At 52.9% G+C, this 129,739-nt stretch overlaps 2 protein-coding genes across 2 annotated transcripts in view; one reads left to right on the top strand and one right to left on the bottom strand.

The window, feature by feature from the left end:
* The window catches only part of LOC126426586 (apical junction molecule-like), a 15,744-nt gene extending 5,256 nt beyond the window's left edge, over positions 1-10,488 (bottom strand). Inside the window, exons 1-3 of the mRNA XM_050088481.1 lie at positions 10,339-10,488; positions 9,549-9,842; positions 8,183-8,500 (exon numbers count right to left, since the gene is read on the bottom strand). Coding sequence (XP_049944438.1) covers positions 8,183-8,500; positions 9,549-9,842; positions 10,339-10,488 — 762 coding nt within the window. The remainder of the gene's footprint in view (positions 1-8,182; positions 8,501-9,548; positions 9,843-10,338) is intronic.
* A 42,609-nt stretch (positions 10,489-53,097) lies between these two features.
* Positions 53,098-114,996, top strand: LOC126426585 (uncharacterized). The gene is made up of 19 exons (XM_050088480.1): positions 53,098-53,134; positions 70,053-70,382; positions 76,126-76,509; positions 76,952-77,281; positions 78,011-78,297; positions 79,987-80,286; positions 83,487-83,792; positions 93,210-93,567; positions 94,526-94,945; positions 95,388-95,717; positions 101,078-101,389; positions 101,832-102,161; positions 106,879-107,219; positions 107,315-107,686; positions 107,728-108,070; positions 108,297-108,637; positions 112,820-113,159; positions 113,776-114,187; positions 114,567-114,996. The coding sequence occupies exons 1-19, from the start codon at positions 53,098-53,100 to the stop codon at positions 114,994-114,996; spliced, it is 6,303 nt and encodes a 2,100-aa protein (XP_049944437.1).
* Positions 114,997-129,739: the final 14,743 nt, after the last annotated feature.

The raw sequence follows: 129,739 nt of genomic DNA, 5'->3' as shown, positions 1-129,739 counted from the left end.
AGCTGTCCTCTGAAGTTGAGCTGTCCCCTCAAGTTAAGCTGTCCTCTCAAGTTGAGATGTCCTCTCAAGTTGACCTCTCCTTCAAGTTGAGCTGTCCTCTGATGTTGAGCTTTCCTCTCTAGATGAGCTGTCCTCTCTAGATGAGCTGTCCTCTCTAGATGAGCTGTCTTCTCTAGATGAGCTGTCCTCTCTAGATGAGCTGTCCTCTCAAGTTGAGCTGTCCTCTCAAGTTGAGCTGTCCTCTCAAGTTGAGCTGTCCTCGCAATCTGTGCTGTCCCCGCAAGGTGTGCTGTCCCCGCAAGCTGTGCTGTCCCCGCAAGCTGTGCTGTCCCCGCAAGCTGTGCTGTCCCCGCAAGCTGTGCTGTCCCCGCAAGCTGTGCTGTCCTCGCAATCTGTGCTGTCCCCGCAAGCTGTGCTGTCGCCGCAAGCTGTGCTGTCCCCGCAAGCTCTGCTGTCCCCACAAGCTCTGCTGTCCCCGCAAGCTGTGCTGTCCCCGCAAGCTGTGCTGTCCCCGCAAGCTGTGCTGTCCCCGCAAGCTGTGCTGCTCTCGCATGCTGTGTTGTCCTCGCAAGTCGTGCTGTCCTCGCAAGCCGTGCTGTCGTCGCAATCCGTGCTGTCCTCGCAAGCCGTGCTGTCCTCGCAAGCTTTGCTGTCGGTGCAAGCTTTGCTGTCGGCGCAAGCTGTGCTGTCCGCCCAAGTTGTGCTGTCCTCGCAAGTTGTGCTGTCCTCTCAAGATGTACTGTCCTCTCAAGTTGAGCTGTCCTCTCAAGTTGAGCTGTCGTCTCAGGTTGAGCTGTCCTCTCAAGTTGAGCTGTCCTCTAAAGTTGAGCTGTCCTCTCAAGTTGAGCTGTCCTCTCAAGTTGAGCTGTCTTCTCTAGTTGATCTGTCCTCCCTAGTTGAGCTGTATTCCCTAGTTGAGCTGTCCTCTCTAGTTGAGCTGTCCTCTCCAGTTGAGCTGTCCTCTCTAGTTGAGCTGTCCTCTCTAGTTGAGCTGTTCTCTCACGTTGAGCTGTCCTCACAAGTTGAGCTGTCCTCTCAAGATGTGCTGTCCTCACAAGCTGTGCTGTCCTCGCAAGCTGTGCTGTCCTAGAAAGCCGTGCTGTCCTGGCAAGCTGTGCTGTCCTCACAAGCGTTGCTGTCCTCGCAAGTTGTGCTTTCCTCTCAAGTAGTGCTGTCCTCTCATGTTGAGCTGTCCTCTCATGTTGAGCTGTCCTCTCAAGTTGAGCTGTCCTCTCAAGTTGAGCTGTCCTCTCAGGTTGAGCTGCCCTCTCAAGTTGAGCTGTCCTCTGAAGTTGAGCTGTCCTCTCAAGTTGAGCTATTCCTCGCAAGCTGTGCCGTCCACGCAAGCTGTGCCGTCCACGCAAGCTGTGCCGTCCACGCAAGCTGTGCCGTACTCGCAAGGTGTGCTGTCCTTGCAAGCTGTGCTGTCCTCGCAAGCTGTGCTGTCCTCGCAAGCTGTGCTGTCCTCGCAAGCTGTGCTGTCCTCGCAAGCTGTGCTGTCCTCGCAAGCTGTGCTGTCCTCGCAAGCTGTGCTGTCCTCGCAAGCTGTGCTGTCCTCGCAAGCTGTGCTGTCCTCGCAAGCTGTGCTGTCCTCGCAAGCTGTGCTGTCCTCGCAAGCTGTGCTGTCTTCGAAAGCTGTGCTGTCCTCGCAAGCTGTGCTGTCCTCGCAAGCTGTGCTGTCCTCGCAAGCTGTGCTGTCCTCGCAAGCTGTGCTGTCCTCGCAAGCTGTGCTGTCCTCGCAAGCTGTGCTGTCCTCGCAAGCTGTGCTGTCCTCGCAAGCTGTGCTGTCCTCGCAAGCTGTGCTGTCCTCGCAAGCTGTGCTGTCCTCGCAAGCTGTGCTGTCCTCGCAAGCTGTGCTGTCCTCGCAGGCTGTGCTGTCCTCTCAAGTTGAGCTGTCCTCTCAAGTTGAGCTGTCCTCTCAAGTTGAGCTGTATTCGCAAGCCGTGCTGTCCTCGCAAGTTGTGCTGTCATCGCAAGCTGTGCTGTCTTCGCAAGCTGTGCTGTCTTCGAAAGCTGTGCTGTCCTCGCAAGCTGTGCTGTCCTCACAAGCTGTGCTGTCCTCGCAAGCTGTGCTGTCCTCGCAAGCCGTGCTGTCCTTGCAAGCTGTGCTGACCTCGCAAGCTGTGCTGTCCTCGCAAGCCGTGCTGTCCTCACAAGCCGTGCTGTCCTCACAAGCCGTGCTGTCCTTGGAAGCCGTGCTGTCCACGCAAGCCTTGCTGTCCTCGCAAGCCTTGCTGTCCTCGCAAGCCGTGCTGTCCTCACAAGCTTTGCTGTCCTCGCAAGCTTTGCTGTCCTCGCAAGTTGTGCTGTCCTCGCAAGTTGTGCTGTCCTCTCAAGTTGAGCTGTCCTCTCAAGTTTAGCTGCTCTCGCAAGCTGTGCTGTCCTTTAAGCCGTGCTGTCCTCGGAAGCCGTGCTGTCGTCGCAATCTGTGCTGTCGTCGCAATCTGTGCTGTCCTCGCAAGCCGTGCTGTCCTTGCAAGCTTTGCTGTCGGTGCAAGCTTTGCTGTCGGCGCAAGCTGTGCTGTCCCCACAAGTTGTGCTGTCCTCACAAGTTGTGCTGTCCTCTCAAGTTGTGCTGTCCTCTTAAGTTGAGCTGTCCTCTCAACTTGAGCTGTCGTCTCAGGTTGAGCTGTCCTCTCAAGTTGAGCTGTCCTCTGAAGTTGAGCTGTCCCCTCAAGTTAAGCTGTCCTCTCAAGTTGAGATGTCCTCTCAAGTTGACCTCTCCTTCAAGTTGAGCTGTCCTCTGATGTTGAGCTTTCCTCTCTAGATGAGCTGTCCTCTCTAGATGAGCTGTCCTCTCTAGATGAGCTGTCTTCTCTAGATGAGCTGTCCTCTCTAGATGAGCTGTCCTCTCAAGTTGAGCTGTCCTCTCAAGTTGAGCTGTCCTCTCAAGTGAGCTGTCCTCGCAATCTGTGCTGTCCCCGCAAGGTGTGCTGTCCCCGCAAGCTGTGCTGTCCCCGCAAGCTGTGCTGTCCCCGCAAGCTGTGCTGTCCCCGCAAGCTGTGCTGTCCCCGCAAGCTGTGCTGTCCCCGCAAGCTGTGCTGTCCTCGCAATCTGTGCTGTCCCCGCAAGCTGTGCTGTCCCCGCAAGCTGTGCTGTCCCCGCAAGCTCTGCTGTCCCCACAAGCTCTGCTGTCCCCGCAAGCTGTGCTGTCCCCGCAAGCTGTGCTGTCCCCGCAAGCTGTGCTGTCCCCGCAAGCTGTGCTGCTCTCGCATGCTGTGTTGTCCTCGCAAGTCGTGCTGTCCTCGCAAGCCGTGCTGTCGTCGCAATCCGTGCTGTCCTCGCAAGCCGTGCTGTCCTCGCAAGCTTTGCTGTCGGTGCAAGCTTTGCTGTCGGCGCAAGCTGTGCTGTCCGCCCAAGTTGTGCTGTCCTCGCAAGTTGTGCTGTCCTCTCAAGATGTGCTGTCCTCTCAAGTTGAGCTGTCCTCTCAAGTTGAGCTGTCGTCTCAGGTTGAGCTGTCCTCTCAAGTTGAGCTGTCCTCTAAAGTTGAGCTGTCCTCTCAAGTTGAGCTGTCCTCTCAAGTTGAGCTGTCTTCTCTAGTTGATCTGTCCTCCCTAGTTGAGCTGTATTCCCTAGTTGAGCTGTCCTCTCTAGTTGAGCTGTCCTCTCCAGTTGAGCTGTCCTCTCTAGTTGAGCTGTCCTCTCTAGTTGAGCTGTTCTCTCACGTTGAGCTGTCCTCACAAGTTGAGCTGTCCTCTCAAGATGTGCTGTCCTCACAAGCTGTGCTGTCCTCGCAAGCTGTGCTGTCCTAGAAAGCCGTGCTGTCCTGGCAAGCTGTGCTGTCCTCACAAGCGTTGCTGTCCTCGCAAGTTGTGCTTTCCTCTCAAGTAGTGCTGTCCTCTCATGTTGAGCTGTCCTCTCATGTTGAGCTGTCCTCTCAAGTTGAGCTGTCCTCTCAGGTTGAGCTGCCCTCTCAAGTTGAGCTGTCCTCTGAAGTTGAGCTGTCCTCTCAAGTTGAGCTGTCCTCGCAAGCTGTGCCGTCCACGCAAGCTGTGCCGTCCACGCAAGCTGTGCCGTCCACGCAAGCTGTGCCGTACTCGCAAGGTGTGCTGTCCTTGCAAGCTGTGCTGTCCTCGCAAGCTGTGCTGTCCTCGCAAGCTGTGCTGTCCTCGCAAGCTGTGCTGTCCTCGCAAGCTGTGCTGTCCTCGCAAGCTGTGCTGTCCTCGCAAGCTGTGCTGTCCTCGCAAGCTGTGCTGTCCTCGCAAGCTGTGCTGTCCTCGCAAGCTGTGCTGTCCTCGCAAGCTGTGCTGTCCTCGCAAGCTGTGCTGTCCTCGTAAGCTGTGCTGTCCTCGCAAGCTGTGCTGTCCTCGCAAGCTGTGCTGTCCTCGCAAGCTGTGCTGACCTCGCAAGCTGTGCTGTCCTCGCAAGCTGTGCTGTCCTCACAAGCTGTGCTGTCCTCGCAAGCTGTGCTGTCCTAGAAAGCCGTGCTGTCCTTGTAAGTTGTGCTTTCCTCTCAAGTAGTGCTGTCCTCTCAAGTTGAGCTGACCTCCTAAGTTGAGCTGTCCCCTCAAGTTAAGCTGTCCTCTCAGGTTGAGCTGTCCTCTCTAGATGAGCTGTCCTCTCTACATGAGCGGTCCTCTGAAGTTGAGCTGCCCTCTCAAGTTGAGCTGTCCTCTCAATTTAAGCTGTCCTCTCAAGTTAAGCTGTCCTCTCAGTTTGAGCTGTCTTCTCAAGTTGAGCTGTCCTCTCAAGTTGAACTGTCCTCTCAAGTTGAGCTGTCCTCTCAAGTTGAGCTGTCCTCGCAAGCTGCGCTGTCCTCGCAAGTTGTGCTGTCATCGCAAGCTGTGCTGTCCTCGCAAGCTGTGCTGTCCTCGCAAGCTGTGCTGTCCTCGCAAGCTGTGCTGTCCTCGCAAGCTGTGCTGTCCTCGCAAGCTGTGCTGTCCTCGCAAGCTGTGCTGTCCTCGCAAGCTGTGCTGTCCTCGCAAGCTGTGCTGTCCTCGCAAGCTGTGCTGTCCTCGCACGCCGTGCTGTCCTCGCAAGCCGTGCTGTCCTCGCTAGCTGTGCTGTCCTCGCAAGCCGTGCTGTCCTCCCAAGCCGTGCTGTGCTCGGAAGCCGTGCTGTCCACGCAAGCCGTGCTGTCCTCGCAAGCCGTGCTGTCTTCACAAGCTTTGCTGTCTTTGCAAGCTGTGCTGTCCTCGCAAGCTGTGCTGTCCTCGCAAGCTGTGCTGTTCTCGCAAGCCGTGCTGTCTTCGCAAGCCATGCTGTCTTCGCAAGCCGTGCTGTCTTCGCAAGCCGTGCGTCTTCGCAAGCCGTGTTGTCGTCGCAATCCGTGCTGTCCTCGAGAGCCGTGCTGTCCTTGCAAGCTTTGCTGTCGGTGCAATCTTTGCTGTTGGCGCAAGCTGTGCTGTCCGCCCAAGTTGTGCTGTCCTTGCAAGTTGTGCTGTCCTTTCAAGTTGTGCTGTCCCCTCAAGTTGAGCTGTCCTCTCAAGTCGAGCTGTCGTCTCAGGTTGAGCTGTCCTCTCAGGTTGAGCTGTCCTCTCAAGTTGAGCTGTCCTCTCAAGTTGAGCTGTCCTCTCAAGTTGAGCTGTCCTCTCAAGTTGAGCTGTCCTCTCAAGTTGAGCTGTCCTCTAAACTTTAGCTGTCCTCTCAAGTTGAGCTGTCCTCTCTAGTTGAGCTGTCCTCTCTAGTTGAGCTGTATTCCCTAGTTGAGCTGTCCTCTCTAGTTGAGCTGTCCTCTCTAGTTGAGCTGTCCTCTCTAGTTGAGCTGTCGTCTCTAGTTGAGCTGTCCTCTCTAGTTGAGCTGTCCTCTCTAGTTGAGCTGTCCTCTCTAGTTGAGCTGTCCTCTCTAGTTGAGCTGTCCTCTCTAGTTGAGCTGTCCTCTCTAGTTGAGCTGTCCTCTCTAGTTGAGCTGTTCTCTCACGTTGAGCTGTCCTCACAATTAGAGCTGTCCTCTCAAGTTGAGCTGTCCTCACAAGCAGTGCTGTCCTCGCAAGCTGTGCTGTCCTCGCAAACTGTGCTGTCCTCGCAAGCGTTGGTGTCCTCGCAAGTTATGCTTTCCTCTCAAGTAGTGCTGTCCTCTCAAGTTGGGCTGTCCTCTCAAGTTAAGCTGTCCTCTCAAGTTAAGCTGTCCTCTCAAGTTGAGCTGTCCTCTCAGGTTGAGCTGTCCTCTCAAGTTGATTTGTCCTCTCAAGTTGATTTGTCCTCTCAAGTACAGCTGTCCTCTCAAGTTGAGCTGTTCTCTCAAGTTGAGCTGTTCTCTCAAGTTGAGCTGTCCTCGCAAGCTGTGCTGACCTCGCAAGCTGTGCTGACCTCGCAAGCCGTGCTGTCCTCGCAAGCCGTGCTGTCCTCGCAAGCCGTGCTGTCCTCGCAAGCCGTGCTGACCTCGCAAGCCGTGATGTCCTCGCAAGCTGTGCTGTCCACGCAAGAATTGCTGTCCACGAAAGCCGTGCTGTCCTCACAAGCTTTGCTGTCCTCACAAGCTTTGCTGTCCTCGCAAGCTGTGCTGTCCTCGCAAGCTGTGCTGTTCTCGCAAGCCGTGCTGTCCTCGCAAGCCGTGCTGTCCTCGCAAGCCGTGCTGTCGTCGCAATCCGTGCTGTCCTCGCAAGCCGTGCTGTCCTTGCAAGCTTTGCTGTCGGTGCAAGCTTTGCTGTTGGCGCAAGCTGTGCTGTCCGCCCAACTTGTGCTGTCCTTGCAAGTTGTGCTGTCCTCTCAAGTTGTGCCGTCCCCTCAAGTTGAGCTGTCCTCTCAAGTTGAGCTGTCGTCTCAGGTTGAACTGTCCTCTCAAGTTGAGCTGTCCTCTCAAGTTGAGCTGTCCTCTCAAGTTGATATGTCCTCTAAAGTTTAGCTGTCCTCTCAAGTTTAGCTGTCCTCTCAAGTATAGCTGTCCTCTCAAGTTGAGCTGTCCTCTCAAGTTGAGCTGTCTTCTCTAGTTGATCTGTCCTCTCTAGTTGATCTGTCCTCTCTAGTTGAGCTGTCTTCCCTAGTTGAGCTGTCCTCTCTAGTTGAGCTGTCCTCTCTAGTTGAGCTGTCCTCTCTAGTTGAGCTGTCCTCTCTAGTTGAGCTGTTCTCTCACGTTGAGCTGTCCTCACAATTAGAGCTGTCCTCTCAAGTTGAGCTGTCCTCACAAGCAGTGCTGCCCTCGCAAGCTGTGCTGTCCTCGCAAACTGTGCTGTCCTCGCAAGCGTTGGTGGCCTCGCAAGTTATGCTTTCCTCTCAAGTAGTGCTGTCCTCTCAAGTTAAGCTGTCCTCTCAAGTTGAGCTGTCCTCTCAGGTTGAGCTGTCCTCTCAAGTTGAGCTGTCCTCTCAAGTTGATTTGTCCTCTCAAGTTGATTTGTCCTCTCAAGTTAATTTGTCCTCTCAAGTTCAGCTGTCCTCTCAAGTTGAGCTGTTCTCTCAAGTTGAACTGTCCTCGCAAGCTGTGCTGTCCTCGCAAACTGTGCTGTCCTCGCAAGCGTTGGTGGCCTCGCAAGTTATGCTTTCCTCTCAAGTAGTGCTGTCCTCTCAAGTTGGGCTGTCCTCTCAAGTTAAGCTGTCCTCTCAGGTTGAGCTGTCCTCTCAAGGTTAGCTGTCCTCTCAAGTTGAGCAGTCCTCTCAAGTTGAGCTGTCCTCTCAAGTTGAGCTGTCCGCGCAAGCTGTGCCGTCCACGCAAGCTGTGCCGTCCTCGCAAGGTGTGCTGTCCTCGCAAGCTGTGCTGTCCTCGCAAGGTGTGCTGTCCTCGCAAGCTGTGCTGTCCTTGCAAGCTGTGCTGTCCTTGCAAGCTGTGCTGTCCTCGCAAGCTGTGCTGTCCCCGCAAACTGTGCTGTCCTCGCAAGCTGTGCTGTCCTCGCAAGCTGTGCTGTCCTCGCAAGCTGTGCTGTCCTCGCAAGCTGTGCTGTCCTCACAAGCTGTGCTGTCCTCGCAAGCTGTGCTGTCCTAGAAAACCATGCTGTCCCGGCAAGCTGTGCTGTCCTCGCAAGCTTTGCTGTCCTCGCAAGTTGTGCTTTCCTCTCAAGTAGTGCTGTCCTCTCAAGTTGAGCTGTCCTCTCAAGTTGAGCTGTCCTCTCAAGTTGAGCTGTCCTCTCACGTTGAGCTGTCCTCTCAGGTTGAGCTGTCCTCTCAAGCTGAGCTGTCCTCTCAAGTTGAGCTGACCTCTCAAGTTGTGCTGTCCTCTCTAGTTGAGCTGTCCTCTCAACTTGAGCTGTCCTCTGAAGTTGAGCTGTCCTCTGAAGTTGAGCTGTCCTCTCAAGTTATGCTGTCCTCTCACGTTGAGCTGTCCTCTCAAGTTGAGATGTCCTCTTATGTTGACCTCTCCTTCAAGTTGAGCAGTCCTCTGATGTTGAGCTGTCCTCTCTAGATGAGCTGTCCTCTCAAGTTGAGCTGTCCTCTCAAGTTGAGCTGTCCTCTCAAGTTGAGCTGTCCTCTCAAGTTGAGCTGTCCTCTCAACTTGAGCTGTCCTCTCAAGTTGAGCTGTCCTCTCAACTTGAGCTGTCCTCTCAACTTGAGCTGACCTCTCTAGTTGTGCTGTCCTCTCTAGTTGAGCTGTCCTCTCAACTTGAGCTGTCCTCTGAAGTTGAGCTGCCCTCTGAAGTTGAGCTGTCCTCTCAAGTTAAGCTGTCCTCTCACGTTGAGCTGTCCTCTCAAGTTGAGATGTCCTCTTATGTTGACCTCTCCTTCAAGTTGAGCAGTCCTCTGATGTTGAGCAGTCCTTTGATAATGAGCTGTCCTCTCTAGATGAGCTGTCCTCTCTAGATGAGCTGTCCTCTCAAGTTGAGCTGTCCTCTCAAGTTGAGCTGTCCTCCCAAGTTAAGCTGTCCTCTCAAGTTGAGCTGTCCTCACAAGTTGAGCTGTCCTCACAAGTTGAGCTGTCCTCTCAAGTTGAGCTGTCCTCTCAAGTTGAGCTGTCCTCTCAAGTTGAGCTGTCCTCTCAAGTTGACCTCTCCTTCAAGTTGAGCTGTCCTCTGATGTTGAGCTGTCCTCTCTAGATGAGCTGTCCTCTCAAGTTGAGCTGTCCTCTCAAGTTGAGCTGTCCTCTCAAGCTGTCCTCTCTAGATGAGCTGTCCTCTCTACATGAGCTGTCCTCTCAAGTTGAGCTGCCCTCTCAAGTTGAGCTGCCCTCTCAAGTTGAGCTGTCCTCTCAAGTTAAGCTGTCCTCTCAAGTTAAGCTGTCCTCTCAAGTTGAGCTGTCCTCTCAAGTTGAGCTGTCTTCTCAAGTTGAGCTGTCCTCTCAAGTTGAGCTGTCCTCTCAAGTTGAGCTGTCCTCTCAAGTTGAGTTGTCCTCTCAAGTTGAGCTGTCCTCGCAAGCCGTGCAGTCCTCGCAAGTTGTTCTGTCCTCGCAAGCTGTGCTGTCCTCGCAAGCCGTGCTGTGCTTGCAAGCGGTGCTGTCCTTGCAAGCCGTGCTGTCCTCGCAAGTTGTGCTGTCCTCGCAAGTTGTGCTGTCCTCTCAAGTTGTGCTGTCCTCTCAAGTTGAGCTGTCCTCTCAACTTGAGCTGACCTCTCAAGTTGTGCTGTCCTCTCTAGTTGAGCTGTCCTCTCAACTTGAGCTGTCCTCTGAAGTTGAGCTGTCCTCTGAAGTTGAGCTGTCCTCTCAAGTTAAGCTGTCCTCTCAAGTTGAGATGTCCTCTCAAGTTGACCTCTCCTTCAAGTTGAGCTGTCCTCTGATGTTGAGCTGTCCTCTGATGTCGAGCTGTCCTCTCTAGATGAGCTGTCCTCTCTAGATGAGCTGTCCTCTCTAGATGAGCTGTCCTCTCTAGATGAGCTGTCCTCTCTAGATGAGCTGTCCTCTCTAGATGAGCTGTCCTCTCTAGATGAGCTGTCCTCTCTAGATGATCTGTCCTCTCAAGTTGAGCTGACCTCTCAAGTTGTGCTGTCCTCTCTAGTTGAGCTGTCCTCTCAACTTGAGCTGTCCTCTGAAGTTGAGCTGTCCTCTGAAGTTGAGATGTCCTCTCAAGTTAAGCTGTCCTCTCAAGTTGAGTTGTCCTCTCAAGTTGAGATGTCCTCTCAAGTTGACCTCTTCTTCAAGTTGAGCTGTCCTCTGATGTTGAGCTGTCCTCTCTAGATGAGCTGTCCTCTCTACATGAGCTGTCCTCTCAAGTTGAGCTGTCCTCTCTAGTTGAGCTGTCCTCTCAAGTTGAGCTGTCCTCTCAAGTTGAGCTGTCCTCTCAAGTTGAGCTGTCCTCTCAAGTTAAGCTGTCCTCTCAAGTTGAGCTGTCCTCTCAAGTTGAGCTGTCCTCTCAAGTTGAGCTGTCCTCTCAAGTTGAGCTGTCCTCTCAACTTGAGCTGACCTCTCAAGTTGTGCTGTCCTCTCTAGTTGAGCTGTCCTCTCAACTTGAGCTGTCCTCTGAAGTTGAGCTGTCCTCTGAAGTTGAGCTGTCCTCTCAAGTTAAGCTGTCCTCTCAAGTCGAGATGTCCTCTCAAGTAGACCTCTCCTTCAAATTGAGCTGTCCTCTGATGTTGAGCTGTCCTCTCTAGATGAGCTGTCCTCTCTAGATGAGCTGTCCTCTCTAGATGAGCTGTCCTCTCTAGATGAGCTGTCCTCTCAAGTTGAGCTGCCCTCTCAAGTTGAGCTCTCATCTCAAGTTAAGCTGTCCTCTCAAGTTGAGCTGTCCTCTCAAGTTGAGCTGTCCTCTCAACTTGAGCTGACCTCTCAAGTTGTGCTGTCCTCTCTAGTTGAGCTCTCCTCTCAACTTGAGCTGTCCTCTGAAGTTGAGCTGTCCTCTGAAGTTGAGCTGTCCTCTCAAGTTAAGCTGTCCTCTCAAGTTGAGATGTCCTCTCAAGTTGACCTCTCCTTCAAGTTGAGCTGTCCTCTGATGTTGAGCTTTCCTCTCTAGATGAGCTGTCCTCTCTAGATGAGCTGTCCTCTCAAGTTGAGCTGTCCTCTCAAGTTGAGCTGTCCTCTCAAGTTGAGCTGTCCTCTCAAGTTGAGCTGTCCTCTCAAGTTAAGCTGTCCTCTCAAGTTGAGATGTCCTCTCAAGTTGACCTCTCCTTCAAGTTGAGCTGTCCTCTGATGTTGAGCTTTCCTCTCTAGATGAGCTGTCCTCTCTAGATGAGCTGTCCTCTCAAGTTGAGCTGTCCTCTCAAGTTAAGCTGTCCTCTCAAGTTGAGCTGTCCTCTCAAGTTGAGCTGTCCTCTCAAGTTGAGCTGTCCTCTCAAGTTGAGCTCTCCTCTCAAGTTAAGCTGTCCTCTCAAGTTAAGCTGTCCTCTCAAGTTGAGCTGTCCTCTCAAGTTGAGCTGTCCTCTCAACTTGAGCTGTCCTCTCAACTTGAGCTGTCCTCTCAACTTGAGCTGACCTCTCAAGTTGTGCTGTCCTCTCTAGTTGAGCTGTCCTCTCAACTTGAGCTGTCCTCTGAAGTTGAGCTGTCCTCTGAAGTTGAGCTGTCCTCTCAAGTTAAGCTGTCCTCTGAAGTTGAGCTGTCCTCTCAAGTTGAGATGTCCTCTCAAGTTGACCTCTCCTTCAAGTTGAGCTGTCCTCTGATGTTGAGCTTTCCTCTCTAGATGAGCTGTCCTCTCTAGATGAGCTGTCCTCTCAAGTTGAGCTGTCCTCGCATGCTGTGCCGTCCACGCAAGCTGTGCCGTCCACGCAAGCTGTGCCGTCCTCGCAAGGTGTGCTGTCCTCGCAAGGTGTGCTGTCCCTGCAAGCTCTGCTGTCCCCGCAAGCTCTGCTGTCCCCGCAAGCTCTGCTGTCCCCGCAAGCTCTGCTGTCCCCGCAAGCTCTGCTGTCCCCGCAAGCTGTGCTGTCCCCGCAAGCTGTGCTGTCCCCGCAAGCTGTGCTGTCCCCGCAAGCTGTGCTGTCCCCGCAAGCTGTGCTGTCCCTGCAAGCTGTGCTGCTCTCGCAAGCTGTGCTGTCCCCGCAAGCTGTGCTGTCCCCGCAAGCTGTGATGTCCCCGCAAGCTGTGCTGTCCCTGCAAGCTGTGCTGCTCTCGCAAGCTGTGTTGTCCTCGCAAGCTGTGCTGTCCCCGCAAGCTGTGCTGTCCCCGCAAGCTGTGCTGTCCCCGCAAGCTGTGCTGTCCCTGCAAGCTGTGCTGCTCTCGCAAGCTGTGTTGTCCTCGCAAGTCGTGCTGTCCTCGCAAGCTGTGCTGTCCTCGCAAGCTGTGCTTTCCTCGCATGCTGTGCTGTCCTCACAAGCTGTGCTGTCCTCGCAAGCTGTGCTGTCCTAGAAAGCCGTGCTGTCCTGGCAAGCTTTGCTGTCCTCGCAAGCGTTGCTGTCTTTGTAAGTTGTGCTTTCCTCTCAAGTAGTGCTGTCCTCTCAAGTTGAGCTGTCCTTCTAAGTTGAGCTGTCCTCTCAAGTTAAGCTGTCCTCTCAGGTTGAGCTGTCCTCTCTAGATGAGCTGTCCTCTCTACATGAGCGGTCCTCTGAAGTTGAGCTGCCCTCTCAAGTTGAGCTGTCCTCTCAATTTAAGCTGTCCTCTCAAGTTAAGCTGTCCTCTCAAGTTGAGCTGTCTTCTCAAATTGAGTTGTCCTCTCAAGTTGAGCTGTCCTCTCAAGTTGAGCTGTCCTCGCAAGCCGTGCTGTCCTCGCAAGTTGTGCTGTCATCGCAAGCTGTGCTGTCCTCGCAAGCTGTGTTGTCCTCGCAAGCTGTGCTGTCCTCGCAAGCTGTGCTGTCCTCGCAAGCTGTGCTGTCCTCGCAAGCTGTGCTGTCCTCGCAAGCTGTGCTGTCCTCGCAAGCCATGCTGTCCTCGCAAGCCGTGCTGTCCTCGCTAGCTGTGCTGTCCTCGCAAGCCGTGCTGTCCTCGCAAGCCGTGCTGTCCTCGCAAGCCGTGCTGTCCTCGGAAGCCGTGCTGTCCACACAAGCCGTGCTGTCCTCGCAAGCCGTGCTGTCCTCGCAAGCCGTGCTGTCCTCGCAAGCCGTGCTGTCCTCGCAAGCCGTGCTGTCCTCGCAAGCCGTGCTGTCCTCACAAGCTTTGCTGTCCTCGCAAGCTTTGCTGTCCTCGCAAGCTGTGCTGTCCTCGCAAGCTGTGCTGTCCTCGCAAGCTGTGCTGTCCTCGCAAGCTGTGCTGTCCTCGCAAGCTGTGCTGTCCTCGCAAGCTGTGCTGTTCTCGCAAGCCGTGCTGTCTTCGCAAGCCGTGCTGTCGTCGCAATCCGTGCTGTCCTCGAGAGCCGTGCTGTCCTTGCAAGCTTTGCTGTCGGTGCAAGCTTTGCTGTTGGCGCAAGCTGTGCTGTCCGCCCAAGTTGTGCTGTCCTTGCAAGCTGTGCTGTCCTCTCAAGTTGTGCTGTCCCTTCAAGTTGTGCTGTCCCTTCAAGTTGAGCTGTCCTCTCAAGTTGTGCTGTCGTCTCAGGTTGAGCTGTCCTCTCAGGTTGAGCTGTCCTCTCAAGTTGAGCTGTCCTCTCAAGTTGAGCTGTCCTCTCAAGTTGAACTGTCCTCTAAAATTTAGCTGTCCTCTCAAGTTGACCTGTCTTCTCTAGTTAATCTGTCCTCTCTAGTTGAGCTGTCCTCTCTAGTTGAGCTGTCTTCCCTAGTTGAGCTGTCCTCTCTAGTTGAGCTGTCCTCTCTAGTTGAGCTGTCCTCTCTAGTTGAGCTGTCCTCTCTAGATGAGCTGTCCTCTCTACATGAGCGGTCCTCTCAAGTTGAGCTGCCCTCTCAAGTTGAGCTGCCCTCTCAAGTTGAGCTGTCCTCTCAATTTAAGCTGTCCTCTCAATTTAAGCTGTCCTCTCAGTTTGAGCTGTCTTCTCAAGTTGAGCTGTCCTCTCAAGTTGAGCTGGCCTCTCAAGTTGAGCTGTCCTCTCAAGTTGAGCTGTCCTCGCAAGCCGTGCTGTCCTCGCAAGTTGTGCTGTCATCGCAAGCTGTGCTGTCATCGCAAGCTGTGCTGTCCTCGCAAGCTGTGTTGTCCTCGCAAGCTGTGCTGTCCTCGCAAGCTGTGCTGTCCTCGCAAGCTGTGCTGTCCTCGCAAGCCGTGCTGTCCTCGCAAGCCGTGCTGTCCTCGCTAGCTGTGCTGTCCTCGCAAGCCGTGCTGTCCTCGCAAGCCGTGCTGTGCTCGGAAGCCATGCTGTCCTCGCAAGCCGTGCTGTCCTCGCAAGCCGTGCTGTCCTCACAAGCTTTGCTGTCCTCAAAAGCTTTGCTGTCCTCGCAAGCTGTGCTGTCCTCGCAAGCCGTGCTGTTCTCGCAAGCCGTGCTGTTCTCGCAAGCCGTGCTGTCCTCGCAAGCCGTGCGTTCGTCGCAATCCGTGCTGTCCTCGCAAGCCGTGCTGTCCTTGCAAGCTTTGCTGTCGGTGCAAGCTTTGCTGTTGGCGCAAGCTGTGCTGTCCGCCCAAGTTGTGCTGTCCTTGCAAGTTGTGCTGTCCTCTCAAGTTGTGCCGTCCCCTCAAGTTGAGCTGTCGTCTCAGGTTGAACTGTCCTCACAAGTTGAGCTGTCCTCTCAAGTTGAGCTGTCCTCTCAAGTAGATATGTCCTTTAAAGTTTAGCTGTCCTCTCAAGTTGAGCTGTCCTCTCAAGTTGAGCTGTCTTCTCTAGTTGATCTGTCCTCTCTAGTTGAGCTGTCCTCTCTAGTTGAGTTGTCTTCCCTAGTTGAGCTGTCCTCTCTAGTTGAGCTGTCCTCTCTAGTTGAGCTGTCCTCTCTAGTTGAGCTGTCCTCTCTAGTTGAGCTGTTCTCTCACGTTGAGCTGTCCTCTCAAGTTGAGCTGTCCTCGCAAGAAGTGCTGTCCTCGCAAGCTGTGCTGTTCTCACAAACTGTGCTGTCCTCGCAAGCGTTGGTGTCCTCGCAAGTTATGCTTTCCTCTCAAGTAGTGCTGTCCTCTCAAGTTGAGCTGTCCTCTCAGGTTGAGCTGTCCTCTCAAGTTTAGCTGTCCTCTCAAGTTGAGCTGTCCTCTCAAGTTGAGCTGTCCTCTCAAGTTGAGCTGTCCGCGCAAGCTGTGCCGTCCACGGAAGCTGTGCCGTCCTCGCAAGCTGTGCCGTCCTCGCAAGCTGTGCCGTTCTCGCAAGGTGTGCTGTCCTCGCAAGCTGTACTGTCCTCACAAGCTGTGCTGTCCTTGCAAGCTGTGTTGTCCTCGCAAGCTGTGCTGTCCCCGCAAACTGTGCTGTCCTCGCAAGCTGTGCTGTCCTTGAAAGCTGTGCTGTCCTCGCAAGCTGTGCTGTCCTCGCAAGCTGTGCTGTCCTCACAAGCTGTGCTGTCCTCGCAAGCTGTGCTGTCCTAGAAAACCATGCTGTCCCGGCAAGCTGTGCTGTCCTCGCAAGCTTTGCTGTCCTCTCAATTTGAGCTGTCCTCTCAAGTTGAGCTGTCCTCTCAAGTTGAGCTGTCCTCTCAAGTTGAGCTGTCCTCTCAAGTTGAGCTGTCCTCTCAAGTTAAGCTGTCCTCTCAGGTTGAGCTGTCCTCTCAAGCTGAGCTGTCCTCTCAAGTTGAGCTGTCCTCTCAAGTTGAGCTGTCCTCTCAACTTGAGCTGTCCTCTCAACTTGAGCTGACCTCTCAAGTTGTGCTGTCCTCTCTAGTTGAGCTGTCCTCTCAACTTGAGCTGTCCTCTGAAGTTGAGCTGTCCTCTGAAGTTGAGCTGTCCTCTCAAGTTAAGCTGTCCTCTCACGTTGTGCTGTCCTCTCAAGTTGAGATGTCCTCTTATGTTGACCTCTCCTTCAAGTTGAGCAGTCCTCTGATGTTGAGCTGTCCTCTCTAGATGAGCTGTCCTATCTAGATGAGCTGTCCTCTCAAGTTGAGCTGTCCTCTCAAGTTGAGCTGTCCTCTCAAGTTGAGCTGTCCTCTCAACTTGAGCTGTCCTCTCAACTTGAGCTGACCTCTCAAGTTGTGCTGTCCTCTCTAGTTGAGCTGTCCTCTCAACTTGAGCTGTCCTCTGAAGTTGAGCTGTCCTCTGAAGTTGAGCTGTCCTCTCAAGTTAAGCTGTCCTCTCACGTTGAGCTGTCCTCTCACGTTGAGCTGTCCTCTCAAGTTGAGATGTCCTCTTATGTTGACCTCTCCTTCAAGTTGAGCAGTCCTCTGATGTTGAGCTGTCCTCTCTAGATGAGCTGTCCTCTCTAGATGAGCTGTCCTCTCAAGTTGAGCTGTCCTCTCAAGTTGAGCTGTCCTCTCAAGCTGTCCTCTCTAGATGAGCTGTCCTCTCTACATGAGCTGTCCTCTCAAGTTGAGCTGCCCTCTCAAGTTGAGCTGCCCTCTCAAGTTGAGCTGTCCTCTCAAGTTAAGCTGTCCTCTCAAGTTAAGCTGTCCTCTCAAGTTGAGCTGTCCTCTCAAGTTGAGCTGTCTTCTCAAGTTGAGCTGTCCTCTCAAGTTGAGCTGTCCTCTCAAGTTGAGTTGTCCTCTCAAGTTGAGCTGTCCTCGCAAGCCGTGCAGTCCTCGCAAGTTGTGCTGTCCTCGCAAGCTGTGCTGTCCTCGCAAGCCGTGCTGTCCTTGCAAGCGGTGCTGTCCTTGCAAGCTGTGCTGTCCTCGCAAGTTGTGCTGTCCTCGCAAGCTGTGCTGTCCCCGCAAGCTGTGCTGTCCCCGCAAGCTGTGCTGTCCCCGCAAGCTGTGCTGTCCCCGCAAGCTGTGCTGTCCCCGCAAGCTGTGCTGTCCCCGCAAGCTGTGCTGTCCCCGCAAGCTGTGCTGTCCCCGCAAGCTGTGCTGTCCCTGCAAGCTGTGCTGTCCCCGCAAGCTGTGCTGTCCCCGCAAGCTGTGCTGTCCCCGCAAGCTGTGCTGTCCCTGCAAGCTGTGCTGTCCCCGCAAGCTGTGCTGTCCCCGCAAGCTGTGCTGTCCCCGCAAGCTGTGCTGTCCCCGCAAGCTGTGCTGTCCCCGCAAGCTGTGCTGTCCCCGCAAGCTGTGCTGTCCCCGCAAGCTGTGCTGTCCCCGCAAGCTGTGCTGTCCCCGCAAGCTGTGCTGTCCCCGCAAGCTGTGCTGTCCCCGCAAGGTGTGCTGTCCCCGCAAGCTGTGCTGTCCCTGCAAGCTCTGCTGTCCCCGCAAGCTCTGCTGTCCCCGCAAGCTCTGCTGTCCCGGCAAGCTGTGCTGTCCACGCAAGCTGTGCTGTCCCCGCAAGCTGTGCTGTCCCTGCAAGCTGTGCTGCTCTCGCAAGCTGTGTTGTCCTCGCAAGTCGTGCTGTCCTCGCAAGCTGTGCTGTCCTCGCAAGCTGTGCTGTCCTCGCAAGCTGTGCTGTCCTCGCAAGCTGTGCTGTCCCCGCAAACTGTGCTGTCCTCGCAAGCTGTGCTGTCCTTGAAAGCTGTGCTGTCCTCGCAAGCTGTGCTGTCCTCGCAAGCTGTGCTGTCCTCACAAGCTGTGCTGTCCTCGCAAGCTGTGCTGTCCTAGAAAACCATGCTGTCCCGGCAAGCTGTGCTGTCCTCGCAAGCTTTGCTGTCCTTGCAAGTTGTGCTTTCCTCTCAAGTAGTGCTGTCCTCTCAAGTTGAGCTGTCCTCTCAAGTTAAGCTGTCCTCTCAGGTTGAGCTGTCCTCTCAAGCTGAGCTGTCCTCTCAAGTTGAGCTGTCCTCTCAAGTTGAGCTGTCCTCTCAAGTTGAGCTGTCCTCTCAAGTTGAGCTGTCCTGTCAAGTTGAGCTGTCCTCTCAAGTTGAGCTGTCCTCTCAACTTGAGCTGTCCTCTCAACTTGAGCTGACCTCTCAAGTTGTGCTGTCCTCTCTAGTTGTGCTGTCCTCTCTAGTTGAGCTGTCCTCTCAACTTGAGCTGTCCTCTGAAGTTGAGCTGTCCTCTGAAGTTGAGCTGTCCTCTGAAGTTGAGCTGTCCTCTCAAGTTAAGCTGTCCTCTCACGTTGAGCTGTCCTCTCAAGTTGAGATGTCCTCTTATGTTGACCTCTCCTACAAGTTGAGCAGTCCTCTGATGTTGAGCTGTCCTCTCTAGATGAGCTGTCCTCTCTAGATGAGCTGTCCTCTCAAGTTGAGCTGTCCTCTCAAGTTGAGCTGTCCTCCCAAGTTAAGCTGTCCTCTCAAGTTGAGCTGTCCTCTCAAGTTGAGCTGTCCTCTCAAGTTGACCTCTCCTTCAAGTTGAGCTGTCCTCTGATGTTGAGCTGTCCTCTCTAGATGAGCTGTCCTCTCAAGTTGAGCTGTCCTCTCAAGTTGAGCTGTCCTCTCAAGCTGTCCTCTCTAGATGAGCTGTCCTCTCTAGATGAGCTGTCCTCTCTACATGAGCTGTCCTCTCAAGTTGAGCTGCCCTCTCAAGTTGAGCTGTCCTCTCAAGTTAAGCTGTCCTCTCAACTTGAGCTGACCTCTCAAGTTGTGCTGTCCTCTCTAGTTGAGCTGTCCTCTCTACTTGAGCTGTCCTCTGAAGTTGAGCTGCCCTCTGAAGTTGAGCTGTCCTCTCAAGTTAAGCTGTCCTCTCACGTTGAGCTGTCCTCTCAAGTTGAGATGTCCTCTTATGTTGACCTCTCCTTCAAGTTGAGCAGTCCTCTGATGTTTAGCTGTCCTCTCTAGATGAGCTGTCCTCTCTAGATGAGCTGTCCTCTCAAGTTGAGCTTTCCTCTCAAGTTGAGCTGTCCTCTCAAGTTGAGCTGTCCTCTCAACTTGAGCTGTCCTCTCAACTTGAGCTGTCCTCTCAACTTGAGCTGACCTCTCAAGTTGTGCTGTCCTCTCAAGTTGTGCTGTCCTCTCTAGTTGAGCTGTCCTCTCAACTTGAGCTGTCCTCTGAAGTTGAGCTGTCCTCTCAAGTTGAGATGTCCTCTCAAGTTGAGCTGTCCTCTCAAGTTGAGCTGTCCTCTCAAGTTGAGATGTCCTCTCAAGTTGACCTCTTCTTCAAGTTGAGCTGTCCTCTGATGTTGAGCTGTCCTCTCTAGATGAGCTGTCCTCTCTACATGAGCTGTCCTCTCAAGTTGAGCTGTCCTCTCAAGTTGAGCTGTCCTCTCAAGTTGAGCTGTCCTCTCAAGTTGAGCTGTCCTCTCAAGTTGAGCTGTCCTCTCAAGTTGAGCTGTCCTCTCAAGTTAAGCTGTCCTCTCAAGTTAAGCTGTCCTCTCAAGTTAAGCTGTCCTCTCAAGTTGAGCTGTCCTCTCAAGTTGAGCTGTCCTCTCAAGTTGAGCTGTCCTCTCAAGTTGAGCTGTCCTCTCAAGTTGAGCTGTCCTCTCAAGTTGAGCTGTCCTCTCAAGTTGAGCTGTCCTCTCAAGTTGAGCTGTCCTCCCAAGATGAGCTGTCCTCTCAAGTTGAGCAGTCCTCTCAAGTTGAGCTGTCCTTTCAACTTGAGCTGACCTCTCAAGTTGTGCTGTCCTCTCTAGTTGAGCTGTCCTCTCAACTTGAGCTGTCCTCTCAACTTGAGCTGTCCTCTCAACTTGAGCTGTCCTCTCAACTTGAGCTGTCCTCTGAAGTTGAGCTGTCCTCTGAAGTTAAGCTGTCCTCTCAAGTCGAGATGTCCTCTCAAGTAGACATCTCCTTCAAACTGAGCTGTCCTCTGATGTTGAGCTGTCCTCTCTAGATGAGCTGTCCTCTCTAGATGAGCTGCCCTCTCTAGATGAGCTGTCCTCTCTAGATGAGCTGTCCTCTCAAGTTGAGCTGTCCTCTCAAGTTGAGCTGTCCTCTCAAGTTGTGCTGTCCTCTCAAGTTGAGCTGTCCTCTCAAGTTGAGCTGTCCTCTCAAGTTGAGCTGTCCTCTCAAGTTGAGCTGTCCTCTCGAGTTGAGCTGTCCTCTCGAGTTGAGCTGTCCTCTCGAGTTGAGCTGTCCTCTCGAGTTGAGCTGTCCTCTCGAGTTGAGCTGTCCTCTCGAGTTGAGCTGTCCTCTCCAGTTGAGCTGTCCTCTCGAGTTGAGCTGTCCTCTCAAGTTGAGCTGTCCTCTCAAGTTGAGCTGTCCTCTCAAGTTGAGCTGTCCTCTCAAGTTGAGCTGCCCTCTCAAGTTGAGCTGTCCTCTCAAGTTGAGCTGTCCTCTCAAGTTGAGCTGTCCTCTCAAGTTGAGCTCTCCTCTCAAGTTAAGCTGTCCTCTCAAGTTAAGCTGTCCTCTCAAGTTGAGCTGTCCTCTCAAGTTGAGCTGTCCTCTCAACTTGAGCTGTCCTCTCAACTTGAGCTGTCCTCTCAACTTGAGCTGACCTCTCAAGTTGTGCTGTCCTCTCTAGTTGAGCTGTCCTCTCAACTTGAGCTGTCCTCTGAAGTTGAGCTGTCCTCTGAAGTTGAGCTGTCCTCTCAAGTTAAGCTGTCCTCTGAAGTTGAGCTGTCCTCTCAAGTTGAGATGTCCTCTCAAGTTGACCTCTCCTTCAAGTTGAGCTGTCCTCTGATGTTGAGCTTTCCTCTCTAGATGAGCTGTCCTCTCTAGATGAGCTGTCCTCTCAAGTTGAGCTGTCCTCGCATGCTGTGCCGTCCACGCAAGCTGTGCCGTCCACGCAAGCTGTGCCGTCCTCGCAAGGTGTGCTGTCCTCGCAAGGTGTGCTGTCCCTGCAAGCTCTGCTGTCCCCGCAAGCTCTGCTGTCCCCGCAAGCTCTGCTGTCCCCGCAAGCTCTGCTGTCCCCGCAAGCTCTGCTGTCCCCGCAAGCTGTGCTGTCCACGCAAGCTGTGCTGTCCCCGCAAGCTGTGCTGTCCCTGCAAGCTGTGCTGCTCTCGCAAGCTGTGTTGTCCTCGCAAGTCGTGCTGTCCTCGCAAGCTGTGCTGTCCTCGCAAGCTGTGCTGTCCTCGCAAGCTGTGCTGTCCTCGCAAGCTGTGCTGTCCCCGCAAACTGTGCTGTCCTCGCAAGCTGTGCTGTCCTTGAAAGCTGTGCTGTCCTCGCAAGCTGTGCTGTCCTCGCAAGCTGTGCTGTCCTCACAAGCTGTGCTGTCCTCGCAAGCTGTGCTGTCCTAGAAAACCATGCTGTCCCGGCAAGCTGTGCTGTCCTCGCAAGCTTTGCTGTCCTTGCAAGTTGTGCTTTCCTCTCAAGTAGTGCTGTCCTCTCAAGTTGAGCTGTCCTCTCAAGTTAAGCTGTCCTCTCAGGTTGAGCTATCCTCTCAAGCTGAGCTGTCCTCTCAAGTTGAGCTGTCCTCTCAAGTTGAGCTGTCCTCTCAAGTTGAGCTGTCCTCTCAAGTTGAGCTGTCCTGTCAAGTTGAGCTGTCCTCTCAAGTTGAGCTGTCCTCTCAACTTGAGCTGTCCTCTCAACTTGAGCTGACCTCTCAAGTTGTGCTGTCCTCTCTAGTTGTGCTGTCCTCTCTAGTTGAGCTGTCCTCTCAACTTGAGCTGTCCTCTGAAGTTGAGCTGTCCTCTGAAGTTGAGCTGTCCTCTGAAGTTGAGCTGTCCTCTCAAGTTAAGCTGTCCTCTCACGTTGAGCTGTCCTCTCAAGTTGAGATGTCCTCTTATGTTGACCTCTCCTACAAGTTGAGCAGTCCTCTGATGTTGAGCTGTCCTCTCTAGATGAGCTGTCCTCTCTAGATGAGCTGTCCTCTCAAGTTGAGCTGTCCTCTCAAGTTGAGCTGTCCTCCCAAGTTAAGCTGTCCTCTCAAGTTGAGCTGTCCTCTCAAGTTGAGCTGTCCTCTCAAGTTGACCTCTCCTTCAAGTTGAGCTGTCCTCTGATGTTGAGCTGTCCTCTCTAGATGAGTTGTCCTCTCAAGTTGAGCTGTCCTCTCAAGTTGAGCTGTCCTCTCAAGCTGTCCTCTGTAGATGAGCTGTCCTCTCTAGATGAGCTGTCCTCTCTACATGAGCTGTCCTCTCAAGTTGAGCTGCCCTCTCAAGTTGAGCTGTCCTCTCAAGTTAAGCTGTCCTCTCAACTTGAGCTGTCCTCTCAAGTTGTGCTGTCCTCTCTAGTTGAGCTGTCCTCTCAACTTGAGCTGTCCTCCGAAGTTGAGCTGTCCTCTCAAGTTGAGATGTCCTCTCAAGTTGAGCTGTCCTCTCAAGTTGAGCTGTCCTCTCAAGTTGAGATGTCCTCTCAAGTTGACCTCTTCTTCAAGTTGAGCTGTCCTCTGATGTTGAGCTGTCCTCTCTAGATGAGCTGTCCTCTCTACATGAGCTGTCCTCTCAAGTTGAGCTGTCCTCTCAAGTTGAGCTGTCCTCTCAAGTTGAGCTGTCCTCTCAAGTTGAGCTGTCCTCTCAAGTTGAGCTGTCCTCTCAAGTTGAGCTGTCCTCTCAAGTTAAGCTGTCCTCTCAAGTTAAGCTGTCCTCTCAAGTTAAGCTGTCCTCTCAAGTTGAGCTGTCCTCTCAAGTTGAGCTGTCCTCTCAAGTTGAGCTGTCCTCTCAAGTTGAGCTGTCCTCTCAAGTTGAGCTGTCCTCTCAAGTTGAGCTGTCCTCTCAAGTTGAGCTGTCCTCTCAAGTTGAGCTGTCCTCCCAAGATGAGCTGTCCTCTCAAGTTGAGCAGTCCTCTCAAGTTGAGCTGTCCTTTCAACTTGAGCTGACCTCTCAAGTTGTGCTGTCCTCTCTAGTTGAGCTGTCCTCTCAACTTGAGCTGTCCTCTCAACTTGAGCTGTCCTCTCAACTTGAGCTGTCCTCTCAACTTGAGCTGTCCTCTGAAGTTGAGCTGTCCTCTGAAGTTAAGCTGTCCTCTCAAGTCGAGATGTCCTCTCAAGTAGACATCTCCTTCAAATTGGGCTGTCCTCTGATGTTGAGCTGTCCTCTCTAGATGAGCTGTCCTCTCTAGATGAGCTGCCCTCTCTAGATGAGCTGTCCTCTCTAGATGAGCTGTCCTCTCAAGTTGAGCTGTCCTCTCAAGTTGAGCTGTCCTCTCAAGTTGAGCTGTCCTCTCAAGTTGAGCTGTCCTCTCAAGTTGAGCTGTCCTCTCAAGTTGAGCTGTCCTCTCAAGTTGAGCTGTCCTCTCGAGTTGAGCTGTCCTCTCGAGTTGAGCTGTCCTCTCGAGTTGAGCTGTCCTCTCGAGTTGAGCTGTCCTCTCGAGTTGAGCTGTCCTCTCGAGTTGAGCTGTCCTCTCCAGTTGAGCTGTCCTCTCGAGTTGAGCTGTCCTCTCAAGTTGAGCTGTCCTCTCAAGTTGAGCTGTCCTCTCAAGTTGAGCTGTCCTCTCAAGTTGAGCTGTCCTCTCAAGTTGAGCTGTCCTCTCAAGTTGAGCTGTCCTCTCAAGTTGAGCTGTCCTCTCAAGTTGAGCTGTATTCGCAAGCCGTGCTGTCCTCGCAAGTTGTGCTGTCATCGCAAGCTGTGCTGTCTTCGCAAGCTGTGCTGTCTTCGAAAGCTGTGCTGTCCTCGCAAGCTGTGTTGTCCTCACAAGCTGTGCTGTCCTCGCAAGCTGTGCTGTCCTCGCAAGCCGTGCTGTCCTTGCAAGCTGTGCTGACCTCGCAAGCTGTGCTGTCCTCGCAAGCCGTGCTGTCCTCACAAGCCGTGCTGTCCTCACAAGCCGTGCTGTCCTTGGAAGCCGTGCTGTCCACGCAAGCCTTGCTGTCCTCGCAAGCCTTGCTGTCCTCGCAAGCCGTGCTGTCCTCACAAGCTTTGCTGTCCTAGCAAGCTTTGCTGTCCTCGCAAGTTGTGCTGTCCTCGCAAGTTGTGCTGTCCTCTCAAGTTGAGCTGTCCTCTCAAGTTGAGCTGCTCTCGCAAGCTGTGCTGTCCTTTAAGCCGTGCTGTCCTCGCAAGCCGTGCTGTCGTCGCAATCTGTGCTGTCGTCGCAATCTGTGCTGTCCTCGCAAGCCGTGCTGTCCTTGCAAGCTTTGCTGTCGGTGCAAGCTTTGCTCTCGGCGCAAGCTGTGCTGTCCCCCCAAGTTGTGCTGTCCTCGCAAGTTGTGCTGTCCTCTCAAGTTGTGCTGTCCTCTTAAGTTGAGCTGTCCTCTCAACTTGAGCTGCCGTCTCAGGTTGAGCTGTCCTCTCAAGTTGAGCTGTCCTCTGAAGTTGAGCTGTCCTCTCAAGTTAAGCTGTCCTCTCAAGTTGAGATGTCCTCTCAAGTTGACCTCTCCTTCAAGTTGAGCTGTCCTCTGATGTTGAGCTTTCCTCTCTAGATGAGCTGTCCTCTCTAGATGAGCTGTCCTCTCTAGATGAGCTGTCCTCTCTAGATGAGCTGTCCTCTCTAGATGAGCTGTCCTCTCAAGTTGAGCTGTCCTCTCAAGTTGAGCTGTCCTCTCAAGTTGAGCTGTCCTCGCAATCTGTGCTGTCCCCGCAAGGTGTGCTGTCCCCGCAAGCTGTGCTGTCCCCGCAAGCTGTGCTGTCCCCGCAAGCTGTGCTGTCCCTGCAAGCTGTGCTGTCCCCGCAAGCTGTGCTGTCCTCGCAATCTGTGCTGTCCCCGCAAGCTGTGCTGTCCCCGCAAGCTGTGCTGTCCCCGCAAGCTCTGCTGTCCCCACAAGCTCTGCTGTCCCCGCAAGCTGTGCTGTCCCCGCAAGCTGTGCTGTCCCCGCAAGCTGTGCTGTCCCCGCAAGCTGTGCTGCTCTCGCATGCTGTGTTGTCCTTGCAAGTCGTGCTGTCCTCGCAAGCCGTGCTGTCGTCGCAATCCGTGCTGTCCTCGCAAGCCGTGCTGTCCTCGCAAGCTTTGCTGTCGGTGCAAGCTTTGCAGTCGGCGCAAGCTGTGCTGTCCGCCCAAGTTGTGCTGTCCTCGCAAGTTGTGCTGTCCTCTCAAGATGTGCTGTCCTCTCAAGTTGAGCTGTCCTCTCAAGTTGAGCTGTCGTCTCAGGTTGAGCTGTCCTCTCAAGTTGAGCTGTCCTCTAAAGTTGAGCTGTCCTCTCAAGTTGAGCTGTCCTCTCAAGTTGAGCTGTCTTCTCTAGTTGATCTGTCCTCCCTAGTTGAGCTGTATTCCCTAGTTGAGCTGTCCTCTCTAGTTGAGCTGTCCTCTCCAGTTGAGCTGTCCTCTCTAGTTGAGCTGTCCTCTCTAGTTGAGCTGTTCTCTCACGTTGAGCTGTCCTCACAAGTTGAGCTGTCCTCTCAAGATGTGCTGTCCTCACAAGCTGTGTTGTCCTCGCAAGCTGTGCTGTCCTAGAAAGCCGTGCTGTCCTGGCAAGCTGTGCTGTCCTCACAAGCGTTGCTGTCCTCGCAAGTTGTGCTTTCCTCTCAAGTAGTGCTGTCCTCTCATGTTGAGCTGTCCTCTCATGTTGAGCTGTCCTCTCAAGTTGAGCTGTCCTCTCAAGTTGAGCTGTCCTCTCAGGTTGAGCTGCCCTCTCAAGTTGAGCTGTCCTCTCAAGTTGAGCTGTCCTCTCAAGTTGAGCTGTCCTCGCAAGCTGTGCCGTCCACGCAAGCTGTGCCGTCCACGCAAGCTGTGCCGTCCACGCAAGCTGTGCCGTACTCGCAAGGTGTGCTGTCCTTGCAAGCTGTGCTGTCCTCGCAAGCTGTGCTGTCCTCGCAAGCTGTGCTGTCCTCGCAAGCTGTGCTGTCCTCGCAAGCTGTGCTGTCCTCGCAAGCTGTGCTGTCCTCGCAAGCTGTGCTGTCCTCGCAAGCTGTGCTGTCCTCGCAAGCTGTGCCGTCCTCGCAAGCTGTGCTGTCCTCGCAAGCTGTGCTGTCCTCGCAAGCTGTGCTGTCCTCGCAAGCTGTGCTGTCCTCGCAAGCTGTGCTGTCCTCGCAAGCTGTGCTGTCCTCGCAAGCTGTGCTGTCCTCGCAAGCTGTGCTGTCCTCGCAAGCTGTGCTGTCCTCGCAAGCTGTGCTGTCCTCGCAAGCTGTGCTGACCTCGCAAGCTGTGCTGTCCTCGCAAGCTGTGCTGTCCTCACAAGCTGTGCTGTCCTCGCAAGCTGTGCTGTCCTAGAAAGCCGTGCTGTCCTGGCAAGCTTTGCTGTCCTCGCAAGCGTTGCTGTCCTTGTAAGTTGTGCTTTCCTCTCAAGTAGTGCTGTCCTCTCAAGTTGAGCTGTCCTCCTAAGTTGAGCTGTCCCCTCAAGTTAAGCTGTCCTCTCAGGTTGAGCTGTCCTCTCTAGATGAGCTGTCCTCTCTACATGAGCGGTCCTCTGAAGTTGAGCTGCCCTCTCAAGTTGAGCTGTCCTCTCAATTTAAGCTGTCCTCTCAAGTTAAGCTGTCCTCTCAGTTTGAGCTGTCTTCTCAAGTTGAGCTGTCCTCTCAAGTTGAGCTGTCCTCTCAAGTTGAGCTGTCCTCTCAAGTTGAGCTGTCCTCGCAAGCCGTGCTGTCCTCGCAAGTTGTGCTGTCATCGCAAGCTGTGCTGTCCTCGCAAGCTGTGCTGTCCTCGCAAGCTGTGCTGTCCTCGCAAGCTGTGCTGTCCTCGCAAGCTGTGCTGTCCTCGCAAGCTGTGCTGTCCTCGCAAGCTGTGCTGTCCTCGCAAGCTGTGCTGTCCTCGCAAGCTGTGCTGTCCTCGCAAGCTGTGCTGTCCTCGCACGCCGTGCTGTCCTCGCAAGCCGTGCTGTCCTCGCTAGCTGTGCTGTCCTCGCAAGCCGTGCTGTCCTCCCAAGCCGTGCTGTGCTCGGAAGCCGTGCTGTCCACGCAAGCCGTGCTGTCCTCGCATGCCGTGCTGTCTTCACAAGCTTTGCTGTCTTCGCAAGCTGTGCTGTCCTCGCAAGCTGTGCTGTCCTCGCAAGCTGTGCTGTTCTCGCAAGCCGTGCTGTCTTCGCAAGCCGTGCTGTCTTCGCAAGCCGTGCTGTCTTCGCAAGCCATGCTGTCTTCGCAAGCCGTGCTGTCGTCGCAATCCGTGCTGTCCTCGAGAGCCGTGCTGTCCTTGCAAGCTTTGCTGTCGGTGCAATCTTTGCTGTTGGCGCCCAAGTTGTGCTGTCCTTGCAAGTTGTGCTGTCCTTTCAAGTTGTGCTGTCCCCTCAAGTTGAGCTGTCCTCTCAAGTCGAGCTGTCGTCTCAGGTTGAGCTGTCCTCTCAGGTTGAGCTGTCCTCTCAAGTTGAGCTGTCCTCTCAAGTTGAGCTGTCCTCTCAAGTTGAGCTGTCCTCTCAAGTTGAGCTGTTCTCTCAAGTTGAGCTGTCCTCTCAAGTTGAGCTGTCCTCTAAAGTTTAGCTGTCCTCTCAAGTTGAGCTGTCCTCTCTAGTTGAGCTGTCCTCTCTAGTTGAGCTGTCTTCCCTAGTTGAGCTGTCTTCCCTAGTTGAGCTGTCCTCTCTAGTTGAGCTGTCCTCTCTAGTTGAGCTGTCCTCTCTAGTTGAGCTGTCCTCTCTAGTTGAGCTGTCCTCTCTAGTTGAGCTGTCCTCTCTAGTTGAGCTGTCCTCTCTAGTTGAGCTGTCCTCTCTAGTTGAGCTGTCCTCTCTAGTTGAGCTGTCCTCTCTAGTTGAGCTGTCCTCTCTAGTTGAGCTGTCCTCTCTAGTTGAGCTGTCCTCTCTAGTTGAGCTGTTCTCTCACGTTGAGCTGTCCTCACAATTAGAGCTGTCCTCTCAAGTTGAGCTGTCCTCACAAGCAGTGCTGTCCTCGCAAGCTGTGCTGTCCTCGCAAACTGTGCTGTCCTCGCAAGCGTTGGTGTCCTCGCAAGTTATGCTTTCCTCTCAAGTAGTGCTGTCCTCTCAAGTTGAGCTGTCCTCTCAAGTTAAGCTGTCCTCTCAAGTTAAGCTGTCCTCTCAAGTTGAGCTGTCCTCTCAGGTTGAGCTGTCCTCTCAAGTTGATTTGTCCTCTCAAGTTGATTTGTCCTCTCAAGTACAGCTGTCCTCTCAAGTTGAGCTGTTCTCTCAAGTTGAGCTGTTCTCTCAAGTTGAGCTGTCCTCGCAAGCTGTGCTGACCTCGCAAGCTGTGCTGACCTCGCAAGCCGTGCTGTCCTCGCAAGCCGTGCTGTCCTCGCAAGCCGTGCTGTCCTCGCAAGCCGTGCTGACCTCGCAAGCCGTGATGTCCTCGCAAGCTGTGCTGTCCACGCAAGCCTTGCTGTCCACGAAAGCCGTGCTGTCCTCACAAGCTTTGCTGTCCTCACAAGCTTTGCTGTCGTCGCAAGCTGTGCTGTCCTCGCAAGCTGTGCTGTTCTCGCAAGCCGTGCTGTCCTCGCAAGCCGTGCTGTCCTCGCAAGCCGTGCTGTCGTCGCAATCCGTGATGTCCTCGCAAGCCGTGCTGTCCTTGCAAGCTTTGCTGTCGGTGCAAGCTTTGCTGTTGGCGCAAGCTGTGCTGTCCGCCCAAGTTGTGCTGTCCTTGCAAGTTGTGCTGTCCTCTCAAGTTGTGCCGTCCCCTCAAGTTGAGCTGTCCTCTCAAGTTGAGCTGTCGTCGCAGGTTGAACTGTCCTCTCAAGTTGAGCTGTCCTCTCAAGTTGAGCTGTCCTCTCAAGTTGATATGTCCTCTAAAGTTTAGCTGTCCTCTCAAGTTTAGCTGTCCTCTCAAGTTTAGCTGTCCTCTCAAGTTGAGCTGTCCTCTCAAGTTGAGCTGTCTTCTCTAGTTGATCTGTCCTCTCTAGTTGATCTGTCCTCTCTAGTTGAGCTGTCTTCCCTAGTTGAGCTGTCGTCTCTAGTTGAGCTGTCCTCTCTAGTTGAGCTGTCCTCTCTAGTTGAGCTGTCCTCTCTAGTTGAGCTGTTCTCTCACGTTGAGCTGTCCTCACAATTAGAGCTGTCCTCTCAAGTTGAGCTGTCCTCACAAGCAGTGCTGTCCTCGCAAGCTGTGCTGTCCTCGCAAACTGTGCTGTCCTCGCAAGCGTTGGTGGCCTCGCAAGTTATGCTTTCCTCTCAAGTAGTGCTGTCCTCTCAAGTTAAGCTGTCCTCTCAAGTTGAGCTGTCCTCTCAGGTTGAGCTGTCCTCTCAAGTTGAGCTGTCCTCTCAAGTTGATTTGTCCTCCCAAGTTGATTTGTCCTCTCAAGTTGATTTGTCCTCTCAAGTTCAGCTGTCCTCTCAAATTGAGCTGTCCTCACAAGCAGTGCTGTCCTCGCAAGCTGTGCTGTCCTCGCAAACTGTGCTGTCCTCGCAAGCGTTGGTGGCCTCGCAAGTTATGCTTTCCTCTCAAGTAGTGCTGTCCTCTCAAGTTAAGCTGTCCTCTCAAGTTGGGCTGTCCTCTCAAGTTAAACTGTCCTCTCAGGTTGAGCTGTCCTCTCAAGGTTAGCTGTCCTCTCAAGTTGAGCTGTCCTCTCAAGTTGAGCTGTCCTCTCAAGTTGAGCTGTCCTCTCAAGTTGAGATGTCCTCTTATGTTGACCTCTCCTTCAAGTTGAGCAGTCATCTGATGTTGAGCTGTCCTCTCTAGATGAGCTGTCCTCTCAAGTTGAGCTGTCCTCTCGAGTTGAGCTGTCCTCTCAACTTGAGCTGTCCTCTCAAGTTGAGCTGTCCTCTCAACTTGAGCTGTCCTCTCAAGTTGAGCTGTCCTCTCAACTTGAGCTGTCCTCTCAACTTGAGCTGACCTCTCTAGTTGTGCTGTCCTCTCTAGTTGAGCTGTCCTCTCAACTTGAGCTGTCCTCTGAAGTTGAGCTGCCCTCTGAAGTTGAGCTGTCCTCTCAAGTTAAGCTGTCCTCTCACGTTGAGCTGTCCTCTCAAGTTGAGATGTCCTCTTATGTTGACCTCTCCTTCAAGTTGAGCAGTCCTCTGATGTTGAGCAGTCCTCTGATGTTGAGCTGTCCTCTCTAGATGAGCTGTCCTCTCTAGATGAGCTGTCCTCTCAAGTTGAGCTGTCCTCTGAAGTTGAGCTGTCCTCCCAAGTTAAGCTGTCCTCTCAAGTTGAGCTGTCCTCACAAGTTGAGCTGTCCTCACAAGTTGAGCTGTCCTCTCAAGTTGAGCTGTCCTCTCAAGTTGAGCTGTCCTCTCAAGTTGAGCTGTCCTCTCAAGTTGACCTCTCCTTCAAGTTGAGCTGTCCTCTGATGTTGAGCTGTCCTCTCTAGATGAGCTGTCCTCTCAAGTTGAGCTGTCCTCTCAAGTTGAGCTGTCCTCTCAAGCAGTCCTCTCTAGATGAGCTGGTTCTCTACATGAGCTGTCCTCTCAAGTTGAGCTGCCCTCTCAAGTTGAGCTGCCCTCTCAAGTTGAGCTGTCCTCTCAAGTTAAGCTGTCCTCTCAAGTTAAGCTGTCCTCTCAAGTTGAGCTGTCCTCTCAAGTTGAGCTGTCTTCTCAAGTTGAGCTGTCCTCTCAAGCTGAGCTGTCCTCTCAAGTTGAGCTGTCCTCTCAAGTTGAGTTGTCCTCTCAAGTTGAGCTGTCCTCGCAAGCCGTGCAGTCCTCGCAAGTTGTGCTGTCCTCGCAAGCTGTGCTGTCCTCGCAAGCCGTGCTGTGCTTGCAAGCGGTGCTGTCCTTGCAAGCCGTGCTGTCCTCGCAAGTTGTGCTGTCCTCGCAAGTTGTGCTGTCCTCTCAAGTTGTGCTGTCCTCTCAAGTTGAGCTGTCCTCTCAACTTGAGCTGACCTCTCAAGTTGTGCTGTCCTCTCTAGTTGAGCTGTCCTCTCAACTAGAGCTGTCCTCTGAAGTTGAGCTGTCCTCTGAAGTTGAGCTGTCCTCTCAAGTTAAGCTGTCCTCTCAAGTTGAGATGTCCTCTCAAGTTGACCTCTCCTTCAAGTTGAGCTGTCCTCTGATGTTGAGCTGTCCTCTGATGTCGAGCTGTCCTCTCTAGATGAGCTGTCCTCTCTAGATGAGCTGTCCTCTCTAGATGAGCTGTCCTCTCTAGATGAGCTGTCCTCTCTAGATGATCTGTCCTCTCAAGTTGAGCTGACCTCTCAAGTTGTGCTGTCCTCTCTAGTTGAGCTGTCCTCTCAACTTGAGCTGTCCTCTGAAGTTGAGCAGTCCTCTGAAGTTGAGATGTCCTCTCAAGTTAAGCTGTCCTCTCAAGTTGAGTTGTCCTCTCAAGTTGAGATGTCCTCTCAAGTTGACCTCTTCTTCAAGTTGAGCTGTCCTCTGATGTTGAGCTGTCCTCTCTAGATGAGCTGTCCTCTCTACATGAGCTGTCCTCTCAAGTTGAGCTGTCCTCTCAAGTTGAGCTGTCCTCTCAAGTTGAGCTGTCCTCTCAAGTTGAGCTGTCCTCTCAAATTGAGCTGTCCTCTCAAGTTAAGCTGTCCTCTCAAGTTGAGCTGTCCTCTCAAGTTGAGCTGTCCTCTCAAGTTGAGCTGTCCTCTCAAGTTGAGCTGTCCTCTCAACTTGAGCTGACCTCTCAAGTTGTGCTGTCCTCTCTAGTTGAGCTGTCCACTAAACTTGAGCTGTCCTCTGAAGTTGAGCTGTCCTCTGAAGTTGAGCTGTCCTCTCAAGTTAAGCTGTCCTCTCAAGTCGAGATGTCCTCTCAAGTAGACCTCTCCTTCAAATTGAGCTGTCCTCTGATGTTGAGCTGTCCTCTCTAGATGAGCTGTCCTCTCTAGATGAGCTGTCCTCTCTAGATGAGCTGTCGTCTCTAGATGAGCTGTCCTCTCAAGTTGAGCTGCCCTCTCAAGTTGAGCTCTCCTCTCAAGTTAAGCTGTCCTCTCAAGTTGAGCTGTCCTCTCAAGTTGAGCTGTCCTCTCAACTTGAGCTGACCTCTCAAGTTGTGCTGTCCTCTCTAGTTGAGCTCTCCTCTCAACTTGAGCTGTCCTCTGAAGTTGAGCTGTCCTCTGAAGTTGAGCTGTCCTCTCAAGTTAAGCTGTCCTCTCAAGTTGAGATGTCCTCTCAAGTTGACCTCTCCTTCAAGTTGAGCTGTCCTCTGATGTTGAGCTTTCCTCTCTAGATGAGCTGTCCTCTCTAGATGAGCTGTCCTCTCAAGTTGAGCTGTCCTCTCAAGTTGAGCTGTCCTCTCAAGTTGAGCTGTCCTCTCAAGTTGAGCTGTCCTCTCAAGTTAAGCTGTCCTCTCAAGTTGAGATGTCCTCTCAAGTTGACCTCTCCTTCAAGTTGAGCTGTCCTCTGATGTTGAGCTTTCCTCTCTAGATGAGCTGTCCTCTCTAGATGAGCTGTCCTCTCAAGTTGAGCTGTCCTCGCATGCTGTGCCGTCCACGCAAGCTGTGCCGTCCACGCAAGCTGTGCCGTCCTCGCAAGGTGTGCTGTCCTCGCAAGGTGTGCTGTCCCTGCAAGCTCTGCTGTCCCCGCAAGCTCTGCTGTCCCCGCAAGCTCTGCTGTCCCCGCAAGCTCTGCTGTCCCCGCAAGCTCTGCTGTCCCCGCAAGCTGTGCTGTCCCCGCAAGCTGTGCTGTCCCCGCAAGCTGTGCTGACCCCGCAAGCTGTGCTGTCCCCGCAAGCTGTGCTGTCCCTGCAAGCTGTGCTGCTCTCGCAAGCTGTGCTGTCCCCGCAAGCTGTGCTGTCCCCGCAAGCCGTGATGTCCCCGCAAGCTGTGCTGTCCCTGCAAGCTGTGCTGCTCTCGCAAGCTGTGTTGTCCTCGCAAGCTGTGCTGTCCCCGCAAGCTGTGCTGTCCCCGCAAGCTGTGCTGTCCCCGCAAGCTGTGCTGTCCCTGCAAGCTGTGCTGCTCTCGCAAGCTGTGTTGTCCTCGCAAGTCGTGCTGTCCTCGCAAGCTGTGCTGTCCTCGCAAGCTGTGCTGTCCTCGCATGCTGTGCTGTCCTCACAAGCTGTGCTGTCCTCGCAAGCTGTGCTGTCCTAGAAAGCCGTGCTGTCCTGGCAAGCTTTGCTGTCCTCGCAAGCGTTGCTGTCTTTGTAAGTTGTGCTTTCCTCTCAAGTAGTGCTGTCCTCTCAAGTTGAGCTGTCCTCCTAAGTTGAGCTGTCCTCTCAAGTTAAGCTGTCCTCTCAGGTTGAGCTGTCCTCTCTAGATGAGCTGTCCTCTCTACATGAGCGGTCCTCTGAAGTTGAGCTGCCCTCTCAAGTTGAGCTGTCCTCTCAATTTAAGCTGTCCTCTCAAGTTAAGCTGTCCTCTCAAGTTGAGCTGTCTTCTCAAATTGAGTTGTCCTCTCAAGTTGAGCTGTCCTCTCAAGTTGAGCTGTCCTCGCAAGCCGTGCTGTCCTCGCAAGTTGTGCTGTCATCGCAAGCTGTGCTGTCCTCGCAAGCTGTGTTGTCCTCGCAAGCTGTGCTGTCCTCGCAAGCTGTGCTGTCCTCGCAAGCTGTGCTGTCCTCGCAAGCTGTGCTGTCCTCGCAAGCTGTGCTGTCCTCGCAAGCCATGCTGTCCTCGCAAGCCGTGCTGTCCTCGCTAGCTGTGCTGTCCTCGCAAGCCGTGCTGTCCTCGCAAGCCGTGCTGTCCTCGCAAGCCGTGCTGTCCTCGGAAGCCGTGCTGTCCACACAAGCCGTGCTGTCCTCGCAAGCCGTGCTGTCCTCGCAAGCCGTGCTGTCCTCGCAAGCCGTGCTGTCCTCGCAAGCCGTGCTGTCCTCGCAAGCCGTGCTGTCCTCACAAGCTTTGCTGTCCTCGCAAGCTTTGCTGTCCTCGCAAGCTGTGCTGTCCTCGCAAGCTGTGCTGTCCTCGCAAGCTGTGCTGTCCTCGCAAGCTGTGCTGTCCTCGCAAGCTGTGCTGTCCTCGCAAGCTGTGCTGTTCTCGCAAGCCGTGCTGTCTTCGCAAGCCGTGCTGTCGTCGCAATCCGTGCTGTCCTCGAGAGCCGTGCTGTCCTTGCAAGCTTTGCTGTCGGTGCAAGCTTTGCTGTTGGCGCAAGCTGTGCTGTCCGCCCAAGTTGTGCTGTCCTTGCAAGCTGTGCTGTCCTCTCAAGTTGTGCTGTCCCTTCAAGTTGTGCTGTCCCTTCAAGTTGAGCTGTCCTCTCAAGTTGTGCTGTCGTCTCAGGTTGAGCTGTCCTCTCAGGTTGAGCTGTCCTCTCAAGTTGAGCTGTCCTCTCAAGTTGAGCTATCCTCTCAAGTTGAGCTGTCCTCTAAAATTTAGCTGTCCTCTCAAGTTGACCTGTCTTCTCTAGTTAATCTGTCCTCTCTAGTTGAGCTGTCCTCTCTAGTTGAGCTGTCTTCCCTAGTTGAGCTGTCCTCTCTAGTTGAGCTGTCCTCTCTAGTTGAGCTGTCCTCTCTAGTTGAGCTGTCCTCTCTAGATGAGCTGTCCTCTCTACATGAGCGGTCCTCTCAAGTTGAGCTGCCCTCTCAAGTTGAGCTGCCCTCTCAAGTTGAGCTGTCCTCTCAATTTAAGCTGTCCTCTCAATTTAAGCTGTCCTCTCAGTTTGAGCTGTCTTCTCAAGTTGAGCTGTCCTCTCAAGTTGAGCTGTCCTCTCAAGTTGAGCTGTCCTCTCAAGTTGAGCTGTCCTCGCAAGCCGTGCTGTCCTCGCAAGTTGTGCTGTCATCGCAAGCTGTGCTGTCATCGCAAGCTGTGCTGTCCTCGCAAGCTCTGTTGTCCTCGCAAGCTGTGCTGTCCTCGCAAGCTGTGCTGTCCTCGCAAGCTGTGCTGTCCTCGCAAGCCGTGCTGTCCTCGCAAGCCGTGCTGTCCTCGCTAGCTGTGCTGTCCTCGCAAGCCGTGCTGTCCTCGCAAGCCGTGCTGTGCTCGGAAGCCGTGCTGTCCTCGCAAGCTGTGCTGTCCTCGCAAGCCGTGCTGTCCTCACAAGCTTTTCTGTCCTCAAAAGCTTTGCTGTCCTCGCAATCTGTGCTGTCCTCGCAAGGCGTGCTGTTCTCGCAAGCCGTGCTGTTCTCTCAAGCCGTGCTGTCCTCGCAAGCCGTGCGTTCGTCGCAATCCGTGCTGTCCTCGCAAGCCGTGCTGTCCTTGCAAGCTTTGCTGTCGGTGCAAGCTTTGCTGTTGGCGCAAGCTGTGCTGTCCGCCCAAGTTGTGCTGTCCTTGCAAGTTGTGCTGTCCTCTCAAGTTGTGCCGTCCCCTCAAGTTGAGCTGTCGTCTCAGGTTGAACTGTCCTCTCAAGTTGAGCTGTCCTCTCAAGTTGCGCTGTCCTCTCAAGTTGATATGTCCTTTAAAGTTTAGCTGTCCTCTCAAGTTGAGCTGTCCTCTCAAGTTGAGCTGTCTTCTCTAGTTGATCTGTCCTCTCTAGTTGAGCTGTCCTCTCTAGTTGAGTTGTCTTCCCTAGTTGAGCTGTCCTCTCTAGTTGAGCTGTCCTCTCTAGTTGAGCTGTCCTCTCTAGTTGAGCTGTCCTCTCTAGTTGAGCTGTTCTCTCACGTTGAGCTGTCCTCTCAAATTGAGCTGTCCTCGCAAGAAGTGCTGTCCTCGCAAGCTGTGCTGTTCTCACAAACTGTGCTGTCCTCACAAGCGTTGGTGTCCTCGCAAGTTATGCTTTCCTCTCAAGTAGTGCTGTCCTCTCAAGTTGAGCTGTCCTCTCAGGTTGAGCTGTCCTCTCAAGTTTAGCTGTCCTCTCAAGTTGAGCTGTCCTCTCAAGTTGAGCTGTGCTCTCAAGTTGAGCTGTCCGCGCAAGCTGTGCCGTCCACGGAAGCTGTGCCGTCCTTGCAAGCTGTGCCGTCCTCGCAAGCTGTGCCGTTCTCGCAAGTTGTGCTGTCCTCGCAAGCTGTGCTGTCCTCACAAGCTGTGCTGTCCTTGCAAGTTGTGTTGTCCTCGCAAGCTGTGCTGTCCCCGCAAACTGTGCTGTCCTCGCAAGCTGTGCTGTCCTTGAAAGCTGTGCTGTCCTCGCAAGCTGTGCTGTCCTCGCAAGCTGTGCTGTCCTCACAAGCTGTGCTGTTCTCGCAAGCTGTGCTGTCCTAGAAAACCATGCTGTCCCGGCAAGCTGTGCTGTCCTCGCAAGCTTTGCTGTCCTCTCAATTTGAGCTGTCCTCTCAAGTTGAGCTGTCCTCTCAAGTTGAGCTGTCCTCTCAAGTTGAGCTGTCCTCTCAAGTTGAGCTGTCCTCTCAAGTTAAGCTGTCCTCTCAGGTTGAGCTGTCCTCTCAAGCTGAGCTGTCCTCTCAAGTTGAGCTGTCCTCTCAAGTTGAGCTGTCCTCTCAACTTGAGCTGTCCTCTCAACTTGAGCTGACCTCTCAAGTTGTGCTGTCCTCTCTAGTTGAGCTGTCCTCTCAACTTGAGCTGTCCTCTGAAGTTGAGCTGTCCTCTGAAGTTGAGCTGTCCTCTCAAGTTAAGCTGTCCTCTCACGTTGAGCTGTCCTCTCAAGTTGAGATGTCCTCTTATGTTGACCTCTCCTTCAAGTTGAGCAGTCCTCTGATGTTGAGCTGTCCTCTCTAGATGAGCTGTCCTCTCTAGATGAGCTGTCCTCTCAAGTTGAGCTGTCCTCTCAAGTTGAGCTGTCCTCTCAAGTAGAGCTGTCCTCTCAACTTGAGCTGTCCTCTCAACTTGAGCTGACCTCTCAAGTTGTGCTGTCCTCTCTAGTTGAGCTGTCCTCTCAACTTGAGCTGTCCTCTGAAGTTGAGCTGTCCTCTGAAGTTGAGCTGTCCTCTCAAGTTAAGCTGTCCTCTCACGTTGAGCTGTCCTCTCACGTTGAGCTGTCCTCTCAAGTTGAGATGTCCTCTTATGTTGACCTCTCCTTCAAGTTGAGCAGTCCTCTGATGTTGAGCTGTCCTCGCTAGATGAGCTGTCCTCTCTAGATGAGCTGTCCTCTCAAGTTGAGCTGTCCTCTCAAGTTGAGCTGTCCTCTCAAGCTGTCCTCTCTAGATGAGCTGTCCTCTCTACATGAGCTGTCCTCTCAAGTTGAGCTGCCCTCTCAAGTTGAGTTGCCCTCTCAAGTTGAGCTGTCCTCTCAAGTTAAGCTGTCCTCTCAAGTTAAGCTGTCCTCTCAAGTTGAGCTGTCCTCTCAAGTTGAGCTGTCTTCTCAAGTTGAGCTGTCCTCTCAAGTTGAGCTGTCCTCTCAAGTTGAGCTGTCCTCTCAAGTTGAGTTGTCCTCTCAAGTTGAGCTGTCCTCGCAAGCCGTGCAGTCCTCGCAAGTTGTGCTGTCCTCGCAAGCTGTGCTGTCCTCGCAAAATGTGCTGTCCTTGCAAGCGGTGCTGTCCTTGCAAGCTGTGCTGTCCTCGCAAGTTGTGCTGTCCTCGCAAGTTGTGCTGTCCTCTCAAGTTGTGCTGTCCTCTCAAGTTGAGCTGTCCTCTCAACTTGAGCTGACCTCTCAAGTTGTGCTGTCCTCTCTAGTTGAGCTGTCCTCTCAACTTGAGCTGTCCTCTGAAGTTGAGCTGTCCTCTGAAGTTGAGCTGTCCTCTCAAGTTAAGCTGTCCTCTCAAGTTGAGATGTCCTCTCAAGTTGACCTCTCCTTCAAGTTGAGCTGTCCTCTGATGTTGAGCTGTCCTCTGATGTTGAGCTGTCCACTCTAGATGAGCTGTCCTCTCTAGATGAGCTGTCCTCTCTAGATGAGCTGTCCTCTCTAGATGAGCTGTCCTCTCTAGATGAGCTGTCCTCTCTAGATGAGCTGTCCTCTCTAGATGAGCTGTCCTCTCTAGATGAGCTGTCCTCTCTAGATGAGCTGTCCTCTCTAGATGATTTGTCCTCTCAAGTTGAGCTGACCTCTCAAGTTGTGCTGTCCTCTCTAGTTGAGCTGTCCTCTCAACTTGAGCTGTCCTCTGAAGTTGAGCTGTCCTCTGAAGTTGAGATGTCCTCTCAAGCTGTCCTCTCAAGATGAGTTGTCCTCTCAAGTTGAGATGTCCTCTCAAGTTGACCTCTTCTTCAAGTTGAGCTGTCCTCTGATGTTGAGCTGTCCTCTCTAGATGAGCTGTCCTCTCTACATGAGCTGTCCTCTCAAGTTGAGCTGTCCTCTCAAGTTGAGCTGTCCTCTCAAGTTGAGCTGTCCTCTCAAGTTGAGCTGTCCTCTCAAGTTGAGCTGTCCTCTCAAGTTAAGCTGTCCTCTCAAGTTGAGCTGTCCTCTCAAGTTGAGCTGTCCTCTCAAGTTGAGCTGTCCTCTCAAGTTGAGCTGTCCTCTCGACTTGAGCTGACCTCTCAAGTTGTGCTGTGCTCTCTAGTTGAGCTATCCTCTCAACTTGAGCTGTCCTCTGAAGTTGAGCTGTCCTCTGAAGTTGAGCTGTCCTCTCAAGTTAAGCTGTCCTCTCAAGTCGAGATGTCCTCTCAAGTAGACCTCTCCTTCAAATTGAGCTGTCCTCTGATGTTGAGCTGTCCTCTCTAGATGAGCTGTCCTCTCTAGATGAGCTGTCCTCTCTAGATGAGCTGTCCTCTCTAGATGAGCTGTCCTCTCAAGTTGAGCTGCCCTCTCAAGTTGAGCTCTCCTCTCAAGTTAAGCTGTCCTCTCAAGTTGAGCTGTCCTCTCAAGTTGAGCTGTCCTCTCAACTTGAGCTGACCTCTCAAGTTGTGCTGTCCTCTCTAGTTGAGCTCTCCTCTCAACTTGAGCTGTCCTCTGAAGTTGAGCTGTCCTCTGAAGTTGAGCTGTCCTCTCAAGTTAAGCTGTCCTCTCAAGTTGAGATGTCCTCTCAAGTTGACCTCTCCTTCAAGTTGAGCTGTCCTCTGATGTTGAGCTTTCCTCTCTAGATGAGCTGTCCTCTCTAGATGAGCTGTCCTCTCAAGTTGAGCTGTCCTCTCAAGTTGAGCTGTCCTCTCAAGTTGAGCTGTCCTCTCAAGTTGAGCTGTCCTCTCAAGTTAAGCTGTCCTCTCAAGTTGAGATGTCCTCTCAAGTTGACCTCTCCTTCAAGTTGAGCTGTCCTCTGATGTTGAGCTTTCCTCTCTAGATGAGCTGTCCTCTCTAGATGAGCTGTCCTCTCAAGTTGAGCTGTCCTCTCAAGTTGAGCTGTCCTCTCAAGTTTAGCTGTCCTCTCAAGTTGACCTCTCCTTCAAGTTGAGCTGTCCTCTCAACTTGAGCTGTCCTCTCAACTTGAGCTGTCCTCTCAAGTTGAGCTGTCCTCTCAAGTTGAGCTGTCCTCTCAAGTTGAGCTGTCCTCTCAAGTTGAGCTGTCCTCTCAAGTTGAGCTGTCCTCTCGAGTTGAGCTGTCCTCTCGAGTTGAGCTGTCCTCTCGAGTTGAGCTGTCCTCTCGAGTTGAGCTGTCCTCTCGAGTTGAGCTGTCCTCTCGAGTTGAGCTGTCCTCTCGAGTTGAGCTGTCCTCTCGAGTTGAGCTGTCCTCTCGAGTTGAGCTGTCCTCTCAAGTTGAGCTGTCCTCTCAAGTTGAGCTGTCCTCTCAAGTTGAGCTGTCCTCTCAAGTTGAGCTGTCCTCTCAAGTTGAGCTGTCCTCTCAAGTTGAGCTGTCCTCTCAAGTTGAGCCATCCTCGCAAGCTGTGCCGTCCACGCAAGCTGTGCTGTCCACGCAAGCTGTGCCGTCCACGCAAGCTGTGCCGTCCACGCAAGCTGTGCCGTCCACGCAAGCTGTGCCGTCCTTGCAAGCTGTGCTGTCCTCGCAAGCTGTGCTGTCCTCGCAAGCTGTGCTGTCCTCGCAAGCTGTGCTGTCCTCGCAAGCTGTGCTGTCCTCGCAAGCTGTGCTGTCCTCGCAAGCTGTGCTGTCCTCGCAAGCTGTGCTGTCCTCGCAAGCTGTGCTGTCCTCGAAAGCCGTGCTGTCCCGGCAAGCTTTGCTGTCCTTGCAAGCGTTGCTGTCCTTGTAAGTTGTGCTTTCCTCTCAAGTAGTGCTGTCCTCTCAAGTTGAGCTGTCCTCCTAAGTTGAGCTGTCCTCTCAACTTGAGCTGTCCTCTGAAGTTGAGCTGTCCTCTGGAGTTGAGCTGTCCTCTCAAGTTAAGCTGTCCTCTCAAGTTGAGATGTCCTCTCAAGTTGACCTCTCCTTCAAGTTGAACTGTCCTCTGATGTTGAGCTTTCCTCTCTAGATGAGCTGTCTTCTCTAGATGAGCTGTCCTCTCAAGTTGAGCTGTCCTCTCAAGTTGAGCTGTCCTCTCAAGTTGAGCTGTCCCCGCAAGGTGTGCTGTCCCCGCAAGGTGTGCTGTCCCCGCAAGGTGTGCTGTCCCCGCAAGGTGTGCTGTCCCCGCAAGGTGTGCTGTCCCCGCAAGGTGTGCTGTCCCCGCAAGCTGTGCTGTCCCCGCAAGCTGTGCTGTCCCCGCAAGCTGTGCTGTCCCCGCAAGCTGTGCTGTCCCCGCAAGCTGTGCTGTCCCCGCAAGCTGTGCTGTCCCCGCAAGCTGTGCTGTCCCCGCAAGCTGTGCTGTCCCCGCAAGCTGTGCTGTCCCCGCAAGCTGTGCTGTCCCCGCAAGCAGTGCTGTCCCCGCAAGCTGTGCTGTCCCCGCAAGCTGTGCTGTCCCCGCAAGCTGTGCTGTCCCCGCAAGCTGTGCTGTCCCCGCAAGCTGTGCTGTCCCCGCAAGCTGTGCTGTCCCCGCAAGCTGTGCTGTCCCCGCAAGCTGTGCTGTCCCCGCAAGCTGTGCTGTCCCCGCAAGCTGTGCTGTCCCCGCAAGCTGTGCTGTCCCCGCAAGCTGTGCTGTCCCCGCAAGCTGTGCTGTCCCCGCAAGGTGTGCTGTCCCCGCAAGCTGTGCTGTCCCCGCAAGCTCTGCTGTCCCCGCAAGCTCTGCTGTCCCCGCAAGCTCTGCTGTCCCGGCAAGCTGTGCTGTCCACGCAAGCTGTGCTGTCTCCGCAAGCTGTGCTGTCCCTGCAAGCTGTGCTGCTCTCGCAAGCTGTGTTGTCCTCGCAAGTCGTGCTGTCCTCGCAAGCTGTGCTGTCCTCGCAAGCTGTGCTGTCCTCGCAAGCTGTGCTGTCCTCGCAAGCTGTGCTGTCCCCGCAAACTGTGCTGTCCTCGCAAGCTGTGCTGTCCTTGAAAGCTGTGCTGTCCTCGCAAGCTGTGCTGTCCTCGCAAGCTGTGCTGTCCTCACAAGCTGTGCTGTCCTCGCTAGCTGTGCTGTCCTAGAAAACCATGCTGTCCCGGCAAGCTGTGCTGTCCTCGCAAGCTTTGCTGTCCTTGCAAGTTGTGCTTTCCTCTCAAGTAGTGCTGTCCTCTCAAGTTGAGCTGTCCTCTCAAGTTAAGCTGTCCTCTCAGGTTGAGCTGTCCTCTCAAGCTGAGCTGTCCTCTCAAGTTGAGCTGTCCTCTCAAGTTGAGCTGTCCTCTCAAGTTGAGCTGTCCTCTCAAGTTGAGCTGTCCTGTCAAGTTGAGCTGTCCTCTCAAGTTGAGCTGTCCCCTCAACTTGAGCTGTCCTCTCAACTTGAGCTGACCTCTCAAGTTGTGCTGTCCTCTCTAGTTGTGCTGTCCTCTCTAGTTGAGCTGTCCTCTCAACTTGAGCTGTCCTCTGAAGTTGAGCTGTCCTCTGAAGTTGAGCTGTCCTCTGAAGTTGAGCTGTCCTCTCAAGTTAAGCTGTCCTCTCACGTTGAGCTGTCCTCTCAAGTTGAGATGTCCTCTTATGTTGACCTCTCCTTCAAGTTGAGCAGTCCTCTGAAGTTGAGCTGTCCTCTGAAGTTGAGCTGTCCTCTGGAGTTGAGCTGTCCTCTCAAGTTAAGCTGTCCTCTCACGTTGAGCTGTCCTCTCAAGTTGAGATGTCCTCTTATGTTGACCTCTCCTTCAAGTTGAGCAGTCCTCTGATGTTGAGCTGTCCTCTCTAGATGAGCTGTCCTCTCTACATGAGCTGTCCTCTCAAGTTGAGCTGTCCTCTCAAGTTGAGCTGTCCTCTCAAGTTGAGCTGTCCTCTCAAGTTGAGCTGTCCTCTCAAGTTGAGCTGTCCTCTCAAGTTGAGCTGTCCTCTCAAGTTAAGCTGTCCTCTCAAGTTAAGCTGTCCTCTCAAGTTAAGCTGTCCTCTCAAGTTGAGCTGTCCTCTCAAGTTGAGCTGTCCTCTCAAGTTGAGCTGTCCTCTCAAGTTGAGCTGTTCTCTCAAGTTGAGCTGTCCTCTCAAGTTGAGCTGTCCTCTCAAGTTGAGCTGTCCTCCCAAGATGAGCTGTCCTCTCAAGTTGAGCCGTCCTCTCAAGTTGAGCTGTCCTCTCAACTTGAGCTAACCTCTCAAGTTGTGCTGTCCTCTCTAGTTGAGCTGTCCTCTCAACTTGAGCTGTCCTCTCAACTTGAGCTGTCCTCTCAACTTGAGCTGTCCTCTCAACTTGAGCTGTCCTCTTAAGTTGAGCTGTCCTCTGAAGTTAAGCTGTCCTCTCAAGTCGAGATGTCCTCTCAAGTAGACCTCTCCTTCAAATTGAGCTGTCCTCTGATGTTGAGCTGTAATCTCTTGATGAGCTGTCCTCTCTAGATGAGCTGCCCTCTCTAGATGAGCTGTCCTCTCTAGATGAGCTGTCCTCTCAAGTTGAGCTGTCCTCTCAAGTTGAGCTGTCCTCTCAAGTTGAGCTGTCCTCTCAAGTTGAGCTGTCCTCTCAAGTTGAGCTGTCCTCTCAAGTTGAGCTGTCCTCTCAAGTTGAGCTGTCCTCTCGAGTTGAGCTGTCCTCTCGAGTTGAGCTGTCCTCTCGAGTTGAGCTGTCCTCTCGAGTTGAGCTGTCCTCTCGAGTTGAGCTGTCCTCTCGAGTTGAGCTGTCCTCTCGAGTTGAGCTGTCCTCTCCAGTTGAGCTGTCCTCTCGAGTTGAGCTGTCCTCTCAAGTTGAGCTGTCCTCTCAAGTTGAGCTGTCCTCTCAAGTTGAGCTGTCCTCTCAAGTTGAGCTGTCCTCTCAAGTTGAGCTGTCCTCTCAAGTTGAGCTGTCCTCTCAAGTTGAGCTGTCCTCTCAAGTTGAGCTGTATTCGCAAGCCGTGCTGTCCTCGCAAGTTGTGCTGTCATCGCAAGCTGTGCTGTCTTCGCAAGCTGTGCTGTCTTCGAAAGCTGTGCTGTCCTCGCAAGCTGTGCTGTCCTCACAAGCTGTGCTGTCCTCGCAAGCTGTGCTGTCCTCGCAAGCCGTGCTGTCCTTGCAAGCTGTGCTGACCTCGCAAGCTGTGCTGTCCTCGCAAGCCGTGCTGTCCTCACAAGCCGTGCTGTCCTCACAAGCCGTGCTGTCCTTGGAAGCCGTGCTGTCCACGCAAGCCTTGCTGTCCTCGTAAGCCTTGCTGTCCTCGCAAGCTGTGCTGTCCTCACAAGCTTTGCTGTCCTCGCAAGCTTTGCTGTCCTCGCAAGTTGTGCTGTCCTCGCAAGTTGTGCTGTCCTCTCAAGTTGAGCTGTCCTCTCAAGTTGAGCTGCTCTCGCAAGCTGTGCTGTCCTTTAAGCCGTGCTGTCCTCGCAAGCCGTGCTGTCGTCGCAATCTGTGCTGTCGTCGCAATCTGTGCTGTCCTCGCAAGCCGTGCTGTCCTTGCAAGCTTTGCTGTCGGTGCAAGCTTTGCTGTCGGCGCAAGTTGTGCTGTCCCCCCAAGTTGTGCTGTCCTCGCAAGTTGTGCTGTCCTCTCAAGTTGTGCTGTCCTCTTAAGTTGAGCTGTCCTCTCAACTTGAGCTGTCCTCTGAAGTTGAGCTGTCCCCTCAAGTTAAGCTGTCCTCTCAAGTTGAGATGTCCTCTCAAGTTGACCTCTCCTTCAAGTTGAGCTGTCCTCTGATGTTGAGCTTTCCTCTCTAGATGAGCTGTCCTCTCTAGATGAGCTGTCCTCTCTAGATGAGCTGTCTTCTCTAGATGAGCTGTCCTCTCTAGATGAGCTGTCCTCTCAAGTTGAGCTGTCCTCTCAAGTTGAGCTGTCCTCTCAAGTTGAGCTGTACTCGCAATCTGTGCTGTCCCCGCAAGGTGTGCTGTCCCCGCAAGCTGTGCTGTCCCCGCAAGCTGTGCTGTCCCCGCAAGCTGTGCTGTCCCCGCAAGCTGTGCTGTCCCCGCAAGCTGTGCTGTCCTCGCAATCTGTGCTGTCCCCGCAAGCTGTGCTGTCCCCGCAAGCTGTGCTGTCCCCGCAAGCTCTGCTGTCCCCACAAGCTCTGCTGTCCCCGCAAGCTGTGCAGTCCCCGCAAGCTGTGCTGTCCCCGCAAGCTGTGCTGTCCCCGCAAGCTGTGCTGCTCTCGCATGCTGTGTTGTCCTCGCAAGTCGTGCTGTCCTCGCAAGCCATGCTGTCGTCGCAATCCGTGCTGTCCTCGCAAGCCGTGCTGTCCTCGCAAGCTTTGCTGTCGGTGCAAGCTTTGCTGTCGGCGCAAGCTGTGCTGTCCGCCCAAGTTGTGCTGTCCTCGCAAGTTGTGCTGTCCTCTCAAGATGTGCTGTCCTCTCAAGTTGAGCTGTCCTCTCAAGTTGAGCTGTCGTCTCAGGTTGAGCTGTCCTCTCAAGTTGAGCTGTCCTCTAAAGTTGAGCTGTCCTCTCAAGTTGAGCTGTCCTCTCAAGTTGAGCTGTCTTCTCTAGTTGATCTGTCCTCCCTAGTTGAGCTGTATTCCCTAGTTGAGCTGTCCTCTCTAGTTGAGCTGTCCTCTCCAGTTGAGCTGTCCTCTCTAGTTGAGCTGTCCTCTCTAGTTGAGCTGTTCTCTCACGTTGAGCTGTCCTCACAAGTTGAGCTGTCCTCTCAAGATGTGCTGTCCTCACAAGCTGTGCTGTCCTCGCAAGCTGTGCTGTCCTAGAAAGCCGTGCTGTCCTGGCAAGCTGTGCTGTCCTCACAAGCGTTGCTGTCCTCGCAAGTTGTGCTTTCCTCTCAAGTAGTGCTGTCCTCTCATGTTGAGCTGTCCTCTCATGTTGAGCTGTCCTCTCAAGTTGAGCTGTCCTCTCAAGTTGAGCTGTCCTCTCAGGTTGAGCTGCCCTCTCAAGTTGAGCTGTCCTCTGAAGTTGAGCTGTCCTCTCAAGTTGAGCTGTCCTCGCAAGCTGTGCCGTCCACGCAAGCTGTGCCGTCCACGCAAGCTGTGCCGCCCACGCAAGCTGTGCCGTACTCGCAAGGTGTGCTGTCCTTGCAAGCTGTGCTGTCCTCGCAAGCTGTGCTGTCCTCGCAAGCTGTGCTGTCCTCGCAAGCTGTGCTGTCCTCGAAAGCTGTGCTGTCCTCGCAAGCTGTGCTGTCCTCGCAAGCTGTGCTGTCCTCGCAAGCTGTGCTGTCCTCGCAAGCTGTGCTGTCCTCGCAAGCTGTGCTGTCCTCGCAAGCTGTGCTGTCCTCGCAAGCTGTGCTGTCTTCGAAAGCTGTGCTGTCCTCGCAAGCTGTGCTGTCCTCGCAAGCTGTGCTGTCCTCGCAAGCTGTGCTGTCCTCGCAAGCTGTGCTGTCCTCGCAAGCTGTGCTGTCCTCGCAAGCTGTGCTGTCCTCGCAAGCTGTGCTGTCCTCGCAAGCTGTGCTGTCCTCGCAAGCTGTGCTGTCCTCGCAAGCTGTGCTGTCCTCGCAAGCTGTGCTGTCCTCGCAAGCTGTGCTGTCCTCGCAAGCTGTGCTGTCCTCTCAAGTTGAGCTGTCCTCTCAAGTTGAGCTGTCCTCTCAAGTTGAGCTGTATTCGCAAGCCGTGCTGTCCTCGCAAGTTGTGCTGTCATCGCAAGCTGTGCTGTCTTCGCAAGCTGTGCTGTCTTCGAAAGCTGTGCTGTCCTCGCAAGCTGTGCTGTCCTCACAAGCTGTGCTGTCCTCGCAAGCTGTGCTGTCCTCGCAAGCCGTGCTGTCCTTGCAAGCTGTGCTGACCTCGCAAGCTGTGCTGTCCTCGCAAGCCGTGCTGTCCTCACAAGCCGTGCTGTCCTCACAAGCCGTGCTGTCCTTGGAAGCCGTGCTGTCCACGCAAGCCTTGCTGTCCTCGCAAGCCTTGCTGTCCTCGCAAGCCGTGCTGTCCTCACAAGCTTTGCTGTCCTCGCAAGCTTTGCTGTCTTCGCAAGTTGTGCTGTCCTCGCAAGTTGTGCTGTCCTCTCAAGTTGAGCTGTCCTCTCAAGTTGAGCTGCTCTCGCAAGCTGTGCTGTCCTTTAAGCCGTGCTGTCCTCGCAAGCCGTGCTGTCGTCGCAATCTGTGCTGTCGTCGCAATCTGTGCTGCCCTCGCAAGCCGTGCTGTCCTTGCAAGCTTTGCTGTCGGTGCAAGCTTTGCTGTCGGCGCAAGCTGTGCTGTCCCCCCAAGTTGTGCTGTCCTCGCAAGTTGTGCTGTCCTCTCAAGTTGTGCTGTCCTCTTAAGTTGAGCTGTCCTCTCAACTTGAGCTGTCGTCTCAGGTTGAGCTGTCCTCTCAAGTTGAGCTGTCCTCTGAAGTTGAGCTGTCCCCTCAAGTTAAGCTGTCCTCTCAAGTTGAGATGTCCTCTCAAGTTGACCTCTCCTTCAAGTTGAGCTGTCCTCTGATGTTGAGCTTTCCTCTCTAGATGAGCTGTCCTCTCTAGATGAGCTGTCCTCTCTAGATGAGCTGTCTTCTCTAGATGAGCTGTCCTCTCTAGATGAGCTGTCCTCTCAAGTTGAGCTGTCCTCTCAAGTTGAGCTGTCCTCTCAAGTTGAGCTGTCCTCGCAATCTGTGCTGTCCCCGCAAGGTGTGCTGTCCCCGCAAGCTGTGCTGTCCCCGCAAGCTGTGCTGTCCCCGCAAGCTGTGCTGTCCCCGCAAGCTGTGCTGTCCCCGCAAGCTGTGCTGTCCTCGCAATCTGTGCTGTCCCCGCAAGCTGTGCTGTCCCCGCAAGCTGTGCTGTCCCCGCAAGCTCTGCTGTCCCCACAAGCTCTGCTGTCCCCGCAAGCTGTGCTGTCCCCGCAAGCTGTGCTGTCCCCGCAAGCTGTGCTGTCCCCGCAAGCTGTGCTGCTCTCGCATGCTGTGTTGTCCTCGCAAGTCGTGCTGTCCTCGCAAGCCGTGCTGTCGTCGCAATCCGTGCTGTCCTCGCAAGCCGTGCTGTCCTCGCAAGCTTTGCTGTCGGTGCAAGCTTTGCTGTCGGCGCAAGCTGTGCTGTCCGCCCAAGTTGTGCTGTCCTCGCAAGTTGTGCTGTCCTCTCAAGATGTGCTGTCCTCTCAAGTTGAGCTGTCCTCTCAAGTTGAGCTGTCGTCTCAGGTTGAGCTGTCCTCTCAAGTTGAGCTGTCCTCTAAAGTTGAGCTGTCCTCTCAAGTTGAGCTGTCCTCTCAAGTTGAGCTGTCTTCTCTAGTTGATCTGTCCTCCCTAGTTGAGCTGTATTCCCTAGTTGAGCTGTCCTCTCTAGTTGAGCTGTCCTCTCCAGTTGAGCTGTCCTCTCTAGTTGAGCTGTCCTCTCTAGTTGAGCTGTTCTCTCACGTTGAGCTGTCCTCACAAGTTGAGCTGTCCTCTCAAGATGTGCTGTCCTCACAAGCTGTGCTGTCCTCGCAAGCTGTGCTGTCCTAGAAAGCCGTGCTGTCCTGGCAAGCTGTGCTGTCCTCACAAGCGTTGCTGTCCTCGCAAGTTGTGCTTTCCTCTCAAGTAGTGCTGTCCTCTCATGTTGAGCTGTCCTCTCATGTTGAGCTGTCCTCTCAAGTTGAGCTGTCCTCTCAAGTTGAGCTGTCCTCTCAGGTTGAGCTGCCCTCTCAAGTTGAGCTGTCCTCTGAAGTTGAGCTGTCCTCTCAAGTTGAGCTGTCCTCGCAAGCTGTGCCGTCCACGCAAGCTGTGCCGTCCACGCAAGCTGTGCCGTCCACGCAAGCTGTGCCGTACTCGCAAGGTGTGCTGTCCTTGCAAGCTGTGCTGTCCTCGCAAGCTGTGCTGTCCTCGCAAGCTGTGCTGTCCTCGCAAGCTGTGCTGTCCTCGCAAGCTGTGCTGTCCTCGCAAGCTGTGCTGTCCTCGCAAGCTGTGCTGTCCTCGCAAGCTGTGCTGTCCTCGCAAGCTGTGCTGTCCTCGCAAGCTGTGCTGTCCTCGCAAGCTGTGCTGTCCTCGCAAGCTGTGCTGTCCTCGCAAGCTGTGCTGTCCTCGCAAGCTGTGCTGTCCTCGAAAGCTGTGCTGTCCTCGTAAGCTGTGCTGTCCTCGCAAGCTGTGCTGTCCTCGCAAGCTGTGCTGTCCTCGCAAGCTGTGCTGTCCTCGCAAGCTGTGCTGACCTCGCAAGCTGTGCTGTCCTCGCAAGCTGTGCTGTCCTCACAAGCTGTGCTGTCCTCGCAAGCTGTGCTGTCCTAGAAAGCCGTGCTGTCCTGGCAAGCTTTGCTGTCCTCGCAAGCGTTGCTGTCCTTGTAAGTTGTGCTTTCCTCTCAAGTAGTACTGTCCTCTCAAGTTGAGCTGTCCTCCTAAGTTGAGCTGTCCCCTCAAGTTAAGCTGTCCTCTCAGGTTGAGCTGTCCTCTCTAGATGAGCTGTCCTCTCTACATGAGCGGTCCTCTGAAGTTGAGCTGCCCTCTCAAGTTGAGCTGTCCTCTCAATTTAAGCTGTCCTCTCAACTTAAGCTGTCCTCTCAGTTTGAGCTGTCTTCTCAAGTTGAGCTGTCCTCTCAAGTTGAACTGTCCTCTCAAGTTGAGCTGTCCTCTCAAGTTGAGCTGTCCTCGCAAGCCGTGCTGTCCTCGCAAGTTGTGCTGTCATCGCAAGCTGTGCTGTCCTCGCAAGCTGTGCTGTCCTCGCAAGCTGTGCTGTCCTCGCAAGCTGTGCTGTCCTCGCAAGCTGTGCTGTCCTCGCAAGCTGTGCTGTCCTCGCAAGCTGTGCTGTCCTCGCAAGCTGTGCTGTCCTCGCAAGCTGTGCTGTCCTCGCAAGCTGTGCTGTCCTCGCACGCCGTGCTGTCCTCGCAAGCCGTGCTGTCCTCGCTAGCTGTGCTGTCCTCGCAAGCCGTGCTGTCCTCCCAAGCCGTGCTGTGCTCGGAAGCCGTGCTGTCCACGCAAGCCGTGCTGTCCTCGCAAGCCGTGCTGTCTTCACAAGCTTTGCTGTCTTCGCAAGCTGTGCTGTCCTCGCAAGCTGTGCTGTCCTCGCAAGCTGTGCTGTTCTCGCAAGCCGTGCTGTCTTCGCAAGCCGTGCTGTCTTCGCAAGCCATGCTGTCTTCGCAAGCCGTGCTGTCTTCGCAAGCCGTGCTGTCGTCGCAATCCGTGCTGTCCTCGAGAGCCGTGCTATCCTTGCAAGCTTTGCTGTCGGTGCAATCTTTGCTGTTGGCGCAAGCTGTGCTGTCCGCCCATGTTGTGCTGTCCTTGCAAGTTGTGCTGTCCTTTCAAGTTGTGCTGTCCCCTCAAGTTGAGCTGTCCTCTCAAGTCGAGCTGTCGTCTCAGGTTGAGCTGTTCTCTCAGGTTGAGCTGTCCTCTCAAGTTGAGCTGTCCTCTCAAGTTGAGCTGACCTCTCTAGTTGAGCTGTCCTCTCAAGTTGAGCTGTCCTCTCAAGTTGAGCTGTCCTCTCAAGTTGAGCTGTCCTCTAAAGTTTAGCTGTCCTCTCAAGTTGAGCTGTCCTCTCTAGTTGAGCTGTCCTCTCTAGTTGAGCTGTATTCCCTAGTTGAGCTGTCCTCTCTAGTTGAGCTGTCCTCTCTAGTTGAGCTGTCCTCTCTAGTTGAGCTGTCCTCTCTAGTTGAGCTGTCCTCTCTAGTTGAGCTGTCCTCTCTAGTTGAGCTGTCCTCTCTAGTTGAGCTGTCCTCTCTAGTTGAGCTGTCCTCTCTAGTTGAGCTGTCCTCTCTAGTTGAGCTGTCCTCTCTAGTTGAGCTGTCCTCTCTAGTTGAGCTGTCCTCTCTAGTTGAGCTGTTCTCTCACGTTGAGCTGTCCTCACAATTAGAGCTGTCCTCTCAAGTTGAGCTGTCCTCACAAGCAGTGCTGTCCTCGCAAGCTGTGCTGTCCTCGCAAACTGTGCTGTCCTCGCAAGCGTTGGTGTATTCGCAAGTTATGCTTTCCTCTCAAGTAGTGCTGTCCTCTCAAGTTGGGCTGTCCTCTCAAGTTAAGCTGTCCTCTCAAGTTAAGCTGTCCTCTCAAGTTGAGCTGTCCTCTCAGGTTGAGCTGTCCTCTCAAGTTGATTTGTCCTCTCAAGTTGATTTGTACTCTCAAGTACAGCTGTCCTCTCAAGTTGAGCTGTTCTCTCAAGTTGAGCTGTTCTCTCAAGTTGAGCTGTCCTCGCAAGCTGTGCTGACCTCGCAAGCTGTGCTGACCTCGCAAGCCGTGCTGTCCTCGCAAGCCGTGCTGTCCTCGCAAGCCGTGCTGTCCTCGCAAGCCGTGCTGACCTCGCAAGCCGTGATGTCCTCGCAAGCTGTGCTGTCCACGCAAGAATTGCTGTCCACGAAAGCCGTGCTGTCCTCACAAGCTTTGCTGTCCTCACAAGCTTTGCTGTCCTCGCAAGCTGTGCTGTCCTCGCAAGCTGTGCTGTTCTCGCAAGCCGTGCTGCCCTCGCAAGCCGTGCTGTCCTCGCAAGCCGTGCTGTCGTCGCAATCCGTGCTGTCCTCGCAAGCCGTGCTGTCCTTGCAAGCTTTGCTGTCGGTGCAAGCTTTGCTGTTGGCGCAAGCTGTGCTGTCCGCCCAAGTTGTGCTGTCCTTGCAAGTTGTGCTGTCCTCTCAAGTTGTGCCGTCCCCTCAAGTTGAGCTGTCCTCTCAAGTTGAGCTGTCGTCTCAGGTTGAACTGTCCTCTCAAGTTGAGCTGTCCTCTCAAGTTGAGCTGTCCTCTCAAGTTGATATGTCCTCTAAAGTTTAGCTGTCCTCTCAAGTTTAGCTGTCCTCTCAAGTATAGCTGTCCTCTCAAGTTGAGCTGTCCTCTCAAGTTGAGCTGTCTTCTCTAGTTGATCTGTCCTCTCTAGTTGATCTGTCCTCTCTAGTTGAGCTGTCTTCCCTAGTTGAGCTGTCCTCTCTAGTTGAGCTGTCCTCTCTAGTTGAGCTGTCCTCTCTAGTTGAGCTGTTCTCTCACGTTGAGCTGTCCTCACAATTAGAGCTGTCCTCTCAAGTTGAGCTGTCCTCACAAGCAGTGCTGTCCTCGCAAGCTGTGCTGTCCTCGCAAACTGTGCTGTCCTCGCAAGCGTTGGTGGCCTCGCAAGTTATGCTTTCCTCTCAATTAGTGCTGTCCTCTCAAGTTAAGCTGTCCTCTCAAGTTGACCTGTCCTCTCAGGTTGAGCTGTCCTCTCAAGTTGAGCTGTCCTCTCAAGTTGATTTGTCCTCTCAAGTTGATTTGTCCTCTCAAGTTGATTTGTCCTCTCAAGTTCAGCTGTCCTCTCAAGTTGAGCTGTTCTCTCAAGTTGAACTGTCCTCGCAAGCTGTGCTGTCCTCGCAAACTGTGCTGTCCTCGCAAGCGTTGGTGGCCTCGCAAGTTATGCTTTCTTCTCAAGTGGTGCTGTCCTCTCAAGTTGGGCTGTCCTCTCAAGTTAAGCTGTCCTCTCAGGTTGAGCTGTCCTCTCAAGGTTAGCTGTCCTCTCAAGTTGAGCTGTCCTCTCAAGTTGAGCTGTCCTCTCAAGTTGAGCTGTCCGCGCAAGCTGTGCCGTCCACGCAAGCTGTGCCGTCCTCGCAAGGTGTGCTGTCCTCGCAAGCTGTGCTGTCCTCGCAAGGTGTGCTGTCCTCGCAAGCTGAGCTGTCCTTGCAAGCTGTGCTGTCCTTGCAAGCTGTGCTGTCCTCGCAAGCTGTGCTGTCCCCGCAAACTGTGCTGTCCTCGCAAGCTGTGCTGTCCTCGCAAGCTGTGCTGTCCTCGCAAGCTGTGCTGTCCTCGCAAGCTGTGCTGTCCTCACAAGCTGTGCTGTCCTCGCAAGCTGTGCTGTCCTAGAAAACCATGCTGTCCCGGCAAGCTGTGCTATCCTTGCAAGCTTTGCTGTCCTCGCAAGTTGTGCTTTCCTCTCAAGTAGTGCTGTCCTCTCAAGTTGAGCTGTCCTCTCAAGTTGAGCTGTCCTCTCAAGTTGAGCTGTCCTCTCAGGTTGAGCTGTCCTCTCAGGTTGAGCTGTCCTCTCAAGCTGAGCTGTCCTCTCAAGTTGAGCTGACCTCTCAAGTTGTGCTGTCCTCTCAAGTTGAGCTGTCCTCTCAACTTGAGCTGTCCTCTCAAGTTGAGCTGTCCTCTCAAGTTGAGCTGTCCTCTCAAGTTGAGCTGTCCTCTCAAGTTGAGCTGTCCTCTCAACTTGAGCTGTCCTCTCAAGTTGAGCTGTCCTCTCAACTTGAGCTGTCCTCTCAACTTGAGCTGACCTCTCTAGTTGTGCTGTCCTCTCTAGTTGAGCTGTCCTCTCAACTTGAGCTGTCCTCTGAAGTTGAGCTGCCCTCTGAAGTTGAGCTGTCCTCTCAAGTTAAGCTGTCCTCTCACGTTGAGCTGTCCTCTCAAGTTGAGATGTCCTCTTATGTTGACCTCTCCTTCAAGTTGAGCAGTCCTCTGATGTTGAGCAGTCCTCTGATTATGAGCTGTCCTCTCTAGATGAGCTGTCCTCTATAGATGAGCTGTCCTCTCAAGTTGAGCTGTCCTCTCAAGTTGAGCTGTCCTCCCAAGTTAAGCTGTCCTCTCAAGTTGAGCTGTCCTCACAAGTTGAGCTGTCCTCACAAGTTGAGCTGTCCTCTCAAGTTGAGCTGTCCTCTCAAGTTGAGCTGTCCTCTCAAGTTGAGCTGTCCTCTCAAGTTGACCTCTCCTTCAAGTTGAGCTGTCCTCTGATGTTGAGCTGTCCTCTCTAGATGAGCTGTCCTCTCAAGTTGAGCTGTCCTCTCAAGTTGAGCTGTCCTCTCAAGCTGTCCTCTCTAGATGAGCTGTCCTCTCTACATGAGCTGTCCTCTCAAGTTGAGCTGCCCTCTCAAGTTGAGCTGCCCTCTCAAGTTGAGCTGTCCTCTCAAGTTAAGCTGTCCTCTCAAGTTAAGCTGTCCTCTCAAGTTGCGCTGTCCTCTCAAGTTGAGCTGTCTTCTCAATTTGAGCTGTCCTCTCAAGTTGAGCTGTCCTCTCAAGTTGAGCTGTCCTCTCAAGTTGAGTTGTCCTCTCAAGTTGAGCTGTCCTCGCAAGCCGTGCAGTCCTCGCAAGTTGTGCTGTCCTCGCAAGCTGTGCTGTCCTCGCAAGCCGTGCTGTGCTTGCAAGCGGTGCTGTCCTTGCAAGCCGTGCTGTCCTCGCAAGTTGTGCTGTCCTCGCAAGTTGTGCTGTCCTCTCAAGTTGTGCTGTCCTCTCAAGTTGAGCTGTCCTCTCAACTTGAGCTGACCTCTCAAGTTGTGCTGTCCTCTCTAGTTGAGCTGTCCTCTCAACTTGAGCTGTCCTCTGAAGTTGAGCTGTCCTCTGAAGTTGAGCTGTCCTCTCAAGTTAAGCTGTCCTCTCAAGTTGAGATGTCCTCTCAAGTTGACCTCTCCTTCAACTTGAGCTGTCCTCTGATGTTGAGCTGTCCTCTGATGTCGAGCTGTCCTCTCTAGATGAGCTGTCCTCTCTAGATGAGCTGTCCTCTCTAGATGAGCTGTCCTCTCTAGATGAGCTGTCCTCTCTAGATGAGCTGTCCTCTCTAGATGAGCTGTCCTCTCTAGATGAGCTGTCCTCTCTAGATGAGCTGTCCTCTCTAGATGAGCTGTCCTCTCTAGATGATCTGTCCTCTCAAGTTGAGCTGACCTCTCAAGTTGTGCTGTCCTCTCTAGTTGAGCTGTCCTCTCAACTTGAGCTGTCCTCTGAAGTTGAGCTGTCCTCTGAAGTTGAGATGTCCTCTCAAGTTAAGCTGTCCTCTCAAGTTGAGTTGTCCTCTCAAGTTGAGATGTCCTCTCAAGTTGACCTCTTCTTCAAGTTGAGCTGTCCTCTGATGTTGAGCTGTCCTCTCTAGATGAGCTGTCCTCTCTACATGAGCTGTCCTCTCAAGTTGAGCTGTCCTCTCTAGTTGAGCTGTCCTCTCAAGTTGAGCTGTCCTCTCAAGTTGAGCTGTCCTCTCAAGTTGAGCTGTCCTCTCAAGTTAAGCTGTCCTCTCAAGTTGAGCTGTCCTCTCAAGTTGAGCTGTCCTCTCAAGTTGAGCTGTCCTCTCAAGTTGAGCTGTCCTCTCAACTTGAGCTGACCTCTCAAGTTGTGCTGTCCTCTCTAGTTGAGCTGTCCTCTCAACTTGAGCTCTCCTCTGAAGTTGAGCTGTCCTCTGAAGTTGAGCTGTCCTCTCAAGTTAAGCTGTCCTCTCAAGTCGAGATGTCCTCTCAAGTAGACCTCTCCTTCAAATTGAGCTGTCCTCTGATGTTGAGCTGTCCTCTCTAGATGAGCTGTCCTCTCTAGATGAGCTGTCCTCTCTAGATGAGCTGTCCTCTCTAGATGAGCTGTCCTCTCAAGTTGAGCTGCCCTCTCAAGTTGAGCTCTCATCTCAAGTTAAGCTGTCCTCTCAAGTTGAGCTGTCCTCTCAAGTTGAGCTGTCCTCTCAACTTGAGCTGACCTCTCAAGTTGTGCTGTCCTCTCTAGTTGAGCTCTCCTCTCAACTTGAGCTGTCCTCTGAAGTTGAGCTGTCCTCTGAAGTTGAGCTGTCCTCTCAAGTTAAGCTGTCCTCTCAAGTTGAGATGTCCTCTCAAGTTGACCTCTCCTTCAAGTTGAGCTGTCCTCTGATGTTGAGCTTTCCTCTCTAGATGAGCTGTCCTCTCTAGATGAGCTGTCCTCTCAAGTTGAGCTGTCCTCTCAAGTTGAGCTGTCCTCTCAAGTTGAGCTGTCCTCTCAAGTTGAGCTGTCCTCTCAAGTTAAGCTGTCCTCTCAAGTTGAGATGTCCTCTCAAGTTGACCTCTCCTTAAAGTTGAGCTGTCCTCTGATGTTGAGCTTTCCTCTCTAGATGAGCTGTCCTCTCTAGATGAGCTGTCCTCTCAAGTTGAGCTGTCCTCTCAAGTTGAGCTGTCCTCTCAAGTTGAGCTGTCCTCTCAAGTTGAGCTGTCCTCTCAAGTTGAGCTGTCCTCTCAAGTTGAGCTCTCCTCTCAAGTTAAGCTGTCGTCTCAAGTTAAGCTGTCCTCTCAAGTTGAGCTGTCCTCTCAAGTTGAGCTGTCCTCTCAACTTGAGCTGTCCTCTCAACTTGAGCTGTCCTCTCAACTTGAGCTGACCTCTCAAGTTGTGCTGTCCTCTCTAGTTGAGCTGTCCTCTCAACTTGAGCTGTCCTCTGAAGTTGAGCTGTCCTCTGAAGTTGAGCTGTCCTCTCAAGTTAAGCTGTCCTCTGAAGTTGAGCTGTCCTCTCAAGTTGAGATGTCCTCTCAAGTTGACCTCTCCTTCAAGTTGAGCTGTCCTCTGATGTTGAGCTTTCCTCTCTAGATGAGCTGTCCTCTCTAGATGAGCTGTCCTCTCAAGTTGAGCTGTCCTCGCATGCTGTGCCGTCCACGCAAGCTGTGCCGTCCACGCAAGCTGTGCCGTCCTCGCAAGGTGTGCTGTCCTCGCAAGGTGTGCTGTCCCTGCAAGCTCTGCTGTCCCCACAAGCTCTGCTGTCCCCGCAAGCTCTGCTGTCCCCGCAAGCTCTGCTGTCCCCGCAAGCTCTGCTGTCCCCGCAAGCTGTGCTGTCCCCGCAAGCTGTGCTGTCCCCGCAAGCTGTGCTGTCCCCGCAAGCTGTGCGGTCCCCGCAAGCTGTGCTGTCCCTGCAAGCTGTGCTGCTCTCGCAAGCTGTGCTGTCCCCGCAAGCTGTGCTGTCCCCGCAAGCTGTGATGTCCCCGCAAGCTGTGCTGTCCCTGCAAGCTGTGCTGCTCTCGCAAGCTGTGTTGTCCTCGCAAGCTGTGCTGTCCCCGCAAGCTGTGCTGTCCCCGCAAGCTGTGCTGTCCCCGCAAGCTGTGCTGTCCCTGCAAGCTGTGCTGCTCTCGCAAGCTGTGTTGTCCTCGCAAGTCGTGCTGTCCTCGCAAGCTGTGCTGTCCTCGCAAGCTGTGCTGTCCTCGCATGCTGTGCTGTCCTCACAAGCTGTGCTGTCCTCGCAAGCTGTGCTGTCCTAGAAAGCCGTGCTGTCCTGGCAAGCTTTGCTGTCCTCGCAAGCGTTCCTGTCTTTGTAAGTTGTGCTTTCCTCTCAAGTAGTGCTGTCCTCTCAAGTTGAGCTGTCCTCCTAAGTTGAGCTGTCCTCTCAAGTTAAGCTGTCCTCTCAGGTTGAGCTGTCCTCTCTAGATGAGCTGTCCTCTCTACATGAGCGGTCCTCTGAAGTTGAGCTGCCCTCTCAAGTTGAGCTGTCCTCTCAATTTAAGCTGTCCTCTCAAGTTAAGCTGTCCTCTCAAGTTGAGCTGTCTTCTCAAATTGAGTTGTCCTCTCAAGTTGAGCTGTCCTCTCAAGTTGAGCTGTCCTCGCAAGCCGTGCTGTCCTCGCAAGTTGTGCTGTCATCGCAAGCTGTGCTGTCCTCGCAAGCTGTGTTGTCCTCGCAAGCTGTGCTGTCCTCGCAAGCTGTGCTGTCCTCGCAAGCTGTGCTGTCCTCGCAAGCTGTGCTGTCCTCGCAAGCTGTGCTGTCCTCGCAAGCCATGCTGTCCTCGCAAGCCGTGCTGTCCTCGCTAGCTGTGCTGTCCTCGCAAGCCGTGCTGTCCTCGCAAGCCGTGCTGTCCTCGCAAGCCGTGCTGTCCTCGGAAGCCGTGCTGTCCACACAAGCCGTGCTGTCCTCGCAAGCCGTGCTGTCCTCGCAAGCCGTGCTGTCCTCGTAAGCCGTGCTGTCCTCGCAAGCCGTGCTGTCCTCGCAAGCCGTGCTGTCCTCACAAGCTTTGCTGTCCTCGCAAGCTTTGCTGTCCTCGCAAGCTGTGCTGTCCTCGCAAGCTGTGCTGTCCTCGCAAGCTGTGCTGTCCTCGCAAGCTGTGCTGTCCTCGCAAGCTGTGCTGTCCTCGCAAGCTGTGCTGTTCTCGCAAGCCGTGCTGTCTTCGCAAGCCGTGCTGTCGTCGCAATCCGTGCTGTCCTCGAGAGCCGTGCTGTCCTTGCAAGCTTTGCTGTCGGTGCAAGCTTTGCTGTTGGCGCAAGCTGTGCTGTCCGCCCAAGTTGTGCTGTCCTTGCAAGCTGTGCTGTCCTCTCAAGTTGTGCTGTCCCTTCAAGTTGTGCTGTCCCTTCAAGTTGAGCTGTCCTCTCAAGTTGTGCTGTCGTCTCAGGTTGAGCTGTCCTCTCAGGTTGAGCTGTCCTCTCAAGTTGAGCTGTCCTCTCAAGTTGAGCTGTCCTCTCAAGTTGAGCTGTCCTCTAAAATTTAGCTGTCCTCTCAAGTTGACCTGTCTTCTCTAGTTAATCTGTCCTCTCTAGTTGAGCTGTCCTCTCTAGTTGAGCTGTCTTCCCTAGTTGAGCTGTCCTCTCTAGTTGAGCTGTCCTCTCTAGTTGAGCTGTCCTCTCTAGTTGAGCTGTACTCTCTAGATGAGCTGTCCTCTCTACATGAGCGGTCCTCTCAAGTTGAGCTGCCCTCTCAAGTTGAGCTGCCCTCTCAAGTTGAGCTGTCCTCTCAATTTAAGCTGTCCTCTCAATTTAAGCTGTCCTCTCAGTTTGAGCTGTCTTCTCAAGTTGAGCTGTCCTCTCAAGTTGAGCTGTCCTCTCAAGTTGAGCTGTCCTCTCAAGTTGAGCTGTCCTCGCAAGCCGTGCTGTCCTCGCAAGTTGTGCTGTCATCGCAAGCTGTGCTGTCATCGCAAGCTGTGCTGTCCTCGCAAGCTGTGTTGTCCTCGCAAGCTGTGCTGTCCTCGCAAGCTGTGCTGTCCTCGCAAGCTGTGCTGTCCTCGCAAGCCGTGCTGTCCTCGCAAGCCGTGCTGTCCTCGCTAGCTGTGCTGTCCTCGCAAGCCGTGCTGTCCTCGCAAGCCGTGCTGTGCTCGGAAGCCGTGCTGTCCTCGCAAGCCGTGCTGTCCTCGCAAGCCGTGCTGTCCTCACAAGCTTTGCTGTCCTCAAAAGCTTTGCTGTCCTCGCAAGCTGTGCTGTCCTCGCAAGCCGTGCTGTTCTCGCAAGCCGTGCTGTTCTCGCAAGCCGTGCTGTCCTCGCAAGCCGTGCGTTCGTCGCAATCCGTGCTGTCCTCGCAAGCCGTGCTGTCCTTGCAAGCTTTGCTGTCGGTGCAAGCTTTGCTGTTGGCGCAAGCTGTGCTGTCCGCCCAAGTTGTGCTGTCCTTGCAAGTTGTGCTGTCCTCTCAAGTTGTGCCGTCCCCTCAAGTTGAGCTGTCGTCTCAGGTTGAACTGTCCTCTCAAGTTGAGCTGTCCTCTCAAGTTGAGCTGTCCTCTCAAGTAGATATGTCCTTTAAAGTTTAGCTGTCCTCTCAAGTTGAGCTGTCCTCTCAAGTTGAGCTGTCTTCTCTAGTTGATCTGTCCTCTCTAGTTGAGCTGTCCTCTCTAGTTGAGTTGTCTTCCCTAGTTGAGCTGTCCTCTCTAGTTGATCTGTCCTCTCTAGTTGAGCTGTCCTCTCTAGTTGAGCTGTCCTCTCTAGTTGAGCTGTTCTCTCACGTTGAGCTGTCCTCTCAAGTTGAGCTGTCCTCGCAAGAAGTGCTGTCCTCGCAAGCTGTGCTGTTCTCACAAACTGTTCTGTCCTCGCAAGCGTTGGTGTCCTCGCAAGTTATGCTTTCCTCTCAAGTAGTGCTGTCCTCTCAAGTTGAGCTGTCCTCTCAGGTTGAGCTGTCCTCTCAAGTTTAGCTGTCCTCTCAAGTTGAGCTGTCCTCTCAAGTTGAGCTGTCCTCTCAAGTTGAGCTGTCCGCGCAAGCTGTGCCGTCCACGGAAGCTGTGCCGTCCTCGCAAGCTGTGCCGTCCTCGCAAGCTGTGCCGTTCTCGCAAGGTGTGCTGTCCTCGCAAGCTGTACTGTCCTCACAAGCTGTGCTGTCCTTGCAAGCTGTGTTGTCCTCGCAAGCTGTGCTGTCCCCGCAAACTGTGCTGTCCTCGCAAGCTGTGCTGTCCTTGAAAGCTGTGCTGTCCTCGCAAGCTGTGCTGTCCTCGCAAGCTGTGCTGTCCTCACAAGCTGTGCTGTCCTCGCAAGCTGTGCTGTCCTAGAAAACCATGCTGTCCCGGCAAGCTGTGCTGTCCTCGCAAGCTATGCTGTCCTCTCAATTTGAGCTGTCCTCTCAAGTTGAGCTGTCCTCTCAAGTTGAGCTGTCCTCTCAAGTTGAGCTGTCCTCTCAAGTTAAGCTGTCCTCTCAGGTTGAGCTGTCCTCTCAAGCTGAGCTGTCCTCTCAAGTTGAGCTGTCCTCTCAAGTTGAGCTGTCCTCTCAACTTGAGCTGTCCTCTCAAGTTGAGCTGTCCTCTCAACTTGAGCTGTCCTCTCAACTTGAGCTGACCTCTCAAGTTGTGCTGTCCTCTCTAGTTGAGCTGTCCTCTCAACTTGAGCTGTCCTCTGAAGTTGAGCTGTCCTCTGAAGTTGAGCTGTCCTCTCAAGTTAAGCTGTCCTCTCACGTTGAGCTGTCCTCTCACGTTGAGCTGTCCTCTCAAGTTGAGATGTCCTCTTATGTTGACCTCTCCTTCAAGTTGAGCAGTCCTCTGATGTTGAGCTGTCCTCTCTAGATGAGCTGTCCTCTCTAGATGAGCTGTCCTCTCAAGTTGAGCTGTCCTCTCAAGTTGAGCTGTCCTCTCAAGCTGTCCTCTCTAGATGAGCTGTCCTCTCTACATGAGCTGTCCTCTCAAGTTGAGCTGCCCTCTCAAGTTGAGCTGCCCTCTCAAGTTGAGCTGTCCTCTCAAGTTAAGCTGTCCTCTCAAGTTAAGCTGTCCTCTCAAGTTGAGCTGTCCTCTCAAGTTGAGCTGTCTTCTCAAGTTGAGCTGTCCTCTCAAGTTGAGCTGTCCTCTCAAGTTGAGCTGTCCTCTCAAGTTGAGTTGTCCTCTCAAGTTGAGCTGTCCTCGCAAGCCGTGCAGTCCTCGCAAGTTGTGCTGTCCTCGCAAGCTGTGCTGTCCTCGCAAGCCGTGCTGTCCTTGCAAGCGGTGCTGTCCTTGCAAGCTGTGCTGTCCTCGCAAGTTGTGCTGTCCTCGCAAGCTGTGCTGTCCCCGCAAGCTGTGCTGTCCCCGCAAGCTGTACTGTCCCCGCAAGCTGTGCTGTCCCCGCAAGCTGTGCTGTCCCCGCAAGCTGTGCTGTCCCCGCAAGCTGTGCTGTCCCCGCAAGCTGTGCTGTCCCCGCAAGCTGTGCTGTCCCCGCAAGCTGTGCTGTCCCCGCAAGCTGTGCTGTCCCCGCAAGCTGTGCTGTCCCCGCAAGCTGTGCTGTCCCTGCAAGCTGTGCTGTCCCCGCAAGCTGTGCTGTCCCCGCAAGCTGTGCTGTCCCCGCAAGCTGTGCTGTCCCCGCAAGCTGTGCTGTCCCCGCAAGCTGTGCTGTCCCCGCAAGCTGTGCTGTCCCCGCAAGCTGTGCTGTCCCCGCAAGCTGTGCTGTCCCCGCAAGCTGTGCTGTCCCCGCAAGGTGTGCTGTCCCCGCAAGCTGTGCTGTCCCTGCAAGCTCTGCTGTCCCCGCAAGCTCTGCTGTCCCCGCAAGCTCTGCTGTCCCGGCAAGCTGTGCTGTCCACGCAAGCTGTGCTGTCCCCGCAAGCTGTGCTGTCCCTGCAAGCTGTGCTGCTCTCGCAAGCTGTGTTGTCCTCGCAAGTCGTGCTATCCTCGCAAGCTGTGCTGTCCTCGCAAGCTGTGCTGTCCTCGCAAGCTGTGCTGTCCTCGCAAGCTGTGCTGTCCCCGCAAACTGTGCTGTCCTCGCAAGCTGTGCTGTCCTTGAAAGCTGTGCTGTCCTCGCAAGCTGTGCTGTCCTCGCAAGCTGTGCTGTCCTCACAAGCTGTGCTGTCCTCGCAAGCTGTGCTGTCCTAGAAAACCATGCTGTCCCGGCAAGCTGTGCTGTCCTCGCAAGCTTTGTTGTCCTTGCAAGTTGTGCTTTCCTCTCAAGTAGTGCTGTCCTCTCAAGTTGAGCTGTCCTCTCAAGTTAAGCTGTCCTCTCAGGTTGAGCTGTCCTCTCAAGCTGAGCTGTCCTCTCAAGTTGAGCTGTCCTCTCAAGTTGAGCTGTCCTCTCAAGTTGAGCTGTCCTCTCAAGTTGAGCTGTCCTGTCAAGTTGAGCTGTCCTCTCAAGTTGAGCTGTCCTCTCAACTTGAGCTGTCCTCTCAACTTGAGCTGACCTCTCAAGTTGTGCTGTCCTCTCTAGTTGTGCTGTCCTCTCTAGTTGAGCTGTCCTCTCAACTTGAGCTGTCCTCTGAAGTTGAGCTGTCCTCTGAAGTTGAGCTGTCCTCTCAAGTTAAGCTGTCCTCTCACGTTGAGCTGTCCTCTCAAGTTGAGATGTCCTCTTATGTTGACCTCTCCTTCAAGTTGAGCAGTCCTCTGATGTTGAGCTGTCCTCTCTAGATGAGCTGTCCTCTCTAGATGAGCTGTCCTCTCAAGTTGAGCTGTCCTCTCAAGTTGAGCTGTCCTCCCAAGTTAAGCTGTCCTCTCAAGTTGAGCTGTCCTCTCAAGTTGAGCTGTCCTCTCAAGTTGACCTCTCCTTCAAGTTGAGCTGTCCTCTGATGTTGAGCTGTCCTCTCTAGATGAGCTGTCCTCTCAAGTTGAGCTGTCCTCTCAAGTTGAGCTGTCCTCTCAAGCTGTCCTCTCTAGATGAGCTGTCCTCTCTAGATGAGCTGTCCTCTCTACATGAGCTGTCCTCTCAAGTTGAGCTGCCCTCTCAAGTTGAGCTGTCCTCTCAAGTTAAGCTGTCCTCTCAACTTGAGCTGACCTCTCAAGTTGTGCTGTCCTCTCTAGTTGAGCTGTCCTCTCTACTTGAGCTGTCCTCTGAAGTTGAGCTGCCCTCTGAAGTTGAGCTGTCCTCTCAAGTTAAGCTGTCCTCTCACGTTGAGCTGTCCTCTCAAGTTGAGATGTCCTCTTATGTTGACCTCTCCTTCAAGTTGAGCAGTCCTCTGATGTTTAGCTGTCCTCTCTAGATGAGCTGTCCTCTCTAGATGAGCTGTCCTCTCAAGTTGAGCTGTCCTCTCAAGTTGAGCTGTCCTCTCAACTTGAGCTGTCCTCTCAACTTGAGCTGTCCTCTCAACTTGAGCTGTCCTCTCAACTTGAGCTGACCTCTCAAGTTGTGCTGTCCTCTCAAGTTGTGCTGTCCTCTCTAGTTGAGCTGTCCTCTCAACTTGAGCTGCCTCTGAAGTTGAGCTGTCCTCTCAAGTTGAGATGTCCTCTCAAGTTGAGCTGTCCTCTCAAGTTGAGCTGTCCTCTCAAGTTGAGATGTCCTCTCAAGTTGACCTCTTCTTCAAGTTGAGCTGTCCTCTGATGTTGAGCTGTCCTCTCTAGATGAGCTGTCATCTCTACATGAGCTGTCCTCTCAAGTTGAGCTGTCCTCTCAAGTTGAGCTGTCCTCTCAAGTTGAGCTGTCCTCTCAAGTTGAGCTGTCCTCTCAAGTTGAGCTGTCCTCTCAAGTTGAGCTGTCCTCTCAAGTTAAGCTGTCCTCTCAAGTTAAGCTGTCCTCTCAAGTTAAGCTGTCCTCTCAAGTTGAGCTGTCCTCTGAAGTTGAGCTGTCCTCTCAAGTTGAGCTGTCCTCTCAAGTTGAGCTGTCCTCTCAAGTTGAGCTGTCCTCTCAAGTTGAGCTGTCCTCTCAAGTTGAGCTGTCCTCTCAAGTTGAGCTGTCCTCCCAAGATGAGCTGTCCTCTCAAGTTGAGCAGTCCTCTCAAGTTGAGCTGTCCTCTCAACTTGAGCTGACCTCTCAAGTTGTGCTGTCCTCTCTAGTTGAGCTGTCCTCTCAACTTGAGCTGTCCTCTCAACTTGAGCTGTCCTCTCAACTTGAGCTGTCCTCTCAACTTGAGCTGTCCTCTGAAGTTGAGCTGTCCTCTGAAGTTAAGCTGTCCTCTCAAGTCGAGATGTCGTCTCAAGTAGACATCTCCTTCAAATTGAGCTGTCCTCTGATGTTGAGCTGTCCTCTCTAGATGAGCTGTCCTCTCTAGATGAGCTGCCCTCTCTAGATGAGCTGTCCTCTCTAGATGAGCTGTCCTCTCAAGTTGAGCTGTCCTCTCAAGTTGAGCTGTCCTCTCAAGTTGAGCTGTCCTCTCAAGTTGAGCTGTCCTCTCAAGTTGAGCTGTCCTCTCAAGTTGAGCTGTCCTCTCAAGTTGAGCTGTCCTCTCGAGTTGAGCTGTCCTCTCGAGTTGAGCTGTCCTCTCGAGTTGAGCTGTCCTCTCGAGTTGAGCTGTCCTCTCGAGTTGAGCTGTCCTCTCGAGTTGAGCTGTCCTCTCCAGTTGAGCTGTCCTCTCGAGTTGAGCTGTCCTCTCAAGTTGAGCTGTCCTCTCAAGTTGAGCTGTCCTCTCAAGTTGAGCTGTCCTCTCAAGTTGAGCTGTCCTCTCAAGTTGAGCTGTCCTCTCAAGTTGAGCTGTCCTCTCAAGTTGAGCTGTCCTCTCAAGTTGAGCTGTATTCGCAAGCCGTGCTGTCCTCGCAAGTTGTGCTGTCATCGCAAGCTGTGCTGTCTTCGCAAGCTGTGCTGTCTTCGAAAGCTGTGCTGTCCTCGCAAGCTGTGCTGTCCTCACAAGCTGTGCTGTCCTCGCAAGCTGTGCTGTCCTCGCAAGCCGTGCAGTCCTTGCAAGCTGTGCTGACCTCGCAAGCTGTGCTGTCCTCGCAAGCCGTGCTGTCCTCACAAGCCGTGCTGTCCTCACAAGCCGTGCTGTCCTTGGAAGCCGTGCTGTCCACGCAAGCCTTGCTGTCCTCGCAAGCCTTGCTGTCCTCGCAAGCCGTGCTGTCCTCACAAGCTTTGCTGTCCTCGCAAGCTTTGCTGTCCTCGCAAGTTGTGCTGTCCTCGCAAGTTGTGCTGTCCTCTCAAGTTGAGCTGTCCTCTCAAGTTGAGCTGCTCTCGCAAGCTGTGCTGTCCTTTAAGCCGTGCTGTCCTCGCAAGCCGTGCTGTCGTCGCAATCTGTGCTGTCGTCGCAATCTGTGCTGTCCTCGCAAGCCGTGCTGTCCTTGCAAGCTTTGCTGTCGGTGCAAGCTTTGCTCTCGGCGCAAGCTGTGCTGTCCCCCCAAGTTGTGCTGTCCTCGCAAGTTGTGCTGTCCTCTCAAGTTGTGCTGTCCTCTTAAGTTGAGCTGTCCTCTCAACTTGAGCTGTCGTCTCAGGTTGAGCTGTCCTCTCAAGTTGAGCTGTCCTCTGAAGTTGAGCTGTCCTCTCAAGTTAAGCTGTCCTCTCAAGTTGAGATGTCCTCTCAAGTTGACCTCTCCTTCAAGTTGAGCTGTCCTCTGATGTTGAGCTTTCCTCTCTAGATGAGCTGTCCTCTCTAGATGAGCTGTCCTCTCTAGATGAGCTGTCCTCTCTAGATGAGCTGTCCTCTCTAGATGAGCTGTCCTCTCAAGTTGAGCTGTCCTCTCAAGTTGAGCTGTCCTCTCAAGTTGAGCTGTCCTCGCAATCTGTGCTGTCCCCGCAAGGTGTGCTGTCCCCGCAAGCTGTGCTGTCCCCGCAAGCTGTGCTGTCCCCGCAAGCTGTGCTGTCCCCGCAAGCTGTGCTGTCCCCGCAAGCTGTGCTGTCCTCGCAATCTGTGCTGTCCCCGCAAGCTGTGCTGTCCCCGCAAGCTGTGCTGTCCCCGCAAGCTCTGCTGTCCCCACAAGCTCTGCTGTCCCCGCAAGCTGTGCTGTCCCCGCAAGCTGTGCTGTCCCCGCAAGCTGTGCTGTCCCCGCAAGCTGTGCTGCTCTCGCATGCTGTGTTGTCCTCGCAAGTCGTGCTGTCCTCGCAAGCCGTGCTGTCGTCGCAATCCGTGCTGTCCTCGCAAGCCGTGCTGTCCTCGCAAGCTTTGCTGTCGGTGCAAGCTTTGCTGTCGGCGCAAGCTGTGCTGTCCGCCCAAGTTGTGCTGTCCTCGCAAGTTGTGCTGTCCTCTCAAGATGTGCTGTCCTCTCAAGTTGAGCTGTCCTCTCAAGTTGAGCTGTCGTCTCAGGTTGAGCTGTCCTCTCAAGTTGAGCTGTCCTCTAAAGTTGAGCTGTCCTCTCAAGTTGAGCTGTCCTCTCAAGTTGAGCTGTCTTCTCTAGTTGATCTGTCCTCCCTAGTTGAGCTGTATTCCCTAGTTGAGCTGTCCTCTCTAGTTGAGCTGTCCTCTCCAGTTGAGCTGTCCTCTCTAGTTGAGCTGTCCTCTCTAGTTGAGCTGTTCTCTCACGTTGAGCTGTCCTCACAAGTTGAGCTGTCCTCTCAAGATGTGCTGTCCTCACAAGCTGTGTTGTCCTCGCAAGCTGTGCTGTCCTAGAAAGCCGTGCTGTCCTGGCAAGCTGTGCTGTCCTCACAAGCGTTGCTGTCCTCGCAAGTTGTGCTTTCCTCTCAAGTAGTGCTGTCCTCTCATGTTGAGCTGTCCTCTCATGTTGAGCTGTCCTCTCAAGTTGAGCTGTCCTCTCAAGTTGAGCTGTCCTCGCAAGCTGTGCCGGCCACGCAAGCTGTGCCGTCCACGCAAGCTGTGCCGTCCACGCAAGCTGTGCCGTACTCGCAAGGTGTGCTGTCCTTGCAAGCTGTGCTGTCCTCGCAAGCTGTGCTGTCCTCGCAAGCTGTGCTGTCCTCGCAAGCTGTGCTGTCCTCGCAAGCTGTGCTGTTCTCGCAAGCTGTGCTGTCCTCGCAAGCTGTGCTGTCCTCGCAAGCTGTGCTGTCCTCGCAAGCTGTGCCGTCCTCGCAAGCTGTGCTGTCCTCGCAAGCTGTGCTGTCCTCGCAAGCTGTGCTGTCCTCGCAAGCTGTGCTGTCCTCGCAAGCTGTGCTGTCCTCGCAAGCTGTGCTGTCCTCGCAAGCTGTGCTGTCCTCGCAAGCTGTGCTGTCCTCGCAAGCTTTGCTGTCCTCGCAAGCTGTGCTGTCCTCGCAAGCTGTGCTGACCTCGCAAGCTGTGCTGTCCTCGCAAGCTGTGCTGTCCTCACAAGCTGTGCTGTCCTCGCAAGCTGTGCTGTCCTAGAAAGCCGTGCTGTCCTGGCAAGCTTTGCTGTCCTCGCAAGCGTTGCTGTCCTTGTAAGTTGTGCTTTCCTCTCAAGTAGTGCTGTCCTCTCAAGTTGAGCTGTCCTCCTAAGTTGAGCTGTCCCCTCAAGTTAAGCTGTCCTCTCTGGTTGAGCTGTCCTCTCTAGATGAGCTGTCCTCTCTACATGAGCGGTCCTCTGAAGTTGAGCTGCCCTCTCAAGTTGAGCTGTCCTCTCAATTTAAGCTGTCCTCTCAAGTTAAGCTGTCCTCTCAGTTTGAGCTGTCTTCTCAAGTTGAGCTGTCCTCTCAAGTTGAGCTGTCCTCTCAAGTTGAGCTGTCCTCTCAAGTTGAGCTGTCCTCGCAAGCCGTGCTGTCCTCGCAAGTTGTGCTGTCATCGCAAGCTGTGCTGTCCTCGCAAGCTGTGCTGTCCTCGCAAGCTGTGCTGTCCTCGCAAGCTGTGCTGTCCTCGCAAGCTGTGCTGTCCTCGCAAGCTGTGCTGTCCTCGCAAGCTGTGCTGTCCTCGCAAGCTGTGCTGTCCTCGCAAGCTGTGCTGTCCTCGCAAGCTGTGCTGTCCTCGCACGCCGTGCTGTCCTCGCAAGCCGTGCTGTCCTCGCTAGCTGTGCTGTCCTCGCAAGCCGTGCTGTCCTCCCAAGCCGTGCTGTGCTCGGAAGCCATGCTGTCCACGCAAGCCGTGCTGTCCTCGCAAGCCGTGCTGTCTTCACAAGCTTTGCTGTCTTCGCAAGCTGTGCTATCCTCGCAAGCTGTGCTGTCCTCGCAAGCTGTGCTGTTCTCACAAGCCGTGCTGTCTTCGCAAGCCGTGCTGTCTTCGCAAGCCGTGCTGTCTTCGCAAGCCGTGCTGTCTTCGCAAGCCGTGCTGTCGTCGCAATCCGTGCTGTCCTCGAGAGCCGTGCTGTCCTTGCAAGCTTTGCTGTCGGTGCAATCTTTGCTGTTGGCGCCCAAGTTGTGCTGTCCTTGCAAGTTGTGCTGTCCTTTCAAGTTGTGCTGTCCCCTCAAGTTGAGCTGTCCTCTCAAGTCGAGCTGTCGTCTCAGGTTGAGCTGTCCTCTCAGGTTGAGCTGTCCTCTCAAGTTGAGCTGTCCTCTCAAGTTGAGCTGTCCTCTCAAGTTGAGCTGTCCTCTCAAGTTGAGCTGTCCTCTCAAGTTGAGCTGTCCTCTCAAGTTGAGCTGTCCTCTAAAGTTTAGCTGTCCTCTCAAGTTGAGCTGTCCTCTCTAGTTGAGCTGTCCTCTCTAGTTGAGCTGTCTTCCCTAGTTGAGCTGTCTTCCCTAGTTGAGCTGTCCTCTCTAGTTGAGCTGTCCTCTCTAGTTGAGCTGTCCTCTCTAGTTGAGCTGTCCTCTCTAGTTGAGCTGTCCTCTCTAGTTGAGCTGTCCTCTCTAGTTGAGCTGTCCTCTCTAGTTGAGCTGTCCTCTCTAGTTGAGCTGTCCTCTCTAGTTGAGCTGTCCTCTCTAGTTGAGCTGTCCTCTCTAGTTGAGCTGTCCTCTCTAGTTGAGCTGTCCTCTCTAGTTGAGCTGTCCTCTCTAGTTGAGCTGTTCTCTCACGTTGAGCTGTCCTCACAATTAGAGCTGTCCTCTCAAGTTGAGCTGTCCTCACAAGCAGTGCTGTCCTCGCAAGCTGTGCTGTCCTCGCAAACTGTGCTGTCCTCGCAAGCGTTGGTGTCCTCGCAAGTTATGCTTTCCTCTCAAGTAGTGCTGTCCTCTCAAGTTGAGCTGTCCTCTCAAGTTAAGCTGTCCTCTCAAGTTAAGCTGTCCTCTCAAGTTGAGCTGTCCTCTCAGGTTGAGCTGTCCTCTCAAGTTGATTTGTCCTCTCAAGTTGATTTGTCCTCTCAAGTACAGCTGTACTCTCAAGTTGAGCTGTTCTCTCAAGTTGAGCTGTTCTCTCAAGTTGAGCTGTCCTCGCAAGCTGTGCTGACCTCGCAAGCTGTGCTGACCTCGCAAGCCGTGCTGTCCTCGCAAGCCGTGCTGTCCTCGCAAGCCGTGCTGTCCTCGCAAGCCGTGCTGACCTCGCAAGCCGTGATGTCCTCGCAAGCTGTGCTGTCCACGCAAGCCTTGCTGTCCACGAAAGCCGTGCTGTCCTCACAAGCTTTGCTGTCCTCACAAGCTTTGCTGTCGTCGCAAGCTGTGCTGTCCTCGCAAGCTGTGCTGTTCTCGCAAGCCGTGCTGTCCTCGCAAGCCGTGCTGTCCTCGCAAGCCGTGCTGTCGTCGCAATCCGTGATGTCCTCGCAAGCCGTGCTGTCCTTGCAAGCTTTGCTGTCGGTGCAAGCTTTGCTGTTGGCGCAAGCTGTGCTGTCCGCCCAAGTTGTGCTGTCCTTGCAAGTTGTGCTGTCCTCTCAAGTTGTGCCGTCCCCTCAAGTTGAGCTGTCCTCTCAAGTTGAGCTGTCATCGCAGGTTGAACTGTCCTCTCAAGTTGAGCTGTCCTCTCAAGTTGAGCTGTCCTCTCAAGTTGATATGTCCTCTAAAGTTTAGCTGTCCTCTCAAGTTGAGCTGTCCTCTCAAGTTGAGCTGTCTTCTCTAGTTGATCTGTCCTCTCTAGTTGATCTGTCCTCTCTAGTTGAGCTGTCTTCCCTAGTTGAGCTGTCGTCTCTAGTTGAGCTGTCCTCTCTAGTTGAGCTGTCCTCTCTAGTTGAGCTGTCCTCTCTAGTTGAGCTGTTCTCTCACGTTGAGCTGTCCTCACAATTAGAGCTGTCCTCTCAAGTTGAGCTGTCCTCACAAGCAGTGCTGTCCTCGCAAGCTGTGCTGTCCTCGCAAACTGTGCTGTCCTCGCAAGCGTTGGTGGCCTCGCAAGTTATGCTTTCCTCTCAAGTAGTGCTGTCCTCTCAAGTTAAGCTGTCCTCTCAAGTTGAGCTGTCCTCTCAGGTTGAGCTGTCCTCTCAAGTTGAGCTGTCCTCTCAAGTTGATTTGTCCTCCCAAGTTGATTTGTCCTCTCAAGTTGATTTGTCCTCTCAAGTTCAGCTGTCCTCTCAAATTGAGCTGTTCTCTCAAGTTGAGCTGTCCTCGCAAGCTGTGCTGTCCTCGCAAACTGTGCTGTCCTCGCAAGCGTTGGTGGCCTCGCAAGTTATGCTTTCCTCTCAAGTAGTGCTGTCCTCTCAAGTTGGGCTGTCCTCTCAAGTTAAGCTGTCCTCTCAGGTTGAGCTGTCCTCTCAAGGTTAGCTGTCCTCTCAAGTTGAGCTGTCCTCTCAAGTTGAGCTGTCCTCTCAAGTTGAGCTGTCCGCGCAAGCTGTGCCGTCCACGCAAGCTGTGCCGTCCTCGCAAGGTGTGCTGTCCTCGCAAGCTGTGCTGTCCTCGCAAGGTGTGCTGTCCTCGCAAGCTGTGCTGTCCTCGCAAGCTGTGCTGTCCTTGCAAGCTGTGCTGTCCTCGCAAGCTGTGCTGTCCCCGCAAACTGTGCTGTCCTCGCAAGCTGTGCTGTCCTCGCAAGCTGTGCTGTCCTCGCAAGCTGTGCTGTCCTCGCAAGCTGTGCTGTCCTCACAAGCTGTGCTGTCCTCGCAAGCTGTGCTGTCCTAGAAAACCATGCTGTCCCGGCAAGCTGTGCTGTCCTCGCAAGCTTTGCTGTCCTCGCAACTTGTGCTTTCCTCTCAAGTAGTGCTGTCCTCTCAAGTTGAGCTGTCCTCTCAAGTTGAGCTGTCCTCTCAAGTTGAGATGTCCTCTTATGTTGACCTCTCCTTCAAGTTGAGCAGTCCTCTGATGTTGAGCTGTCCTCTCTAGATGAGCTGTCCTCTCAAGTTGAGCTGTCCTCTCGAGTTGAGCTGTCCTCTCAACTTGAGCTGTCCTCTCAAGTTGAGCTGTCCTCTCAACTTGAGCTGTCCACTCAAGTTGAGCTGTCCTCTCAACTTGAGCTGTCCTCTCAACTTGAGCTGACCTCTCTAGTTGTGCTGTCCTCTCTAGTTGAGCTGTCCTCTCAACTTGAGCTGTCCTCTGAAGTTGAGCTGCCCTCTGAAGTTGAGCTGTCCTCTCAAGTTAAGCTGTCCTCTCACGTTGAGCTGTCCTCTCAAGTTGAGATGTCCTCTTATGTTGACCTCTCCTTCAAGTTGAGCAGTCCTCTAATGTTGAGCAGTCCTCTGATGTTGAGCTGTCCTCTCTAGATGAGCTGTCCTCTCTAGATGAGCTGTCCTCTCAAGTTGAGCTGTCCTCTGAAGTTGAGCTGTCCTCCCAAGTTAAGCTGTCCTCTCAAGTTGAGCTGTCCTCACAAGTTGAGCTGTCCTCACAAGTTGAGCTGTCCTCTCAAGTTGAGCTGTCCTCTCAAGTTGAGCTGTCCTCTCAAGTTGAGCTGTCCTCTCAAGTTGACCTCTCCTTCAAGTTGAGCTGTCCTCTGATGTTGAGCTGTCCTCTCTAGATGAGCTGTCCTCTCAAGTTGAGCTGTCCTCTCAAGTTGAGCTGTCCTCTCAAGCTGTCCTCTCTAGATGAGCTGGTTCTCTACATGAGCTGTCCTCTCAAGTTGAGCTGCCCTCTCAAGTTGAGCTGCCCTCTCAAGTTGAGCTGTCCTCTCAAGTTAAGCTGTCCTCTCAAGTTAAGCTGTCCTCTCAAGTTGAGCTGTCCTCTCAAGTTGAGCTGTCTTCTCAAGTTGAGCTGTCCTCTCAAGCTGAGCTGTCCTCTCAAGTTGAGCTGTCCTCTCAAGTTGAGTTGTCCTCTCAAGTTGAGCTGTCCTCGCAAGCCGTGCAGTCCTCGCAAGTTGTGCTGTCCTCGCAAGCTGTGCTGTCCTCGCAAGCCGTGCTGTGCTTGCAAGCGGTGCTGTCCTTGCAAGCCGTGCTGTCCTCGCAAGTTGTGCTGTCCTCGCAAGTTGTGCTGTCCTCTCAAGTTGTGCTGTCCTCTCAAGTTGAGCTGTCCTCTCAACTTGAGCTGACCTCTCAAGTTGTGCTGTCCTCTCTAGTTGAGCTGTCCTCTCAACTAGAGCTGTCCTCTGAAGTTGAGCTGTCCTCTGAAGTTGAGCTGTCCTCTCAAGTTAAGCTGTCCTCTCAAGTTGAGATGTCCTCTCAAGTTGACCTCTCCTTCAAGTTGAGCTGTCCTCTGATGTTGAGCTGTCCTCTGATGTCGAGCTGTCCTCTCTAGATGAGCTGTCCTCTCTAGATGAGCTGTCCTCTCTAGATGAGCTGTCCTCTCTAGATGAGCTGTCCTCTCTAGATGATCTGTCCTCTCAAGTTGAGCTGACCTCTCAAGTTGTGCTGTCCTCTCTAGTTGAGCTGTCCTCTCAACTTGAGCTGTCCTCTGAAGTTGAGCAGTCCTCTGAAGTTGAGATGTCCTCTCAAGTTAAGCTGTCCTCTCAAGTTGAGTTGTCCTCTCAAGTTGAGATGTCCTCTCAAGTTGACCTCTTCTTCAAGTTGAGCTGTCCTCTGATGTTGAGCTGTCCTCTCTAGATGAGCTGTCCTCTCTACATGAGCTGTCCTCTCAAGTTGAGCTGTCCTCTCAAGTTGAGCTGTCCTCTCAAGTTGAGCTGTCCTCTCAAGTTGAGCTGTCCTCTCAAATTGAGCTGTCCTCTCAAGTTAAGCTGTCCTCTCAAGTTGAGCTGTCCTCTCAAGTTGAGCTGTCCTCTCAAGTTGAGCTGTCCTCTCAAGTTGAGCTGTCCTCTCAACTTGAGCTGACCTCTCAAGTTGTGCTGTCCTCTCTAGTTGAGCTGTCCACTCAACTTGAGCTGTCCTCTGAAGTTGAGCTGTCCTCTGAAGTTGAGCTGTCCTCTCAAGTTAAGCTGTCCTCTCAAGTCGAGATGTCCTCTCAAGTAGACCTCTCCTTCAAATTGAGCTGTCCTCTGATGTTGAGCTGTCCTCTCTAGATGAGCTGTCCTCTCTAGATGAGCTGTCCTCTCTAGATGAGCTGTCGTCTCTAGATGAGCTGTCCTCTCAAGTTGAGCTGCCCTCTCAAGTTGAGCTCTCCTCTCAAGTTAAGCTGTCCTCTCAAGTTGAGCTGTCCTCTCAAGTTGAGCTGTCCTCTCAACTTGAGCTGACCTCTCAAGTTGTGCTGTCCTCTCTAGTTGAGCTCTCCTCTCAACTTGAGCTGTCCTCTGAAGTTGAGCTGTCCTCTGAAGTGGAGCTGTCCTCTCAAGTTAAGCTGTCCTCTCAAGTTGAGATGTCCTCTCAAGTTGACCTCTCCTTCAAGTTGAGCTGTCCTCTGATGTTGAGCTTTCCTCTCTAGATGAGCTGTCCTCTCTAGATGAGCTGTCCTCTCAAGTTGAGCTGTCCTCTCAAGTTGAGCTGTCCTCTCAAGTTGAGCTGTCCTCTCAAGTTGAGCTGTCCTCTCAAGTTAAGCTGTCCTCTCAAGTTGAGATGTCCTCTCAAGTTGACCTCTCCTTCAAGTTGAGCTGTCCTCTGATGTTGAGCTTTCCTCTCTAGATGAGCTGTCCTCTCTAGATGAGCTGTCCTCTCAAGTTGAGCTGTCCTCTCAAGTTGAGCTGTCCTCTCAAGTTGAGCTGTCCTCTCAAGTTGAGCTGTCCTCTCAGGTTGAGCTGTCCTCTCAAGTTGAGCTCTCCTCTCAAGTTAAGCTGTCCTCTCAAGTTAAGCTGTCCTCTCAAGTTGAGCTGTCCTCTCAAGTTGAGCTGTCCTCTCAACTTGAGCTGTCCTCTCAACTTGAGCTGTCCTCTCAACTTGAGCTGACCTCTCAAGTTGTGCTGTCCTCTCTAGTTGAGCTGTCCTCTCAACTTGAGCTGTCCTCTGAAGTTGAGCTGTCCTCTGAAGTTGAGCTGTCCTCTCAAGTTAAGCTGTCCTCTGAAGTTGAGCTGTCCTCTCAAGTTGAGATGTCCTCTCAAGTTGACCTCTCCTTCAAGTTGAGCTGTCCTCTGATGTTGAGCTTTCCTCTCTAGATGAGCTGTCCTCTCTAGATGAGCTGTCCTCTCAAGTTGAGCTGTCCTCGCATGCTGTGCCGTCCACGCAAGCTGTGCCGTCCACGCAAGCTGTGCCGTCCTCGCAAGGTGTGCTGTCCTCGCAAGGTGTGCTGTCCCTGCAAGCTCTGCTGTCCCCGCAAGCTCTGCTGTCCCCGCAAGCTCTGCTGTCCCCGCAAGCTCTGCTGTCCCCGCAAGCTCTGCTGTCCCCGCAAGCTGTGCTGTCCCCGCAAGCTGTGCTGTCCCCGCAAGCTGTGCTGTCCCCGCAAGCTGTGCTGTCCCCGCAAGCTGTGCTGTCCCTGCAAGCTGTGCTGCTCTCGCAAGCTGTGCTGTCCCCGCAAGCTGTGCTGTCCCCGCAAGCCGTGATGTCCCCGCAAGCTGTGCTGTCCCTGCAAGCTGTGCTGCTCTCGCAAGCTGTGTTGTCCTCGCAAGCTGTGCTGTCCCCGCAAGCTGTGCTGTCCCCGCAAGCTGTGCTGTCCCCGCAAGCTGTGCTGTCCCTGCAAGCTGTGCTGCTCTCACAAGCTGTGTTGTCCTCGCAAGTCGTGCTGTCCTCGCAAGCTGTGCTGTCCTCGCAAGCTGTGCTGTCCTCGCATGCTGTGCTGTCCTCACAAGCTGTGCTGTCCTCGCAAGCTGTGCTGTCCTAGAAAGCCGTGCTGTCCTGGCAAGCTTTGCTGTCCTCGCAAGCGTTGCTGTCTTTGTAAGTTGTGCTTTCCTCTCAAGTAGTGCTGTCCTCTCAAGTTGAGCTGTCCTCCTAAGTTGAGCTGTCCTCTCAAGTTAAGCTGTCCTCTCAGGTTGAGCTGTCCTCTCTAGATGAGCTGTCCTCTCTACATGAGCGGTCCTCTGAAGTTGAGCTGCCCTCTCAAGTTGAGCTGTCCTCTCAATTTAAGCTGTCTTCTCAAGTTAAGCTGTCCTCTCAAGTTGAGCTGTCTTCTCAAATTGAGTTGTCCTCTCAAGTTGAGCTGTCCTCTCAAGTTGAGCTGTCCTCGCAAGCCGTGCTGTCCTCGCAAGTTGTGCTGTCATCGCAAGCTGTGCTGTCCTCGCAAGCTGTGTTGTCCTCGCAAGCTGTGCTGTCCTCGCAAGCTGTGCTGTCCTCGCAAGCTGTGCTGTCCTCGCAAGCTGTGCTGTCCTCGCAAGCTGTGCTGTCCTCGCAAGCCATGCTGTCCTCGCAAGCCGTGCTGTCCTCGCTAGCTGTGCTGTCCTCGCAAGCCGTGCTGTCCTCGCAAGCCGTGCTGTCCTCGCAAGCCGTGCTGTCCTCGCAAGCCGTGCTGTCCTCGGAAGCCGTGCTGTCCACACAAGCCGTGCTGTCCTCGCAAGCCGTGCTGTCCTCGCAAGCCGTGCTGTCCTCGCAAGCCGTGCTGTCCTCGCAAGCCGTGCTGTCCTCGCAAGCCGTGCTGTCCTCACAAGCTTTGCTGTCCTCGCAAGCTTTGCTGTCCTCGCAAGCTGTGCTGTCCTCGCAAGCTGTGCTGTCCTCGCAAGCTGTGCTGTCCTCGCAAGCTGTGCTGTCCTCGCAAGCTGTGCTGTCCTCGCAAGCTGTGCTGTTCTCGCAAGCCGTGCTGTCTTCGCAAGCCGTGCTGTCGTCGCAATCCGTGCTGTCCTCGAGAGCCGTGCTGTCCTTGCAAGCTTTGCTGTCGGTGCAAGCTTTGCAGTTGGCGCAAGCTGTGCTGTCCGCCCAAGTTGTGCTGTCCTTGCAAGCTGTGCTGTCCTCTCAAGTTGTGCTGTCCCTTCAAGTTGTGCTGTCCCTTCAAGTTGAGCTGTCCTCTAAAGTTGTGCTGTCGTCTCAGGTTGAGCTGTCCTCTCAGGTTGAGCTGTCCTCTCAAGTTGAGCTGTCCTCTCAAGTTGAGCTGTCCTCTCAAGTTGAGCTGTCCTCTAAAATTTAGCTGTCCTCTCAAGTTGACCTGTCTTCTCTAGTTAATCTGTCCTCTCTAGTTGAGCTGTCCTCTCTAGTTGAGCTGTCTTCCCTAGTTGAGCTGTCCTCTCTAGTTGAGCTGTCCTCTCTAGTTGAGCTGTCCTCTCTAGTTGAGCTGTCCTCTCTAGATGTGCTGTCCTCTCTACATGAGCGGTCCTCTCAAGTTGAGCTGCCCTCTCAAGTTGGGCTGCCCTCTCAAGTTGAGCTGTCCTCTCAATTTAAGCTGTCCTCTCAATTTAAGCTGTCCTCTCAGTTTGAGCTGTCTTCTCAAGTTGAGCTGTCCTCTCAAGTTGAGCTGTCCTCTCAAGTTGAGCTGTCCTCTCAAGTTGAGCTGTCCTCGCAAGCCGTGCTGTCCTCGCAAGTTGTGCTGTCATCGCAAGCTGTGCTGTCATCGCAAGCTGTGCTGTCCTCGCAAGCTGTGTTGTCCTCGCAAGCTGTGCTGTCCTCGCAAGCTGTGCTGTCCTCGCAAGCTGTGCTGTCCTCGCAAGCCGTGCTGTCCTCGCAAGCCGTGCTGTCCTCGCTAGCTGTGCTGTCCTCGCAAGCCGTGCTGTCCTCGCAAGCCGTGCTGTGCTCGGAAGCCGTGCTGTCCTCGCAAGCTGTGCTGTCCTCGCAAGCCGTGCTGTCCTCACAAGCTTTTCTGTCCTCAAAAGCTTTGCTGTCCTCGCAAGCTGTGCTGTCCTCGCAAGCCGTGCTGTTCTCGCAAGCCGTGCTGTTCTCGCAAGCCGTGCTGTCCTCGCAAGCCGTGCGTTCGTCGCAATCCGTGCTGTCCTCGCAAGCCGTGCTGTCCTTGCAAGCTTTGCTGTCGGTGCAAGCTTTGCTGTTGGCGCAAGCTGTGCTGTCCGCCCAAGTTGTGCTGTCCTTGCAAGTTGTGCTGTCCTCTCAAGTTGTGCCGTCCCCTCAAGTTGAGCTGTCGTCTCAGGTTGAACTGTCCTCTCAAGTTGAGCTGTCCTCTCAAGTTGAGCTGTCCTCTCTAGTTGATATGTCCTTTAAAGTTTAGCTGTCCTCTCAAGTTGTGCTGTCCTCTCAAGTTGAGCTGTCTTCTCTAGTTGATCTGTCCTCTCTAGTTGAGCTGTCCTCTCTAGTTGAGTTGTCTTCCCTAGTTGAGCTGTCCTCTCTAGTTGAGCTGTCCTCTCTAGTTGAGCTGTCCTCTCTAGTTGAGCTGTCCTCTCTAGTTGAGCTGTTCTCTCACGTTGAGCTGTCCTCTCAAGTTGAGCTGTCCTCGCAAGAAGTGCTGTCCTCGCAAGCTGTGCTGTTCTCACAAACTGTGCTGTCCTCGCAAGCGTTGGTGTCCTCGCAAGTTATGCTTTCCTCTCAAGTAGTGCTGTCCTCTCAAGTTGAGCTGTCCTCTCAGGTTGAGCTGTCCTCTCAAGTTTAGCTGTCCTCTCAAGTTGAGCTGTCCTCTCAAGTTGAGCTGTCCTCTCAAGTTGAGCTGTCCGCGCAAGCTGTGCCGTCCACGGAAGCTGTGCCGTCCTCGCAAGCTGTGCCGTCCTCGCAAGCTGTGCCGTTCTCGCAAGGTGTGCTGTCCTCGCAAGCTGTGCTGTCCTCACAAGCTGTGCTGTCCTTGCAAGCTGTGTTGTCCTCGCAAGCTGTGCTGTCCCCGCAAACTGTACTGTCCTCGCAAGCTGTGCTGTCCTTGAAAGCTGTGATGTCCTCGCAAGCTGTGCTGTCCTCGCAAGCTGTGCTGTCCTCACAAGCTGTGCTGTTCTCGCAAGCTGTGCTGTCCTAGAAAACCATGCTGTCCCGGCAAGCTGTGCTGTCCTCGCAAGCTTTGCTGTCCTCTCAATTTGAGCTGTCCTCTCAAGTTGAGCTGTCCTCTCAAGCTGAGCTGTCCTCTCAAGTTGAGCTGTCCTCTCAAGTTGAGCTGTCCTCTCAACTTGAGCTGTCCTCTCAACTTGAGCTGACCTCTCAAGTTGTGCTGTCCTCTCTAGTTGAGCTGTCCTCTCAACTTGAGCTGTCCTCTGAAGTTGAGCTGTCCTCTGAAGTTGAGCTGTCCTCTCAAGTTAAGCTGTCCTCTCACGTTGAGCTGTCCTCTCAAGTTGAGATGTCCTCTTATGTTGACCTCTCCTTCAAGTTGAGCAGTCCTCTGATGTTGAGCTGTCCTCTCTAGATGAGCTGTCCTCTCTAGATGAGCTGTCCTCTCAAGTTGAGCTGTCCTCTCAAGTTGAGCTGTCCTCTCAAGTAGAGCTGTCCTCTCAACTTGAGCTGTCCTCTCAACTTGAGCTGACCTCTCAAGTTGTGCTTTCCTCTCTAGTTGAGCTGTCCTCTCAACTTGAGCTGTCCTCTGCAGTTGAGCTGTCCTCTGAAGTTGAGCTGTCCTCTCAAGTTAAGCTGTCCTCTCACGTTGAGCTGTCCTCTCACGTTGAGCTGTCCTCTCAAGTTGAGATGTCCTCTTATGTTGACCTCTCCTTCAAGTTGAGCAGTCCTCTGATGTTGAGCTGTCCTCGCTAGATGAGCTGTCCTCTCTAGATGAGCTGTCCTCTCAAGTTGAGCTGTCCTCTCAAGTTGAGCTGTCCTCTCAAGCTGTCCTCTCTAGATGAGCTGTCCTCTCTACATGAGCTGTCCTCTCAAGTTGAGCTGCCCTCTCAAGTTGAGCTGCCCTCTCAAGTTGAGCTGTCCTCTCAAGTTAAGCTGTCCTCTCAAGTTAAGCTGTCCTCTCAAGTTGAGCTGTCCTCTCAAGTTGAGCTGTCTTCTCAAGTTGAGCTGTCCTCTCAAGTTGAGCTGTCCTCTCAAGTTGAGCTGTCCTCTCAAGTTGAGTTGTCCTCTCAAGTTGAGCTGTCCTCGCAAGCCGTGCAGTCCTCGCAAGTTGTGCTGTCCTCGCAAGCTGTGCTGTCCTCGCAAGCTGTGCTGTCCTTGCAAGCGGTGCTGTCCTTGCAAGCTGTGCTGTCCTCGCAAGTTGTGCTGTCCTCGCAAGTTGTGCTGTCCTCTCAAGTTGTGCTGTCCTCTCAAGTTGAGCTGTCCTCTCAACTTGAGCTGACCTCTCAAGTTGTGCTGTCCTCTCTAGTTGAGCTGTCCTCTCAACTTGAGCTGTCCTCTGAAGTTGAGCTGTCCTCTGAAGTTGAGCTGTCCTCTCAAGTTAAGCTGTCCTCTCAAGTTGAGATGTCCTCTCAAGTTGACCTCTCCTTCAAGTTGAGCTGTCCTCTGATGTTGAGCTGTCCTCTGATGTTGAGCTGTCCTCTCTAGAAGAGCTGTCCTCTCTAGATGAGCTGTCCTCTCTAGATGAGCTGTCCTCTCTAGATGAGCTGTCCTCTCTAGATGAGCTGTCCTCTCTAGATGAGCTGTCCTCTCTAGATGAGCTGTCCTCTCTAGATGATCTGTCCTCTCAAGTTGAGCTGACCTCTCAAGTTGTGCTGTCCTCTCTAGTTGAGCTGTCCTCTCAACTTGAGCTGTCCTCTGAAGTTGAGCTGTCCTCTGAAGTTGAGATGTCCTCTCAAGTTAAGCTGTCCTCTCAAGATGAGTTGTCCTCTCAAGTTGAGATGTCCTCTCAAGTTGACCTCTTCTTCAAGTTGAGCTGTCCTCTGATGTTGAGCTGTCCTCTCTAGATGAGCTGTCCTCTCTACATGAGCTGTCCTCTCAAGTTGAGCTGTCCTCTCAAGTTGAGCTGTCCTCTCAAGTTGAGCTGTCCTCTCAAGTTGAGCTGTCCTCTCAAGTTGAGCTGTCCTCTCAAGTTAAGCTGTCCTCTCAAGTTGAGCTGTCCTCTCAAGTTGAGCTGTCCTCTCATGTTGAGCTGTCCTCTCAAGTTGAGCTGTCCTCTCGACTTGAGCTGACCTCTCAAGTTGTGCTGTCCTCTCTAGTTGAGCTATCCTCTCAACTTGAGCTGTCCTCTGAAGTTGAGCTGTCCTCTGAAGTTGAGCTGTCCTCTCAAGTTAAGCTGTCCTCTCAAGTCGAGATGTCCTCTCAAGTAGACCTCTCCTTCAAATTGAGCTGTCCTCTGATGTTGAGCTGTCCTCTCTAGATGAGCTGTCCTCTCTAGATGAGCTGTCCTCTCTAGATGAGCTGTCCTCTCTAGATGAGCTGTCCTCTCAAGTTGAGCTGCCCTCTCAAGTTGAGCTCTCCTCTCAAGTTAAGCTGTCCTCTCAAGTTGAGCTGTCCTCTCAAGTTGAGCTGTCCTCTCAACTTGAGCTGACCTCTCAAGTTGTGCTGTCCTCTCTAGTTGAGCTCTCCTCTCAACTTGAGCTGTCCTCTGAAGTTGAGCTGTCCTCTGAAGTTGAGCTGTCCTCTCAAGTTAAGCTGTCCTCTCAAGTTGAGATGTCCTCTCAAGTTGACCTCTCCTTCAAGTTGAGCTGTCCTCTGATGTTGAGCTTTCCTCTCTAGATGAGCTGTCCTCTCTAGATGAGCTGTCCTCTCAAGTTGAGCTGTCCTCTCAAGTTGAGCTGTCCTCTCAAGTTGAGCTGTCCTCTCAAGTTGAGCTGTCCTCTCAAGTTAAGCTGTCCTCTCAAGTTGAGATGTCCTCTCAAGTTGACCTCTCCTTCAAGTTGAGCTGTCCTCTGATGTTGAGCTTTCCTCTCTAGATGAGCTGTCCTCTCTAGATGAGCTGTCCTCTCAAGTTGAGCTGTCCTCTCAAGTTGAGCTGTCCTCTCAAGTTGAGCTGTCCTCTCAAGTTGAGCTGTCCTCTCAAGTTGAGCTGTCCTCTCAAGTTGAGCTGTCCTCTCAAGTTGAGCTGTCCTCTCAAGTTGAGCTGTCCTCTCAAGTTGAGCTGTCCTCTCAAGTTGAGCTGTCCTCCCAAGATGAGCTGTCCTCTCAAGTTGAGCTGTCCTCTCAAGTTGAGCTGTCCTCTCAACTTGAGCTGACCTCTCAAGTTGTGCTGTCCTCTCTAGTTGAGCTGTCCTCTCAACTTGAGCTGTCCTCTCAACTTGAGCTGTCCTCTCAACTTGAGCTGTCCTCTCAACTTGAGCTGTCCTCTGAAGTTGAGCTGTCCTCTGAAGTTAAGCTGTCCTCTCAAGTCGAGATGTCCTCTCAAGTAGACCTCTCCATCAAATTGAGCTGTCCTCTGATGTTGAGCTGTCCTCTCTAGATGAGCTGTCCTCTCTAGATGAGCTGCCCTCTCTAGATGAGCTGTCCTCTCTAGATGAGCTGTCCTCTCAAGTTGAGCTGTCCTCTCAAGTTGAGCTGTCCTCTCAAGTTGAGCTGTCCTCTCAAGTTGAGCAGTCCTCTGATGTTGAGCTGTCCTCTCTACATGAGCTGTCCTCTCTAGATGAGCTGTCCTCTCAAGTTGAGCTGTCCTCTCAAGTTGAGCTGTCCTCTCAAGTAGAGCTGTCCTCTCAACTTGAGCTGTCCTCTCAACTTGAGCTGACCTCTCAAGTTGTGCTGTCCTCTCTAGTTGAGCTGTCCTCTCAACTTGAGCTGTCCTCTGAAGTTGAGCTGTCCTCTGAAGTTGAGCTGTCCTCTCAAGTTAAGCTGTCCTCTCACGTTGAGCTGTCCTCTCACGTTGAGCTGTCCTCTCAAGTTGAGATGTCCTCTTATGTTGACCTCTCCTTCAAGTTGAGCAGTCCTCTGATGTTGAGCTGTCCTCGCTAGATGAGCTGTCCTCTCTAGATGAGCTGTCCTCTCAAGTTGAGCTGTCCTCTCAAGTTGAGCTGTCCTCTCAAGCTGTCCTCTCTAGATGAGCTGTCCTCTCTACATGAGCTGTCCTCTCAAGTTGAGCTGCCCTCTCAAGTTGAGCTGCCCTCTCAAGTTGAGCTGTCCTCTCAAGTTAAGCTGTCCTCTCAAGTTAAGCTGTCCTCTCAAGTTGAGCTGTCCTCTCAAGTTGAGCTGTCTTCTCAAGTTGAGCTGTCCTCTCAAGTTGAGCTGTCCTCTCAAGTTGAGCTGTCCTCTCAAGTTGAGTTGTCCTCTCAAGTTGAGCTGTCCTCGCAAGCCGTGCAGTCCTCGCAAGTTGTGCTGTCCTCGCAAGCTGTGCTGTCCTCGCAAGCTGTGCTGTCCTTGCAAGCGGTGCTGTCCTTGCAAGCTGTGCTGTCCTCGCAAGTTGTGCTGTCCTTGCAAGTTGTGCTGTCCTCTCAAGTTGTGCTGTCCTCTCAAGTTGAACTGTCCTCTCAACTTGAGCTGACCTCTCAAGTTGTGCTGTCCTCTCTAGTTGAGCTGTCCTCTCAACTTGAGCTGTCCTCTGAAGTTGAGCTGTCCTCTGAAGTTGAGCTGTCCTCTCAAGTTAAGCTGTCCTCTCAAGTTGAGATGTCCTCTCAAGTTGACCTCTCCTTCAAGTTGAGCTGTCCTCTGATGTTGAGCTGTCCTCTGATGTTGAGCTGTCCTCTCTAGAAGAGCTGTCCTCTCTAGATGAGCTGTCCTCTCTAGATGAGCTGTCCTCTCTAGATGAGCTGTCCTCTCTAGATGAGCTGTCCTCTCTAGATGAGCTGTCCTCTCTAGATGAGCTGTCCTCTCTAGATGATCTGTCCTCTCAAGTTGAGCTGACCTCTCAAGTTGTGCTGTCCTCTCTAGTTGAGCTGTCCTCTCAACTTGAGCTGTCCTCTGAAGTTGAGCTGTCCTCTGAAGTTGAGATGTCCTCTCAAGTTAAGCTGTCCTCTCAAGATGAGTTGTCCTCTCAAGTTGAGATGTCCTCTCAAGTTGACCTCTTCTTCAAGTTGAGCTGTCCTCTGATGTTGAGCTGTCCTCTCTAGATGAGCTGTCCTCTCTACATGAGCTGTCCTCTCAAGTTGAGCTGTCCTCTCAAGTTGAGCTGTCCTCTCAAGTTGAGCTGTCCTCTCAAGTTGAGCTGTCCTCTCAAGTTGAGCTGTCCTCTCAAGTTAAGCTGTCCTCTCAAGTTGAGCTGTCCTCTCAAGTTGAGCTGTCCTCTCAAGTTGAGCTGTCCTCTCAAGTTGAGCTGTCCTCTCGACTTGAGCTGACCTCTCAAGTTGTGCTGTCCTCTCTAGTTGAGCTATCCTCTCAACTTGAGCTGTCCTCTGAAGTTGAGCTGTCCTCTGAAGTTGAGCTGTCCTCTCAAGTTAAGCTGTCCTCTCAAGTCGAGATGTCCTCTCAAGTAGACCTCTCCTTCAAATTGAGCTGTCCTCTGATGTTGAGCTGTCCTCTCTAGATGAGCTGTCCTCTCTAGATGAGCTGTCCTCTCTAGATGAGCTGTCCTCTCTAGATGAGCTGTCCTCTCAAGTTGAGCTGCCCTCTCAAGTTGAGCTCTCCTCTCAAGTTAAGCTGTCCTCTCAAGTTGAGCTGTCCTCTCAAGTTGAGCTGTCCTCTCAACTTGAGCTGACCTCTCAAGTTGTGCTGTCCTCTCTAGTTGAGCTCTCCTCTCAACTTGAGCTGTCCTCTGAAGTTGAGCTGTCCTCTGAAGTTGAGCTGTCCTCTCAAGTTAAGCTGTCCTCTCAAGTTGAGATGTCCTCTCAAGTTGACCTCTCCTTCAAGTTGAGCTGTCCTCTGATGTTGAGCTTTCCTCTCTAGATGAGCTGTCCTCTCTAGATGAGCTGTCCTCTCAAGTTGAGCTGTCCTCTCAAGTTGAGCTGTCCTCTCAAGTTGAGCTGTCCTCTCAAGTTGAGCTGTCCTCTCAAGTTAAGCTGTCCTCTCAAGTTGAGATGTCCTCTCAAGTTGACCTCTCCTTCAAGTTGAGCTGTCCTCTGATGTTGAGCTTTCCTCTCTAGATGAGCTGTCCTCTCTAGATGAGCTGTCCTCTCAAGTTGAGCTGTCCTCTCAAGTTGAGCTGTCCTCTCAAGTTGAGCTGTCCTCTCAAGTTGAGCTGTCCTCTCAAGTTGAGCTGTCCTCTCAAGTTGAGCTGTCCTCTCAAGTTGAGCTGTCCTCTCAAGTTGAGCTGTCCTCTCAAGTTGAGCTGTCCTCTCAAGTTGAGCTGTCCTCCCAAGATGAGCTGTCCTCTCAAGTTGAGCTGTCCTCTCAAGTTGAGCTGTCCTCTCAACTTGAGCTGACCTCTCAAGTTGTGCTGTCCTCTCTAGTTGAGCTGTCCTCTCAACTTGAGCTGTCCTCTCAACTTGAGCTGTCCTCTCAACTTGAGCTGTCCTCTCAACTTGAGCTGTCCTCTGAAGTTGAGCTGTCCTCTGAAGTTAAGCTGTCCTCTCAAGTCGAGATGTCCTCTCAAGTAGACCTCTCCTTCAAATTGAGCTGTCCTCTGATGTTGAGCTGTCCTCTCTAGATGAGCTGTCCTCTCTAGATGAGCTGCCCTCTCTAGATGAGCTGTCCTCTCTAGATGAGCTGTCCTCTCAAGTTGAGCTGTCCTCTCAAGTTGAGCTGTCCTCTCAAGTTGAGCTGTCCTCTCAAGTTGAGCTGTCCTCTCAAGTTGAGCTGTCCTCTCAAGTTGAGCTGTCCTCTCAAGTTGAGCTGTCCTCTCGAGTTGAGCTGTCCTCTCGAGTTGAGCTGTCCTCTCGAGTTGAGCTGTCCTCTCGAGTTGAGCTGTCCTCTCGAGTTGAGCTGTCCTCTCGAGTTGAGCTGTCCTCTCGAGTTGAGCTGTCCTCTCAAGTTGAGCTGTCCTCTCAAGTTGAGCTGTCCTCTCAAGTTGAGCTGTCCTCTCAAGTTGAGCTGTCCTCTCAAGTTGAGCTGTCCTCTCAAGTTGAGCTGTCCTCTCAAGTTGAGCCATCCTCGCAAGCTGTGCCGTCCACGCAAGCTGTGCCGTCCACGCAAGCTGTGCCGTCCACGCAAGCTGTGCCGTCCACGCAAGCTGTGCCGTCCACGCAAGCTGTGCCGTCCTCGCAAGCTGTGCTGTCCTCGCAAGCTGTGCTGTCCTCGCAAGCTGTGCTGTCCTCGCAAGCTGTGCTGTCCTCGCAAGCTGTGCTGTCCTCGCAAGCTGTGCTGTCCTCGCAAGCTGTGCTGTCCTCGCAAGCTGTGCTGTCCTCGCAAGCTGTGCTGTCCTCGCAAGCTGTGCTGTCCTCGCAAGCTGTGCTGTCCTCGCAAGCTGTGCTGTCCTCGCAAGCTGTGCTGTCCTCGCAAGCTGTGCTGTCCTCGCAAGCTGTGCTGTCCTCGTAAGCTGTGCTGTCCTCGCAAGCTGTGCTGTCCTCGCAAGCTGTGCTGTCCTCGCAAGCTGTGCTGTCCTCGCAAGCTGTGCTGTCCTCGCAAGCTGTGCTGTCCTCGAAAGCCGTGCTGTCCCGGCAAGCTTTGCTGTCCTTGCAAGCGTTGCTGTCCTTGTAAGTTGTGCTTTCCTCTCAAGTAGTGCTGTCCTCTCAAGTTGAGCTGTCCTCCTAAGTTGAGCTGTCCTCTCAACTTGAGCTGTCCTCTGAAGTTGAGCTGTCCTCTGGAGTTGAGCTGTCCTCTCAAGTTAAGCTGTCCTCTCAAGTTGAGATGTCCTCTCAAGTTGACCTCTCCTTCAAGTTGAACTGTCCTCTGATGTTGAGCTTTCCTCTCTAGATGAGCTGTCCTCTCTAGATGAGCTGTCCTCTCAAGTTGAGCTGTCCTCTCAAGTTGAGCTGTCCTCTCAAGTTGAGCTGTCCCCGCAAGGTGTGCTGTCCCCGCAAGGTGTGCTGTCCCCGCAAGGTGTGCTGTCCCCGCAAGGTGTGCTGTCCCCGCAAGGTGTGCTGTCCCCGCAAGGTGTGCTGTCCCCGCAAGCTGTGCTGTCCCCGCAAGCTGTGCTGTCCCCGCAAGCTGTGCTGTCCCCGCAAGCTGTGCTGTCCCCGCAAGCTGTGCTGTCCCCGCAAGCTGTGCTGTCCCCGCAAGCTGTGCTGTCCCCGCAAGCTGTGCTGTCCCCGCAAGCTGTGCTGTCCCCGCAAGCTGTGCTGTCCCCGCAAGCTGTGCTGTCCCCGCAAGCTGTGCTGTCCCCGCAAGCTGTGCTGTCCCCGCAAGCTGTGCTGTCCCCGCAAGCTGTGCTGTCCCCGCAAGCTGTGCTGTCCCCGCAAGCTGTGCTGTCCCCGCAAGCTGTGCTGTCCCCGCAAGCTGTGCTGTCCCCGCAAGCTGTGCTGTCCCCGCAAGCTGTGCTGTCCCCGCAAGCTGAGCTGTCCCCGCAAGCTGTGCTGTCCCCACAAGCTGTGCTGTCCCCCCAAGCTGTGCTGTCCCCGCAAGCTGTGCTGTCCCCGCAAGCTGTGCTGTCCCCGCAAGGTGTGCTGTCCCCGCAAGCTGTGCTGTCCCTGCAAGCTCTGCTGTCCCCGCAAGCTCTGCTGTCCCCGCAAGCTCTGCTGTCCCGGCAAGCTGTGCTGTCCACGCAAGCTGTGCTGTCTCCGCAAGCTGTGCTGTCCCTGCAAGCTGTGCTGCTCTCGCAAGCTGTGTTGTCCTCGCAAGTCGTGCTGTCCTCGCAAGCTGTGCTGTCCTCGCAAGCTGTGCTGTCCTCGCAAGCTATGCTGTCCTCGCAAGCTGTGCTGTCCCCGCAAACTGTGCTGTCCTCGCAAGCTGTGCTGTCCTTGAAAGCTGTGCTGTCCTCGCAAGCTGTGCTGTCCTCGCAAGCTGTGCTGTCCTCACAAGCTGTGCTGTCCTCGCTAGCTGTGCTGTCCTAGAAAACCATGCTGTCCCGGCAAGCTGTGCTGTCCTCGCAAGCTTTGCTGTCCTTGCAAGTTGTGCTTTCCTCTCAAGTAGTGGTGTCCTCTCAAGTTGAGCTGTCCTCTCAAGTTAAGCTGTCCTGTCAGGTTGAGCTGTCCTCTCAAGCTGAGCTGTCCTCTCAAGTTGAGCTGTCCTCTCAAGTTGAGCTGTCCTCTCAAGTTGAGCTGTCCTCTCAAGTTGAGCTGTCCTGTCAAGTTGAGCTGTCCTCTCAAGTTGAGCTGTCCCCTCAACTTGAGCTGTCCTCTCAACTTGAGCTGACCTCTCAAGTTGTGCTGTCCTCTCTAGTTGTGCTGTCCTCTCTAGTTGAGCTGTCCTCTCAACTTGAGCTGTCCTCTGAAGTTGAGCTGTCCTCTGAAGTTGAGCTGTCCTCTGAAGTTGAGCTGTCCTCTCAAGTTAAGCTGTCCTCTCACGTTGAGCTGTCCTCTCAAGTTGAGATGTCCTCTTATGTTGACCTCTCCTTCAAGTTGAGCAGTCCTCTGAAGTTGAGCTGTCCTCTGAAGTTGAGCTGTCCTCTGGAGTTGAGCTGTCCTCTCAAGTTAAGCTGTCCTCTCACGTTGAGCTGTCCTCTCAAGTTGAGATGTCCTCTTATGTTGACCTCTCCTTCAAGTTGAGCAGTCCTCTGATGTTGAGCTGTCCTCTCTAGATGAGCTGTCCTCTCTACATGAGCTGTCCTCTCAAGTTGAGCTGTCCTCTCAAGTTGAGCTGTCCTCTCAAGTTGAGCTGTCCTCTCAAGTTGAGCTGTCCTCTCAAGTTGAGCTGTCCTCTCAAGTTGAGCTGTCCTCTCAAGTTAAGCTGTCCTCTCAAGTTAAGCTGTCCTCTCAAGTTAAGCTGTCCTCTCAAGTTGAGCTGTCCTCTCAAGTTGAGCTGTCCTCTAAAGTTGAGCTGTCCTCTCAAGTTGAGCTGTCCTCTCAAGTTGAGCTGTCCTCTCAAGTTGAGCTGTCCTCTCAAGTTGAGCTGTCCTCTCAAGTTGAGCTGTCCTCCCAAGATGAGCTGTCCTCTCAAGTTGAGCTGTCCTCTCAAGTTGAGCTGTCCTCTCAACTTGAGCTAACCTCTCAAGTTGTGCTGTCCTCTCTAGTTGAGCTGTCCTCTCAACTCGAGCTGTCCTCTCAACTTGAGCTGTCCTCTCAACTTGAGCTGTCCTCTCAACTTGAGCTGTCCTCTGAAGTTGAGCTGTCCTCTGAAGTTAAGCTGTCCTCTCAAGTCGAGATGTCCTCTCAAGTAGACCTCTCCTTCAAATTGAGCTGTCCTCTGATGTTGAGCTGTAATCTCTAGATGAGCTGTCCTCTCTAGATGAGCTGCCCTCTCTAGATGAGCTGTCCTCTCTAGATGAGCTGTCCTCTCAAGTTGAGCTGTCCTCTCAAGTTGAGCTGTCCTCTCAAGTTGAGCTGTCCTCTCAAGTTGAGCTGTCCTCTCAAGTTGAGCTGTCCTCTCAAGTTGAGCTGTCCTCTCAAGTTGAGCTGTCCTCTCGAGTTGAGCTGTCCTCTCGAGTTGAGCTGTCCTCTCGAGTTGAGTTGTCCTCTCAAGTTGAGCTGTCCTCTCGAGTTGAGCTGTCCTCTCGAGTTGAGCTGTCCTCTCCAGTTGAGCTGTCCTCTCGAGTTGAGCTGTCCTCTCAAGTTGAGCTGTCCTCTCAAGTTGAGCTGTCCTCTCAAGTTGAGCTGTCCTCTCAAGTTGAGCTGTCCTCTCAAGTTGAGCTGTCCTCTCAAGTTGAGCTGTCCTCTCAAGTTGAGCTGTCCGCTCAAGTTGAGCTGTATTCGCAAGCCGTGCTGTCCTCGCAAGTTGTGCTGTCATCGCAAGCTGTGCTGTCTTCGCAAGCTGTGCTGTCTTCGAAAGCTGTGCTGTCCTCGCAAGCTGTGCTGTCCTCACAAGCTGTGCTGTCCTCGCAAGCTGTGCTGTCCTCGCAAGCCGTGCTGTCCTTGCAAGCTGTGCTGACCTCGCAAGCTGTGCTGTCCTCGCAAGCCGTGCTGTCCTCACAAGCCGTGCTGTCCTCACAAGCCGTGCTGTCCTTGGAAGCCGTGCTGTCCACGCAAGCCTTGCTGTCCTCGCAAGCCTTGCTGTCCTCGCAAGCCGTGCTGTCCTCACAAGCTTTGCTGTCGGTGCAAGCTTTGCTGTCGGCGCAAGCTGTGCTGTCCGCCCAAGTTGTGCTGTCCTCGCAAGTTGTGCTGTCCTCTCAAGATGTGCTGTCCTCTCAAGTTGAGCTGTCCTCTCAAGTTGAGCTGTCGTCTCAGGTTGAGCTGTCCTCTCAAGTTGAGCTGTCCTCTAAAGTTGAGCTGTCCTCTCAAGTTGAGCTGTCCTCTCAAGTTGAGCTGTCTTCTCTAGTTGATCTGTCCTCCCTAGTTGAGCTGTATTCCCTAGTTGAGCTGTCCTCTCTAGTTGAGCTGTCCTCTCCAGTTGAGCTGTCCTCTCTAGTTGAGCTGTCCTCTCTAGTTGAGCTGTTCTCTCACGTTGAGCTGTCCTCACAAGTTGAGCTGTCCTCTCAAGATGTGCTGTCCTCACAAGCTGTGCTGTCCTCGCAAGCTGTGCTGTCCTAGAAAGCCGTGCTGTCCTGGCAAGCTGTGCTGTCCTCACAAGCGTTGCTGTCCTCGCAAGTTGTGCTTTCCTCTCAAGTAGTGCTGTCCTCTCATGTTGAGCTGTCCTCTCATGTTGAGCTGTCCTCTCAAGTTGAGCTGTCCTCTCAAGTTGAGCTGTCCTCTCAGGTTGAGCTGCCCTCTCAAGTTGAGCTGTCCTCTGAAGTTGAGCTGTCCTCTCAAGTTGAGCTGTCCTCGCAAGCTGTGCCGTCCACGCAAGCTGTGCCGTCCACGCAAGCTGTGCCGTCCACGCAAGCTGTGCCGTACTCGCAAGGTGTGCTGTCCTTGCAAGCTGTGCTGTCCTCGCAAGCTGTGCTGTCCTCGCAAGCTGTGCTGTCCTCGCAAGCTGTGCTGTCCTCGCAAGCTGTGCTGTCCTCGCAAGCTGTGCTGTCCTCGCAAGCTGTGCTGTCCTCGCAAGCTGTGCTGTCCTCGCAAGCTGTGCTGTCCTCGCAAGCTGTGCTGTCCTCGCAAGCTGTGCTGTCTACGAAAGCTGTGCTGTCCTCGCAAGCTGTGCTGTCCTCGCAAGCTGTGCTGTCCTCGCAAGCTGTGCTGTCCTCGCAAGCTGTGCTGTCCTCGCAAGCTGTGCTGTCCTCGCAAGCTGTGCTGTCCTCGCAAGCTGTGCTGTCCTCGCAAGCTGTGCTGTCCTCGCAAGCTGTGCTGTCCTCGCAAGCTGTGCTGTCCTCGCAAGCTGTGCTGTCCTCGCAAGCTGTGCTGTCCTCGCAAGCTGTGCTGTCCTCTCAAGTTGAGCTGTCCTCTCAAGTTGAGCTGTCCTCTCAAGTTGAGCTGTATTCGCAAGCCGTGCTGTCCTCGCAAGTTGTGCTGTCATCACAAGCTGTGCTGTCTTCGCAAGCTGTGCTGTCTTCGAAAGCTGTGCTGTCCTCGCAAGCTGTGCTGTCCTCACAAGCTGTGCTGTCCTCGCAAGCTGTGCTGTCCTCGCAAGCCGTGCTGTCCTTGCAAGCTGTGCTGACCTCGCAAGCTGTGCTGTCCTCGCAAGCCGTGCTGTCCTCACAAGCCGTGCTGTCCTCACAAGCCGTGCTGTCCTTAGAAGCCGTGCTGTCCACGCAAGCCTTGCTGTCCTCGCAGGCCTTGCTGTCCTCGCAAGCTGTGCTGTCCTCACAAGCTTTGCTGTCCTCGCAAGCTTTGCTGTCTTCGCAAGTTGTGCTGTCCTCGCAAGTTGTGCTGTCCTCTCAAGTTGAGCTGTCCTCTCAAGTTGAGCTGCTCTCGCAAGCTGTGCTGTCCTTTAAGCCGTGCTGTCCTCGCAAGCCGTGCTGTCGTCGCAATCTGTGCTGTCGTCGCAATCTGTGCTGCCCTCGCAAGCCGTGCTGTCCTTGCAAGCTTTGCTGTCGGTGCAAGCTTTGCTGTCGGCGCAAGCTGTGCTGTCCCCCCAAGTTGTGCTGTCCTCGCAAGTTGTGCTGTCCTCTCAAGTTGTGCTGTCCTCTTAAGTTGAGCTGTCCTCTCAACTTGAGCTGTCGTCTCAGGTTGAGCTGTCCTCTCAAGTTGAGCTGTCCTCTGAAGTTGAGCTGTCCCCTCAAGTTAAGCTGTCCTCTCAAGTTGAGATGTCCTCTCAAGTTGACCTCTCCTTCAAGTTGAGCTGTCCTCTGATGTTGAGCTTTCCTCTCTAGATGAGCTGTCCTCTCTAGATGAGCTGTCCTCTCTAGATGAGCTGTCTTCTCTAGATGAGCTGTCCTCTCTAGATGAGCTGTCCTCTCAAGTTGAGCTGTCCTCTCAAGTTGAGCTGTCCTCTCAAGTTGAGCTGTCCTCGCAATCTGTGCTGTCCCCGCAAGGTGTGCTGTCCCCGCAAGCTGTGCTGTCCCCGCAAGCTGTGCTGTCCCCGCAAGCTGTGCTGTCCCCGCAAGCTGTGCTGTCCCCGCAAGCTGTGCTGTCCCCGCAAGCTGTGCTGTCCTCGCAATCTGTGCTGTCCCCGCAAGCTGTGCTGTCCCCGCAAGCTGTGCTGTCCCCGCAAGCTCTGCTGTCCCCACAAGCTCTGCTGTCCCCGCAAGCTGTGCTGTCCCCGCAAGCTGTGCTGTCCCCGCAAGCTGTGCTGTCCCCGCAAGCTGTGCTGCTCTCGCATGCTGTGTTGTCCTCGCAAGTCGTGCTGTCCTCGCAAGCCGTGCTGTCGTCGCAATCCGTGCTGTCCTCGCAAGCCGTGCTGTCCTCGCAAGCTTTGCTGTCGGTGCAAGCTTTGCTGTCGGCGCAAGCTGTGCTGTCCGCCCAAGTTGTGCTGTCCTCGCAAGTTGTGCTGTCCTCTCAAGATGTGCTGTCCTCTCAAGTTGAGCTGTCCTCTCAAGTTGAGCTGTCGTCTCAGGTTGAGCTGTCCTCTCAAGTTGAGCTGTCCTCTAAAGTTGAGCTGTCCTCTCAAGTTGAGCTGTCCTCTCAAGTTGAGCTGTCTTCTCTAGTTGATCTGTCCTCCCTAGTTGAGCTGTATTCCCTAGTTGAGCTGTCCTCTCTAGTTGAGCTGTCCTCTCCAGTTGAGCTGTCCTCTCTAGTTGAGCTGTCCTCTCTAGTTGAGCTGTTCTTTCACGTTGAGCTGTCCTCACAAGTTGAGCTGTCCTCTCAAGATGTGCTGTCCTCACAAGCTGTGCTGTCCTCGCAAGCTGTGCTGTCCTAGAAAGCCGTGCTGTCCTGGCAAGCTGTGCTGTCCTCACAAGCGTTGCTGTCCTCGCAAGTTGTGCTTTCCTCTCAAGTAGTGCTGTCCTCTCATGTTGAGCTGTCCTCTCATGTTGAGCTGTCCTCTCAAGTTGAGCTGTCCTCTCAAGTTGAGCTGTCCTCTCAGGTTGAGCTGCCCTCTCAAGTTGAGCTGTCCTCTGAAGTTGAGCTGTCCTCTCAAGTTGAGCTGTCCTCGCAAGCTGTGCCGTCCACGCAAGCTGTGCCGTCCACGCAAGCTGTGCCGTCCACGCAAGCTGTGCCGTACTCGCAAGGTGTGCTGTCCTTGCAAGCTGTGCTGTCCTCGCAAGCTGTGCTGTCCTCGCAAGCTGTGCTGTCCTCGCAAGCTGTGCTGTCCTCGCAAGCTGTGCTGTCCTCGCAAGCTGTGCTGTCCTCGCAAGCTGTGCTGTCCTCGCAAGCTGTGCTGTCCTCGCAAGCTGTGCTGTCCTCGCAAGCTGTGCTGTCCTCGCAAGCTGTGCTGTCCTCGCAAGCTGTGCTGTCCTCGCAAGCTGTGCTGTCCTCGAAAGCTGTGCTGTCCTCGTAAGCTGTGCTGTCCTCGCAAGCTGTGCTGTCCTCGCAAGCTGTGCTGTCCTCGCAAGCTGTGCTGTCCTCGCAAGCTGTGCTGACCTCGCAAGCTGTGCTGTCCTCGCAAGCTGTGCTGTCCTCACAAGCTGTGCTGTCCTCGCAAGCTGTGCTGTCCTAGAAAGCCGTGCTGTCCTGGCAAGCTTTGCTGTCCTCGCAAGCGTTGCTGTCCTTGTAAGTTGTGCTTTCCTCTCAAGTAGTGCTGTCCTCTCAAGTTGAGCTGTCCTCCTAAGTTGAGCTGTCCCCTCAAGTTAAGCTGTCCTCTCAGGTTGAGCTGTCCTCTCTAGATGAGCTGTCCTCTCTACATGAGCGGTCCTCTGAAGTTGAGCTGCCCTCTCAAGTTGAGCTGTCCTCTCAATTTAAGCTGTCCTCTCAAGTTAAGCTGTCCTCTCAGTTTGAGCTGTCTTCTCAAGTTGAGCTGTCCTCTCAAGTTGAACTGTCCTCTCAAGTTGAGCTGTCCTCTCAAGTTGAGCTGTCCTCGCAAGCCGTGCTGTCCTCGCAAGTTGTGCTGTCATCGCAAGCTGTGCTGTCCTCGCAAGCTGTGCTGTCCTCGCAAGCTGTGCTGTCCTCGCAAGCTGTGCTGTCCTCGCAAGCTGTGCTGTCCTCGCAAGCTGTGCTGTCCTCGCAAGCTGTGCTGTCCTCGCAAGCTGTGCTGTCCTCGCAAGCTGTGCTGTCCTCGCACGCCGTGCTGTCCTCGCAAGCCGTGCTGTCCTCACTAGCTGTGCTGTCCTCGCAAGCCGTGCTGTCCTCCCAAGCCGTGCTGTGCTCGGAAGCCGTGCTGTCCACGCAAGCCGTGCTGTCCTCGCAAGCCGTGCTGTCTTCACAAGCTTTGCTGTCTTCGCAAGCTGTGCTGTCCTCGCAAGCTGTGCTGTCCTCGCAAGCTGTGCTGTTCTCGCAAGCCGTGCTGTCTTCGCAAGCCGTGCTGTCTTCGCAAGCCGTGCTGTCTTCGCAAGCCGTGCTGTCTTCGCAAGCCGTGCTGTCGTCGCAATCCGTGCTGTCCTCGAGAGCCGTGCTGTCCTTGCAAGCTTTGCTGTCGGTGCAATCTTTGCTGTTGGCGCAAGCTGTGCTGTCCGCCCAAGTTGTGCTGTCCTTGCAAGTTGTGCTGTCCTTTCAAGTTGTGCTGTCCCCTCAAGTTGAGCTGTCCTCTCAAGTCGAGCTGTCGTCTCAGGTTGAGCTGTTCTCTCAGGTTGAGCTGTCCTCTCAAGTTGAGCTGTCCTCTCAAGTTGAGCTGACCTCTCTAGTTGAGCTGTCCTCTCAAGTTGAGCTGTCCTCTCAAGTTGAGCTGTCCTCTCAAGTTGAGCTGTCCTCTAAAGTTTAGCTGTCCTCTCAAGTTGAGCTGTCCTCTCTAGTTGAGCTGTCCTCTCTAGTTGAGCTGTATTCCCTAGTTGAGCTGTCCTCTCTAGTTGAGCTGTCCTCTCTAGTTGAGCTGTCCTCTCTAGTTGAGCTGTCCTCTCTAGTTGAGCTGTCCTCTCTAGTTGAGCTGTCCTCTCTAGTTGAGCTGTCCTCTCTAGTTGAGCTGTCCTCTCTAGTTGAGCTGTCCTCTCTAGTTGAGCTGTCCTCTCTAGTTGAGCTGTCCTCTCTAGTTGAGCTGTCCTCTCTAGTTGAGCTGTCGTCTCTAGTTGAGCTGTTCTCTCACGTTGAGCTGTCCTCACAATTAGAGCTGTCCTCTCAAGTTGAGCTGTCCTCACAAGCAGTGCTGTCCTCGCAAGCTGTGCTGTCCTCGCAAACTGTGCTGTCCTCGCAAGCGTTGGTGTATTCGCAAGTTATGCTTTCCTCTCAAGTAGTGCTGTCCTCTCAAGTTGGGCTGTCCTCTCAAGTTAAGCTGTCCTCTCAAGTTAAGCTGTCCTCTCAAGTTGAGCTGTCCTCTCAGGTTGAGCTGTCCTCTCAAGTTGATTTGTCCTCTCAAGTTGATTTGTCCTCTCAAGTACAGCTGTCCTCTCAAGTTGAGCTGTTCTCTCAAGTTGAGCTGTTCTCTCAAGTTGAGCTGTCCTCGCAAGCTGTGCTGACCTCGCAAGCTGTGCTGACCTCGCAAGCCGTGCTGTCCTCGCAAGCCGTGCTGTCCTCGCAAGCCGTGCTGTCCTCGCAAGCCGTGCTGACCTCGCAAGCCGTGATGTCCTCGCAAGCTGTGCTGTCCACGCAAGAATTGCTGTCCACGAAAGCCGTGCTGTCCTCACAAGCTTTGCTGTCCTCACAAGCTTTGCTGTCCTCGCAAGCTGTGCTGTCCTCGCAAGCTGTGCTGTTCTCGCAAGCCGTGCTGCCCTCGCAAGCCGTGCTGTCCTCGCAAGCCGTGCTGTCGTCGCAATCCGTGCTGTCCTCGCAAGCCGTGCTGTCCTTGCAAGCTTTGCTGTCGGTGCAAGCTTTGCTGTTGGCGCAAGCTGTGCTGTCCGCCCAAGTTGTGCTGTCCTTGCAAGTTGTGCTGTCCTCTCAAGTTGTGCCGTCCCCTCAAGTTGAGCTGTCCTCTCAAGTTGAGCTGTCGTCTCAGGTTGAACTGTCCTCTCAAGTTGAGCTGTCCTCTCAAGTTGAGCTGTCCTCTCAAGTTGATATGTCCTCTAAAGTTTAGCTGTCCTCTCAAGTTTAGCTGTCCTCTCAAGTATAGCTGTCCTCTCAAGTTGAGCTGTCCTCTCAAGTTGAGCTGTCTTCTCTAGTTGATCTGTCCTCTCTAGTTGATCTGTCCTCTCTAGTTGAGCTGTCTTCCCTAGTTGAGCTGTCCTCTCTAGTTGAGCTGTCCTCTCTAGTTGAGCTGTCCTCTCTAGTTGAGCTGTCCTCTCTAGTTGAGCTGTTCTCTCACGTTGAGCTGTCCTCACAATTAGAGCTGTCCTCTCAAGTTGAGCTGTCCTCACAAGCAGTGCTGTCCTCGCAAGCTGTGCTGTCCTCGCAAACTGTGCTGTCCTCGCAAGCGTTGGTGGCCTCGCAAGTTATGCTTTCCTCTCAAGTAGTGCTGTCCTCTCAAGTTAAGCTGTCCTCTCAAGTTGAGCTGTCCTCTCAGATTGAGCTGTCCTCTCAAGTTGAGCTGTCCTCTCAAGTTGATTTGTCCTCTCAAGTTGATTTGTCCTCTCAAGTTGATTTGTCCTCTCAAGTTCAGCTGTCCTCTCAAGTTGAGCTGTTCTCTCAAGTTGAACTGTCCTCGCAAGCTGTGCTGTCCTCGCAAACTGTGCTGTCCTCGCAAGCGTTGGTGGCCTCGCAAGTTATGCTTTCCTCTCAAGTAGTGCTGTCCTCTCAAGTTGGGCTGTCCACTCAAGTTAAGCTGTCCTCTCAGGTTGAGCTGTCCTCTCAAGGTTAGCTGTCCTCTCAAGTTGAGCTGTCCTCACAAGTTGAGCTGTCCTCTCAAGTTGAGCTGTCCGCGCAAGCTGTGCCGTCCACGCAAGCTGTGCCGTCCTCGCAAGGTGTGCTGTCCTCGCAAGCTGTGCTGTCCTCGCAAGGTGTGCTGTCCTCGCAAGCTGTGCTGTCCTTGCAAGCTGTGCTGTCCTTGCAAGCTGTGCTGTCCTCGCAAGCTGTGCTGTCCCCGCAAACTGTGCTGACCTCGCAAGCTGTGCTGTCCTCGCAAGCTGTGCTGTCCTCGCAAGCTGTGCTGTCCTCGCAAGCTGTGCTGTCCTCACAAGCAGTGCTGTCCTCGCAAGCTGTGCTGTCCTAGAAAACCATGCTGTCCCGGCAAGCTGTGCTGTCCTCGCAAGCTTTGCTGTCCTCGCAAGTTGTGCTTTCCTCTCAAGTAGTGCTGTCCTCTCAAGTTGAGCTGTCCTCTCAAGTTGAGCTGTCCTCTCAAGTTGAGCTGTCCTCTCAGGTTGAGCTGTCCTCTCAGGTTGAGCTGTCCTCTCAAGCTGAGCTGTCCTCTCAAGTTGAGCTGACCTCTCAAGTTGTGCTGTCCTCTCTAGTTGAGCTGTCCTCTCAACTTGAGCTGTCCTCTGAAGTTGAGCTGTCCTCTGAAGTTGAGCTGTCCTCTCAAGTTAAGCTGTCCTCTCACGTTGAGCTGTCCTCTCAAGTTGAGATGTCCTCTTATGTTGACCTCTCCTTCAAGTTGAGCAGTCCTCTGATGTTGAGCTGTCCTCTCTAGATGAGCTGTCCTCTCAAGTTGAGCTGTCCTCTCAAGTTGAGCTGTCCTCTCAAGTTGAGCTGTCCTCTCAAGTTGAGCTGTCCTCTCAACTTGAGCTGTCCTCTCAAGTTGAGCTGTCCTCTCAACTTGAGCTGTCCTCTCAACTTGAGCTGACCTCTCTAGTTGTGCTGTCCTCTCTAGTTGAGCTGTCCTCTCAACTTGAGCTGTCCTCTGAAGTTGAGCTGCCCTCTGAAGTTGAGCTGTCCTCTCAAGTTAAGCTGTCCTCTCACGTTGAGCTGTCCTCTCAAGTTGAGATGTCCTCTTATGTTGACCTCTCCTTCAAGTTGAGCAGTCCTCTGATGTTGAGCAGTCCTCTGATTATGAGCTGTCCTCTCTAGATGAGCTGTCCTCTATAGATGAGCTGTCCTCTCAAGTTGAGCTGTCCTCTCAAGTTGAGCTGTCCTCCCAAGTTAAGCTGTCCTCTCAAGTTGAGCTGTCCTCACAAGTTGAGCTGTCCTCACAAGTTGAGCTGTCCTCTCAAGTTGAGCTGTCCTCTCAAGTTGAGCTGTCCTCTCAAGTTGAGCTGTCCTCTCAAGTTGACCTCTCCTTCAAGTTGAGCTGTCCTCTGATGTTGAGCTGTCCTCTCTAGATGAGCTGTCCTCTCAAGTTGAGCTGTCCTCTCAAGTTGAGCTGTCCTCTCAAGCTGTCCTCTCTAGATGAGCTGTCCTCTCTACATGAGCTGTCCTCTCAAGTTGAGCTGCCCTCTCAAGTTGAGCTGCCCTCTCAAGTTGAGCTGTCCTCTCAAGTTAAGCTGTCCTCTCAAGTTAAGCTGTCCTCTCAAGTTGCGCTGTCCTCTCAAGTTGAGCTGTCTTCTCAAGTTGAGCTGTCCTCTCAAGTTGAGCTGTCCTCTCAAGTTGAGCTGTCCTCTCAAATTGAGTTGTCCTCTCAAGTTGAGCTGTCCTCGCAAGCCGTGCAGTCCTCGCAAGTTGTGCTGTCCTCGCAAGCTGTGCTGTCCTCGCAAGCCGTGCTGTGCTTGCAAGCGGTGCTGTCCTTGCAAGCCGTGCTGTCCTCGCAAGTTGTGCTGTCCTCGCAAGTTGTGCTGTCCTCTCAAGTTGTGCTGTCCTCTCAAGTTGAGCTGTCCTCTCAACTTGAGCTGACCTCTCAAGTTGTGCTGTCCTCTCTAGTTGAGCTGTCCTCTCAACTTGAGCTGTCCTCTGAAGTTGAGCTGTCCTCTGAAGTTGAGCTGTCCTCTCAAGTTAAGCTGTCCTCTCAAGTTGAGATGTCCTCTCAAGTTGACCTCTCCTTCAAGTTGAGCTGTCCTCTGATGTTGAGCTGTCCTCTGATGTCGAGCTGTCCTCTCTAGATGAGCTGTCCTCTCTAGATGAGCTGTCCTCTCTAGATGAGCTGTCCTCTCTAGATGAGCTGTCCTCTCTAGATGAGCTGTCCTCTCTAGATGAGCTGTCCTCTCTAGATGAGCTGTCCTCTCTAGATGAGCTGTCCTCTCTAGATGAGCTGTCCTCTCTAGATGATCTGTCCTCTCAAGTTGAGCTGACCTCTCAAGTTGTGCTGTCCTCTCTAGTTGAGCTGTCCTCTCAACTTGAGCTGTCCTCTGAAGTTGAGCTGTCCTCTGAAGTTGAGATGTCCTCTCAAGTTAAGCTGTCCTCTCAAGTTGAGTTGTCCTCTCAAGTTGAGATGTCCTCTCAAGTTGACCTCTTCTTCAAGTTGAGCTGTCCTCTGATGTTGAGCTGTCCTCTCTAGATGAGCTGTCCTCTCTACATGAGCTGTCCTCTCAAGTTGAGCTGTCCTCTCTAGTTGAGCTGTCCTCTCAAGTTGAGCTGTCCTCTCAAGTTGAGCTGTCCTCTCAAGTTGAGCTGTCCTCTCAAGTTAAGCTGTCCTCTCAAGTTGAGCTGTCCTCTCAAGTTGAGCTGTCCTCTCAAGTTGAGCTGTCCTCTCAAGTTGAGCTGTCCTCTCAACTTGAGCTGACCTCTCAAGTTGTGCTGTCCTCTCTAGTTGAGCTGTCCTCTCAACTTGAGCTGTCCTCTGAAGTTGAGCTGTCCTCTGAAGTTGAGCTGTCCTCTCAAGTTAAGCTGTCCTCTCAAGTCGAGATGTCCTCTCAAGTAGACCTCTCCTTCAAATTGAGCTGTCCTCTGATGTTGAGCTGTCCTCTCTAGATGAGCTGTCCTCTCTAGATGAGCTGTCCTCTCTAGATGAGCTGTCCTCTCTAGATGAGCTGTCCTCTCAAGTTGAGCTGCCCTCTCAAGTTGAGCTCTCATCTCAAGTTAAGCTGTCCTCTCAAGTTGAGCTGTCCTCTCAAGTTGAGCTGTCCTCTCAACTTGAGCTGACCTCTCAAGTTGTGCTGTCCTCTCTAGTTGAGCTCTCCTCTCAACTTGAGCTGTCCTCTGAAGTTGAGCTGTCCTCTGAAGTTGAGCTGTCCTCTCAAGTTAAGCTGTCCTCTCAAGTTGAGATGTCCTCTCAAGTTGACCTCTCCTTCAAGTTGAGCTGTCCTCTGATGTTGAGCTTTCCTCTCTAGATGAGCTGTCCTCTCTAGATGAGCTGTCCTCTCAAGTTGAGCTGTCCTCTCAAGTTGAGCTGTCCTCTCAAGTTGAGCTGTCCTCTCAAGTTGAGCTGTCCTCTCAAGTTAAGCTGTCCTCTCAAGTTGAGATGTCCTCTCAAGTTGACCTCTCCTTCAAGTTGAGCTGTCCTCTGATGTTGAGCTTTCCTCTCTAGATGAGCTGTCCTCTCTAGATGAGCTGTCCTCTCAAGTTGAGCTGTCCTCTCAAGTTGAGCTGTCCTCTCAAGTTGAGCTGTCCTCTCAAGTTGAGCTGTCCTCTCAAGTTGAGCTGTCCTCTCAAGTTGAGCTCTCCTTCAAGTTGAGCTGTCCTCTGATGTTGAGCTGTCCTCTCTAGATGAGCTGTCCTCTCAAGTTGAGCTGTCCTCTCAAGTTGAGCTGTCCTCTCAAGCTGTCCTCTCTAGATGAGCTGTCCTCTCTACATGAGCTGTCCTCTCAAGTTGAGCTGCCCTCTCAAGTTGAGCTGTCCTCTCAACTTGAGCTGACCTCTCAAGTTGTGCTGTCCTCTCTAGTTGAGCTCTCCTCTCAACTTGAGCTGTCCTCTGAAGTTGAGCAGTCCTCTGATGTTGAGCAGTCCTCTGATTATGAGCTGTCCTCTCTAGATGAGCTGTCCTCTATAGATGAGCTGTCCTCTCAAGTTGAGCTGTCCTCTCAAGTTGAGCTGTCCTCCCAAGTTAAGCTGTCCTCTCAAGTTGAGCTGTCCTCACAAGTTGAGCTGTCCTCACAAGTTGAGCTGTCCTCTCAAGTTGAGCTGTCCTCTCAAGTTGAGCTGTCCTCTCAAGTTGAGCTGTCCTCTCAAGTTGACCTCTCCTTCAAGTTGAGCTGTCCTCTGATGTTGAGCTGTCCTCTCTAGATGAGCTGTCCTCTCAAGTTGAGCTGTCCTCTCAAGTTGAGCTGTCCTCTCAAGCTGTCCTCTCTAGATGAGCTGTCCTCTCTACATGAGCTGTCCTCTCAAGTTGAGCTGCCCTCTCAAGTTGAGCTGCCCTCTCAAGTTGAGCTGTCCTCTCAAGTTAAGCTGTCCTCTCAAGTTAAGCTGTCCTCTCAAGTTGCGCTGTCCTCTCAAGTTGAGCTGTCTTCTCAAGTTGAGCTGTCCTCTCAAGTTGAGCTGTCCTCTCAAGTTGAGCTGTCCTCTCAAGTTGAGTTGTCCTCTCAAGTTGAGCTGTCCTCGCAAGCCGTGCAGTCCTCGCAAGTTGTGCTGTCCTCGCAAGCTGTGCTGTCCTCGCAAGCCGTGCTGTGCTTGCAAGCGGTGCTGTCCTTGCAAGCCGTGCTGTCCTCGCAAGTTGTGCTGTCCTCGCAAGTTGTGCTGTCCTCTCAAGTTGTGCTGTCCTCTCAAGTTGAGCTGTCCTCTCAACTTGAGCTGACCTCTCAAGTTGTGCTGTCCTCTCTAGTTGAGCTGTCCTCTCAACTTGAGCTGTCCTCTGAAGTTGAGCTGTCCTCTGAAGTTGAGCTGTCCTCTCAAGTTAAGCTGTCCTCTCAAGTTGAGATGTCCTCTCAAGTTGACCTCTCTTTCAAGTTGAGCTGTCCTCTGATGTTGAGACGTCCTCTGATGTCGAGCTGTCCTCTCTAGATGAGCTGTCCTCTCTAGATGAGCTGTCCTCTCTAGAGGAGTGAGTGAGTGAGTGAGTACCAGGTCACCAGCATTGTGAAGCCTAATGCAGGATTGGCTCAGGTGACTTTTAACATAGGGGGGTTATGTAGGGATTTTACTAAAGAGGATCAGGTAGTGATTGTGGGTGGGGCTGGTAATAGTATTGATAGGGATGGGGAGTATGACATAGATGGTGACCTGGAAAAGATAGCCACTCAGACTGGCAACACGAATGTGCATTTCGTGGAACTGTTTCAGCGTCACGATCGGCCTCATCTTAATACAGCCGTCAGGCGTAATAACATGAGACTTGGGGGTGCGCTGATGACAGAAGGCATGAGTCACATTTCAGTGGTGTCGGTGGAGTCTATCAGTAGGACGGGTTTCACTAGACATGGCCTGCACCTCAACAGGTATGGGAAGGGGAGGTTGGCAAAACTTGTAGGTGACAGCATAGGTGGGGGTGGTGGGATCACTCATGGGAAAATTCCGGTAGTTGTGGGTGTTAGAGCTGTACCTTTTTTAGATTGAAGTCAGCTGATAGGTATTCCTGCTTAAGGGAAGTCTATCTAACAAAGAAGCCACTTTCTACAAATCTTGGGTATCCGATTAATGAGGGAATTAGTATATTTCATCAAAATATACAAGGTATTAGAGATAAAGTTAGTGAACTGCTTATAGATGTTGACTCTGAAATTATTGGTATATCTGAACACTTCTTAAATAAGGAGATAATTCAGAGGCTTCCTTTACCAGGATACAGGTTGGCTGGCAGCTTTTCTAGGAGCTCTTTGCGGTGTGGGGGAGTAGCCATGTATGTGAAAAACGGTATCCCATTTGAGTCAATTGATGTTTCAAAGTACTGCACTGAAAAGGTGTTTGAATGTTGTGCAGGTGTGGTTAAATTTAGTGGAGCTAAACTTCTTACTGTTGTTATTTATAGATCCCCAGACTCCGATTTCACAACTTTTTTGCTAAAGCTAGAGGAGGTTCTTGGTTCACTTTATAGGAAATACAAAAAGTTAGTTATATGTGGTGACTTCAATATTAATTGTATAAGTGATTGTGCAAGGAAAAGGATGCTGGTAGACCTCCTCAATTCATATAATCTTATGCAAACCGTATTCTTTCCAACGAGAGTGCAAGGGAACAGTAGAACAACCATAGACAATATTTTTGTTCATTCGTCATTATTAGAAGGGCATTCTGTTAGCAAAAAGGTGAATGGCCTTTCAGATCATGATGCACAAATTTTAAGCCTAAAAGATTTTTGTGCTGCAACACATGTTAAAGATAGTTACCAACTTTTTAGGAAAGCTGATCCAGTTGCTGTACAGACTTTTGTAAACCTTATCAAGGAACAAGAGTGGCAAGATGTTTATAGTGCTGATACAGTAGACGATAAATATAATGCTTTCCTCAAGACTTTTCTCATGCTCTTTGAAAGTTGTTTTCCGTTAGAACGTTCAAAACAGGGTACTAGCACAAGCAGGCAGCCTGGGTGGCTGACTAAAGGGATAAGAATATCTTGTAGAACAAAGTGGCAATTATATCAAAACGTTAGAAACAGTCAAAATCTAAATACAGCAGCCCATTACAAACAGTATTGTAAGGTGCTTAAAAAAGTTATTAGGAAGGCAAAAAGTATGTGGTATGCAGATAGAATAGCTAAGTCTCAGGATAAAATTAAAACCATATGGTCAGTCGTAAAGGAAGTGGCTGGTCTGCAGAGACAGGTCGAGAATATAGAATCAGTGCGTAGTGGGGATGTCCGTGTTACTGATAAGTCGCATATATGTAGAGTACTTAATAATCACTTTCTGAATATAGCAGGTGAACTAAATAGAAACCTAGTCCCAACAGGGAATCATATAGCGCTCTTAGAAAAAAGTGTTCCGAGACTGTTACCTGAAATGCTCCTCCATGATACTGACAAGAGGGAGATTGAGTTAATAATTAAATCACTAAAGACCAAGAACTCTCATGGATATGACGGGGTATCTAGCAGAATACTGAAGTATTGTTCCACATATGTTAGCTCAGTACTTAGCCATATCTGTAACTTTTCCTTTAGGAGTGGTCGGTTTCCTGACCGATTAAAGTACTCGGTAGTGAAGCCACTTTATAAAAAGGGAGACAGGGATAATGTTGACAATTATAGACCTATTTCTATGCCATCGGTGTTTGCTAAAGTTATCGAGAGGGTTGTATATACAAGGTTACTGCAGCATTTAAATTCACATAATTTGCTGTCAAATGTACAGTTTGGTTTTAGAAATGGCTTAACAACTGAAAATGCTATAGTCTCTTTTCTCTGTGAGGTTTTGGACGGATTAAATAAAAGGTTGCGAACGTTAGGTGTTTTCTTTGATTTAACGAAGGCTTTTGACTGTGTTGACCACAAAATATTACTGCAGAAGTTGGAACATTATGGAGTAAGGGGAGTAGCTTACAATTGGTTCGCCTCCTACTTTAAGAACAGAAAGCAGAAGGTAATCCTCCGCAATATTGAGAGTGGTAATGATGTTCAGTCCCAATGGGGCACTGTTAAATGGGGCGTTCCCCAAGGGTCGGTGCTGGGGCCACTGCTGTTTCTTATTTATGTAAATGATATGCCTTCTAGTATTACAGGTGATTCAAAAATATTTCTGTTTGCTGATGACACCACCTTGGTAGTGAAGGATCTTGTGTGTAATATTGAAACATTATCAAATAATGTAGTTCATGATATAAGTTCGTGGCTTGTGGAAAATAATTTGATGCTAAATCACAGTAAGACTCAGTTTTTACAGTTTCTAACCCACAATTCAACAAGAACTGACATTTTAATCAGACAGAATGGGCATGTTATAAGCGAGACGGAACAGTTCAAGTTCCTAGGCGTACGGATAGATAGTAAGCTGTTATGGAAAGCCCATGTTCAGGATCTTGTTCAGAAACTAAATGCCGCTTTATTTACCATTAGAACAGTATCTGAAATAAGTGACATTTCAACACGAAAAGTAGTATACTTCGCATATTTTCATACGCTTATGTCATATGGTATTATTTTTTGGGGTAATTCTTCTGATTCAAAAAGGGTATTTTTGGCTCAAAAACGGGCTATTCGAGCTATGTATGGTGTAAGTTCGAAAACCTCTTGTCGACCCCTATTCAATAGTCTGGGAATTTTGACATTGCCCTCACAGTATGTATTTTCTTTAATGTCGTTTGTTGTTAGCAATATTAGCTTATTCCCAAGAGTTAGCAGCTTTCACTCAGTTAATACTAGGCAGAAATCAAATCTGCATGTGGAATGCACTTCCTTGACTCTTGTGCAGAAAGGAGTGCAGTATTCTGCTGCATCAATTTTCAATATGCTACCACAAGAACTCAAAAATCTTAGCAGTAGCCCAAACACTTTTAAGTCTAAACTGAAGAGTTTCCTCATGGCTCACTCCTTCTATTCTGTCGAGGAGCTCCTGGAAGAGCTAAAAAATTAAGCAAATTCCAGTGTTACATTCTTGGTTTTCTTTATTTAAACTAACGACTTGTCATCTGAATATGTTTCTGATATTTCATTTTATCTGTTTCTACAATCGTGTTATAATTTCATGTATTGACTCGTTCCATGACCATGGAGACTTCTCCTAAATGTGGTCCCACGGAACAATAAATAAATAAATAAATAAATAAAAAATAAATAAATGAGCTGTCCTCTCTAGATGAGCTGTCCTCTCTAGATGAGCTGTCCTCTCTAGATGAGCTGTCCTCTCTAGATGAGCTGTCCTCTCTAGATGAGCTGTCCTCTCTAGATGAGCTGTCCTCTCTAGATGATCTGTCCTCTCAAGTTGAGCTGACCTCTCAAGTTGTGCTGTCCTCTCTAGTTGAGCTGTCCTCTCAACTTGAGCTGTCCTCTGAAGTTGAGCTGTCCTCTGAAGTTGAGATGTCCTCTCAAGTTAAGCTGTCCTCTCAAGTTGAGTTGTCCTCTCAAGTTGAGATGTCCTCTCAAGTTGACCTCTTCTTCAAGTTGAGCTGTCCTCTGATGTTGAGCTGTCCTCTCTAGATGAGCTGTCCTCTCTACATGAGCTGTCCTCTCAAGTTGAGCTGTCCTCTCTAGTTGAGCTGTCCTCTCAAGTTGAGCTGTCCTCTCAAGTTGAGCTGTCCTCTCAAGTTGAGCTGTCCTCTCAAGTTAAGCTGTCCTCTCAAGTTGAGCTGTCCTCTCAAGTTGAGCTGTCCTCTCAAGTTGAGCTGTCCTCTCAAGTTGAGCTGTCCTCTCAACTTGAGCTGACCTCTCAAGTTGTGCTGTCCTCTCTAGTTGAGCTGTCCTCTCAACTTGAGCTGTCCTCTGAAGTTGAGCTGTCCTCTGAAGTTGAGCTGTCCTCTCAAGTTAAGCTGTCCTCTCAAGTCGAGATGTCCTCTCAAGTAGACCTCTCCTTCAAATTGAGCTGTCCTCTGATGTTGAGCTGTCCTCTCTAGATGAGCTGTCCTCTCTAGATGAGCTGTCCTCTCTAGATGAGCTGTCCTCTCTAGATGAGCTGTCCTCTCAAGTTGAGCTGCCCTCTCAAGTTGAGCTCTCATCTCAAGTTAAGCTGTCCTCTCAAGTTGAGCTGTCCTCTCAAGTTGAGCTGTCCTCTCAACTTGAGCTGACCTCTCAAGTTGTGCTGTCCTCTCTAGTTGAGCTCTCCTCTCAACTTGAGCTGTCCTCTGAAGTTGAGCTGTCCTCTGAAGTTGAGCTGTCCTCTCAAGTTAAGCTGTCCTCTCAAGTTGAGATGTCCTCTCAAGTTGACCTCTCCTTCAAGTTGAGCTGTCCTCTGATGTTGAGCTTTCCTCTCTAGATGAGCTGTCCTCTCTAGATGAGCTGTCCTCTCAAGTTGAGCTGTCCTCTCAAGTTGAGCTGTCCTCTCAAGTTGAGCTGTCCTCTCAAGTTGAGCTGTCCTCTCAAGTTAAGCTGTCCTCTCAAGTTGAGATGTCCTCTCAAGTTGACCTCTCCTTCAAGTTGAGCTGTCCTCTGATGTTGAGCTTTCCTCTCTAGATGAGCTGTCCTCTCTAGATGAGCTGTCCTCTCAAGTTGAGCTGTCCTCTCAAGTTGAGCTGTCCTCTCAAGTTGAGCTGTCCTCTCAAGTTGAGCTGTCCTCTCAAGTTGAGCTGTCCTCTCAAGTTGAGCTCTCCTCTCAAGTTAAGCTGTCGTCTCAAGTTAAGCTGTCCTCTCAAGTTGAGCTGTCCTCTCAAGTTGAGCTGTCCTCTCAACTTGAGCTGTCCTCTCAACTTGAGCTGTCCTCTCAACTTGAGCTGGCCTCTCAAGTTGTGCTGTCCTCTCTAGTTGAGCTGTCCTCTCAACTTGAGCTGTCCTCTGAAGTTGAGCTGTCCTCTGAAGTTGAGCTGTCCTCTCAAGTTAAGCTGTCCTCTGAAGTTGAGCTGTCCTCTCAAGTTGAGATGTCCTCTCAAGTTGACCTCTCCTTCAAGTTGAGCTGTCCTCTGATGTTGAGCTTTCCTCTCTAGATGAGCTGTCCTCTCTAGATGAGCTGTCCTCTCAAGTTGAGCTGTCCTCGCATGCTGTGCCGTCCACGCAAGCTGTGCCGTCCACGCAAGCTGTGCCGTCCTCGCAAGGTGTGCTGTCCTCGCAAGGTGTGCTGTCCCTGCAAGCTCTGCTTTCCCCGCAAGCTCTGCTGTCCCCGCAAGCTCTGCTGTCCCCGCAAGCTCTGCTGTCCCCGCAAGCTCTGCTGTCCCCGCAAGCTGTGCTGTCCCCGCAAGCTGTGCTGTCCCCGCAAGCTGTGCTGTCCCCGCAAGCTGTGCTGTCCCCGCAAGCTGTGCTGTCCCTGCAAGCTGTGCTGCTCTCGCAAGCTGTGCTGTCCCCGCAAGCTGTGCTGTCCCCGCAAGCTGTGATGTCCCCGCAAGCTGTGCTGTCCCTGCAAGCTGTGCTGCTCTCGCAAGCTGTGTTGTCCTCGCAAGCTGTGCTGTCCCCGCAAGCTGTGCTGTCCCCGCAAGCTGTGCTGTCCCCGCAAGCTGTGCTGTCCCTGCAAGCTGTGCTGCTCTCGCAAGCTGTGTTGTCCTCGCAAGTCGTGCTGTCCTCGCAAGCTGTGCTGTCCTCGCAAGCTGTGCTGTCCTCGCATGCTGTGCTGTCCTCACAAGCTGTGCTGTCCTCGCAAGCTGTGCTGTCCTAGAAAGCCGTGCTGTCCTGGCAAGCTTTGCTGTCCTCGCAAGCGTTGCTGTCTTTGTAAGTTGTGCTTTCCTCTCAAGTAGTGCTGTCCTCTCAAGTTGAGCTGTCCTCCTAAGTTGAGCTGTCCTCTCAAGTTAAGCTGTCCTCTCAGGTTGAGCTGTCCTCTCTAGATGAGCTGTCCTCTCTACATGAGCGGTCCTCTGAAGTTGAGCTGCCCTCTCAAGTTGAGCTGTCCTCTCAATTTGAGCTGTCCTCTCAAGTTAAGCTGTCCTCTCAAGTTGAGCTGTCCTCTCAAGTTGAGCTGTCCTCTCAAGTTGAGCTGTCCTCGCAAGCCGTGCTGTCCTCGCAAGTTGTGCTGTCATCGCAAGCTGTGCTGTCCTCGCAAGCTGTGTTGTCCTCGCAAGCTGTGCTGTCCTCGCAAGCTGTGCTGTCCTCGCAAGCTGTGCTGTCCTCGCAAGCTGTGCTGTCCTCGCAAGCTGTGCTGTCCTCGCAAGCCATGCTGTCCTCGCAAGCAGTGCTGTCCTCGCTAGCTGTGCTGTCCTCGCAAGCCGTGCTGTCCTCGCAAGCCGTGCTGTCCTCGCAAGCCGTGCTGTCCTCGGAAGCCGTGCTGTCCACACAAGCCGTGCTGTCCTCGCAAGCCGTGCTGTCCTCGCAAGCCGTGCTGTCCTCGCAAGCCGTGCTGTCCTCGCAAGCCGTGCTGTCCTCGCAAGCCGTGCTGTCCTCACAAGCTTTGCTGTCCTCGCAAGCTTTGCTGTCCTCGCAAGCTGTGCTGTCCTCGCAAGCTGTGCTGTCCTCGCAAGCTGTGCTGTCCTCGCAAGCTGTGCTGTCCTCGCAAGCTGTGCTGTCCTCGCAAGCTGTGCTGTTCTCGCAAGCCGTGCTGTCTTCGCAAGCCGTGCTGTCGTCGCAATCCGTGCTGTCCTCGAGAGCCGTGCTGTCCTTGCAAGCTTTGCTGTCGGTGCAAGCTTTGCTGTTGGCGCAAGCTGTGCTGTCCGCCCAAGTTGTGCTGTCCTTGCAAGTTGTGCTGTCCTCTCAAGTTGTGCCGTCCCCTCAAGTTGAGCTGTCGTCTCAGGTTGAACTGTCCTCTCAAGTTGAGCTGTCCTCTCAAGTTGAGCTGTCCTCTCAAGTTGATATGTTCTTTAAAGTTTAGCTGTCCTCTCAAGTTGAGCTCTCCTCTCAAGTTGAGCTGTCTTCTCTAGTTGATCTGTCCTCTCTAGTTGAGCTGTCCTCTCTAGTTGAGTTGTCTTCCCTAGTTGAGCTGTCCTCTCTAGTTGAGCTGTCCTCTCTAGTTGAGCTGTCCTCTCTAGTTGAGCTGTCCTCTCTAGTTGAGCTGTTCTCTCACGTTGAGCTGTCCCCTCAAGTTGAGCTGTCCTCGCAAGAAGTGCTGTCCTCGCAAGCTGTGCTGTTCTCACAAACTGTGCTGTCCTCGCAAGCGTTGGTGTCCTCGCAAGTTATGCTTTCCTCTCAAGTAGTGCTGTCCTCTCAAGTTGAGCTGTCCTCTCAGGTTGAGCTGTCCTCTCAAGTTTAGCTGTCCTCTCAAGTTGAGCTGTCCTCTCAAGTTGAGCTGTCCTCTCAAGTTGAGCTGTCCGCGCAAGCTGTGCCGTCCACGGAAGCTGTGCCGTCCTCGCAAGCTGTGCCGTCCTCGCAAGCTGTGCCGTTCTCGCAAGGTGTGCTGTCCTCGCAAGCTGTGCTGTCCTCACAAGCTGTGCTGTCCTTGCAAGCTGTGTTGTCCTCGCAAGCTGTGCTGTCCCCGCAAACTGTGCTGTCCTCGCAAGCTGTGCTGTCCTTGAAAGCTGTGCTGTCCTCGCAAGCTGTGCTGTCCTCGCAAGCTGTGCTGTCCTCTCAAGCTGTGCTGTCCTCGCAAGCTGTGCTGTCCTAGAAAACCATGCTGTCCCGGCAAGCTGTGCTGTCCTCGCAAGCTTTGCTGTCCTCTCAATTTGAGCTGTCCTCTCAAGTTGAGCTGTCCTCTCAAGTTGAGCTGTCCTCTCAAGTTGAGCTGTCCTCTCAAGTTGAGCTGTCCTCTCAAGTTAAGCTGTCCTCTCAGGTTGAGCTGTCCTCTCAAGCTGAGCTGTCCTCTCAAGTTGAGCTGTCCTCTCAAGTTGAGCTGTCCTCTCAACTTGAGCTGTCCTCTCAACTTGAGCTGACCTCTCAAGTTATGCTGTCCTCTCTAGTTGAGCTGTCCTCTCAACTTGAGCTGTCCTCTGAAGTTGAGCTGTCCTCTGAAGTTGAGCTGTCCTCTCAAGTTAAGCTGTCCTCTCACGTTGTGCTGTCCTCTCAAGTTGAGATGTCCTCTTATGTTGACCTCTCCTTCAAGTTGAGCAGTCCTCTGATGTTGAGCTGTCCTCTCTAGATGAGCTGTCCTCTCTAGATGAGCTGTCCTGTCAAGTTGAGCTGTCCTCTCAAGTTGAGCTGTCCTCTCAAGTTGAGCTGTCCTCTCAACTTGAGCTGTCCTCTCAACTTGAGCTGACCTCTCAAGTTGTGCTGTCCTCTCTAGTTGAGCTGTCCTCTCAACTTGAGCTGTCCTCTGAAGTTGAGCTGTCCTCTGAAGTTGAGCTGTCCTCTCAAGTTAAGCTGTCCTCTCACGTTGAGCTGTCCTCTCACGTTGAGCTGTCCTCTCAAGTTGAGATGTCCTCTTATGTTGACCTCTCCTTCAAGTTGAGCAGTCCTCTGATGTTGAGCTCTCCTCTCTAGAAGAGCTGTCCTCTCTAGATGAGTTGTCCTCTCAAGTTGAGCTGTCCTCTCAAGTTGAGCTGTCCTCTCAAGCTGTCCTCTCTAGATGAGCTGTCCTCTCTACATGAGCTGTCCTCTCAAGTTGAGCTGCCCTCTCAAGTTGAGCTGCCCTCTCAAGTTGAGCTGTCCTCTCAAGTTAAGCTGTCCTCTCAAGTTAAGCTGTCCTCTCAAGTTGAGCTGTCCTCTCAAGTTGAGCTGTCTTCTCAAGTTGAGCTGTCCTCTCAAGTTGAGCTGTCCTCTCAAGTTGAGCTGTCCTCTCAAGTTGAGTTGTCCTCTCAAGTTGAGCTGTCCTCGCAAGCCGTGCAGTCCTCGGAAGTTGTGCTGTCCTCGCAAGCTGTGCTGTCCTCGCAAGCCGTGCTGTCCTTGCAAGCGGTGCTGTCCTTGCAAGCTGTGCTGTCCTCGCAAGTTGTGCTGTCCTCGCAAGTTGTGCTGTCCTCTCAAGTTGTGCTGTCCTCTCAAGTTGAGCTGTCCTCTCAACTTGAGCTGACCTCTCAAGTTGTGCTGTCCTCTCTAGTTGAGCTGTCCTCTCAACTTGAGCTGTCCTCTGAAGTTGAGCTGTCCTCTGAAGTTGAGCTGTCCTCTCAAGTTAAGCTGTCCTCTCAAGTTGAGATGTCCTCTCAAGTTGACCTCTCCTTCAAGTTGAGCTGTCCTCTGATGTTGAGCTGTCCTCTGATGTTGAGCTGTCCTCTCTAGATGAGCTGTCCTCTCTAGATGAGCTGTCCTCTCTAGATGAGCTGTCCTCTCTAGATGAGCTGTCCTCTCTAGATGAGCTGTCCTCTCTAGATGAGCTGTCCTCTCTAGATGAGCTGTCCTCTCTAGATGAGCTGTCCTCTCTAGATGAGCTGTCCTCTCTAGATGATCTGTCCTCTCAAGTTGAGCTGACCTCTCAAGTTGTGCTGTCCTCTCTAGTTGAGCTGTCTTCTCAACTTGAGCTGTCCTCTGAAGTTGAGCTGTCCTCTGAAGTTGAGATGTCCTCTCAAGTTAAGCTGTCCTCTCAAGTTGAGTTGTCCTCTCAAGTTGAGATGTCCTCTCAAGTTGACCTCTTCTTCAAGTTGAGCTGTCCTCTGATGTTGAGCTGTCCTCTCTAGATGAGCTGTCCTCTCTACATGAGCTGTCCTCTCAAGTTGAGCTGTCCTCTCAAGTTGAGCTGTCCTCTCAAGTTGAGCTGTCCTCTCAAGTTGAGCTGTCCTCTCAAGTTGAGCTGTCCTCTCAAGTTAAGCTGTCCTCTCAAGTTGAGCTGTCCTCTCAAGTTGAGCTGTCCTCTCAAGTTGAGCTGTCCTCTCAAGTTGAGCTGTCCTCTCAACTTGAGCTGACCTCTCAAGTTGTGCTGTCCTCTCTAGTTGAGCTATCCTCTCAACTTGAGCTGTCCTCTGAAGTTGAGCTGTCCTCTGAAGTTGAGCTGTCCTCTCAAGTTAAGCTGTCCTCTCAAGACGAGATGTCCTCTCAAGTAGACCTCTCCTTCAAATTGAGCTGTCCTCTGATGTTGAGCTGTCCTCTCTAGATGAGCTGTCCTCTCTAGATGAGCTGTCCTCTCTAGATGAGCTGTCCTCTCTAGATGAGCTGTCCTCTCAAGTTGAGCTGCCCTCTCAAGTTGAGCTCTCCTCTCAAGTTAAGCTGTCCTCTCAAGTTGAGCTGTCCTCTCAAGTTGAGCTGTCCTCTCAACTTGAGCTGACCTCTCAAGTTGTGCTGTCCTCTCTAGTTGAGCTCTCCTCTCAACTTGAGCTGTCCTCTGAAGTTGAGCTGTCCTCTGAAGTTGAGCTGTCCTCTCAAGTTAAGCTGTCCTCTCAAGTTGAGATGTCCTCTCAAGTTGACCTCTCCTTCAAGTTGAGCTGTCCTCTGATGTTGAGCTTTCCTCTCTAGATGAGCTGTCCTCTCTAGATGAGCTGTCCTCTCAAGTTGAGCTGTCCTCTCAAGTTGAGCTGTCCTCTCAAGTTGAGCTGTCCTCTCAAGTTGAGCTGTCCTCTCAAGTTAAGCTGTCCTCTCAAGTTGAGATGTCCTCTCAAGTTGACCTCTCCTTCAAGTTGAGCTGTCCTCTGATGTTGAGCTTTCCTCTCTAGATGAGCTGTCCTCTCTAGATGAGCTGTCCTCTCAAGTTGAGCTGTCCTCTCAAGTTGAGCTGTCCTCTCAAGTTGAGCTGTCCTCTCAAGTTGAGCTGTCCTCTCAAGTTGAGCTGTCCTCTCAAGTTGAGCTCTCCTCTCAAGTTAAGCTGTCCTCTCAAGTTAAGCTGTCCTCTCAAGTTGAGCTGTCCTCTCAAGTTGAGCTGTCCTCTCAACTTGAGCTGTCCTCTCAACTTGAGCTGTCCTCTCAACTTGAGCTGACCTCTCAAGTTGTGCTGTCCTCTCTAGTTGAGCTGTCCTCTCAACTTGAGCTGTCCTCTGAAGTTGAGCTGTCCTCTGAAGTTGAGCTGTCCTCTCAAGTTAAGCTGTCCTCTGAAGTTGAGCTGTCCTCTCAAGTTGAGATGTCCTCTAAAGTTGACCTCTCCTTCAAGTTGAGCTGTCCTCTGATGTTGAGCTTTCCTCTCTAGATGAGCTGTCCTCTCTAGATGAGCTGTCCTCTCAAGTTGAGCTGTCCTCGCATGCTGTGCCGTCCACGCAAGCTGTGCCGTCCACGCAAGCTGTGCCGTCCTCGCAAGGTGTGCTGTCCTCGCAAGGTGTGCTGTCCCTGCAAGCTCTGCTGTCCCCGCAAGCTCTGCTGTCCCCGCAAGCTCTGCTGTCCCCGCAAGCTCTGCTGTCCCCGCAAGCTCTGCTGTCCCCGCAAGCTGTGCTGTCCCCGCAAGCTGTGCTGTCCCCGCAAGCTGTGCTGTCCCCGCAAGCTGTGCTGTCCCCGCAAGCTGTGCTGTCCCTGCAAGCTGTGCTGCTCTCGCAAGCTGTGCTGTCCCCGCAAGCTGTGCTGCCCCGCAAGCTGTGATGTCCCCGCAAGCTGTGCTGTCCCTGCAAGCTGTGCTGCTCTCGCAAGCTGTGTTGTCCTCGCAAGCTGTGCTGTCCCCGCAAGCTGTGCTGTCCCCGCAAGCTGTGCTCTCCCCGCAAGCTGTGCTGTCCCTGCAAGCTGTGCTGCTCTCGCAAGCTGTGTTGTCCTCGCAAGTCGTGCTGTCCTCGCAAGCTGTGCTGTCCTCGCAAGCTGTGCTGTCCTCGCATGCTGTGCTGTCCTCACAAGCTGTGCTGTCCTCGCAAGCTGTGCTGTCCTAGAAAGCCGTGCTGTCCTGGCAAGCTTTGCTGTCCTCGCAAGCGTTGCTGTCTTTGTAAGTTGTGCTTTCCTCTCAAGTAGTGCTGTCCTCTCAAGTTGAGCTGTCCTCCTAAGTTGAGCTGTCCTCTCAAGTTAAGCTGTCCTCTCAGGTTGAGCTGTCCTCTCTAGATGAGCTGTCCTCTCTACATGAGCGGTCCTCTGAAGTTGAGCTGCCCTCTCAAGTTGAGCTGTCCTCTCAATTTAAGCTGTCCTCTCAAGTTAAGTTGTCCTCTCAAGTTGAGCTGTCTTCTCAAATTGAGTTGTCCTCTCAAGTTGAGCTGTCCTCTCAAGTTGAGCTGTCCTCGCAAGCCGTGCTGTCCTCGCAAGTTGTGCTGTCATCGCAAGCTGTGCTGTCCTCGCAAGCTGTGTTGTCCTCGCAAGCTGTGCTGTCCTCGCAAGCTGTGCTGTCCTCGCAAGCTGTGCTGTCCTCGCAAGCTGTGCTGTCCTCGCAAGCTGTGCTGTCCTCGCAAGCCATGCTGTCCTCGCAAGCCGTGCTGTCCTCGCTAGCTGTGCTGTTCTCGCAAGCCGTGCTGTCCTCGCAAGCCGTGCTGTCCTCGCAAGCCGTGCTGTGCTCGGAAGCCGTGCTGTCCACACAAGCCGTGCTGTCCTCGCAAGCCGTGCTGTCCTCGCAAGCCGTGCTGTCCTCGCAAGCCGTGCTGTCCTCGCAAGCCGTGCTGTCCTCACAAGCTTTGCTGTCCTCGCAAGCTTTGCTGTCCTCGCAAGCTGTTCTGTCCTCGCAAGCTGTGCTGTCCTCGCAAGCTGTGCTGTCCTCGCAAGCTGTGCTGTCCTCGCAAGCTGTGCTGTCCTCGCAAGCTGTACTGTTCTCGCAAGCCGTGCTGTCTTCGCAAGCCGTGCTGTCGTCGCAATCCGTGCTGTCCTCGAGAGCCGTGCTGTCCTTGCAAGCTTTGCTGTCGGTGCAAGCTTTGCTGTTGGCGCAAGCTGTGCTGTCCGCCCAAGTTGTGCTGTCCTTGCAAGCTGTGCTGTCCTCTCAAGTTGTGCTGTCCCTTCAAGTTGTGCTGTCCCTTCAAGTTGAGCTGTCCTCTCAAGTTGTGCTGTCGTCTCAGGTTGAGCTGTCCTCTCAGGTTGAGCTGTCCTCTCAAGTTGAGCTGTCCTCTCAAGTTGAGCTGTCCTCTCAAGTTGAGCTGTCCTCTAAAATTTAGCTGTCCTCTCAAGTTGACCTGTCTTCTCTAGTTAATCTGTCCTCTCTAGTTGAGCTGTCCTCTCTAGTTGAGCTGTCTTCCCTAGTTGAGCTGTCCTCTCTAGTTGAGCTGTCCTCTCTAGTTAAGCTGTCCTCTCTAGTTGAGCTGTCCTCTATAGATGAGCTGTCCTCTCTACATGAGCGGTCCTCTCAAGTTGAGCTGCCCTCTCAAGTTGAGCTGCCCTCTCAAGTTGAGCTGTCCTCTCAATTTAAGCTGTCCTCTCAATTTAAGCTGTCCTCTCAGTTTGAGCTGTCTTCTCAAGTTGAGCTGTCCTCTCAAGTTGAGCTGTCCTCTCAAGTTGAGCTGTCCTCTCAAGTTGAGCTGTCCTCGCAAGCCGTGCTGTCCTCGCAAGTTGTGCTGTCATCGCAAGCTGTGCTGTCATCGCAAGCTGTGCTGTCCTCGCAAGCTGTGTTGTCCTCGCAAGATGTGCTGTCCTCGCAAGCTGTGCTGTCCTCGCAAGCTGTGCTGTCCTCGCAAGCCGTGCTGTCCTCGCAAGCCGTGCTGTCCTCGCTAGCTGTGCTGTCCTTGCAAGCCGTGCTGTCCTCGCAAGCCGTGCTGTGCTCGGAAGCCGTGCTGTCCTCGCAAGCCGTGCTGTCCTCGCAAGCCGTGCTGTCCTCACAAGCTTTGCTGTCCTCAAAAGCTTTGCTGTCCTCGCAAGCTGTGCTGTCCTCGCAAGCCGTGCTGTTCTCGCAAGCCGTGCTGTTCTCGCAAGCCGTGCTGTCCTCGCAAGCCGTGCGTTCATCGCAATCCGTGCTGTCCTCGCAAGCCGTGCTGTCCTTGCAAGCTTTGCTGTCGGTGCAAGCTTTGCTGTTGGCGCAAGCTGTGCTGTCCGCCCAAGTTGTGCTGTCCTTGCAAGTTGTGCTGTCCTCTCAAGTTGTGCCGTCCCCTCAAGTTGAGCTGTCGTCTCAGGTTGAACTGTCCTCTCAAGTTGAGCTGTCCTCTCAAGTTGAGCTGTCCTCTCAAGTTGATATGTCCTTTAAAGTTTAGCTGTCCTCTCAAGTTGAGCTGTCCTCTCAAGTTGAGCTGTCTTCTCTAGTTGATCTGTCCTCTCTAGTTGAGCTGTCCTCTCTAGTTGAGTTGTCTTCCCTAGTTGAGCTGTCCTCTCTAGTTGAGCTGTCCTCTCTAGTTGAGCTGTCCTCTCTAGTTGAGCTGTCCTCTCTAGTTGAGCTGTTCTCTCACGTTGAGCTGTCCTCTCAAGTTGAGCTGTCCTCGCAAGAAGTGCTGTCCTCGCAAGCTGTGCTGTTCTCACAAACTGTGCTGTCCTCGCAAGCGTTGGTGTCCTCGCAAGTTATGCTTTCCTCTCAAGTAGTGCTGTCCTCTCAAGTTGAGCTGTCCTCTCAGGTTGAGCTGTCCTCTCAAGTTTAGCTGTCCTCTCAAGTTGAGCTGTCCTCTCAAGTTGAGCTGTCCTCTCAAGTTGAGCTGTCCGCGCAAGCTGTGCCGTCCACGGAAGCTGTGCCGTCCTCGCAAGCTGTGCCGTCCTCGCAAGCTGTGCCGTTCTCGCAAGGTGTGCTGTCCTCGCAAGCTGTGCTGTCCTCACAAGCTGTGCTGTCCTTGCAAGCTGTGTTGTCCTCGCAAGCTGTGCTGTCCCCGCAAACTGTGCTGTCCTCGCAAGCTGTGCTGTCCTTGAAAGCTGTGCTGTCCTCGCAAGCTGTGCTGTCCTCGCAAGCTGTGCTGTCCTCACAAGCTGTGCTGTCCTCGCAAGCTGTGCTGTCCTAGAAAACCATGCTGTCCCGGCAAGCTGTGCTGTCCTCGCAAGCTTTGCTGTCCTCTCAAGTTGAGCTGTCCTCTCAAGTTGAGCTGTCCTCTCAAGTTGAGCTGTCCTCTCAAGTTGAGCTGTCCTCTCAAGTTGAGCTGTCCTCTCAAGTTAAGCTGTCCTCTCAGGTTGAGCTGTCCTCTCAAGCTGAGTTGTCCTCTCAAGTTGAGCTGTCCTCTCAAGTTGAGCTGTCCTCTCAACTTGAGCTGTCCTCTCAACTTGAGCTGACCTCTCAAGTTGTGCTGTCCTCTCTAGTTGAGCTGTCCTCTCAACTTGAGCTGTCCTCTGAAGTTGAGCTGTCCTCTGAAGTTGAGCTGTCCTCTCAAGTTAAGCTGTCCTCTCACGTTGAGCTGTCCTCTCAAGTTGAGATGTCCTCTTATGTTGACCTCTCCTTCAAGTTGAGCAGTCCTCTGATGTTGAGCTGTCCTCTCTAGATGAGCTGTCCTCTCTAGATGAGCTGTCCTCTCAAGTTGAGCTGTCCTCTCAAGTTGAGCTGTCCTCTCAAGTTGAGCTGTCCTCTCAACTTGAGCTGTCCTCTCAACTTGAGCTGACCTCTCAAGTTGTGCTGTCCTCTCTAGTTGAGCTGTCCTCTCAACTTGAGCTGTCCTCTGAAGTTGAGCTGTCCTCTGAAGTTGAGCTGTCCTCTCAAGTTAAGCTGTCCTCTCACGTTGAGCTGTCCTCTCACGTTGAGCTGACCTCTCAAGTTGAGATGTCCTCTTATGTTGACTTCTCCTTCAAGTTGAGCAGTCCTCTGATGTTGAGCTGTCCTCTCTAGATGGGCTGTCCTCTCTAGATGAGCTGTCCTCTCAAGTTGAGCTGGCCTCTCAAGTTGAGCTGTCCTCCCAAGTTAAGCTGTCCTCTCAAGTTAAGCTGTCCTCTCAAGTTGAGCTGTCCTCACAAGTTGAGCTGTCCTCTCAAGTTGAGCTGTCCTCTCAAGTTGACCACTCCTTCAAGTTGAGCTGTCATCTGATGTTGAGCTGTCCTCTCTAGATGAGCTGTCCTCTCAAGTTGAGCTGTCCTCTAAAGCTGTCCTCTCTAGATGAGCTGTCCTCTCTAGATGAGCTGTCCTCTCTACATGAGCTGTCCTCTCTACATGAGCTGTCCTCTCAAGTTGAGCTGCCCTCTCAAGTTGTGCTGTCCTCGCAAGTTGTGCTGTCCTCTCAAGTTGTGCTGTCCTCTCAAGTTGAGCTGTCCTCTCAACTTGAGCTGACCTCTCAAGTTGTGCTGTCCTCTCTAGTTGAGCTGTCCTCTCAACTTGAGCTGCCCTCTGAAGTTGAGCTGTCCTCTGAAGTTGAGCTGTCCTCTCAAGTTAAGCTGTCCTCTCAAGTTGAGATGTCCTCTCAAGTTGACCTCTCCTTCAAGTTGAGCTGTCCTCTGATGTTGAGCTGTCCTCTGATGTTGAGCTGTCCTCTCTAGATGAGCTGTCCTCTCTAGATGAGCTGTCCTCTCTAGATGAGCTGTCCTCTCTAGATGAGCTGTCCTCTCTAGATGAGCTGTCCTCTCTAGATGAGCTGTCCTCTCTAGATGAGCTGTCCTCTCTAGATGAGCTGTCCTCTCTAGATGAGCTGTCCTCTCTAGATGATCTGTCCTCTCAAGTTGAGCTGACCTCTCAAGTTGTGCTGTCCTCTCTAGTTGAGCTGTCTTCTCAACTTGAGCTGTCCTCTGAAGTTGAGCTGTCCTCTGAAGTTGAGATGTCCTCTCAAGTTAAGCTGTCCTCTCAAGTTGAGTTGTCCTCTCAAGTTGAGATGTCCTCTCAAGTTGACCTCTTCTTCAAGTTGAGCTGTCCTCTGATGTTGAGCTGTCCTCTCTAGATGAGCTGTCCTCTCTACATGAGCTGTCCTCTCAAGTTGAGCTGTCCTCTCAAGTTGAGCTGTCCTCTCAAGTTGAGCTGTCCTCTCAAGTTGAGCTGTCCTCTCAAGTTGAGCTGTCCTCTCAAGTTAAGCTGTCCTCTCAAGTTGAGCTGTCCTCTCAAGTTGAGCTGTCCTCTCAAGTTGAGCTGTCCTCTCAAGTTGAGCTGTCCTCTCAACTTGAGCTGACCTCTCAAGTTGTGCTGTCCTCTCTAGTTGAGCTATCCTCTCAACTTGAGCTGTCCTCTGAAGTTGAGCTGTCCTCTGAAGTTGAGCTGTCCTCTCAAGTTAAGCTGTCCTCTCAAGTCGAGATGTCCTCTCAAGTAGACCTCTCCTTCAAATTGAGCTGTCCTCTGATGTTGAGCTGTCCTCTCTAGATGAGCTGTCCTCTCTAGATGAGCTGTCCTCTCTAGATGAGCTGTCCTCTCTAGATGAGCTGTCCTCTCAAGTTGAGCTGCCCTCTCAAGTTGAGCTCTCCTCTCAAGTTAAGCTGTCCTCTCAAGTTGAGCTGTCCTCTCAAGTTGAGCTGTCCTCTCAACTTGAGCTGACCTCTCAAGTTGTGCTGTCCTCTCTAGTTGAGCTCTCCTCTCAACTTGAGCTGTCCTCTGAAGTTGAGCTGTCCTCTGAAGTTGAGCTGTCCTCTCAAGTTAAGCTGTCCTCTCAAGTTGAGATGTCCTCTCAAGTTGACCTCTCCTTCAAGTTGAGCTGTCCTCTGATGTTGAGCTTTCCTCTCTAGATGAGCTGTCCTCTCTAGATGAGCTGTCCTCTCAAGTTGAGCTGTCCTCTCAAGTTGAGCTGTCCTCTCAAGTTGAGCTGTCCTCTCAAGTTGAGCTGTCCTCTCAAGTTAAGCTGTCCTCTCAAGTTGAGATGTCCTCTCAAGTTGACCTCTCCTTCAAGTTGAGCTGTCCTCTGATGTTGAGCTTTCCTCTCTAGATGAGCTGTCCTCTCTAGATGAGCTGTCCTCTCAAGTTGAGCTGTCCTCTCAAGTTGAGCTGTCCTCTCAAGTTGAGCTGTCCTCTCAAGTTGAGCTGTCCTCTCAAGTTGAGCTGTCCTCTCAAGTTGAGCTCTCCTCTCAAGTTAAGCTGTCCTCTCAAGTTAAGCTGTCCTCTCAAGTTGAGCTGTCCTCTCAAGTTGAGCTGTCCTCTCAACTTGAGCTGTCCTCTCAACTTGAGCTGTCCTCTCAACTTGAGCTGACCTCTCAAGTTGTGCTGTCCTCTCTAGTTGAGCTGTCCTCTCAACTTGAGCTGTCCTCTGAAGTTGAGCTGTCCTCTGAAGTTGAGCTGTCCTCTCAAGTTAAGCTGTCCTCTGAAGTTGAGCTGTCCTCTCAAGTTGAGATGTCATCTAAAGTTGACCTCTCCTTCAAGTTGAGCTGTCCTCTGATGTTGAGCTTTCCTCTCTAGATGAGCTGTCCTCTCTAGATGAGCTGTCCTCTCAAGTTGAGCTGTCCACGCAAGCTGTGCCGTCCACGCAAGCTGTGCCGTCCTCGCAAGGTGTGCTGTCCTCGCAAGCAGTGCTGTCCTCGCTAGCTGTGCTGTCCTCGCAAGCCGTGCTGTCCTCGCAAGCCGTGCTGTCCTCGCAAGCCGTGCTGTCCTCGGAAGCCGTGCTGTCCACACAAGCCGTGCTGTCCTCGCAAGCCGTGCTGTCCTCGCAAGCCGTGCTGTCCTCGCAAGCCGTGCTGTCCTCGCAAGCCGTGCTGTCCTCGCAAGCCGTGCTGTCCTCACAAGCTTTGCTGTCCTCGCAAGCTTTGCTGTCCTCGCAAGCTGTGCTGTCCTCGCAAGCTGTGCTGTCCTCGCAAGCTGTGCTGTCCTCGCAAGCTGTGCTGTCCTCGCAAGCTGTGCTGTCCTCGCAAGCTGTGCTGTTCTCGCAAGCCGTGCTGTCTTCGCAAGCCGTGCTGTCGTCGCAATCCGTGCTGTCCTCGAGAGCCGTGCTGTCCTTGCAAGCTTTGCTGTCGGTGCAAGCTTTGCTGTTGGCGCAAGCTGTGCTGTCCGCCCAAGTTGTGCTGTCCTTGCAAGTTGTGCTGTCCTCTCAAGTTGTGCCGTCCCCTCAAGTTGAGCTGTCGTCTCAGGTTGAACTGTCCTCTCAAGTTGAGCTGTCCTCTCAAGTTGAGCTGTCCTCTCAAGTTGATATGTTCTTTAAAGTTTAGCTGTCCTCTCAAGTTGAGCTCTCCTCTCAAGTTGAGCTGTCTTCTCTAGTTGATCTGTCCTCTCTAGTTGAGCTGTCCTCTCTAGTTGAGTTGTCTTCCCTAGTTGAGCTGTCCTCTCTAGTTGAGCTGTCCTCTCTAGTTGAGCTGTCCTCTCTAGTTGAGCTGTCCTCTCTAGTTGAGCTGTTCTCTCACGTTGAGCTGTCCCCTCAAGTTGAGCTGTCCTCGCAAGAAGTGCTGTCCTCGCAAGCTGTGCTGTTCTCACAAACTGTGCTGTCCTCGCAAGCGTTGGTGTCCTCGCAAGTTATGCTTTCCTCTCAAGTAGTGCTGTCCTCTCAAGTTGAGCTGTCCTCTCAGGTTGAGCTGTCCTCTCAAGTTTAGCTGTCCTCTCAAGTTGAGCTGTCCTCTCAAGTTGAGCTGTCCTCTCAAGTTGAGCTGTCCGCGCAAGCTGTGCCGTCCACGGAAGCTGTGCCGTCCTCGCAAGCTGTGCCGTCCTCGCAAGCTGTGCCGTTCTCGCAAGGTGTGCTGTCCTCGCAAGCTGTGCTGTCCTCACAAGCTGTGCTGTCCTTGCAAGCTGTGTTGTCCTCGCAAGCTGTGCTGTCCCCGCAAACTGTGCTGTCCTCGCAAGCTGTGCTGTCCTTGAAAGCTGTGCTGTCCTCGCAAGCTGTGCTGTCCTCGCAAGCTGTGCTGTCCTCTCAAGCTGTGCTGTCCTCGCAAGCTGTGCTGTCCTAGAAAACCATGCTGTCCCGGCAAGCTGTGCTGTCCTCGCAAGCTTTGCTGTCCTCTCAATTTGAGCTGTCCTCTCAAGTTGAGCTGTCCTCTCAAGTTGAGCTGTCCTCTCAAGTTGAGCTGTCCTCTCAAGTTGAGCTGTCCTCTCAAGTTAAGCTGTCCTCTCAGGTTGAGCTGTCCTCTCAAGCTGAGCTGTCCTCTCAAGTTGAGCTGTCCTCTCAAGTTGAGCTGTCCTCTCAACTTGAGCTGTCCTCTCAACTTGAGCTGACCTCTCAAGTTATGCTGTCCTCTCTAGTTGAGCTGTCCTCTCAACTTGAGCTGTCCTCTGAAGTTGAGCTGTCCTCTGAAGTTGAGCTGTCCTCTCAAGTTAAGCTGTCCTCTCACGTTGTGCTGTCCTCTCAAGTTGAGATGTCCTCTTATGTTGACCTCTCCTTCAAGTTGAGCAGTCCTCTGATGTTGAGCTGTCCTCTCTAGATGAGCTGTCCTCTCTAGATGAGCTGTCCTGTCAAGTTGAGCTGTCCTCTCAAGTTGAGCTGTCCTCTCAAGTTGAGCTGTCCTCTCAACTTGAGCTGTCCTCTCAACTTGAGCTGACCTCTCAAGTTGTGCTGTCCTCTCTAGTTGAGCTGTCCTCTCAACTTGAGCTGTCCTCTGAAGTTGAGCTGTCCTCTGAAGTTGAGCTGTCCTCTCAAGTTAAGCTGTCCTCTCACGTTGAGCTGTCCTCTCACGTTGAGCTGTCCTCTCAAGTTGAGATGTCCTCTTATGTTGACCTCTCCTTCAAGTTGAGCAGTCCTCTGATGTTGAGCTCTCCTCTCTAGAAGAGCTGTCCTCTCTAGATGAGTTGTCCTCTCAAGTTGAGCTGTCCTCTCAAGTTGAGCTGTCCTCTCAAGCTGTCCTCTCTAGATGAGCTGTCCTCTCTACATGAGCTGTCCTCTCAAGTTGAGCTGCCCTCTCAAGTTGAGCTGCCCTCTCAAGTTGAGCTGTCCTCTCAAGTTAAGCTGTCCTCTCAAGTTAAGCTGTCCTCTCAAGTTGAGCTGTCCTCTCAAGTTGAGCTGTCTTCTCAAGTTGAGCTGTCCTCTCAAGTTGAGCTGTCCTCTCAAGTTGAGCTGTCCTCTCAAGTTGAGTTGTCCTCTCAAGTTGAGCTGTCCTCGCAAGCCGTGCAGTCCTCGGAAGTTGTGCTGTCCTCGCAAGCTGTGCTGTCCTCGCAAGCCGTGCTGTCCTTGCAAGCGGTGCTGTCCTTGCAAGCTGTGCTGTCCTCGCAAGTTGTGCTGTCCTCGCAAGTTGTGCTGTCCTCTCAAGTTGTGCTGTCCTCTCAAGTTGAGCTGTCCTCTCAACTTGAGCTGACCTCTCAAGTTGTGCTGTCCTCTCTAGTTGAGCTGTCCTCTCAACTTGAGCTGTCCTCTGAAGTTGAGCTGTCCTCTGAAGTTGAGCTGTCCTCTCAAGTTAAGCTGTCCTCTCAAGTTGAGATGTCCTCTCAAGTTGACCTCTCCTTCAAGTTGAGCTGTCCTCTGATGTTGAGCTGTCCTCTGATGTTGAGCTGTCCTCTCTAGATGAGCTGTCCTCTCTAGATGAGCTGTCCTCTCTAGATGAGCTGTCCTCTCTAGATGAGCTGTCCTCTCTAGATGAGCTGTCCTCTCTAGATGAGCTGTCCTCTCTAGATGAGCTGTCCTCTCTAGATGAGCTGTCCTCTCTAGATGAGCTGTCCTCTCTAGATGATCTGTCCTCTCAAGTTGAGCTGACCTCTCAAGTTGTGCTGTCCTCTCTAGTTGAGCTGTCTTCTCAACTTGAGCTGTCCTCTGAAGTTGAGCTGTCCTCTGAAGTTGAGATGTCCTCTCAAGTTAAGCTGTCCTCTCAAGTTGAGTTGTCCTCTCAAGTTGAGATGTCCTCTCAAGTTGACCTCTTCTTCAAGTTGAGCTGTCCTCTGATGTTGAGCTGTCCTCTCTAGATGAGCTGTCCTCTCTACATGAGCTGTCCTCTCAAGTTGAGCTGTCCTCTCAAGTTGAGCTGTCCTCTCAAGTTGAGCTGTCCTCTCAAGTTGAGCTGTCCTCTCAAGTTGAGCTGTCCTCTCAAGTTAAGCTGTCCTCTCAAGTTGAGCTGTCCTCTCAAGTTGAGCTGTCCTCTCAAGTTGAGCTGTCCTCTCAAGTTGAGCTGTCCTCTCAACTTGAGCTGACCTCTCAAGTTGTGCTGTCCTCTCTAGTTGAGCTATCCTCTCAACTTGAGCTGTCCTCTGAAGTTGAGCTGTCCTCTGAAGTTGAGCTGTCCTCTCAAGTTAAGCTGTCCTCTCAAGACGAGATGTCCTCTCAAGTAGACCTCTCCTTCAAATTGAGCTGTCCTCTGATGTTGAGCTGTCCTCTCTAGATGAGCTGTCCTCTCTAGATGAGCTGTCCTCTCTAGATGAGCTGTCCTCTCTAGATGAGCTGTCCTCTCAAGTTGAGCTGCCCTCTCAAGTTGAGCTCTCCTCTCAAGTTAAGCTGTCCTCTCAAGTTGAGCTGTCCTCTCAAGTTGAGCTGTCCTCTCAACTTGAGCTGACCTCTCAAGTTGTGCTGTCCTCTCTAGTTGAGCTCTCCTCTCAACTTGAGCTGTCCTCTGAAGTTGAGCTGTCCTCTGAAGTTGAGCTGTCCTCTCAAGTTAAGCTGTCCTCTCAAGTTGAGATGTCCTCTCAAGTTGACCTCTCCTTCAAGTTGAGCTGTCCTCTGATGTTGAGCTTTCCTCTCTAGATGAGCTGTCCTCTCTAGATGAGCTGTCCTCTCAAGTTGAGCTGTCCTCTCAAGTTGAGCTGTCCTCTCAAGTTGAGCTGTCCTCTCAAGTTGAGCTGTCCTCTCAAGTTAAGCTGTCCTCTCAAGTTGAGATGTCCTCTCAAGTTGACCTCTCCTTCAAGTTGAGCTGTCCTCTGATGTTGAGCTTTCCTCTCTAGATGAGCTGTCCTCTCTAGATGAGCTGTCCTCTCAAGTTGAGCTGTCCTCTCAAGTTGAGCTGTCCTCTCAAGTTGAGCTGTCCTCTCAAGTTGAGCTGTCCTCTCAAGTTGAGCTGTCCTCTCAAGTTGAGCTCTCCTCTCAAGTTAAGCTGTCCTCTCAAGTTAAGCTGTCCTCTCAAGTTGAGCTGTCCTCTCAAGTTGAGCTGTCCTCTCAACTTGAGCTGTCCTCTCAACTTGAGCTGTCCTCTCAACTTGAGCTGACCTCTCAAGTTGTGCTGTCCTCTCTAGTTGAGCTGTCCTCTCAACTTGAGCTGTCCTCTGAAGTTGAGCTGTCCTCTGAAGTTGAGCTGTCCTCTCAAGTTAAGCTGTCCTCTGAAGTTGAGCTGTCCTCTCAAGTTGAGATGTCCTCTAAAGTTGACCTCTCCTTCAAGTTGAGCTGTCCTCTGATGTTGAGCTTTCCTCTCTAGATGAGCTGTCCTCTCTAGATGAGCTGTCCTCTCAAGTTGAGCTGTCCTCGCATGCTGTGCCGTCCACGCAAGCTGTGCCGTCCACGCAAGCTGTGCCGTCCTCGCAAGGTGTGCTGTCCTCGCAAGGTGTGCTGTCCCTGCAAGCTCTGCTGTCCCCGCAAGCTCTGCTGTCCCCGCAAGCTCTGCTGTCCCCGCAAGCTCTGCTGTCCCCGCAAGCTCTGCTGTCCCCGCAAGCTGTGCTGTCCCCGCAAGCTGTGCTGTCCCCGCAAGCTGTGCTGTCCCCGCAAGCTGTGCTGTCCCCGCAAGCTGTGCTGTCCCTGCAAGCTGTGCTGCTCTCGCAAGCTGTGCTGTCCCCGCAAGCTGTGCTGCCCCGCAAGCTGTGATGTCCCCGCAAGCTGTGCTGTCCCTGCAAGCTGTGCTGCTCTCGCAAGCTGTGTTGTCCTCGCAAGCTGTGCTGTCCCCGCAAGCTGTGCTGTCCCCGCAAGCTGTGCTCTCCCCGCAAGCTGTGCTGTCCCTGCAAGCTGTGCTGCTCTCGCAAGCTGTGTTGTCCTCGCAAGTCGTGCTGTCCTCGCAAGCTGTGCTGTCCTCGCAAGCTGTGCTGTCCTCGCATGCTGTGCTGTCCTCACAAGCTGTGCTGTCCTCGCAAGCTGTGCTGTCCTAGAAAGCCGTGCTGTCCTGGCAAGCTTTGCTGTCCTCGCAAGCGTTGCTGTCTTTGTAAGTTGTGCTTTCCTCTCAAGTAGTGCTGTCCTCTCAAGTTGAGCTGTCCTCCTAAGTTGAGCTGTCCTCTCAAGTTAAGCTGTCCTCTCAGGTTGAGCTGTCCTCTCTAGATGAGCTGTCCTCTCTACATGAGCGGTCCTCTGAAGTTGAGCTGCCCTCTCAAGTTGAGCTGTCCTCTCAATTTAAGCTGTCCTCTCAAGTTAAGTTGTCCTCTCAAGTTGAGCTGTCTTCTCAAATTGAGTTGTCCTCTCAAGTTGAGCTGTCCTCTCAAGTTGAGCTGTCCTCGCAAGCCGTGCTGTCCTCGCAAGTTGTGCTGTCATCGCAAGCTGTGCTGTCCTCGCAAGCTGTGTTGTCCTCGCAAGCTGTGCTGTCCTCGCAAGCTGTGCTGTCCTCGCAAGCTGTGCTGTCCTCGCAAGCTGTGCTGTCCTCGCAAGCTGTGCTGTCCTCGCAAGCCATGCTGTCCTCGCAAGCCGTGCTGTCCTCGCTAGCTGTGCTGTTCTCGCAAGCCGTGCTGTCCTCGCAAGCCGTGCTGTCCTCGCAAGCCGTGCTGTGCTCGGAAGCCGTGCTGTCCACACAAGCCGTGCTGTCCTCGCAAGCCGTGCTGTCCTCGCAAGCCGTGCTGTCCTCGCAAGCCGTGCTGTCCTCGCAAGCCGTGCTGTCCTCACAAGCTTTGCTGTCCTCGCAAGCTTTGCTGTCCTCGCAAGCTGTTCTGTCCTCGCAAGCTGTGCTGTCCTCGCAAGCTGTGCTGTCCTCGCAAGCTGTGCTGTCCTCGCAAGCTGTGCTGTCCTCGCAAGCTGTACTGTTCTCGCAAGCCGTGCTGTCTTCGCAAGCCGTGCTGTCGTCGCAATCCGTGCTGTCCTCGAGAGCCGTGCTGTCCTTGCAAGCTTTGCTGTCGGTGCAAGCTTTGCTGTTGGCGCAAGCTGTGCTGTCCGCCCAAGTTGTGCTGTCCTTGCAAGCTGTGCTGTCCTCTCAAGTTGTGCTGTCCCTTCAAGTTGTGCTGTCCCTTCAAGTTGAGCTGTCCTCTCAAGTTGTGCTGTCGTCTCAGGTTGAGCTGTCCTCTCAGGTTGAGCTGTCCTCTCAAGTTGAGCTGTCCTCTCAAGTTGAGCTGTCCTCTCAAGTTGAGCTGTCCTCTAAAATTTAGCTGTCCTCTCAAGTTGACCTGTCTTCTCTAGTTAATCTGTCCTCTCTAGTTGAGCTGTCCTCTCTAGTTGAGCTGTCTTCCCTAGTTGAGCTGTCCTCTCTAGTTGAGCTGTCCTCTCTAGTTAAGCTGTCCTCTCTAGTTGAGCTGTCCTCTATAGATGAGCTGTCCTCTCTACATGAGCGGTCCTCTCAAGTTGAGCTGCCCTCTCAAGTTGAGCTGCCCTCTCAAGTTGAGCTGTCCTCTCAATTTAAGCTGTCCTCTCAATTTAAGCTGTCCTCTCAGTTTGAGCTGTCTTCTCAAGTTGAGCTGTCCTCTCAAGTTGAGCTGTCCTCTCAAGTTGAGCTGTCCTCTCAAGTTGAGCTGTCCTCGCAAGCCGTGCTGTCCTCGCAAGTTGTGCTGTCATCGCAAGCTGTGCTGTCATCGCAAGCTGTGCTGTCCTCGCAAGCTGTGTTGTCCTCGCAAGATGTGCTGTCCTCGCAAGCTGTGCTGTCCTCGCAAGCTGTGCTGTCCTCGCAAGCCGTGCTGTCCTCGCAAGCCGTGCTGTCCTCGCTAGCTGTGCTGTCCTTGCAAGCCGTGCTGTCCTCGCAAGCCGTGCTGTGCTCGGAAGCCGTGCTGTCCTCGCAAGCCGTGCTGTCCTCGCAAGCCGTGCTGTCCTCACAAGCTTTGCTGTCCTCAAAAGCTTTGCTGTCCTCGCAAGCTGTGCTGTCCTCGCAAGCCGTGCTGTTCTCGCAAGCCGTGCTGTTCTCGCAAGCCGTGCTGTCCTCGCAAGCCGTGCGTTCATCGCAATCCGTGCTGTCCTCGCAAGCCGTGCTGTCCTTGCAAGCTTTGCTGTCGGTGCAAGCTTTGCTGTTGGCGCAAGCTGTGCTGTCCGCCCAAGTTGTGCTGTCCTTGCAAGTTGTGCTGTCCTCTCAAGTTGTGCCGTCCCCTCAAGTTGAGCTGTCGTCTCAGGTTGAACTGTCCTCTCAAGTTGAGCTGTCCTCTCAAGTTGAGCTGTCCTCTCAAGTTGATATGTCCTTTAAAGTTTAGCTGTCCTCTCAAGTTGAGCTGTCCTCTCAAGTTGAGCTGTCTTCTCTAGTTGATCTGTCCTCTCTAGTTGAGCTGTCCTCTCTAGTTGAGTTGTCTTCCCTAGTTGAGCTGTCCTCTCTAGTTGAGCTGTCCTCTCTAGTTGAGCTGTCCTCTCTAGTTGAGCTGTCCTCTCTAGTTGAGCTGTTCTCTCACGTTGAGCTGTCCTCTCAAGTTGAGCTGTCCTCGCAAGAAGTGCTGTCCTCGCAAGCTGTGCTGTTCTCACAAACTGTGCTGTCCTCGCAAGCGTTGGTGTCCTCGCAAGTTATGCTTTCCTCTCAAGTAGTGCTGTCCTCTCAAGTTGAGCTGTCCTCTCAGGTTGAGCTGTCCTCTCAAGTTTAGCTGTCCTCTCAAGTTGAGCTGTCCTCTCAAGTTGAGCTGTCCTCTCAAGTTGAGCTGTCCGCGCAAGCTGTGCCGTCCACGGAAGCTGTGCCGTCCTCGCAAGCTGTGCCGTCCTCGCAAGCTGTGCCGTTCTCGCAAGGTGTGCTGTCCTCGCAAGCTGTGCTGTCCTCACAAGCTGTGCTGTCCTTGCAAGCTGTGTTGTCCTCGCAAGCTGTGCTGTCCCCGCAAACTGTGCTGTCCTCGCAAGCTGTGCTGTCCTTGAAAGCTGTGCTGTCCTCGCAAGCTGTGCTGTCCTCGCAAGCTGTGCTGTCCTCACAAGCTGTGCTGTCCTCGCAAGCTGTGCTGTCCTAGAAAACCATGCTGTCCCGGCAAGCTGTGCTGTCCTCGCAAGCTTTGCTGTCCTCTCAAGTTGAGCTGTCCTCTCAAGTTGAGCTGTCCTCTCAAGTTGAGCTGTCCTCTCAAGTTGAGCTGTCCTCTCAAGTTGAGCTGTCCTCTCAAGTTAAGCTGTCCTCTCAGGTTGAGCTGTCCTCTCAAGCTGAGTTGTCCTCTCAAGTTGAGCTGTCCTCTCAAGTTGAGCTGTCCTCTCAACTTGAGCTGTCCTCTCAACTTGAGCTGACCTCTCAAGTTGTGCTGTCCTCTCTAGTTGAGCTGTCCTCTCAACTTGAGCTGTCCTCTGAAGTTGAGCTGTCCTCTGAAGTTGAGCTGTCCTCTCAAGTTAAGCTGTCCTCTCACGTTGAGCTGTCCTCTCAAGTTGAGATGTCCTCTTATGTTGACCTCTCCTTCAAGTTGAGCAGTCCTCTGATGTTGAGCTGTCCTCTCTAGATGAGCTGTCCTCTCTAGATGAGCTGTCCTCTCAAGTTGAGCTGTCCTCTCAAGTTGAGCTGTCCTCTCAAGTTGAGCTGTCCTCTCAACTTGAGCTGTCCTCTCAACTTGAGCTGACCTCTCAAGTTGTGCTGTCCTCTCTAGTTGAGCTGTCCTCTCAACTTGAGCTGTCCTCTGAAGTTGAGCTGTCCTCTGAAGTTGAGCTGTCCTCTCAAGTTAAGCTGTCCTCTCACGTTGAGCTGTCCTCTCACGTTGAGCTGACCTCTCAAGTTGAGATGTCCTCTTATGTTGACTTCTCCTTCAAGTTGAGCAGTCCTCTGATGTTGAGCTGTCCTCTCTAGATGGGCTGTCCTCTCTAGATGAGCTGTCCTCTCAAGTTGAGCTGGCCTCTCAAGTTGAGCTGTCCTCCCAAGTTAAGCTGTCCTCTCAAGTTAAGCTGTCCTCTCAAGTTGAGCTGTCCTCACAAGTTGAGCTGTCCTCTCAAGTTGAGCTGTCCTCTCAAGTTGACCACTCCTTCAAGTTGAGCTGTCATCTGATGTTGAGCTGTCCTCTCTAGATGAGCTGTCCTCTCAAGTTGAGCTGTCCTCTAAAGCTGTCCTCTCTAGATGAGCTGTCCTCTCTAGATGAGCTGTCCTCTCTACATGAGCTGTCCTCTCTACATGAGCTGTCCTCTCAAGTTGAGCTGCCCTCTCAAGTTGTGCTGTCCTCGCAAGTTGTGCTGTCCTCTCAAGTTGTGCTGTCCTCTCAAGTTGAGCTGTCCTCTCAACTTGAGCTGACCTCTCAAGTTGTGCTGTCCTCTCTAGTTGAGCTGTCCTCTCAACTTGAGCTGCCCTCTGAAGTTGAGCTGTCCTCTGAAGTTGAGCTGTCCTCTCAAGTTAAGCTGTCCTCTCAAGTTGAGATGTCCTCTCAAGTTGACCTCTCCTTCAAGTTGAGCTGTCCTCTGATGTTGAGCTGTCCTCTGATGTTGAGCTGTCCTCTCTAGATGAGCTGTCCTCTCTAGATGAGCTGTCCTCTCTAGATGAGCTGTCCTCTCTAGATGAGCTGTCCTCTCTAGATGAGCTGTCCTCTCTAGATGAGCTGTCCTCTCTAGATGAGCTGTCCTCTCTAGATGAGCTGTCCTCTCTAGATGAGCTGTCCTCTCTAGATGATCTGTCCTCTCAAGTTGAGCTGACCTCTCAAGTTGTGCTGTCCTCTCTAGTTGAGCTGTCTTCTCAACTTGAGCTGTCCTCTGAAGTTGAGCTGTCCTCTGAAGTTGAGATGTCCTCTCAAGTTAAGCTGTCCTCTCAAGTTGAGTTGTCCTCTCAAGTTGAGATGTCCTCTCAAGTTGACCTCTTCTTCAAGTTGAGCTGTCCTCTGATGTTGAGCTGTCCTCTCTAGATGAGCTGTCCTCTCTACATGAGCTGTCCTCTCAAGTTGAGCTGTCCTCTCAAGTTGAGCTGTCCTCTCAAGTTGAGCTGTCCTCTCAAGTTGAGCTGTCCTCTCAAGTTGAGCTGTCCTCTCAAGTTAAGCTGTCCTCTCAAGTTGAGCTGTCCTCTCAAGTTGAGCTGTCCTCTCAAGTTGAGCTGTCCTCTCAAGTTGAGCTGTCCTCTCAACTTGAGCTGACCTCTCAAGTTGTGCTGTCCTCTCTAGTTGAGCTATCCTCTCAACTTGAGCTGTCCTCTGAAGTTGAGCTGTCCTCTGAAGTTGAGCTGTCCTCTCAAGTTAAGCTGTCCTCTCAAGTCGAGATGTCCTCTCAAGTAGACCTCTCCTTCAAATTGAGCTGTCCTCTGATGTTGAGCTGTCCTCTCTAGATGAGCTGTCCTCTCTAGATGAGCTGTCCTCTCTAGATGAGCTGTCCTCTCTAGATGAGCTGTCCTCTCAAGTTGAGCTGCCCTCTCAAGTTGAGCTCTCCTCTCAAGTTAAGCTGTCCTCTCAAGTTGAGCTGTCCTCTCAAGTTGAGCTGTCCTCTCAACTTGAGCTGACCTCTCAAGTTGTGCTGTCCTCTCTAGTTGAGCTCTCCTCTCAACTTGAGCTGTCCTCTGAAGTTGAGCTGTCCTCTGAAGTTGAGCTGTCCTCTCAAGTTAAGCTGTCCTCTCAAGTTGAGATGTCCTCTCAAGTTGACCTCTCCTTCAAGTTGAGCTGTCCTCTGATGTTGAGCTTTCCTCTCTAGATGAGCTGTCCTCTCTAGATGAGCTGTCCTCTCAAGTTGAGCTGTCCTCTCAAGTTGAGCTGTCCTCTCAAGTTGAGCTGTCCTCTCAAGTTGAGCTGTCCTCTCAAGTTAAGCTGTCCTCTCAAGTTGAGATGTCCTCTCAAGTTGACCTCTCCTTCAAGTTGAGCTGTCCTCTGATGTTGAGCTTTCCTCTCTAGATGAGCTGTCCTCTCTAGATGAGCTGTCCTCTCAAGTTGAGCTGTCCTCTCAAGTTGAGCTGTCCTCTCAAGTTGAGCTGTCCTCTCAAGTTGAGCTGTCCTCTCAAGTTGAGCTGTCCTCTCAAGTTGAGCTCTCCTCTCAAGTTAAGCTGTCCTCTCAAGTTAAGCTGTCCTCTCAAGTTGAGCTGTCCTCTCAAGTTGAGCTGTCCTCTCAACTTGAGCTGTCCTCTCAACTTGAGCTGTCCTCTCAACTTGAGCTGACCTCTCAAGTTGTGCTGTCCTCTCTAGTTGAGCTGTCCTCTCAACTTGAGCTGTCCTCTGAAGTTGAGCTGTCCTCTGAAGTTGAGCTGTCCTCTCAAGTTAAGCTGTCCTCTGAAGTTGAGCTGTCCTCTCAAGTTGAGATGTCATCTAAAGTTGACCTCTCCTTCAAGTTGAGCTGTCCTCTGATGTTGAGCTTTCCTCTCTAGATGAGCTGTCCTCTCTAGATGAGCTGTCCTCTCAAGTTGAGCTGTCCACGCAAGCTGTGCCGTCCACGCAAGCTGTGCCGTCCTCGCAAGGTGTGCTGTCCTCGCAAGGTGTGCTGTCCCTGCAAGCTCTGCTGTCCCCGCAAGCTCTGCTGTCCCCGCAAGCTCTGCTGTCCCCGCAAGCTCTGCTGTCCCCGCAAGCTCTGCTGTCCCCGCAAGCTGTGCTGTCCCCGCAAGCTGTGCTGTCCCCGCAAGCTGTGCTGTCCCCGCAAGCTTTGCTGTCCCTGCAAGCTGTGCTGCTCTCGCAAGCTGTGCTGTCCCCGCAAGCTGTGCTGTCCCCGCAAGCTGTGATGTCCCCGCAAGCTGTGCTGTCCCTGCAAGCTGTGCTGCTCTCGCAAGCTGTGTTGTCCTCGCAGGCTGTGCTGTCCCCGCAAGCTGTGCTGTCCCCGCAAGCTGTGCTCTCCCCGCAAGCTGTGCTGTCCCTGCAAGCTGTGCTGCTCTCGCAAGCTGTGTTGTCCTCGCAAGTCGTGCTGTCCTCGCAAGCTGTGCTGTCCTCGCAAGCTGTGCTGTCCTCGCACGCTGTGCTGTCCTCACAAGCTGTGCTGTCCTCGCAAGCTGTGCTGTCCTAGAAAGCCGTGCTGTCCTGGCAAGCTTTGCTGTCCTCGCAAGCGTTGCTGTCTTTGTAAGTTGTGCTTTCCTCTCAAGTAGTGCTGTCCTCTCAAGTTGAGCTGTCCTCCTAAGTTGAGCTGTCCTCTCAAGTTAAGCTGTCCTCTCAGGTTGAGCTGTCCTCTCTAGATGAGCTGTCCTCTCTACATGAGCGGTCCTCTGAAGTTGAGCTGCCCTCTCAAGTTGAGCTGTCCTCTCAATTTAAGCTGTCCTCTCAAGTTAAGCTGTCCTCTCAAGTTGAGCTGTCTTCTCAAATTGAGTTGTCCTCTCAAGTTGAGCTGTCCTCTCAAGTTGAGCTGTCCTCGCAAGCCGTGCTGTCCTCGCAAGTTGTGCTGTCATCGCAAGCTGTGCTGTCCTCGCAAGCTGTGTTGTCCTCGCAAGCTGTGCTGTCCTCGCAAGCTGTGCTGTCCTCGCAAGCTGTGCTGTCCTCGCAAGCTGTGCTGTCCTCGCAAGCTGTGCTGTCCTCGCAAGCCATGCTGTCCTCGCAAGCCGTGCTGTCCTCGCTAGCTGTGCTGTCCTCGCAAGCCGTGCTGTCCTCGCAAGCCGTGCTGTCCTCGCAAGCCGTGCTGTGCTCGGAAGCCGTGCTGTCCACACAAGCCGTGCTGTCCTCGCAAGCCGTGCTGTCCTCGCAAGCCGTGCTGTCCTCGCAAGCCGTGCTGTCCTCACAAGCTTTGCTGTCCTCGCAAGCTTTGCTGTCCTCGCAAGCTGTTCTGTCCTCGCAAGCTGTGCTGTCCTCGCAAGCTGTGCTGTCCTCGCAAGCTGTGCTGTCCTCGCAAGCTGTGCTGTCCTCGCAAGCTGTACTGTTCTCGCAAGCCGTGCTGTCTTCGCAAGCCGTGCTGTCGTCGCAATCCGTGCTGTCCTCGAGAGCCGTGCTGTCCTTGCAAGCTTTGCTGTCGGTGCAAGCTTTGCTGTTGGCGCAAGCTGTGCTGTCCGCCCAAGTTGTGCTGTCCTTGCAAGCTGTGCTGTCCTCTCAAGTTGTGCTGTCCCTTCAAGTTGTGCTGTCCCTTCAAGTTGAGCTGTCCTCTCAAGTTGTGCTGTCGTCTCAGGTTGAGCTGTCCTCTCAGGTTGAGCTGTCCTCTCAAGTTGAGCTGTCCTCTCAAGTTGAGCTGTCCTCTCAAGTTGAGCTGTCCTCTAAAATTTAGCTGTCCTCTCAAGTTGACCTGTCTTCTCTAGTTAATCTGTCCTCTCTAGTTGAGCTGTCCTCTCTAGTTGAGCTGTCTTCCCTAGTTGAGCTGTCCTCTCTAGTTGAGCTGTCCTCTCTAGTTGAGCTGTCCTCTCTAGTTGAGCTGTCCTCTCTAGATGAGCTGTCCTCTCTACATGAGCGGTCCTCTCAAGTTGAGCTGCCCTCTCAAGTTGAGCTGCCCTCTCAAGTTGAGCTGTCCTCTCAATTTAAGCTGTCCTCTCAATTTAAGCTGTCCTCTCAGTTTGAGCTGTCTTCTCAAGTTGAGCTGTCCTCTCAGGTTGAGCTGTCCTCTCAAGTTGAGCTGTCCTCTCAAGTTGAGCTGTCCTCGCAAGCCGTGCTGTCCTCGCAAGTTGTGCTGTCATCGCAAGCTGTGCTGTCATCGCAAGCTGTGCTGTCCTCGCAAGCTGTGTTGTCCTCGCAAGATGTGCTGTCCTCGCAAGCTGTGCTGTCCTCGCAAGCTGTGCTGTCCTCGCAAGCCGTGCTGTCCTC

This window comes from Schistocerca serialis, chromosome 11 (genome assembly GCF_023864345.2).
Source record: "Schistocerca serialis cubense isolate TAMUIC-IGC-003099 chromosome 11, iqSchSeri2.2, whole genome shotgun sequence".
Classification (NCBI taxonomy): domain Eukaryota; kingdom Metazoa; phylum Arthropoda; class Insecta; order Orthoptera; family Acrididae; genus Schistocerca; species Schistocerca serialis.
Note: the sequence above shows the minus strand (reverse complement) of the source record. Positions and strands in the feature narration are given on the sequence as shown.

Excerpts from the sequence above, each read along its gene's own strand:
- LOC126426585 (XM_050088480.1), top strand. The coding sequence starts at position 53,098 with ATGTCCTCTCAAGTTGACCTCTCCTTCAAGTTGAGCT. Across the intron at positions 83,793-93,209 it reads AAGTTGAGCTGTCCTCTCAA|TCCTCTGATGTTGAGCTGTC; the intron begins GTTAAGCTGTCC and ends CAAGTTGAGCAG. Across the intron at positions 95,718-101,077 it reads CCTCTCCTTCAAGTTGAGCT|ATGAGCTGTCCTCTCTAGAT; the intron begins GTCCTCTGATGT and ends TGTCCTCTCTAG.